The sequence below is a fragment of the Accipiter gentilis genome, chromosome 1 (genome assembly GCF_929443795.1).
Source record: "Accipiter gentilis chromosome 1, bAccGen1.1, whole genome shotgun sequence".
Taxonomy (NCBI): Eukaryota; Metazoa; Chordata; class Aves; order Accipitriformes; family Accipitridae; genus Astur; species Astur gentilis.
In genome coordinates, this window is record NC_064880.1 from 5,368,305 (window position 1) to 5,495,242 (window position 126,938).

Consider the following 126,938-nt stretch of genomic DNA (forward strand, 5'->3'; position numbering starts at 1 on the left):
CATGCTGATACATGAGGCAGCTTGTAAGCAGGCCAGGTTATAAAGCTTCAAAAAAATTTTTTTCTCTTTTCCAAAATAAACAATCCCCCAAATTGAAGCGCTTCAGGCTACAAAGAAAACTAGCCAGGTTGTTTATAACATACTGCAGGAATTCTGCTTAAGGCAAATCAGCTGCAAAGAAAATGAAAGCAGAGCTTAGAAGACAGTAGGTGATATCTTTTCTGTCTTTATATAGGAACCTATGACAGTCTGACAGGGAAAAGATCCAAGCTCCTCTCTTACCTTGGTAAGTAATAACAATACTCCTTCCTCTTATACAACACTTATATTTGTAAAACTGTGAAAAGCATCAGTAACGAGGAAGTTTAAGGGAAACTGTAGTGCAAAGTGTCTGTACAGACTTGCTGTATTTACACAGCGAGTCTAAGGCAGATCTGGAAGAACCACAGCAATCCAGTGACCTATTTACTGCAGCTCTGAAGAAGTCACAGATACACAGGATAAAAAAATTGCAGGATGCAAGCACTACAGCAAACTGTTCATGCTACACCTGAGGCTACAAGAAAAAAGTCTGTCCAGCAAACACCCATCTCTGGCCCCTGATTACCAACATTTGACACATTTTAACACCCTTAAAACCCCCATTCATATTACCCAAGTTTATTGAAATAATTCATCCATGCCTAACTGACAGGATCCTTAACGCTCCTCTGCAGCAGAAGGTGAAATATAACAAATAAAAACATGTCACCTGAAAGAAATTAAAAAATAAATTTTGTTTAATTTTGATGCTGTGAACAGGGAAGGATTTGCCCTGTGTACAACATGCACTGAGTAACAAATAGGTCCGGTTTCATTCGAGTGTTGAACAGATTGATGCTGATAGATGTATATACCATATTGCTGTCAGTTGCTTTAAAAATCAACTGCTTTCAGCAAATATCCCACCAAGGCAGCAACTGTGCAACACTTCAGTGCTCCTGTTACTCTTACACCTAAACCAACTATTTTTCAGTTTTAACAAAGCTTCTTAAAAGCTCTTTATTAACAACTAAGCTTTGGAACGCTTTGTTACTGACGAGTAACAGCGAAGAAGAGATGCTTACTCACTAAGGACTCCGTCTTTTGTAGAGACGGAATACAACTGAAGATTTCTTAAACCTCCAGAAATTGTTCTTACTGCACTGTTGGTTTCTGCCGGTCCCAGTGCCGGGCAGTCTTTTTTGCTGTCAGCTCTGCCACACAGTCCTTTAGGGGACAAGAGACCAAAAAGAAAGCTGAAGGACTGATCTTAAAAGTAATCCAAATCATACATTCCTCTCATTGCTCAGGCACTCAGTATGTCTTTCATAAAATAATTTCTAACACACATTATATATATTTGATTCAAAGCTTTCCACTTTCAGCCTTTATTTTTTTTTTCCCCTCTTGCATTACAAACCACTGCTAACTAGACATGGCGTTGCTCTATTTTTTTAACAGATTCTCAATAGCTATAGAAATTTATCCCACATACGATGCTGGAGTCTTATTTAGGATCATCTCTTCTATAGGTGACAGGGGTCTTTGAATTTCATGGGCCATTTAATCTTTAGCCTTTACCAGAACTATTTAGGCTGCTGGTAAATTAGAAATATAGACCTTATGGAACTGAAACAGACTTAATGGTAAAGCATTAGAAACTTCCACACAGGCCACTAAACAGCCAAGGGAAGCATACAACTTATAGTAACTACTTACCTTAGGTAGGAATAGGAACAAAAAATCTGAAGAGCTTATTTTATTTTATTACTGGTCCAGCTTCTTTCAGGCAACAGCTCCTTCCAAAGTGTTGCTGTGCCACCAGATCACATGTTCTGTTACTCCAGGGTTTATTTTAGGACCTGGGAGAATCAATCTAAAGGCCTACGTGAATGGTGGAAGTCTCAATTTCATTTACAATGGGCAATGCTCACAGACACAATGACCTACCTGCAGTTCCAGCAATTGCTACGCATCTGGACAAAGACGAGAGGACTATCTGATTCAGCTCTAAATCTTTTCCTCAAGCTCTGGAAAACACAGTGTGTTAGGAGAGGTAGATGATAAGCTTGGTAAGAGAAGAAGTACCACAGCACATTTTGAGTATCTAAAGGAACACGTCTCCCAAAAAGACCATGCAAAGGATGCATGGTGTTTTGGAAGATGCCTGTAAAGCTTTTACACACCCTTACTGAATGCTGTAAGCACTATTTGCTTGGTCATTAAACTATACAGGTTTTTTATTTACAAAGGTATTTCTTTTCAGATCTATACTCAGCTCTGACCCCTAAAACATTGGATTTCTGATTTTTATTAGTAATGGTTTGCTTGAGAAGACAAAAGCACAAAGGCAAAGCTAGAAAATTTGTACATAAATTAAACAAGTCAACCATGATGTACTCTGCGCAGGTTTCTCCAGCTCCGAATTAATCCAGGCTCCACAGTGGTAATGGGGATTTAGTTTTCATAGCAAGAAGATGAATACTTAGAAATATAATTCAAGGGGAATATTGGAAAGCCCCCTTTTCCACTACTTCTTCCCCGATTTATAGATGAACTCTTTATTGTAAATCTGCCAGCCCTGGTTTAAAGTTAAGAAATCACCAGTGGGGCAGGGGAGAGCACACAGGTAACAAAGCAAGCACAAATATTCTCGAGAGACTACATCTCCTCCAGTTTCTAAATCCGAAATCATGTTGTTATACAACACATTGCCCTTTCTCAACATACTCTTCTCAACTATTACTCAAGACTCCACGTTCGGAATCTACGTGGAAGTCTTCCACAAAGGTGAAGCAAGTATTTTCCATTTGGTGTTTTAACAATATAATAAATCAATAAGAAACAAGAGTAGCTATTAAAAACTGTATTTTTTACCCCCCAACAATTACATTTTTAGTGAAAAGATTAAACCACATAAACACTTTCACTTTTCTCCTTGAAAAGATTTAACAGCTCAGAAATGCCATAGATACACATGGAGGATGCACGTTAGCTTGACAATGACAGGCCACCACAATCCAGCCCATTCATTCCAGCCAGCAACCAGAAACACACGTATCCCCTTAAATTAACCCTTTAAGGGCTGCCCCCCCTTTGCACCAAAGTTAAAATTAAAGTGCCTCTTAGGCAACCAGGTCTAAATTTAAAGAATCTTTTGGGCTCATTCCTGGTTTCTTTTAATAAAGAAATTTCTTATCTGGCCCCAACAAACAGGGGTAAAAGATTTACTTTCACATTGAACTTCACAAAGCTGCAACTGAGTCAAAAGGATTTTTTTCATAAATAGATGTACAGTTGTTCTCATTACACAGTATTTATTTGCTCAAGATAATTTCCCTCCTTGTGCTCACGAGTCCGTTCTTCCTTTTGCATACATTCCATAGCTTTTTCCCCATTTTGAAACCATAAAGAGCATCCTGTCATCATAATTCCTTGCCATGAAAATGGTCACGTTGTCACAGTCACATTCTGGAATTGTTACTTCAAATAATTAACAACCATATGAAAGGAACCAGGAACAGGTGAATGGAGTTCTGCTTTAATAGATTTTGAAACATCTTAAAGTCAGTGCAAACCACAGGAAAATCTAGAAGCATTGTCAAAACGACCTGCACATACAAGGGAAAATGAAGTGCTAGGTTTCAGGCAGCAGTGCTAGAAATTTTATGTGCAGATTCCTGAAGAGTCAGTGCACTTCAGGGATTTCACTGCAGGTTTTTCAGTTTGTAAATGCACGTGTGTGTGTCTGTGCGCGCACGCATTTTAAGGCCCTGCAACTACCAAGAGAGTAAACCTGAGAGTGTCACCTGTACACTCACTATTGGACAGCTTAATGCAGTGCTACTGTCTCTTGGAACAGTGCCTAAAGAAAATGGTATTATCTTAGGATCCAGATAATTTCCATATCACCAAACAGTTGCAAGGAGCCAAACCACATACAATTTTTCAAGTGACTAGAAACTTAGTTTATTAAAGCCCAGTGCAAGTTGGATTTAAGTTAATGATCATTAATTTTTCCTTATGTGAGAGCTCGTCTTGTGCAGCAATTAAAGGGTTAAAGTGGAACTATATGTAGTATTTTAAACAAGTTCACATATTCTCTATACAAATTTGGCAAATTCATGTCACAGCCATAGATCGCATTCTTGCAATTCCTGCAAAATATCTACAGCTCCTCTGTCAGAAGCAAAGAGAGAAGCCACCTGAACAGCCAGGTCTATCCGGAGTTCATAGTACAGCCCACACAGTAGCACAGAATGGCTGGTGATCTCCATGTTCCAGCTTAAACAGGTAGACTTATTGAACGAAATATGCTTTCGACACATGCTCCCAAAAGAGCTTGAGGCCACAGAGCAGATGAGTATGGAAAAACTGATTGCATCAGAAACACTGCAGCCAACAGGAAATCAAAAACATGATTTCAAAGCCAATCAACAGAACAAAACAAACCCAAAAGAGCAAGCATTTATATGTGTGCAGATGTAATAAATATTGCAAAGCACATTTGTCTTTTTCCCCCCAAGTCAGTAAGTATAAAGAAATAACCAATGCACCAAAACATCAGCTTTCTGCAATGAAAATGTCAAAGTCAGCAAAATACCTGCAAGCCAACTGAAGAGAAAGAATTTGCATTGTCAACCAATCACAAGTTGCTTCCAGTTCTACGCAGCCAAATCAAACCCTCTTCAAATTCACAAGTTTGACCTAAATAAGCACCACAGCATGAAAAGCTTCTTTAGAAGCAGGATGTCAAGAGACTTTCTTTAAAATATAAAATAAAAAGCGAGATAAAAGGTTTTCATTGGTCAAGTTTGAAAAATTGTCTTCCTTTAGCCAATCACAGCCTGTCCCTTTGAGCCAATCAAAAATACACCTTTAGGTTCGTCCTTAATTAACACAGCCCAGCTGAGTAGCAAAAACTTATAGGAACAGATGGCTGCCAGATGCATTCTGAGGGTTGGACAAAGGGAAACAAAATTACAAGGGAGAAGGAATACCAAGAAACAATTAGGGTGGGCAAAGGAACTTATTAATGCTCAGCCATCCTCCTCTATCTTCAGAGATCTCACTGTCCTCTCCAGTTCTGTGTTGTTCAGGTATCCTGTAGTTACTGTCTTCTGTCTTCTGTCTCCGATCTGGAAAATGCCATCACAACATCCTCAGCACCTGTAATAATAATGGATACAGGAAAATGTGTGCCGTAATTACTTCCTTTAATGAATGGCAGATAGATGCCATATCCAAACTGTCATTCAACACATCCATAAAATCAATAGGAAAGGAAAAAGACGACAGACAGAAGAGAAAGCTGTGTTTTCTTATTTTTCTGGGACTGGAACCTGAAGCGGTCTAAACATTTCAACAGCAGATTTAAAACATTCCTTTGCAAGCCTAAGGAAATCAGTTTGTTTTTAAAGAAAACCAAGAATTCCTTGCTTCCACATATTTCTAAGAAGCAAGACTTAAAAAAAAAAAATTTCATAGGATTGCCACCACAGGCATGTAGAGATAATCCTTTTCCCCCCCCTCTGTAAACTCTGGCACTGCATAAGAGACTTACTGAGCTTCTCTGAAGTATGAGGAACTGTTCAATAAAACTCATGCTGCCCAATGCATCACGCTGTCATTTTTAAGTGACATTTAGATATTCTTTACTTTATCTTCACATCTAGATATTCATTACTCTTTGCTTTTAAGAATAAAAATTGTTCTAATAGGCCAGCTGAAAGGTTTTTGCTCCCCCCGACCCCCGAAAATCACTTTAACACCTTTTATAAACTAATGTGTCTTGAAAATGTTCATTCTCTAATGGAAGTGCAGTATTTTCTTTCAAACGGCAGGCTTCCATTTGCCCAGGGAACAGATACAGCTTTGCTAAATAATGCTTTTATCCCTAGCCTGAAGAAATCTTTTCCAGAAGAATTCAGTGTGTGGACTTTCTCAGTTACCTTTTTTTAAAAAATTTATTTTATTTTTTTCCAATTGAGGCTGTCAACTGCATATAATTACCATCAAAACTCATGTCCCCAAAGCACAGAAAGGTGTTCATTACCTTCCTCTAACCATCTCCAAGTCTTTGCAAACTTGTGTGGTCTTTCAAGCGGGCATTTATAGTAGAAAGACCTGAATGGCTTGAGAAACACGTCTGATAAAGGCTTGCAAGGAACATTCCATGCTAAGCTCTCATTCTTCAAGATACCTTGAGCTTTTCAGAAAAAATCTGCTCTCTGAACTTCCTAACTATAGAGCATGGCCTAACAGGCACTTAAAGAGAAATGTCTTCAGGACAATATGGAAATAAAAATAGATCATACAGTAGTGTCAAAGCAGTGGTTTAAATCAATATCTCTAGTCTAGACAAGAACTGGAAAACAACCCTGAAGGGCTGAGTGCAATATTTTTAATTTCTGTTAAAAATCCAATCCCAAGGAAAGTCAGATAAAAGTAAATGCTCTCTTTCATCTGTAGATCCTCTAACAGCATTTATCTAACTGCTTAGAAAATATGAATCCTCCAGTCACTGCCTATATAATTTCTGAAAATTATTTCCTCCATTCAAATGATCTTACGTGTTTAAGTGCAACAGATGACTCACAATGACCATTTTGGCCTTCATTAATTAAATTGGTCTGCTTGCGATAATTTTGCTTACTAAATTTTTCTTCAAAGCTTCTATTAAAGGATTAGACAACAAACTAGCAAATGCCGAAAGCAACACCCACTGCCTGTCCCCATTCAGGTAACTGATCAGCTACTGCATTCTCTTACTGGGGTTTGGAAAGTTCAAATTCAACTTGGATGGAGCATCAGCATGCAAATTACCCAGATTACCCAGTCTTTTACTTGAGGCATATCGAGAAACAGTTTTCAGTTTTGTGCCCCAAGCAACTTCTGCCTATACACCTGCATACAAGGTAAAAGAAAGAGGACTAATAAAAATTCCTCATCTGTTATAGTTATATGAAATTCCATTTCTCAGTTATCCAATTTGCTCTTTAGCTGCAATATAGAAGGAAAAGTGGCCAAAAAAAGGGGGAGAAGAGAAGGTTGTAAATTCCCCTCGCTAATAACTTAAAAACTAAATCAATGCTTATGAAATGCAACTACATTTATTTTTATACACTTCACAATTTATTTGTTATATGTACTCAAAGGAGGAAATATTAAGCACCAAGCAGTAGTTGGCTTTTCATATGTAGGACCCCTATCTTATAAAACTACATCAAAAACTGCTCTGATGCAGCCTTTTGCCAACATTCAGAAGCCCTGCAGTCATCTCCCTTTTAATCTCCTCCACAAACTGTTTTTTCCTTCATCAAAACATAAATGATACATAGCACTAGGATCCAGCTTTGAATTAACAAGTTGCCATGTTGATTTTTTTTTTTTTTTTTAAATGCATAAGAACTACTAGCCTCTACAAAAAGAAGGATTTTATTTGCAAGGATTCTGAAAAACACTTCTATGCTAAAAAGAGGAGGGAGTAATGACACCTTGAAGCACCAAGAAAGCAAGCGCACATAAAGCATAACCTATGCTGCTGTATTTTACGTGCATCCTCCTTTAAAGTCGAGGAGGCTTTGCTATGCAAGTCCAGAGCAGCTGGAGTAGCCTAGCAACCGCAAAATCACAGATGATGTCACATTAGCACAAGAGATGAGCTGGATTACTTAACAGATGTTGATTGTTTTCCTGGGGTGTCCCCTTTCTACAGTCTAAACATGAAAAAAATTCTTACAAGCATCCTTACAAGTTTCATGCAGGAAAGGAAATTTCATTCCAGATCATCATGCAACCCCATAAACACACAGGTCAATATTTCTGTCTGTCCCGAATAATTCCAGCTTTCGGCACTGTTCCTATACACAGCCTACTGTGCCGAGCCCACAGCCGTTTAAAACACATGATGAGCAGAAATAGCTTTTGGCACAAAGGATGCTGGGAATTCTGCAGTTCATTTTGGCTTTCACAATCAAAATAGCTATCGCTGAAGAGCAGGTTCACACTCAGCTAGCTCCTGTTCCAATTTTCTAGGCCCACCTGGCACAGCTTCAATACCAGTGTCACTGTCAATATGAACTTCTGACAACTTGCCATTTGCTTGGACTTTGAATAGGAAAAAAAGAAGGGAGTACAAGAAATACAGCTTGTCAATAAAACAGGAAAACAGAAAAAGCCAAATTTTAAAACAGTCTTCTATTTGGAAGAAAAAAGCATGAATACAACAAAGAATACAGTGTAAAATTGTGAAAAATACTTGAATACCTATAGCATTATTGAATTATTATTACATGCATCCTAAAGAAAGAAGTAGGACAGTAGATGGACAATGGGTCTAGAATTCAAGGTTTTGGTCTTTCACAGCCAAAGCTAACTGCACAGTCAGTGTGTAGTACCCATGTTTTACCACCAATGTAATTACGATAATTACAATTTTAAAGTTACCTGAAATCATGAACAAAGTGCATATGGTGTTTTTTATCATAACATCATCAAAAAGCATGCTCCCTCTCTGATGTTGTTTAGCACTTTATAATACATAGCTTCCCATATGGTACTTTTTAAATTAAGATAGGCAATCAGTACAAAACCCAAGGTAGGTAAACAATTCGTTAAGAGAAGATTATGAATTATGTTTGAAAGGATAATCATTGGGCTGGAAAGGAGATTACAACTGCACTTTCTCAACAGTTGGCCTTTGCACCAATTTTACTTAATACCTTCATAAATGATCCTGGAACAGAAAAGTAGTCATACACTAATGAAATCTGATGGCAATACAAAGTTAGAAAGTTCCACCAAAACACCAGGGAGCAGCAAAACAATATACAGGAATGAATAGGAGGTGGCAAAAGCTATTCATTTTGGAAAGGAAGATAAAGATTAGAAGTGATATATTTCTATATCCCATGTTTTAAACAAGATTAGTAAAGAATGGATTTTATACACAATTCTGAACAGTTTTATTTCCTGCTCCCTCCTCAGTTCCTTTTGTTATTTGATAGAGCTGCCAATGTTTTCATTTGCAGGAATTGCATGTAAACCAGCATTTGCAAGAGCCTCAGGCAATTGCCTTTAAAAAGGCAATTTGACCTATCAAATAAAAGAGAATACCGCCTTCCAGGTAGACAAGTAGGTGGGTGGGTAACCCGAGGGCACAACACCCAACAGAACAACATCTTGCAGTAAAGACTCAAGCCTATGCTGATTTCTTTTATTCCCACATTAAAGATCCAATTTTATCCTTACTGCAGTGAAACAGTATTACAAAAAGGAAGACATCCTTTGTCCAAGCAACAGCAGCCACATAGGAAGCTCTTGCAGGCTACCAAATCTGAAGCTAGCACGAGCAGGACCTTCTACTTCACACCAAAACCTATGGTTGCCAGAGAATGTCAGCCCAGTCACTTTCAACACAAGTATCACTGCCCTCTGGGTAGTGCACCTCATCGCCTTATTTTATATTCACTAACAGAAGAAATAGTTTGTTATTCAGCACTTCTCCATTCTTCACGAGCACCATCACTCCTGGCTGGGATATGAAAGGCAATAGTGTTTCCCAGATGCAGAACCAGTTTGTTCAGGGGACTTGCAAAGAGGGAAGATACCTTCATGTCCGTAAACCGAGTAGTTAGTTATAACAACGCCACAACCTCTCGAAGGGCAGTAAGTCCTACGGGTTTTAGCTGAGCATTTCGACGATCTGAAAACAAAGGAAAACTTCTCTGCTGCACTCCAGTAAGGGTAAAAGCACAGTATGCAAATGGAAGGGATACTCTCATCAGTGCTTTCAACTTTCCAGAAGCCACTTACAGAGCATGATTATTTCTGAAGATGTCCTGTAGCAAAAAAACCTGGGTGACATTTGTCCAGAAAAAGGTCACCCACATCCACATTTCTCAGCACAAAAGCAGGTTTTGTTCAAGTCTAGTCCTACAACCCCAACTATCCAGAGCTAAATGAAACCAATCTAACAAGTCTGCTCATTAAGCAATTCTACAGCCGCCAGTGTTCATGTACAAATACAAACATTCCCAGAGAATAGAGCAGGGGTTTCTATGTGGTGAAAGGAAAGCAGGGATTAGAGTACTAGTGAATAGAGCTTCTGCTGCAGTCCTACTTGGCTCCCACAACGGATGTTTTCTTTCTAATCAAGTAAAAAAAAAATAAATTAAAAAAGCAGAGCACAGGTTACAAAGTTAAGCTGCACCTTGCCAAAAGCCTGCAACTAAGACAATAGGACGGTGAACCATGTTTACTTTTAGCACATCCTTCACTGAGCTTTGCACTTCCAGTAATTAATGTATAGAACAATGAGAAAGACACATTTATACCTGACCTTCTACACTCTATACGTACAACTTCTCTCTCCACAGCTGTCCCTTTTCTGGATACACGTTTCTACACTGAAATAGAGACTTACATACACACCCAACAAAATATTCCCCGTCTTCTTTCATGAGCAAAGCATTAACTGCCACGCTTTCAGACATGCAAATACTTCTCCCGCTCCTGCCTTACACTTTCTCACCCTCATCCTTCCTAGAAATTAACAATAATTAACTGGTAGGCCTATGTCCTATCTTAAAAAGCAATAGTGACAGTCTTACCCCACTAACTTTCAAAAAAATCCTGCTGCAATTGCAGTTGTTTGGACTGCTGCATTTAGGAGTTCTTTTACACCACTTGGACTTCAGTCTTAGCAAGCCAAGATGATCTGAAGGTCAAATGACTTTACTGCACAGCAGTAAAGACTGTAGATATCCACTGAGCTCAGCACACGCAACTGCTAATCAGTTCACCTAAGTTTCAGAAAATTTCACAAGATGACTGAAGTTAATGCCTTCCACAGCAAGTACTCAGCTACAGTGATATCAAGCCAGTAGGGTACAAGTACAAGCTGGATTAAAACCACACTACCTTAACACAAAGGAAGATGCTAACTGGCACATCTAACAGCTGCTGTTTCCAAGTGTTCTTTGAATGATGAGTAGATACATACACCTGATTTGTTTGTAGTCACCTGCAAAATTAATTAAACCCCCAAAGCCTTTAGAGATCAGAAGGTTAAGCCTGTCATGAATTTCTGAAGGCTGCCAAAAAACCCCCCTCTTTACTTCCCTCAAGATCTTTGTATACACACATTCCTTCAATTACATTCCAGCAACTATCTTCTAAACACTAACTTTTCTCTGAAATTCCCAGTATTAGTATCCTAGTCTGGCATTCTAAAAATACAACATGCACTGCTGAGAGGAGGAGCACATTAAACCAAGCATTGTGTTCAAAAGAATAAAACTATACCGAGAAGAGTGCTATCTCCATTTCTCCACCACTGTCTGATATTTTGTGAGCATGGTCCCCCTCCTAACTCCACAAGCAGCCTGGGTTCATTTTTAACACCCTACCATCCAGAAAACGCATCTAACCTAGCCTAGGCATGTGTTTGCATCTCAGCTTTGCCCTCCCCAAGGGACCAGCTTTCTTCAAAAACCAGCACGACACTCCTGTTGCTATAGGAACAACAGAGCTGTAATCACCAAGGTCTTAGTATAATTCACATATCATGCTTACTAGCTGCGCAGCTTCCATTTAGAGATTTACCAGAACAGTGACTTAAGAAAGCCAAGTGCTAGCCTACTATTTAGAAATTTAAGTAACTTGGAAACAGGAAATGATTTTTTTTATGCAGGAGGTGCTTCTGTGCATATAACCTCCTGAGAGGCTTTTTGCTTGTATTAAAAATATGTGAGAAAGCCTTAACTTCATCATTTTGAGCTCAAGAAACCTAATGAGTCTGAGCTGCATTAGATCTTGCTGCAATGCAGGGAAGACGACTAATGTGTTTAAATCTCAAAACAGCTCATGATTACATCTACTCTCTAGCATATACACAAGTTGAACGCAGATGCCTTTGGGTTCCTCAGTTATTCTTGCAGCCATAAAAACAAATCAACAAACAACCCACAGATGTTAGCTAAAAAGCTCCTTGAGTAAAGAAAAATGCTCTATATTTTGCACTTTCATATAGGTGTTAACAACATTACAACAACGATCAAAAAATAAAATGGTTATAAAAAATGTGAGAATGACATTAATGTTTAGTTCCTTAATTAATACTAAGCTTAAGTATTAAGTACTTCAGCTTGGAGTTTTAGAACTGTAACTCAGGCTTTTCTGGGTTACTGAGATCTCATCCCCTCTGCTAGCAGTTCATCTTTCAATGGATAATAAAGTATTTCTAATACATCAGATAAACCTCATAACTGTCACAGATGCAACACGATTGTCCAGATCAGCTGAAGAAAAGAATGGGTGAACAGGCCGAAGTGTTAATAAAAATAGCTAAAATATCAAGCTATGAGCAGAATCTAGACATCTGAATTGCCTACATGTTACTTGCTCTTGGTGGACTGTTGTCCGTGTTAGGAAAACTGCACCTCTAGAGAAGTGTAACAAAGTCAATACACTGAGGGACTAAGCACTTCCAGAGATTCTGGAATACACCGAAAAGAAAGGCCAAATAGAGCTGGAACTAAAAAAAAATATATAATATTTTAAGACTGGAGTACATGTTCTGGTCATTCAAGATCCCTTCACAGATCTATTGCTCTAATATATATTGCGGCTATGAACGTAAAATGTTTACAACACATATTAGAAAGATTTGCAATACTTTCAATTTGATATCTGCTACAGCACATTAGAGAACCCTGGACATATTTCATCATTACCTGATTTACACAAAGATATTCAGTAATGCAATCAGAATAACTTTGAGCTCCCTTTCAGGAAAATGAGATACCCTTCAACAGTATACAATGCAGATGCTTCATGAGTGAAGGTGTTCCAAATGTACCTTTCAGATGTAAAAGAAGATCTGTAAACAATCCTACAACACAGTGATTTTGTATGTCTGAACTGGTGAATTTCTTCTGAAAGCAAGATGGTAAATAAAAATATAAAAGAGTTTAATTTCTCCTCCTCCTATAAAAATAAGCACAAACTGAAGGGGAGTCTTAGACTTCAGCCTTGCTTAAAAATTACAGGGGTATTCTAAGATGCTTCTTGATCAAAATTCGCAATTAACTTCTATTGCTGAATCCTAAGCCAGTAAGCAGAGTATCATGGAGGAACTTTAAATGTCAGAGATATCGTTATAAATAGTGGCTCACTGAAGGTTTATGGCACAAGCACCTGAATTCAACACTGACAAGTGTAAACTTCTTTTTTCAATGCACCGTCACATTGCTGCAAATATATATTAGTCACATAGGTTGCAGTGACTCCCTGTGGTCAAACAAATAGACTAAACAAAGAAGTTGACAAATCTTTATCAGAAACCATAGTACTGACCACCACACAGTGATAAGCTCAGCAGTCCCACCTCAGGTAATCACTATGACGCCACCAGCCAGCTATTCTAAGGCAATATTTCATGGATGCACAACAAAGAAAAGCATAAAAAATGTAATAGAGACTGTGATACACTTACAAAATTCTAGACCATCCATCCTCTATAGTCTTCTAAAAAAAAAAAATATCTTCCTGTAATTCTGGAGCCAAACTACAGCATTTTTAAGTGACACAAAAATGTGCAGGTCTATAACAAATCTTTTAGACTGCTAAGGCCATGAATGTCATTCCCTTTTTTGGAACGAAATGGGGGTATGAAATAGGCTTTCTGTCTTTTGTGTGCCTGCTGCAGGAAAATTACTCTAAAGATAGGTCTGGGACAAGCTAGGCTGAGAGCAGTCTGTCCTACTATTGGAAGAAGATTGTGAAATCCACTAACATACTAACTCTTTGTATGTTACTCCTTAAATAACATACCTTTTAATTGTTGTGTAAGGCAAGTTGCATAAAGGAAAAAAAAATCCTCTAGAGGAGATTCAATGAAAACAGCAGAACAGCAGGGAAGAAATTTCCTTTAAGGCATCTTGAAGAACACGAAACATTTAAGTACCTCAGCATGCGGACTTCGGACAGGGTTTTTCAGCACAAGATAATGCCATCTAGTGGAGATGGAATCTTCATTAAGATGGCAAATTGGACACCTATATACAATTTGTATTCTCTATTTCCAATACATTCATATTCGACCCTTCCTGTTTCACTAATGTCAGAATACAGGAAAAAGTACAGACAGACCGCACTGATTCCTGCTGCATGAGCCGCCACACCTAACAGCAAAGAACAACATTATCATAACTGACTGTTAGAAATCTGGAGAGATTTCTAAGAAATCAAAGTCCTGAGCAATAAATTATAGTTGCTTATGTCTATACAGCACACTACAGCTTCATCTTTCTCCAAAGGAAAAAGTACTTGGCTAGGTTTCCTCGTTTTCATTTGTTCTTCATGCTACTCACTACTTAATTTGGAGAGATGGCATATCTGCATACAAAAAGAACCAACATACTTTCCCAATTTTCTAAATATTTAACTGTTTTCTTTCTTTGTTCTTTTTCCCCTACCAAGAAAAATCTTAATGGTCAGACCACCAGCTTAATTATAACTTGGGAGGATCGAAGATAGATTGTGGGGTCAAATCTCCCAGGAAAGACAGCAGTGTCTCAGAGTACATCAAAGCAAGCATCAACAGGAAGGACTTCACTTCCCTATGGACAAAGTTTTAAGAATCTTCAAGGACTTTAAGAAAATGATGACAGAGAAATCAGTTAGCATCTGTTCAAATATGGGATAAAGACAACATCTTGAACAATGTATGAAGCTCTTGCATTTCCTGTATTGAATGATTACTAAGTCTAGAAGCAGACTAAGTAACTGTTGGTCTCTCTTCTGAGTACATTTAAGTTAAGTCAAAATTGAATTTTTTGAGTCTCCAAAGCCCTCTGCGAAGTGAGAAAATATAATTTTACAGATAATAAAACCAAACAGTTTAGACAAGGAAGTCAGATCAAGCTGTGCAGGAGCACAGCTGTACGAAGTATCTGTGTCCCCCAGCTGGACTTCTGTTTTTATTCTCTCTTCTTTGCCAAAGTGCAGGTAATTCAGCATTTATTTTCATTGTGAGAAAAGTAACTACTTTAGGGATAACGCTGAAAAATGCCAACTTCAGCTAAGACAGTCTTTCTGACCTGAATATGTCTACCTCAGTTTTTGATGAGAAGCTGGCAAATTTTTGCTTTAGACTGGCAGGAAAGTTTAAGAATTCTCAGCCAAAATATACGAGTATATCTATCTCCATCAATCCCCCAGCTATGTGAGGAATGAACACACAGGCTTAAAAATGAAGAGCAAGTTTGTGCAGGCTGTGTTTCTAATGGTTTTCTAAATGTCTTAGATCTATATTAAATTTCTGCTCAACTCAGTTCTTTCTGGCATACGAGTCTTAAAATTTTCCTTCAGTACCAAATTCTACATTATGAATGTGATCTGGCATGAGGCCTATGAAGGGGAGGATAAAAAAAGTAATCAGAAAGAAACATTCAGGTTCAGAAGAGATCAGCAGATTCAGAGCAGCACCGCACTATTGTTTACCAAGACTTCTGCAAAGAATTCACAAAAGCAGCACGTACTTCATCCCCTTAATGGGAATCTAAACAAACCAAAGCAGACTTGTAAACTTATTTCATGTCTACTACCCCTGCACGGGAATTAATTACGTTGTTCAAGTTAAAGAAATGCAATGGGAAACAAATTCATCCTATTGGTAAACTTTCCCTTTTACTCTGCTGAAATAGTAACATTGCACTTCCATATTCATGGAAATGTGAAAAACAAAAGATGTTGTTAGATGATTCCATTTTATTTTGTGAGAAAAGCATTATCAAGCAACTAGAGTCATAGTAACTAAATTATCAGATGCATAACAAATTGCTTTTGTACCTTAAAAATCTCTATCTACTTTACATTTTATTTTGTTATAGAACTCCCAGTCTGAAGCGTACAAAGAAAGTGCTTGCCATCCCCAGCCTTGTTCCTTTTTAAGCACAGATGTCCAGGTTAAGAATAAATATAAAAATTTAGATGAAAGTCATCTTATGCAGAGGATCCATACTGAATACAGTTAAGACACACTTAGAACTAGAGGGACCTATGTATATCTGAATTCAACTTCACCTATAGCAAAAAAAAAAAATCAATCAGGTTAAAATTTATTTCTATTTTATGTATTACATAGAGTAGGAAGCTATATATATGCATTTAGCTCACAAGACTTTGGCCATCAATGTTTTGAGTTATCATCACGGAGCATAAAATGTTTAACAATGCTCTTCATCCTAACGAATCTTACGTATAGCCAAGACTAACTTTACCTGTTAAAATAAAACCACCTGTTGAACAGTACACTCTAGTTCTCTTCCACAGATTATAGCAGGCAATGACTTGCATATCCCAGATTGCAGGTTGGGTTTAAGTAGGTGGCCTGTTATTACAGAAATACAGGAACCTACATTTGGTATTTTCTGAGAATGTTCTCACAGATTAAATAAACACAAGGCAAACAAATCCAGTACTCACCCTGATCAATTGAGTGTTGAGGAAGCTGGCTAAGTTGGCTATTCACTACACCTGCATATGTGCGCAAGAACTCCTCTTCACTAGCAGTCAGCTGGAAATGTACAAAGAGTCAGTCAGCAAAAAGGAAAATGAGGAAAGACTGAAGATATTCTCGCCCACTTCCCAATAAGAAACATGACAGTGGCCTCTATTCTACTCTTCAACAGTTGAATCAACTGTTATTTGTGCAAACTATTACCATCAACAAGGACACAGCAGCAAACTGGTACATCATGTATTCATGGAGAGATTCAAAGTTGCCTTAAAACAGTTGCTTTATTTTGCTCATTTTCCAATAATGAAAAACTTTATGTAGAGAAATGGTCAGATGCTCAGATTTACCCTCATAATATTTAAGCAAAAATCCATTGTGCAGATAATGGTTAAGTCAATGACGGCTAAAACAATTCAGTAATAAAACCAGACCATCACCTGCCCGCCTCAGTAAGCACTATCCCAGTACTACAAAAATTGACTGGCAAGCCACAAAATATGGGCTGTGACAGTGCATCTTACATTTGATCCCATCTTCCTCAGCATGAGGAGGACTCTCACTTTCTGCTGAATATACATCTCCTCCGGACTCTTTCCGGGGACACCCTCACGGTTCATTCCCCTCCTGCCAGCTCCTGGATTTCCTGAAGATCAGAAAAAGACAAAGTAAAATAGGTAATAGGCTATAGTAGTAATAATCAGAAAAGTTTAATTTCCAAAATACCTGGTTTTTGTCAGTGGGTAGACCACTTAATAGGCTGGGAGAGTAAGGAATCGCATCACTTGATCAGGGAAAGCCTTAAAAATTTGAACAGCTAAATTGGGCCTTACACAGGCAACTCAAACATTCAAAGAGGCTGATGTTCACATCCCTACTAGCTCATTATCTGTTGTTGCATTACTGCGTGAGTAGAAAAAGAGAATTCTAATAACTAGATGAAAGAATCACCCTGACAGAAGAGTCTGTGGTTTTGGGTTTTTTTCCCCGTAAATAAGCACAACCAGTATGAAAACAGGTTGCAGAATGCACTGCCATCAAGCCTGCAAGTCTTTCTCCTCTCTTCTTTCCTTTTTCCATTTTACATCATATTAAAAAAGGCTACTGCACTTCTGTAAAAATTAATAAAATTTATTAAATGGTTTTGGCGGGAACAAATAGCTAAGAGGAGCAGGGAAGGAGTAGAGTTTATCATCCTTTCTTGTATCATTTAAAAGCAAAGTTTTGCTTTTCTATTAAAAAATAATTATGTTATGGAATAAACAGACTATGCTATCTAAATTCTATAGTGCAGAGCATGATTACACTTTGTTGTCCGAGTATCTGGTAATTATTTAAGTACAATAGGGTGTTTACCAAGACAAAAAAAAAGTTCAGCCATACTCTCCACCTGCTATTAAAAATTATCTTGGAGCACGTTTAAGTCAACAACAGCAAAAACCTTAACTTCAAATTTCGAAAATAATGGTGCTTCAAATAATACACTAGGACAGCAGCATAACAAACCAAACTAACCTCTTAGAAGTATTGTGTAGGAGAAACATAATCCCCACTAAAGAATCTGTGGATGGAGGTGTAAGACAGACACTCTTCCACCACGCACAGCTCGGAGAAGTAGCTCCAGAACAGTTCTCCGACTAGTTTTCACTCACAGAACTGGGTCTGGTCCTATACTAAGCTTTAAATCTGCTTGCCCGAAACTTAGTAACCAAGGGAATACACTACATGGGAGGCATGCTTAGTGAAGACTGTATCACACCAGGTTCAAATACACTGTTTTCCATGTAATGTTTTCCTGGAGTCATTACCAACCTCTCCCCTCACTTTATTTTCATTATTACTTTTAAGGGAAAGTAATCTGGGTGTGGAAACAGTTTAAAATTACACATAGGCCCTCCTGAGTGAGTCAGAAGTAATGCAAACTGAAGTAGCAGCTGCTGGGATAGGCTTTACCACCCACATTACTTAGCATGAAGATAACAGTAGTAAAAGGTGCAGAAGGCTATATCACCAGTCCTACTTGACTAAGTTTCCAGTGGGAAGATTTGCATTATGCTGATTTGCCATAGATGATTCTGCTTGGAAGCTTGCAGCCTGTAAGTGTGCAAGGTGATTTTTTTTTCTTTTTTTTTTTTTCCTATAATCAGCAAAGTGCTTTCTGAAGGGGAAATAAAACTATCCCATATTTTGTGTAGTGTCAATTCAAATAAGTAGATTGGATTATGTTATTAAGCATATACTCCAAAGTGCAATTTACTGAGTGCTAACAAGTGATGTCAATAGTAAAACAATGAACAAAATAGGACAGTGAGCAAGAGATATTAAGTTACACATACCCAGAGACTGATAAAACAATAAACCTTTATCAAGATAGCAAGTAAGTCTGAAAAGTTGTGACTGTTTCTTAATATTATACTAATACATACTTTGTTTTTTTAAGATACTGTTACTTGAAGAGGGAAGGTGCTGTACCAGTAGCCAAGGAAATCAATTTAGAAAAGAAAAAGCACAACAGCAAAAACCCGTAATGTAACACACCTATTGTTTAAAAACGGAACAAATTGTATGGGATACCTATCAACAGGTGGCACCACACACAAGCACCAAGAAAATGCCATGGCTGCCCCCATGCCAGCTAGGAAGACCACATTTCAGCATTCCTCTACACATCAGATATTACAAGAGATTTGTAGTCTATACATGTTGTTATTCATTGTTTTCCATCGTAATAGTCTTCCAGTTGTTTATTAATTTTTCAAACTTTAACAAGGAGTGATGGAAATTCCTATCTAAACGTGGTGCTTCTAAAGTAAACTTCAGCCAAGATGGATTTATCATGAAGCTACCTGTTTAACAGGAAGGATAAAAATACTAAAGCCTGCCCATTCAGCAAATGCTTCACAAAGTTAGTAAGCAACACAGGGGAAAAAGCACTCAATATGGCTCAAAAGCTATCAGAATATATGTATGAAGAGGTTAAACGAAGATTACACAGCAACAGTGCTTTGTTCTTCATACACTGCGCAATTATTTTGTGTGATAGCCTCAGCCACCATAGCTTTTCCTACTTTATGACATCAAAGTAGGAAGACAAAAGTCTTAAGACAGTAGTGAGACTCCAGCATGAAAAACCTTAACATATCTGTTTCTGTTACATAAATCTTTTATAAGACACGGTTTAGGATGACAACACTACCCAGCACATATTACATCAGTAAATTTCCAAAACCACTTACAAAGCTAGTATATGCCCAGAAGACAGCACAAGCCATCTTTACAAATGAAGGACTGAAAAATCTTATCAAAGTACTTATCAGTTTTGCTTTCTCAAAAAAGCTACATTAATATGCTATACATAATGAAACCTTACTTAAGCAGAACTTTCCTAACCCTACAATTCTTTCTGGCACATACATGAAGCTGTGGTCCCCCTGTCCCCAACCAATGAAACACCAGAGATTTCCCTGCCAACATACCTGCTTCTAAAAACCACAGAAGATCAGATAACCCACGTGTTCAGTCCCGATTAATGATTGTAGCTGGAAAAAATGTATGAGGAAACTGCCCTGTGAAAACAAATGAGCAAAGCATTACAGAAATACACAAAGTTGAAAACCAGAAAGACCCTTCATTCAATATGCTTTGAATCACAGCCTTCTTTAGAACACGGTCTAGCCAAAATTTGTAAAACTGTAGGCTTGTCTGGAGTTTGTAGACCCTTTTTAAAGTGTAAGGTTTTTAAAGGTCAAGCTATTCTTCATCTGCAAGATTTACACCCTAACCATACCAATGACATTCCCAATCACTTGAGAATGGAATGCATTCAAGCTTTGCATTCTTTAAGAACCTTTCAGCATAAAACCCAACTCCCTGGAAAAACCAATAAACGTTGTGACACGTAATTTCTTCTAGTAAAAAAAAAAAAAAACCAACAAAAAACCCCAGGCATAGCTTACCAAAGATTTGAGGAAAACTAGGGAGAAATGTCAAGCATGCTGATTTTGACCAAAATTGTTGTTTTCAGCTATGCATATGTTATCTGAATATAGCAATTACCAAGACTGGCACTTGAAAGCTGGGCTGGAAATCTCTTTGTGCAGAATTTTTCAGACCAACCTCACTGTTCAGTCACCAACAGCTAACAGTTACAGACTTTTTTTTTTTTTTTTTTTAAGACTTGTGACATATTTCTGAACGTATTTTACAACTGACACTGGGTATCAGGGCATGGTAAGAATTTATAACTCATCCTATCCATCACATAAGCCTCTAAGGCAAGCAGCTCAATCTCACAAATGAAGTGACAGTTCAAGCCCTCTGTAATGTGCAATGAAATAGCAAGTGCCTGCTACTCAGGACAGCATCGCAGCTAGAATCATGGAATTAATAGCATAAGTTGCTGTACGTAATTAACAAGCTTCTGATTAGGAAATACACGCGTATCTGCACCATTTGTTAATGGTCCAGCTTAAATTTACCAAACATAGTTTGGTTTTTTGGGTGGGTTGGTGTTTTTTGGGGTTTTTTTTTGGTGGTCAACAAGTGAATGCAGATCTAGACTAATTCAATTTCTTTCATGGCTGTTCACCACCCCACGCAGATGTTATTACTAGCAAGGAAACACAACTGCAGTAGCTAGAGCTACTCAATTGTTCTGTAAACCAGGTTCATCAGAGAAACACCGAATCCAAAATACCTGCTAGCTTTGCCCATAGGTTCTCTAGTGTCTTTTACTAATAAGTGTTGGAAGCAGCTGAGCTTTATCAATGGCTTAAAAGAATCATTTTACCTCTCCAGAGAAGAGAAATTGACTGCTCTGAAAGGATTATTTAAGCCCTACCTCACTAATTAGTTCTCACTGTTCTTGCCCTCTAAATATGCAATGTAGTCCCAAGAAAGATTACGTACAGCATTGACAAGAGGACCGTTTGCAGTAACTAATTGCTGTTCTCATTTCTATGGACTTCAAAGACACACACCCCCCCTACCACCACCACTGTACAAATAGTCACCACACAACCGTGGAACTCCTTCCTAAAGAAAAGGATTAGAGCATGGGAAGTAATCACTTCTGAGATGCACTTCTGTCCTACTGACAATAACAGCGTATTTACAGCTACCATTAAAATTCCCCACGCACACCCAAATGGCAAATAATAGCAATCCATGCGTTTGTTATATTTAACACCAAATACAAATGAAAACAGAGAGATCAAATGTTTTCCTAACCCTATAAATTCAGAGGAATTCAGCTGAGAACCAAAATAGCCTCCACAGGCCATTTTCATGACCAGCCAGAAGGCTTATATCATAGACAGTTTTACTTTCAAGCAAAAGTCTAGTCCCTCTACAGGTCAGCAGCAGCACCCAAAACACACTGTCTTTGTCTGATCCACGTGGCTGCCCCCAGCTGAACTCACCTCACCTCTCAGAACTTGAGAACTTCTCTGCTAAACCATAGGGCACATCCTCTGAATTACAAGCACCTTTACTGCTAAAGGCTCCAAAAATGACTGAAGAAAGAAAAGAAAAAAAAAAGAAAAAAAAGAGGTTTCATTACTTTTTCCTAAAAGTATGAGAACAAAGTAAGATTAAAAGGCCTGGTGACCAGTCCAAAGCCACACAGAGGTTTCTCCTACCAACTTGTTCCTACCTAATCTAAACAGCAGCTCATACTTCCAACATTTTCAACTACACATCAACACTTCCACATTCATCTCTAACAAACCCTAAGAAATAAGATCTAAAAATATTTTGCAACTGTGTATTTTGAGGGTGGGAGGGAAGAAGTGCAAAATATGAGAAAGAGTTTAGCAAGACAGCTGAGGAACAGCTGAATCACTACTAGCACAAGTTCTGCCCACCATCTTGAGTCCCAATAGACCTGTGTGCTACACAATGATCCATCCCTGAAACATTTTTCAGATCGGGTAATTCTTTGCCTCAGTTGCAATTACCAGCTCTGAATTCTGCTTCTTTGCTCACCTATATCCACCTTTTACTCCTGCAAGGTCAGAACATTGTTTATTTTGCCTACGCTCAGTTCCAATTTTTTGTCTCTGTCTAAAGAAGTGGTGACTGCTTCATTTAGTCTATTAATGCTGCAGGACTCGGGTATGTCTGTATCACTTGACCCTCACACAAGCCTCTCTACACTTACCCAGGTACTACAAACAGCTGCTTGGGCTCGTCACACCAATCAGCACTTCTACCACAGAAAGCAAGATTCAGATTTTCTTCTGGTCATGAGGTTCTGTCAAAGCTTAACTCATACCATGCACTCCCATGAGCGTGAGAAAAAAAAAAAAAAAAAGAAGTAACTCACTTTCCAACTTAGGTGTCACCAGAATACAAGAACATAAAACCATTTCTCAAACTTACAATCAGAATTCCTCTTGTCCAAATAAGCTTACATTCCCAGCCAGGATTTAAGAACAGATGAAACCACGCAAGGTGCTTTACCGTGGAAATGAAATGAAAACTATTCTAAGCACAAAGACTCCAGTTGCAATCCATTCTTATCCTTCTATCCTAATAATTCTACTTCCTTACAATGGTTTACACTAGGGTCCGAGCTACGACGAGTATTTTTAACATACGGAAAACCATAAAAGCATTGAAGTAACGTTTACAACTTCAGAGATGTCCATATGGTAGATGGAAAAAGGTCAAAGTCTTAATGTTAGGTTCTGCCACGTACGGGATCATGCTGCTTCCCCAAACACTGCTAGGTTAAATGAGATTTTTATGGTAAAATGTAAAGCACACTAATTGAAAAGAAACATGTTTTTCAAGTACGTGTCACTGAATTACAACAGCATAAGGAAATTGAACCAGCATCAGAATGCAACACACCAAATGCAGGATGCTGGCAGCTGAATGTCTGCTGATCAGCAGAGATAAAACCAAATTTTGCACATCCCATACATTATAAACAACCTTTTATCAAGAGCACTAATGAATCCTACTGTTTATAGTTAAAACACAGAATTCATTTATTTACCTATTCTTGCAGTTATGCTATATTACATATAAGAACCATTCCTTGAATGATAACACTTCAATCTGTATTTTCAGCACAAAAAGCCAGACAAGGAGATAGAAAAACAAGAACCGCCATGTACTGGACTGAAGGAATCCCCACAGCATTAAACAGAACTCAACTGGAAAGCTGTTCACTGAAAAGAATGAATAGCCAAAGCTATTCAGAAGCCCAGTTACATGTTCGTTGATACTTAATGGCCTAAGCAAAGAAATACTGGGGTCTCAGCTGAATTTCTGGTAATCATATCCTGAATTACTAGCACTAAAGGAAGAGATGCCAAAGGCTGATGATGAAGCCATGCAGAACGCACTATAAAATCTGGAACTGGTCTCTCCAGGTAAGGGTGAGGCAGATGTGCAATGCCAACAGGAAAGTTTGGGCTGCCAATACCTTATCTATTTTGCAGCTAAGCACAGTTCTACCCTCCGATGCCATTATTCAATTCCTTTCTCACAAAAAAAGACTAACCTGTGCATTTCAAAAGCTGTAGTTTTAGTCTGAAATAATTACATTCTTCACTAGACTGTGTTAAAAGACTAAATCCTACAAGCTTGTCCTGCTGTATCCAACACAGTGCAAATGGACATAATTGGGTCACCTAATTTCCCCTTGTTTGGTAGGCATAAGGAATGAAATTTATTTCTCATTTATTTTTAATGGTTCACAAGACAGAATAATAAATGAGAAAGATCTATATATTTCAGCCAAAACTGCCAGCCCAGCTTTGCCAAAGCAATAAATTTGAGTTTAAAAACATTCCCGCCCTTTCCCAAGTAGCAAACGAGGTTGGTCAGTAAACAAATGGAAAAACTGTCCTGTTCTACAGCACTTCATTCCCCATGCTGCCTGCAGAAGGGCTGGGTGAGGATCACAGGAATGCCTTCTGCTTTGCAAGGCCCAACATGTGGACTGGGCAGAGTCAAGCACGCCTGACATCCCCGTTCCAATCCCTGTTTGTCTGCCTACCAAACCGATCTTTGGCTGCAGAAAGGGTATGTGCAATCCTGTCCTCTTGGCAAAAGAAAGTGTGACTATCCCCTTCACGCAAAATGCTGTAGACTGAAGTTACACTTTCTAGCAAGGCAGTAAGTTAGAGATGAGAGTAAACTGGATGTGGGTTTGGAACCAGAAGACGTAGATACATCTACACTGAAAAACAGTTGGGCTACTTTACAAGTATGTTGCCAAAGTAGAAGGGGATTAAGTATTTTTAACCTTTTCCACTAGCATTAAAAGATGCTTCCCTCCCTCTCCACATCATTACTTGTCCTGTAAAGTTTATAATGAAAATACAATATAATCCTTCCCCCAAAAACCGAACTAAAGAATCATACCAGCTTTCTCTTCAATTACTGACCCTAGACACAACAGTATGTAATGAAAAAATATTGCCTTTGCAGTTAGCCCGGCTTTTTTTTTTTTTCTAACATCAGCTACCATGTTTTCACTTAAAAAAAAAAAACATAGACAGGAGAAATCTCTACTCAAACCGAGTTTAACTCGTCTGTTTTACATGGAAACTGCTCCTAAGGAAACTCAAGCTCACCCGCAAGAACTGTTTTAACCAAATGCTTTCAGTAGAGGAACATTCTAACACACAGCAACTGAAAATTACAGATTCGTAATTTTATTTCCCTCACTTCCTCCCATACTCATTAATTCAAAACCTGGAAGGCCTTCTCTGCTGGACAATACCACAGATGGCTTCATAATAAAGAACTTCTAAATTACTCTGACTCCCTCCCATCATCCCTTTACCCCCCCCCCCCCCGTCCCAAAAACAAACCACCAAAAAAATCTCACATCCCAACAGAAAAAGAAAAAAAGACACTAAAAAATGGGATGTTTGTAAATTTTGCATAAGGCAAACTACTTAAGCATCCCACTTAAAGACATGCTTATTTAATGCAATGAGAAAGCAACACCAGTTTTTGTTCCTTCAAATTACATATTCCTTCCAACGCTGTAGTCCTCTGTAATGCTGAAATTCCTAACATCCACATTTTACTGGTATGGGGGGAAAAAAAGTGAAATTGAGGAATTTGCACAGCCTAAATTAGTGGGGGGGGAAGCAGTGAGCTGTGAGTAAGTGTAGTATTTTATGTATTCGGTTTTAATAATTTAGGCTACTTAGAGCAGCCATCTGGCAAGCTCTTTAAAATGTAAGTCACAGCTGACTACCTCTTTAATATCTTGTATCATTTCCAATTATAGCCAAAAGAAATCCAACAGGAGTTAGTTCAGCTACAATTTTTTTTTTTTTTTCTTGAATTTGGCTGGTTCTATTCAAGGCAGCTGAAAACCTCAATTAATGGGATAGGATTACAAAAGCTCAGATAAGGCGTTATGCTGAATAAAACCAACCGCTGCAGGTTTCCTTTGCACTACACAAATTGAGTTAACAGCCAGCATGAAGAGGTCCCTTTAACTCTATGATATCATTATCCAAGGTTAAGCTATTAGCCTCCACAGTTCTACTATTGAGTACTTCAGTGGTTAAAACATGGTCATACTGGGAAGCTTGTAAGTGCAAGGGGATGCTGCACCTTTAAGCTTTGTTAATTTTCAAATGACATTTTACAGAGAACAGCTAGAGCCCTAAAAACCTTCCAGGCTGGAGCCTGAAACCTGAAGTCAGGATCCAGAGTCTGCAAAATCCTGCTACAAATTTTCCTCTAATTCAGTCTGACTCATGACCTTCAGTCACAGGCAGCTGGAGACAGGATTAATTCCCATCTCTAGAAGGATACGGCAATGAAGAATTCATAACAGCTACCTATTTATAGGTGAATGGTAAGAATTGAAATATGAGGTTTGGAGGTTTTTTTGGGTCTTCATTCCTATGTTCAGTATTATCTTTTAACTCACCAGAATCTGAACCCAGTGTCAGATTTTGGCCAATTTACAACTGGAACGCCAGTGGTAGGTTTACATCTCTTAAATGTTAGATTTAAATTTTTAACAAAACAGTACAGTCCTCCCTCTTGAAGAGGGACAGGAAACAGCCCAAACCACTGCCATTTAGACATGAAAAAAATCTGTAAAAACAAGCGGGTTGATTTTTTCCAGTGCTGGATCACCTTTCCAGAGCTTCAAAAAGGACTTCAAAAGTAGTAATGAGGTACATGCAAAAAAGCTTCCCAATATACTAAAACAGTTCTTACATCGATGCTCAAAAAAATCCTACCATTACAATCATCATTTTAATGAAATTAATGCTTGCCTCCTGACCTTCAGACACACACAAACCAGATTATTTTTTTTGCTGTACTACAGCAGCAAACTCTCAAAAAAGAAGACATCTATCATGTCTCATACAGTTAAAAAGAGGCAGCACAGGTTTTTTAGGTAGTTCATGTCAGTCAACTTTAAGCCTCTGAAATTAAACGTAGTAACAGCAACAAAATCTTAAAAAAAGACTTTCATTTCACAAAGGTACTCACACTTCAAAGATGAATTTGTCAAAAATTCTTTAAAAAGTGACAACACTTAGCTACGGCAGTTTATACACAAATTCTATCCCAGTCAAAGAAACAATTCTAAAAGAATGTTACAATACTTTACTCAAGATGGTCTTCAACAGCTGGACTGACGAGTGCTTCTCTTGCCCTAATCATTAGCATCTTTCACAGAGGCTCATGCACCTCTTCCCCTATTTATAACAAAGCTACAAATCTTCTAGACAGGAAACACGGCACTAATGATAGACAGCCAATGATTTTAACCACCAGGCATCCCACACAAAAGAATTACTGCTATAAAAAGAGTGTTACGCATGCGTCATCAAAACAAAACTGTACGGCAGTGCTTTCTATGGATCTCTATCTTTTCAGAAACAGAAAATGAAGTTTCCAGCACATAGACATAACAAACTTAAGATGCCTTTTCTTGTTCCTAAGACATTAGCTTTATTTTCATAGTTTGATTTTAACTTGAATCAGAAACCAGTGAAAAAATGGAGCACCGATAATAGGTAAAAATTTCATCAACAGCTTAGAAGAATCAAGAATTATTTTCAAGATATCTATCCCATTTTATATGGCATGCATGCTGCACACATTGTACAAATATGTACGCATATAACACCTCCACCTATGAAGTACCATATTTTTGGACTATTAATTATTAACACCAATGACAGAGCCTCCTGCAGCACATCTGTTCTATGATCATTGCAGAAACTGAACCAAGGCCAATACACAAACATACACAAGGAAGATCAAGACCATTAATTGTGGTCACTTCATTTTCTTGTAATGTCAATCAGCTTTATACCAAAGTCATGTTTTCAAAGCAGCTCTGCAAGAAGTGGTAACGCTGGACTCGCAATCCTCTGGACACTTACAGATCATTAGCATTGAAACTGGGTTTTACTGAAGACTGCCATTTATAATACAGAAATTAAACTCAACAGGCTAAAAAATAACTTAATACACAGGACAAACACCCTACGTTCATGAAGCATAAACAGTGATAAAGAATTAGTTGACTGTAGAAACAAGAAATCTGTTCAGTCTTCATAATGAACCTAAAATAAGCCTACCATGCCTACACAACAGAGTACAATGTCAAAACTGATGCAAGTTTATATATATGCCCACAAGGTGCAGGATGTTTTTTCTGCCTCCTTCAGTAATTCTCAGGTGGCTAGAAACGGAAGAGGAAACAGAAATATGCATGAACAGGCACACATTCAGAATTACCAGCAGTGCTAATGGAGCAGCACTTCAGTATTTGGTACGTTTTCAGCCAAATAGTTTCATTAATACTGTTCTTGTATTCAGATTTTTTAAATTAAACTACATCTAGTGCAAAATTTGATGTTTCAATCAACTTTAACAAAAAGGCAAGTGACACTATTAACCAATCATAAACCATCACAATCTAAAATCAGACTAGGCAAAATTCCAGTAAGTATCCGTAAGCAGTTAAAATAACAATAACATCTAATTTCAATTTACAAGCATGCAGTAAAAGCCCCCAAAAAACAGAGGTCCTGTATTTGGAGTCAAACTGCCTGTGGTCTAGCGAACAACTTCTCATCAGCTTAAGCACACTGCATTGTTATATTTAACCAGAAATGGCAGACATCATGAGTAATGCCTACTGAAAGGATTTCTCCCCACTATGCCACTCACTGAAGCACCATTTATAGGCATTTCTTTGGTACTCATCAACATAGTATCTTTCTACAGATGCCTAGCATATTACAGATAGCTTTCAATTTAAAACGTGACCTATGCTGCCCTGTAATTTATACTGACATCTGAACATCATTAATGCCAGATCATATAAATTTTACACTAAAAATGCCTACAGATCTTTTACAATAGAGAGATGATGGCTAGATTTTTTTTTAAAGCAATTAAAACATGAGCTGTTATTATGTTGGTGACTACTTAGCATTTTAATGTTTTGCAATACTGTATCAAAGTACAGTGTTAGGACCAGAGACACTTCGATTAATAGCTCTCGACTACTAAAATTGCCTAACCATTGGACAACAACATGAAATATTGTTCCGGCCTCATACATCAATAAAATCTGCTGTAAAATGTGATAAATACACCCCTTGTGACACCTACTTATTGTGCCTCTTTCGAGAAGGAAAAAAACAAAACAAAACAACCACACTGTGCCACTTTTCCCATGGATGCTCTCCACAACCAAAAAAGCAAAGAAATGGTTTCAGCTTTGAATCAATGTATGGTTTAATTTTTTAAACCATTTAGAGAGGTATTTTATTATTACCTCTTGCTGAAAGTTGAACTAAGATTTAATGGCTATTTGTCTAATATGAATATATTCCTTGATCATCTTTTTTGCACTAATGACAACACAAAACCTTTGCCTCCTCAGTGATCTGTTAGCATTGTTAATATTATTGGATAATATGGGCAAGTGAGCCCTGCTTCTAGGGCCTTCATAAAATAATACTCCTTGAGAACTTACCTCAATGGCGTTTCATAAACTGGTCTAAATAGCTGTTTTAATCATATGTGCAAAAGTATGCCAGTTCCTTCTTCTCTGAAGGACTTACTAAAAAACAAAAAGCACAAAAAAAGGATTTTTGTTACCTTCTTTAGGTCACCAAACAAGACCATGCTGCAAAGATATCTGATGGAGAGAGGAGGAAGGAAGAAAATCCTTGTCAATTTTAAGAGAGGACTTTTAACATTCACAAGTTTAAAACAAATTCCTAATTACACACCAATTTTACCACAGACATTTTGCTTTCTGTAATTTTTGGTAAAGTGGGATTACAAGGAAGGAAATCTTGCCTTCAAGAGACTTCCTATTTCTCAGGAAAAGGAATGCAGTTTCCTTCCTCCCTAGCCACAGTTTTGAATGTTACCTTAATTATATTAGCCCTGAACTGTGAAATAAACCTGTATGAGGTCATTAGTTTGACAGCAGAAATCTCCCTTTAGCACTACTGTACAAACAAACACACATAGGCTGGAGAGAAATAAACTACTGACTACAGGGTTTTTTTAAGGGTTGTATCAAGGCCCAATCAGTGCTGGGACTGACTGATTTCAGAGTACAATGGAAACGGGAAGAATAACAGGCAAGATTGAGAATGCAATATGTTAAAGGCAACCAAGCTGAGATGCATGGAAAACTGTACATGGAATTGTGTGGAAAGTTTGATTCATTCAGAGACCAACACTAATGAAATTAAATACTTAAAACGGATTGTTTCGAGAACGCCTATATACGTAAAATTCGATGCTTTTACAGGATAAATGGCAATCACTCCGCTAAAAATGGGGGGCATCATGCAGATGCAACAATACGTATTTTGATTAATCAAACTCCAATATATACCAATAATAACAAAAGGTGTTAGCTCAGAGACCACTAACAACAATGCTCAATACAAGGCTGATCATTCTACAAGTTAAAACTACTCTAAGATTCCAGACCACTTCAGAAAGTTTCCATGAGCAGGACTACATGAAACAACCACCAATTTAAGGTAGAATGGTGAAAGGGAATTAACTGAAGTTGCAGACAGATTTCTGCACTTCCCAAACCATTTGTACAATTACGGTACATCTTTATTATATTGAATTTCTCAACAAAAGGAAGGAGCTTATAGCAGTTCTGTAAAAAAATTGCAGCTACCAAGAAAAGTACAATGAAATGGATATATTAAAAACAAGGTGCCAAAACTGTATTTTCTCATACCCGCTATTATGCATACAGATTTTATTTAAAGTTTAAACCTTATTTTGTAAGAGCTAGTGAACTAAGAATCACAACAGTGAAACGTTAAGAAAACCGCTGCAAACAGTTTTATGTGAATTGTGAAAGGTTTATTTTGCTGAGTTGCCTGTAGCTGCTGACCAAATTTTCACTGATAAAAGTTCCGTTTAAAAAAATCTGATGTTTCCGACCCCTCAAGTTAAGTAAAACCTTTCATGAATTCCACCTAAACCAATGAGTATTATTTGGCATCTACAGACATTCCTGAAAAAAAGCAGCTAAGCAGATGTGAATGCTCCTATTTTTCTCAATTTGGCATCAACCCTTAAAGTTAATTATATTTTAAGTGTGTTATTGCTGACCATTTTTGCATAAACATTCAGTTAACTGTGTTTATCTTAAAGTCTGATATTGCCTCCCCCGACCAACTGAGCGAGCTACCAGGACACAATGACATTTTCAGTTTTCCATTTAAGATCTACTCGCTCAAAGTTAGGAAACTCTATTAAAATTACATTAGTATGGCAACAGGCACCAGAGGTCACCACAGCTGCACTATCCCCTTGTCATTTCTACGAAAAGCCTTCCATCAGTAGTTTACCTTAAACTGTTTCAGTATCTACACTGCTCCTTTACAGAAACTCTGCTGCAAAAATTTAGGTCACATTTCCTTTAAGTGTACATGGGTGTGCGTACATGTATACTTAATTAAAGCTCAATGAAATTAATTAAAAGCTCCTCACTGACTTCAACGTGCATTGAATCAGGACCTGGATGAGTTCAGAGGCAAAACAATTACACTTTGATTAAACATCTTAACGTTCCTGTGAAGCAGTCAACTAATTTTATAGAAGGATAAATTGAGTCAGAAAGTTTCAGAGCTTGGTCATGGTTGTAAACAGAGTTGATTACTTAAGTTGCTTCCGTATTTGTTAGTTACCCTCGTAACATAAAGAAAATGGACTTTCTGAAAAATCAAATAAATTCTTGGTCTACGTATTTACAGGAAATAAACCAGAACATCCTGAGACATGTGTGATGGTTGTACAAATCTATTGGCTCCATTTCTGTTCCCCAATCGGCAGCTAATTTAGTCAGTCACAAGAATTCTAATAACGCAAGAAGTTGAATTTATTTTATTTTTTTTTTTCATGGCAGTTTATCTCCAGATGAGATTTTTACGTTGTGGCGGGTTTTTTTGTTTGTTTGTTTCTAAAATAGCATTAATAATTATGATATAGAGATATTATTTTTTAAAAAAGAAAAACAGGCTTGACAGATTTGATATTCTGTAAAACCTTGAAAATACTTACTGAAAAGCAAGAAATATGATGACACTTCCTAAATTCAAGCTGAGATTTAAACCATACAAAAGCATTGTGAAGTTTTGTCAAATCACCAGTAGCGAGCAGAAACAACAAATTAACCTTCCTCATTTTTTTGAGCATTTGTTACATAATGCTTCCCCAACACTGAGTCTGAAAATAAATCCCAGGGTCAGAAGAGTGTTGTCCTTATTCAATTACCAACTAACATTTTCCGGTTATTTTGCTGATCTTTGGTTTCTTCTCACCTATTAACACGCCGTAGTTTTGCTCATTCTGGTCTATCTGCTTTCTTAAGCCAATCGAAGTTCACAGACAGGTCATGGCTCTTTAAAAGGAAAAAGAACTGTAAGTCTCATCCATTCTCAGAGATACAACAGCATCAACAACAGCAAACAGTAGTTTGTTGTTTTTTTCTAAGTGAAATAAAGTTTGTTGGTAAAAAGTTTTTAGTACATTTAAAACCTATTTACATCTCATTTCTCTCATGTACTCAGAAGTGAGACCATTAGACTACCAACATTTCTTAGGATGTGGAGTATGTGACAAAACGTTTTCATTCCAATAAGTTACATCTTTGGTGTACATCAGCATCAAAACATAAACATCTTCTGAGACTATTCACATACTTGTATACATGCAATAGCTTTACTGGAATTAAATTAATGAATACTTTTACTTTTCCAGCAAATCAAAGCTCTCAAACTGAACAAAAAAAAAATATATCTCTAATACCTGTGATGCAGAGAGTTATTTTAAAAGAATTTTTTTTAGAAAGCATTATGAATATGAATTATGTATGGTTTCTGGTTATGCGGTTTAACACTGAAGACAGAAAACCCCCAAAACTTATATATGGATATTTTCAAGAGAGAATCTTACAAGATACAACGGGTTTCACGGTTAGTCTATTGGAAAAACATAAAGGATTACATGCTTTTTTAAAGAGGACTCAATTAAAACTATTAAACACTATGATTTTTTTTTTTTACATCTTTCTTATTATAAGTTAAGGTTTATTTTTGGCTGAATATCCCACCATACTGTTCCAGAAGCACCACATTGAGAGTTTAAATAAAGAACGTGATTGACCAGCTTTACCATCATGACTATTATCATATTTGGAAACACAGCAGAAAAAGTACTTTACTTTTACTATCTAAAAATTGAATTATAACTACCTTCTAGCTACAACACTTATGCCAACTCCCAGAACACAAATATTTGGCATTTTTATTAGGATGACAGTTTTTCCAATTAAAAACATTAACATCAGGTTCAATCAATTCCGCATTAGGTACACAATGGTGTGGTATAGCTGTAACAGCTGCTACTGTCCGTGTTGGATTTCAGCAGGAAATCCAATCTGATGACAGCTTGCGATAATAAGAAATAGTTTTGCATCCACATGTATAGAAATATTTCTGAAGATACCCAATCCTTCTGTTTTGGAAAAAAACTCTGCTGTAAGTTTCTCCAAGCACATTCAACAGCAGCCTCGAAAAGCCTATTGCCTTTCTGTATGCACAGCACTTGGGCGCGTTTTTGACGCTTAAAACTAGGTCAGATGCTCGGGAGGGATGCTTTATAGTCAACAACAACTTACTAATTGAAATACTTACTAAAAATCATAAATGTTTATGTTGGTTACAGATGACAAACATTCTGGAGAGGAAAAAAACCATATTAAACTAATATAAATAGATCGATTTCACTCAAGTTGTTTCCTAGGCAACGCATTAACCTTTAACATTAGTTTCACCGTATCAAACACATTTAGATGTTCACTTTATTTGCCTGCGTGCAACCGCAGGATGATTTTTAATTTTCAGCAATAGATGTATATCACAGTCAATGTTTGCCATTACAAAATTTAGGTTTTGTTTCAGTTCACGTTTGGTTTTGTTTAGAAAATAATACAAGTTGTTTCGGAAACCTCTCTCCTCTTGCAAAGTTAAGTACTCTAAAACCCTGGATGGGGGAAGGAGGGAAATGGCAAAGGATGGAAGAGAGCAGGAATTGATACAACTACACACGTCCCATAAAATCATGATTCAGAACTTGCTTTCTGTGCAGCCCTAGTACTTAACATTATTACATTGTATAGCTAGGGAAACGTATGAGCATTAACCAATTCTTGTTAGGACAACAGAAGCTTCAGTTCACGTTGTGAGCAAATAGCCCTCTTCCCCACACACCTACGTTGCCTGTGCAGTACACAGAGCTCCCATACACAACTGCAAATAGGCATTCAGGCAAGCGACAGCCACGGTATATCTGATACGTATTTATTACAATGACTCCTATCAGGCTATGGGATGATTTTCCTGATGAAGATTTCACTATCTTCCCACATGGATGTCAAAAAGAATCCTGAAAGCACTTCTGTGTGCTATATAACTTCTCATAACTTCTGTTGCAACGCTTAAAATGAACTAAAAGAGAACTACTGCTTTGAAGCAATTTTAGGTAAGGCATAAAACTTCAGCTAACCAATTACCAGTTAACTTGTTCAAAATGGCCTTTGCTCTTGCATTTGTTCCATTCTACGTGCTTCCTCATAGATTTACACTGTTACGATGCACCGCATCAGCTAAGAGAGCATGCAAATCCATGTACCAGCAATACTAAATTATACCGAAGCTGCCAATTTCTACCAAGATGCCAGAGATAACAATGAAAGGGGTGATGCTTTTTCAGCTAACGGCAAAGTGGAGCAACTCCAATGTATCTGAAGTACACCTGCCACCATTTTCCAGCTGAATCAGTCTGTCAAAGCAAACAGTATCTTTTACATTGGTAAGAAAATAAGCCCACATTTTAAAAAAGTAGTAATATGTAGCTTTCTGTATGCCTGCTCACCTTGAATACCCATACTTTCAAAACAAGCCCCCTGAAGTACGTGGTTTAGACTTGTTATCCCCACAAGCTCGCTTTTCACCATTTACATAGTGTTTCTCCTTCAGCAGGCTATTTCACACCACATGTGAGCTCCAAAAATACCAAGGGCAAGAGAAGTTGACAGTTTGCAAGTTCAGTGGCCAACAAAAACTAAATCTAAAATTTTGATTTTGTACATATATTTAAAAATTATGTTCTTAAAATACTCAGTAGATGTACCTATTGCCCCACTGGAGCTAACTCAGGTCAGAAAACTGAACAGCATACCTAACTTGCCTCTAATGTCTGTTGTTTTTTGGAGTTTGGTATTTTGTTTTCTTTAAACCACCACATCTGCAGAACGTCTTGCTCTCATCTCGCAGAGCATCAAAGCTTATTTTGTTCAACGTGCCAAGATGAGGAACGGTCAAATAAAAGATGATATACAACAGAGCAAAATATTCTCTTCTTGAGGAGAAAGCAAATGCAAGTCTGAGACTCAAATGTACCCTGTGAAGCACATCTGGATGTTAAGCAGAAACTAGTATCATCTCTCATCTGCTTTCAAGAGCGCTAACGTATTCCGATTCAGAAAACGATGCTGTTCCTCTCTCGCGTCTCTTTCCAAGAGATACGGAACTACCGTGTGCCAGCAAATACTGTCCACCTTGACGCTAAATGGAAAGTTACGGAGTGCTGCTTCAGATGCTCTAGAAACACAATTTTTAGCCAAGGTAGAAATTACCTCCAAGTGAAGCCCTCTATTAAATACCGGCCGAGGCGTTTTTCCCACGCGAGTTTTCGTGCCGGGGGCCAGGACGCCGTGCGGCACCCCACACTTTTTGTACCACAAACGTGTGTGTGTGTGTGGGGGGGGGGGGGGGGGGGGGCTGCCCCGACCCGGGGCGTCCCAGTATTCTGTGTTTTATTGCCCGTGGACGTGACACCTGCCCTCCCGGCGGCTCCAGCGCACCTTAAGCAGCTTTACGTGGGAATGACTTCACCTGCCACAAAAATGCAGCCATTGCTGGGGTGGGACACCGCCGCCGTGAAACAGGGTGCCACATGACGTAAGAGATGATGCCAGAAAATTAAGAAGGCACCTCCCGTACCTGTGCGGCGGGGCCACGGCCTGCCAGCGACGGCGACCGCGACCGCTCGGCCGCCGCCGGGCCCCGGGGAGGTCAGGGGCCGCGGCCCCGAGCCGGGCTCCGCGCCGGGCCGGGGAAGGGGCGCGGGAGCCGGCCCCAGCGGGGCGGCAGAGGGGAGGCGCGGAGGCCCGGGGCCGGCGGAGCGGCGCCCCGGCCCGGGCGAGCGCCTTTGTTCCCGGCCGGGCGCCGCGCACAAAGGGGCAGCCGCGCTCACCTGAGTGCGGGGCCGGGCCGGCCCCGGCGGTCCTGCGGCACGGGCGGCGGCGACGGGCGGGCGCGCTGAGCGCGGGCGGGCGGGCGAGCTGAGCGGAGCCGAGCCGAGCCGAGCGGAGCGGAGCGGAGCCGAGCGGCCGCCTCCTCCGTCGTGACTCACCGCGGCGGCCCAAGGCGGGCGGGCGGGCGGGCGGGAGGCAGGGCGGGAGGGAGGGAGGGAGGTGCCTGGGCGGCTCCGGGGGAGGGACCCGCCGCGTCCCGGCGCCCAGGGCAGCGGCGGCGCCGCAGGCACCACCCGACAGCCGGCCGGGAGGAAGGGGCGGGGCCGAGCCGCCGAGGGGCGGGGCGCGCCGGGGAAGGGGCGGGGCCGGCGCGCCGCCCGCAGGCAGGAGCGGGCCGGGCCGAGGCGCGCCGCGCCCAGGCGGGAGCCGCCGCCGCCGCGGAGACGGGGCGGGAGCGGAGGGCGAAGGCCGCGCCGCTGCGGGGCCCGCTTTTGCCGGGAGCCCTCGGCACAGCTCCCCGGGGGCCGCGGGAGGGCAGCCAGGTCCGGCCGAGCGGCAAACCTGAGGCGGTCAGGGGCTACCCCCCCCCCCCCCCCGACCCCCCCCTCCCTATCGCCACGGGCTGCGGCGACAGAGCTTCTCCGTCGGGATAGGTGACGTACGGGAGGCTGGCGGCAGAGGGGAGCAGGCAGGCGAGTTCCTGGTATTAGCCATGTGCTTACCTTGAGAAACATCCTTTGAGTCAGACACTGAAATTACGTGGTGCCGAGCGTCTCCGTGACCTCATGCGAAATTCGCCTCCAGCTGTCCTGTTCAGCGGGGCAAGGCTGAGGAGCGCTTCTGCGGTAGTGCCGTATTAGACAGATCACATTAACGTTAAAACAGGTTACGTGACCACTTTCCCGTAATACTATGCTAAGAAAGTTAAAGACGCTGCAAAAATCAGCTTAATTCAAGCTAACTCAGCAAATACAGAAATTGCCATCTTCCGACAACCTCCAACGACAATGAATAGCCTTTTGGTCATACAAGCGCTCAAAAATAAAGTAATCCTTCCCCTAGATAGACTGAAGCAGAGTAAAACCACAGCGAACACAAAGAGAAATTAATTAAAAAAAAAAAAAAAAAAAAAAGACAGAAGCTATCAAAGGTTCATCAGCCCTGCCATCACCAATATGCATTCTGGTTTCCCACTAGGCTTAACAGTGATGCTGCTTACCCATAATACGCATTGGTGGGGTCAGCAAGGTAAGTATAAAATTCCCGAAGATGAAAATGCTTTGTGTACTAAGTGTTATCTAACAAAATGCATCTGTTTTACACTTGGTATTTAACTTAATTGCATAAAAACAGTCACAGTAATGAAATAGGTGGCACTTCCTTTAACAGCTTGCCACTTAACGACATCAAAGCCTGATGCCACTGAAATCCATACCCCACTGCCAGTTAATGAAGGTCTTAACATGAAAGCCTATGCAAAGAGCAAAACCAAGCTGCTGACAGGAACAGGAATGGTGCAAATATGCTGGGATCCGAGATCACTAGCACATACCCACAGCACAGCAGGCAGTAATGATTATTAATTATTTAAGACAAGAACATAAGAGCTCCAGCATAAGCTGAAAAAAATATGCAGAAGCATTGCTCTGGGATCCTCCAGTTGGATTACTGTTAATTAGCACAGTACATGAGTCTGAGGGAAAGATCTAAAAGCATCTTATGCTAGTAGGAGCGTATAATTAAGCCATCATTTGCATCTTTGCAATAGTATGAATTTTCTTACTGATAACATCATGGGCAAAACACCATTTTATGACTAAGTATTGTCTAGCTCTTCTAATTTAGCTGGCTGACTGTACAACAGCATAATGCAATCTTACATAGTATCAATGTAACATCCTGCATTTATTTAGAAAGCGTTTTAGCAGAGAGAGATACTATAAGGCTTCCTCTACCTTTGGAGAATTTTAAGATTTATTTTCTTAAAACACTGAGTCTGAATCAGCTTCTGCCCCATCTTAGTTTGTTACCATCAAGCTTACTGAGATGTTTAGCTATCAAGCAAGGTGACATCTTAGCATTATAGTAGTCACTTGTATCATCGTAAGACGTGATGGATGCTCAAGGGACCTCTTAACTCCTAGTTCCGCAACAGATTTAGCAGAACATTGTCCATGTCTCATGGGAATGCACAGACCTTCACAAAGTAAACAGAAGATACCAGTGCACTGCACTTGATCAAATCTATTATCCTACCAATCATCACGCTACTTGCCCCAACCACAAAATGGGAAGAATACAGCTTATCATCAGCAGGGGAACATTAGGATGTTGAATTATCTGAAGGTTAAGTCTTTCTAACATTTTTTACAAGTACTGTGTAAAGATTAGATTTTTGTAAAATAATATCCAACAGATTAAATGGATTTTTCTTTTCAATAGCTTCTAATCTCTTTTGTTTAATGAGGCTGCTGTTTGTTCTAGTTTGCCAAAACTTCATGAAACCTCCTCTGAATCCCTGCTTGACTCACAAAAATTCTCTCAATTCACTCTGTCCTTCTCTGATCTCCAATTCTTTCCTAATCAGCTCTGAAATTCATTTAGGATTCCTTCACAGTACAGCTGTTTCCACCCTCCAAGTCCTTCTGTATTTGTTGGCATCTCCCTCTCATTAAGAGCTTCCAGCAGCATCTGTACACACAAGCCCTGCTTTCATTATCCATCTGATTTAACCACATGCAACAATAATGAGAACTGTTTCTCTCGAAGATGTGTATGGTACCCAATGAGGGAATTGTTTTAGTCTGGAATCTTTTTTCTTTTGGTAATCTTTTATATACATCAAAATCATGCTCTGATGCAGAAACAGCACAGTGTTTCCTGAAAATTAAATGCAGTTCAACCAGTCAACTCTTTGCATATCTGGGACATTATAATAAATGATGTAGGGTCACAACAGTCAGTTGAAAATTCCATGACTAGTGGCAAGCACAACAGGCATAGATTAGAGAGAGTATACTAGAAAATTAAAGAAATAGTTCAGCTGCCTTAGTTACAATATTTAATGTTTCTACAGACTGTGCAGTGAGGAGGTATGCAGAGGTATTTTAGAGGGATGGACAAAAAAGGCCTTTAGTGTAAAAAAGGCTATGACAATCTTTTGGTTTTTTTAATCCAGACGTTGTTTGTATGGTAAGAAACCTTCTCAGCTGCGTATTTTATTCAAACCCAGAAGCGTTCCCAGATGAAATTTGGTATTTACAAAGTTGCAAAGCACACTCTTTTACGACATTACAGAACTTAATTTCAACCTTCCCCTTACAAAGATATTAACTGAACAATCAAAAGAAGAACTATTTACCCAGACATTAACACTTCTGTCCACAGGATTTGCAGGTGGTTCTGCCTGATGGTTTTCAGTACATCTGCGATTATTACCAAACCATTTTTGGAGGCATGTCGAAAACATGATCCTAAATATTATCAAGCACCAAACTATTATGATAGCAAGATCAAAAGAGATGTCCATGATTAGAGCTTGTTTTAAAAAGAAATCTGCTATTAAATATATCATGAACACATTACTGAGTTAAATTACAGTAGATATTTCAGTGCATGATACAGCAACGCCTTACATGCAGTTATATCCACTAACCTTATGTCTGCATTTCCTCTTTTAAGACCTTATTTTAGAGACTACTTATTCGGAAATATTTTTATTTATCCTGTCAGATAGTGTCAGATACTTTAGGCCATCTTTTCAGATGCTCTGAACATCAGCAGCTCCTGCTTGACTGAGGTGGGAAGCTTGGATATTTAAAAGTTATGGGAGAGAAACCTTGGGCAACATAAACTCCAGTAATTCTCCCCTCTCTGTCACAGGTGTAAAACCCTATTAAAGTTAAAAAACCCCTACAACCTCATAGCGAGACAAAGTGCCACATTTTCCATGACTTCTAAAGAAAAACTCCAGTATGAGCATTCCTATTCCTCTCTTGGGTAGCTAAGCAGACAGAACTGAAATAAGTTTACTTCCCTAATAGAAAAGACTTCCCCAGAACTCTGTGAGGATAATTTAGAAATGATGGAAGGGGGAAAAGCGGACAATGCCTGCAGGCTGACTTTTATTTCTTGACAATGTAAAAGTTGCATTTGTCCTTATATAGGAAGGGAATGGCCATACTGGAAACAAAACCAAATGGTTATTTTTAATTTGCCTACCATTTCAGCCACTAATGATACAGCCTTAAATGCCTGGTCAGTAGAGTATCATTAATACAGAAATCTCTATCAAAATTAATTCAATTTTAACAGGCAAGGTTACATGATGAACTAAGGGATTTCTTAAGATATCTTGTATTTTTCCTTTAAGACAAAGGTAATTTGCTACTTTTCCATTTGAGATCAAAGAAGGGAAATAATATAAGGAGACAAAAGACAGAAGCGAGACAGAGCATTTGAAGCTTCAATTTTCTAACACTTTTTGGTTTAGATCAGTACAATCACTAGATTCACCTTCTATAGAAAGATTTTAAAAGGGAAGTTATATATGGCCAAGAAGAACTCTGGGCAACTTTGCTGATGTGTTTAAAGCTACTGTACTTTATAATTCTTATTTCAGAAGTAAAATGATAAACAAAAAACAAAGCACATTTAAACTTCAAAGCAATGTATGATCAATAACAACTTCATAGCACTCGATATTCAGGTATCCTAATCTGTATTTTACTCCAGGAGAGAAAGATGTATAGAGAATAAGTGATCTGCTTGGGTCTAATGCTGAAGCAGGGATGGAACTCAAACATCACAAGCTTGTACATTAAACAACAAAACCATGCTTTCATTTAGGAGTTGTTCTTTTGTTACCAGTTTTTATTTGAGCAAATGATTATTATGATAAATAGATTATGGACTTTTTTCTAGCCCCTGCAGAAACATTTGAGGTACTAGTGGAGGTACATCCCAGGATTATTTGGAAAAATATTTAGCACAGCACACCAATTAACTTACTATGCCTCTGAAATTAATCTAACCACTTCAAGTAGCTTACTTCAGAACTATTTGCTAGGGTCAACATACGAATAGCTTCATACTGGCAACAGCTTCCTTGTTAAATTACATTTCTAGTCAGAGCATTCTGCAGGACATATCCAGCCTCTGGGTAACAGCTCTGCTTTCTGACCCTTCACAACTTTTGAGAAGACAAGCCTGGCATACTGAATCTTGCAATAATATTGGTCACTGATCTCAGCCTCAACTTTGTCCATCTAAATCATGAGAGATCTTTTCAAGAGCAAAAGGATAAAAAAGGTTAAAAAAGATAGTCAGTCAAGGATAAATTTAATAGGAATTTTACAACTGCCTGCAGTACAGAAACTTTGAAAAAATCTTGAAATATTTGCAAATCCATTAAAAAAAGTTTCTCCTGGAAACATACACCTCTCAAACTACAAGGAAAAAGATTTCCCTATCGTACTGTAAACTTACTGTGATCTGTGGGGGTGCTGAGAGATTTAATTTACATACTAATGCTGCAAGCAGGTTGGGGGATGTGGAGGGAGAAGAGTTACTTAGCACCAGTAATGAGCAGAAAGGAAAAGGCGGCAGCTACAGTCCCCATGGACTGTTTTGTTTTCAATAATTTTAGACTGTCTAATAACGCCTTTTAATAAGCTGCTCCCAGCTATAAAGCTGCAATCAGCCTTTGTCAGAGAACATAATACTGCCCCAGACAGGAAAATAGCTCTCATATAATGGACAAAAGACCCCATCTAAATAAAAGCTTCTTAAAAAAAAAAGGAGAAAAAAGTTCCACCAGTGAAAGACATAAATTATGCTGTCTATACTGTGTTTCCTTTCATTTCTAAAATAGTAGATTTCAAAAGGATATCTATTAAAGTAAAATACATTGTAAAAAACACATTTTCTGGTTTACTCTACTCCAGTCCTAGTTTACAATTAGACAAACTTGCTTATTTATAGGATACTTATGCCCTGTAAGTGCAATCTAAATTATGACCGATCATGTTAATTTTCTGATTACTGTCTACACTACACACTTAGTCTCTAAGTGACTACTATGTGACACTGAGATTAACATTGCAATAGGCTATCCAAATTTAAGACTATTTCCACTCCACTCACTCAATTCAATGGCAGTTCTTACTGAAGCTCAAGTCTAGCTATAAAAGCCTACAATATATATCTGATAGGTAAAACACAGATGTTCAACTCTGTTAAACATAGGATTCCTCAAAACAGCTGGTCACCTTCGCTGCTGACAAACGCAAGTTCAACTCTACTGTTCCCAAAAACAGCTGTGCCACCGTAAACTGGAACTGAATCTACCCAACATTTGGGTTTAAAACTTGGTTTATAAACCATCACTAAGTCTAAAAGAATTCAATATCATCCTTTTAGTACATGTATTTCTTAATTTTTATAATTCAAAGCACTAAAAAGATGGAAACAAGACCACTTTTTTCCTAGGAATTCTTCTGAGATGGCAGTTACCATGTTTTACAGGTCAGTTCAGAAACATGCCTAAAACTTAAATAAGACATGTAGCCAAAGAAAAAAAAAATCGCAACCACTAAAACCAACGCAAAATCTGTTTGTCCTGAAAATACACCTATCACGTTAGCAATATAGGTAGACATCTCCATTTAACCTCTTTTTAATGTCATTTGCTGGAGAGCTAGCATAAACCACTATGGCATTTGGTTATTGTACTTTGCTCTCATTTAAGGAAAAATAAATTTGTCACTTAGAAAAAATAGAAAATTTGTGGAGTTTAAGCAGCAAAATGGTAGCTTTCTTCTCTTGATACACTTCTGCCCCACCTTACAGGAAGGAGAACTGACTGTATCTATGACTGGCAAGTCACACTTTCTCTGAGGGGTGCCAGATAATAATAGCATGTCAACACACTCACAGCCAAATTCTCCTTTTGCCAATGAGATTTTGTAACGCTTCCTCCACTTCTGAAGGTCTCCAAAGAAAGGAAGTGCTAACTCCCTGTAAAACATATAGTCCAAAGGATCCAAAACTGTCTAATGTTTGAACTCTTTTTGCACAGAAATAGAGGGTAAATTACTTTTTTTTGCATGAAGTCACTTTTTTTGCATGGTGGTTTTTTGGGTTTTTTTTTCATTTTTTGTTACAGCTAGAAGCTGTATACTTTAGCTAGTGGTAAAAGAAGAAAGGAAACAAGTATGAAATTCAATTAAGAAATGCCTTTTTTTATGGTTGCCAATATCATTAGATCAGTGCCTGAATATATAACCAGGGTAGGGCAGACCTGAAATGCACATTTCTCAAGCTGAAAAAAATCTCAGTGAAATACAGGCTTCCAATCAGCTCAGACAAAATGCTAACAAGTACTGAATTAAAGTGTGAAGCAGCTAGTACTTCAAGAACAAGATCCCTAATATTGATTTTACAAAAAAATAGCTTATCAGGAAATTAAGCACACATCTAGAGTCCCAAGTAGTTTCTCCACATTCAGAGCTAGAAATTCAACAATAGGAGATTTTAAATCCTCCTACACTCGGAAATTATTGAGGATTCTAACTCCTCTGCAGAGGCATAGACCCTTCTCTCTCCACAGCACCACCATCTGATAAATAGACTGAGCAACACTTGCACTGATCACATAATGAGAGCTTTCCCCCCCTTTCTAAACTTGTTTCTACTTGCAAACTATTTCACACTATCTCAGAAATACTGGGAAATAACGGAAGCATGTAGTTCTACACCCACAGCTAAAGGACAAGGTCACAGAAAAGGCTTCTCATTGCCATTTCCTAGCAATTCCAGGTCTTTCAACACACAAGGTTAAACTACTCCAGAAGCCTCCCTACAGGGCTTCCATTGTTTGTCAGTCAAGGCTAGGACACAATGGTGCTCATTCATGTATACAGCAAACAAGCAGCTAAGGGCCAATGATCACTATACAGTCTCATTTTGGTTCTTCTGCAAACAGTTTGTAGAAAGATGGCATTTCAAATAAACTACGTCAATTTTTCAAAGCTTCAGTGCATTCCTCGTACAAGCCCCTTAGTAGGGAGTCCAGACAAAAATTAAGACAACTTGAGAGCAACGTGAAGAATCACCCAAAACCCCACTCTCTCATTAGGACTGCTCCTGAATAAGATCTGCTTGCTACAACCACATGCAAAAAGATTACATTTTAATAGTTAGAGAAAGACACATTCAGAGAAGTTCAGAATAGCTGATTCTTTCCAAAGACAGTCATACCATGCTTTTGTTTTTAGAGTACCACTTAGTTTTCAGCCTCAGAGCTTATGTTACTAAGGGGTACAGACACCAAGGTTCCGAAGTGCACTTAAGGCTGTTTACTTCGTATCTTCTGGTTAAGAACCCAAGAGGTTTAGAGTTTGGGTTTTTTGTTTTGCTTCTCTTTTTTTTTCAATGTGTTAAAAATAGAAAAAACAAATGCAATGTGACAGAAGTCCAATGCTGCTGATAACTGGAGAGACACAAGCCTCATGCACCTCTTCATTGTTTTGCCTTTGCTACTTCAAAACTTGCTAGAGCAAAAACTTTGTCTCCTGATCCTACGAGAGGAAAAAACATTTTCAGTATTAGTAGAAATTGTGAATTTCCTTATATACAATTTAAATCAAGCAAAACATTTGAGATCAAAAGAAATCAAACCTACATTTTGAAAACTAGAACACTTGAGCTAATTTAAAAATAAATAAAATAAGGAAAAAAAAAAAAAGAGACTTACTGGCTTGACAGGTCTGAAACCAGCCATGTTGTTTTGGGTCTGGCTGGGATGGAGTTACCTTTCCCCACAGCAGGTCTCGCAGTGCTGTGCTTTGTATCTGTAGCTAGCATGGTGTTGGTAACACACCGATGTTATGGCTAATGCTGAGCAAAAAGATTGGGATGGGACATAGCCAGGACAGCTGACCCAAACTACCCAGATGGAGTCCGTGCCATGTGACACCATGCTCGGCAATAAAAGGTAGGAGAAAGGAGGCGGTGGGGTATTAAGGCATTTATCTTCTGAAAGAACTGCTACACATACTGTGGCCCTGCTTCCCAGAAAGTGGCTGGACATTGCCTGCTGATGGGAAGTAGAGGGTAAATCTTTTTGTTTTCATTTGCTTCTGTGCATAGCCTTTGCTTTTCTTTATTAAACTGCCTTTATCTCAACCCATGAGTTTTTAATTTTATTTTCTCCTCCTGTCCTGCTGAGGAGGGGGAATGAGAAAGCGGCTTGGTGGGCAGCTGGTGGCCAGCCAAGGTCAAGCCACCACAAGCACAGATTGCTTCTAACAAAGTACCCTTTTGAACAAAAGGGTTCTCACCTTGCTTACACTCTCAGGAAGAGGAGTACTGAAAGGTAGTTCACAGAGACAGTTTATTTGTACCCTGACCTCGTCTGCACGTTCCTGCCATTCACAGTTCTTTCATCACAATTCTAACTGTAATGCTAGAATGAACTGTTGTGCTTATTTAATGAATATTATAACTGAACTTTTGGTCTTGTCAATATGATTTGTTATGACAATCATGGCAAGAAGAGTTCTTTAAAGCTGTATTTTGACAATGTGCCAAAAATGGCCAAATTCTCTGCATCAAGTAGAAGAAAAAGCTCTCCTGAAGAGAGTCATTAATGCAAGAAAGATCTGTATTTAACTGTATGGGTGGTATCTCTGCTGGAGACAGACCATTCAAGCCTTCAGCATTACAGTCAACACTTGGCATTTTATGGACATTTGGCACTGGATTTATTTGCTGCGTTACTTTTTCCTCATGGATAGCTTATCAGAGTTTCATTGTTAATAAAACAGAAAAATGTACATCAAAACGCAAAGGCATGAATCTTTTGTTTGTATTTTCTCTTTCATAGGGGAATCACAGGCGTTTCTATTAATCTGTGTTCAATGAGGCAAAGAAATTGGAAGTCATGAGAACGAAAACTTACCAAGGTCAGTGGAGACTCTCTCAAACTGGCTCAGGGCTGCACCAGCATTTGCCAACAAGAATATCTCATCATCTGGAGTGAGCTAAATTCAAAAAGGCCACAGCTGTGAATTTGGTAGCTTAACTGTGCATATTCCCACCATTGTAATTCCCACCATCTACATGGGCACATACATGAACTATGACAGGTTACAGCAATTGTCAGTTTGCGGTTTTTAAGTGGCAGTGTTATCTAACATATTACAAGCCAAAGTAAAAATGCAAGCTACTCCCTTTACCACTGAATTATTTCCTCAGTGGCACCTGTCAGCTCATGAAGGACAGCATATGGAACACCATACATGCTGCTGCATGCACCACTAAGCTTCAAGCTGTCCTCCAGGGGTAATTTTTCATGAAAACGTCACCCTGTACCTCTGTACCAAAACTATGCAAAGGATGTCAATTATGTTTTTGTTATGTGGTCAACAGAGTAATGAGCCGAGATCTAAGCTCGCTTCATATCATCTACTGAGAAAACTGAGAATATGAAGTCACTACCAGCTTTGACCATGTTAAGAGTCAATGACCTAGAAATGGTTCTCTTCCTTTCAAGTGACATTTGCACATGTATATTTTGCTTTTATGTATGTGCTCTGATGCCTAGTGACAGATGCCCATAAAATATTTACAATAATGAAGTAGTAACCTACATTTGGAAGGTTCAGATATTCTAAGTTAAAACTCACTCATTTAAGTAGCCGCAGATATATACCCTTACTAAAACAAAGCGTAAGTGTGTCAAACTGTCCACAGTGTTTGCATCAGTTTGTTTATTAAAAATATAAAAATCAGGTACAGGCATTCAGAATGACGTTGGAATGCAGGAAAAAGTATGTTATGTGCTTTTGCAGCGCTTTGTGAGCAAGCATCTAACTACTTAGCATTTTGCAGTATTGTGCAGACAAAGATGTAATATTTACCATCATTTTTCACATTCAGAACAGATGTGAAACTACTAGCCTAGCAAGTCCTCTGTGAAGCAGGTTACTGATCATTTTAAAAGATAAAGAGGTTATGTCAAAGTGTGGTGAAGTGGCTTGTCTGAAGTGATCCAAGGAACTCATGCCGGGAGGATTAAATATCTTCACGCATTCAGTTCACAATCTTAACTAGCCTTTTAACCTATTTCTAAAACATTTTCTTCTCTGACAGTCAAGCAATAAAACTATTCTGAGGGAAAGCATTTGCTACTATCATCTACTTGGAATGCAGCTCCTTTAAGTACTGCACTTGATGTTTTCTATTATATTCCCTCATTTCTTAAGAAAGTTTAGGTACAGAGATACACAGCAACCCATTTTCTTCATGTACCATCAACAAAAAGTAACAACTTCTCCTTCTCCCTCTAGTGGTTAAACCCAGGGATTGTTCTGCTACTGATGGGCTCATTGGGCAAACAATCAGTTTCCCACTCATCTCTCCAATTTATTTATCTTACACCAAGAGGTAGGTATTATCACCAATACAAAAGTAAGTGAAGCTCAATGTATGTCAAAAGTCTTGGATAGTTCCTGCCAGGTGGATAGGTGGTAGTTAGCCAGTAAAAGACTTGTTTTGTAGCTTTTATAAATATCATCAACTTGTACCAGCTTATATGCAATTCATTCAAATGACCCACCAAAGAAAACATTTTAAAGTAGAAACAGCCTTATATAAATTTACAATACTACTCGATATATGTTCAGTAGTGAGTGCTTCAGAAAGCTTAGCATTAACATGGAAGGACACTTACATACTACAAAAGCAAGCTGCATTTTATCATTTGCTCATGAACAAAAGCTGTAATTTCTTATTTTAATGATTTCAAATTCCTCTTCAATATACAGATAGAAATCTCTATTCACCTAACTATCATACCAACACCTTACCTTCTCACCAAGCTTTCTGAGGGCAGTCAGGATTTCCACTTTCTGCTGTGTGTATAGGTCTCGTCCCAACTTCCCAACCATTAAGTCTCGGTCCATCTGTATGCCAGGGGGGAAAAGAAGTCAAAACATATAAGCTTCCCATTAGTTTCACTCAACACAACAGAATGAGAAATGCAACAGCCTAAAAATATCATCAGAAAGCATGCTACCCACAGAAGTAAGGGACAGAGGTATCCATTATTTAAAAGATGGCTGTGAAATTTTTCTGAACATTCTGCAAATACTCTTTGCGCCTAACCTTAGCATTCTTGATGTCTCCAAACTTGAATATCTTTTAATGAGACTGCTATTCATTTGAAATTATGGATTCCTATACCACTGATACACACAGGAATCACATTTAATTTCACTTTATCTGGATCTCAACTTCAGTCCAGATCTCTGAAACATCTAGTGCACTCTCCAGCCCCTCAGTACAATTACAGATTCATACTCTTCAGATTTTCTATTTGCAGTTATACTCAGTTCATATTTGTTAATCACATTTTTGTCTTGAAGAGCAAGATAGAAGATAATTCAAGAAATACACATTATTCCCGCTACCTCAATAAATACTTAAATCTGAACACATTCTAAGAGAGAACTTCTCTATCTCTTTATGATGCTGCCACCAAGTTTTCTAACACACTTGGTCCTCCCCTTGCAATCATTACATATTTAAATCAGTCTAGCACAAATAAACAGTTTTTACAGTAAAACAGAAACCTTCACCTCTGCCAACCTTGTCCTCAATTGCCGTGGTTGTTTCTTCGCAAACATTCTAATTACTTCCGGAGTTTTAAAAGCTTGGCTGATGGCTGCTTGTATTGCCTACAAGGAAAGAGCAAGAATGACCAGAACTAATAGCAGTCACAAGCTATAGCTGTATGACAAGATTAATGAAGGCTGGAAAGCATCATTAGTATCCTCTGCATCATCTGATACAGAGAGCTTTTCTTTTTTTTTTTGCCTAACCATGGAATTGAGATGAAAAAAATATATGACCTTTATGCAGGGCTTGAAAAATCCACTCCTTAGTGCAACTTGTGATGGGTTGACCCTGGCTGAACACCAGGTGCCCACCAAAGCCGTTCTATCACTCCCCCATCCTCAGCTGGATAGGGGAGAGAAAATATAACAAAAGGCTCGCGGGTCGAGATAAGGACAGGAGAGATCATTCACTATTACCGTCACGGGCAAAACAGACTCAATTTGCAAAATTAACTCAATTTATTACAAATCAACCAGAGCAAGGTCATGAGAAGTAAAATGAAATCTCAGAACACCTTCCCACCACCCCTCCGTTCTTCCCGGGCACAACTACCCTCCCGGATTTCACCACCAAGCCCCTCCAGCGGCACAGGGGGACAGGGATGGGGTTTATGGTCATCACACGTTATTTTCTGCCGCTTCACCTCCTCAGGACGAGGGCTGATCACACTCTTCCCCTGCTCCAGCGTGGGGTCCCACCCACGGGAGACAGTCCTCCACGAACTCCTCCAACGTGGGCCATTCCCACGGGCTGCAGTTCTTCACGAACTGCTCCAGCATGGGTCCATTCCACGGTGTGCAGTCCTTCAGGAGCACACTGCTCCAGCGCGGGTCCCCCACGGGGTCACAAGTCCTGCCAGAAAACCTGCTCCGTGGGCTCCTCTCTCCACAGATCCGCAGGTCCTGCCAGGAGCCTGCTCCAGCGCGGGGTTCCCACGGGGTCACAGCCTCCTTCGGGAACCCACCTGCTCCGGCGTGGGGTCCTCCACGGGCTACAGGTGGAGATCTGCTCCACCGTGGACCTCCCTGGACTGCAGGGGGACAGCCTGCCTCACCAGGGTCTTCACCACGGGCTGCAGGGGAATCTTCGCTCCGGCGCCTGGAGCATCTCCTCCCCCTCCTTCTTCACTGACCTTGGTGTCCGCAGGCTTGTTTCTCTTACATGTTCTCACTCCTCACTCCGGCGGCAGTTTCTCTCCGTCCCAACTTTTTTTCCTTCTTAAAAATGTTATCACAGAGGCATTACCACTATCACTGATTGGCTCAGCCTTGGCCGGCGGCGGGTCCGTCTCAGAGCCGGCTAATATGGGCTCGCTCTCTCTCGAACACAGGGGAAGCTTCCAGCAGTTTCTTACAGAAGCCACCCCTGTAACCCCCCCCCCCGCTACCAAAACCTTGCCAAACAAAACCAATACACAACTACACTGAGAAAGAGCTCTGAAACTTTTCATTACAGTCCAGCTCTTCATTTCTAATAATTTCCAACATCTTCCTAATATTAGCACGTCACCAGTGCATATGCTATGCTACCTTTATCAGTTTTAATGCCCACACTGATGATAACAGCTCTTCTAAGGGTAAGAATGTAAACGACGAGGTGAATCTCCTACTGTTATTCAAAATCCTCTACGGAGTATCAAAACTATTGTAGTTAAATGTCACCACAGTTATGTTTGGACAAATCATGATCTCTCTGGAAACAAAACCCTAAACCATATGGCTCAGAAGGAACAAATCATGCTCTAAATAAACATTTCAAAAGAGAGAAAATAGATCAGAAGTTTGGAAGTCAGCATAAAATAAGATTCATTCACTAAAAGAACTTAAAAGTTACACAGTTACTCCTACAGCCTTTTCATTTGGACAGGTCTGAATTCGAAACAGCAATAAGAGCACAAGAAATGCTATCTTTATGCTTTCTAACAAACAGGCATGAACTTCATTTCTCTCAATATTTATTGTCCTGGATTGCCTCTTTAATATTAATTTGTATTATTTTATGTTATTTTCTAATATTAAGGATCTGATATATTTAGTCCCTGCAGTTTCCCACAGTTTTTTTCCTATAGTGTTATGGTTGTAATTCTTCAACATTTTTTTTTCCTTTTAAAATGAAGAGACCTAACCAAGGTTTTATATGTACACATGTATTAAATAATAAAAACATTAGATACCTAGATCTAGCTTTCACATATGCCTGTCTGAAAATTATAATGAACCACTTGTATCTATTTTCTGTTTCACTGAGTCCAGGCAGAACGTTAACTATTTTTAGTAACACGTCATCCTTACCAGTTGCATCCCACTGAGCTCGTCCACCAGAGTCATATCTCCAGACATAATCTTCTTGAGGGAGTCATTGATCTCACTCAGCTGTTCTAGAGTTTCTTTTTTGGTCTCTTCATACTCATCTGCGTCCAGCTCCTCTCTAAAGAAGATCCAACAAGACACATCATTAATTCATAGGATTAAACCTGAGATGTAACATGGAAAAAAGGACATCAGGGAATACCATGAAATACGCTTCCTCAGATAGCAATGAAAACATTCACATCACTTCAGATTATTCTGCTCTAGCCCTCTTCGCTGTTATTTAGTTAATACATATGTAGTCATCCTGGTTTTGCACCACCTCCTAGCCACCTAAGCAGTTATGATGTTTGTGCGAAGTTACTCGTATTAAAAAGGACCTGACAACTACAAGATACTCAGCACTTGGTGCACTATTTAAAAGTGTATTTTGGATCTCAACAAAAACATGCAGTGAGATTGTCTTGCTCAAAGCTATAGTGAATGAAATGATCTGAGAAGCCTATCTCCTCACCCCAAACCAAACAAGTCATTCAGGAATAACTGATCCTGCTGTCTAAACCTCGTCTAGTTCAAAGAACGGCACTACCAACCCCCAGCAGTTACAAATGTTCTTGAAAAAAATATGTACTGCTTGGACAAGTTAGAATTATAGTCAGAGAAACCATCTAAAACCACACAGCACGTTTAAGTGCAAGCAGTGACACAGAAAAAAACCCAAACCTTCTCCTTGGTAATTCAATCTATCTCAAATTTTATTAGCCCTCAAAAAAACCTAACACAAAATCACATAAAACAGATCACATGAAAATGTTAGACGAACTAAAAAAAACCCCAAAACAACAAACCAAACCCCAACATCCGCAATTACAAGACAAAACAGACAAAAAAAGCTATTTGCTAACTGCCATTAAAAAAGCCCATATGAAAACTGTGAATTCTGTGAACAGCTATTAGAAGTTAAAAAGTCACACTGAAATACAAAATTTCAAAGAAAACAGTAATGAGTATTTTTGCCCGCATTTTCCTCAAGAAATAGAACGATGTTAATAAAGTTGTTTTTTTAAAATAAGTTTTACTACCTAACACACCCATCCTACTTAATTTAAAGAATATAAAGCCACAGCAAAACACAAAATAAAACAAAACAACCCACAAGGTTTTTGAAAGGTACCAATTTCTTCTGCCAACCACTTCAGAAAAATATTACCATATAAGAGGAAAGGATCTATTTTTACTACCTGCATTCCTCCAGATCTTGAAGCTGCTGCATTAATCTATCCAACTGCTCTTCCAAGTTTTGTTTCAGTTTACCGGTCTCTGTTGTTCCTCTTGAAGCCATTTTCTGTTTTCACATGAAAATTTTAAGCTGTTACATGACACTGCTAGGAGAAAGAACATTTTATTTTTGTGTATCAACAAATTAAAGCTTATTTGAGAATGCTCCAAGTATCAAGAAAATCATGCAGTATCTTGAGCAAGCGTCTAATCAAAACACTTAGGAGATGCTTGCAGTGGAAATACAGAAGTGTTAGGCTGGGTCTACGGGATTGTTCTCTTTGTAAGCAAAAGGCAGCTCACCAAAGTAATAACTCAAACAGCCACGGCACAGAAAAAGAAACACGTTTCAAACCAAGGAGCAATTACTGAAATACTGAGGCCCCGCTAGCTGTAACAACAGACTCTACCCTTCAACGGCCCCTTGGGAAACTATTTAAGAGACAACAACCCGGATGCAGGTGTCTGAAGCACGCAAACACCTTAGGTAGGATCGTTCGCTGCGGAAAACTAGTGGACTCTAGAGGAAACCCGTGCATCTTCGGGCATCGACCAGGAGCAGACAGGTAGCTGACGGCAGCGGTCAGTGGGATCTCCCCGGGTGACGCACCGGCTCACCAGCCAAGTTCGCGGGTCTGCAGTAACGCCGAGGGCTCCGGCAGCCAGGCAAACAAACGCGATCCTCCCCGCCGGAAAGGTGCGAGAGAGGGCAGCGAACAGGAGGCCTGGGGGGAAGGAGAACCGAGAAGGCGGCACTTAGGCGCCATCCGAGTCCTGCCTGCCCGCCTGTCCCCGAGGCCAGGCTGCAGCCCGGCTCTTCCCCCTTCGCGCCCGCGGTTCGCGGAGGCGACCCCGCGCCAGGCCCGCTCCTGCAAGGCAGAGCCGCTCGCAGGGCGAGGGGGCCGCGACCGCCCTCCCCGCCCACCTCGGCCCCGCACGCCGCCCCTAACCGCCACCCGGGCCCGTCACCACCGCCACCACCGCCGCCATCTCACCTGAAGCAGGCCGCGGCGGGCGCCACGCCAACGGACGAAGGAGCGGGCCGCCTCCCACCGGCGCCGCTTCCGGCGCGTCCGGGCCAATGAGAGCGCGCCGCCGCCGCGCCGCCCAGTGCGGCCCCTCAGCGCGGAGCTGGCGGCGCGGCCCCGGGCGGTAAGCGCGGGCGGCGGAGGAGGGGCGGCGCGGCCGGCCGGCCGGCTCGGGGCGGCGGCGGCGGCGGGGACCGCTGGTGGGGGGCGTGCGGCGGCGGGGGAGACTGGCGACTGGCCGGGCTGGGGCCTGATCCTGCGCCCCGTACGTTGGGGGGCCGTAGCTGCGTGCGGGCCTCTGGCGGCGTGGAGCTGTGGGGAGGCGGTTGCTGAAACGGAGGGAAAAGCGGAGCGCTTCGCATGCGAGAGCTTCCAGCAACAGCCTACACACCGTAAATTTCGTATTTGATGGCGTTGATATCCGACAGATATATAAGCAGGTTTAATAAGTGTTTACCTCTGAAATGCAAATGAGACTGACCAAAGCATACTCAAAATTACCTGCTTATCCATGGCAGGGAACAGGTTGGTATTCAGAACCATCCCAAAACCTACTGCAGGCGCACACTTCGATGTTTTTTAGTGCAAATAGGTGTCCAGTCCAGCTAAGCGCTAGCAGGACTGCAGTTAGGACACACTGAATATCGGTAAGGTTATGTATAAGCATGATGAGATTATATATAAGCATATGTGTAAGGGACTACATCACAGGGCACCTCAATTTTCCTTCTGAAGCAGAAGGGAAAGTGATCCAGCATGTCCTACGCTGATGGAAAATGTAACTGAAGGCCCTTTTACTTTCCTTCCCCTTCATAAGTCTCTGTAGAGAGGTTTTACTAATAGTTCATTTAGTATTTGGCATAAGGTAGCATTAATTATTTTAAGACTCTTCTCAGTTTTGTGAAACTAAAGGCTTACCTGCACACAGGTCTCTCCCATCTCTGTATAGCAGGAGACAGGCTGCTAGTTTGGATCTTGTGGTCAAACTGCAATAATGAGAACTGTGTCAAGCAGTGGTAAATTATACGTAATTCATCAAAACTACTTATGTTATTATACAATAAGAATAGGCATAGTTCCATATACAGCTCAGGCAGGGGCTGGGCTTTAATCATCACTGGAACCTAGTCTTCTTTTTCTCTCCTGGGATGCGCAAATTGCATAGCTTTCTCCCAAAAGTTAGCGCTGTATGAAGGCCATTTCACGCAAAGCAGATCCCAGCTCTGATGGTGCTGTGTTGGTTATAAGGATCAAGGTAATCATGGGATAATACCACTTTCTCACGTCCTTCGCTCTCCACGCCAGCCGTGCAGCTGTTTTCTGTGAAAACAGTGCTAGGCAGAGGAGGTCAATGCAAATTAGGAGACTGAGGGTATGTTCAAACTATTAAATTATATTTATATTCTCAATTTCTATGCAGATATGAAGTGCTACAACGTGAGTTTATGATGCAATAATTGCCTGTTTCTGAAGATTGTAAAATGAGCTAGCAGCATCAAAAAAGGACACCAACTCCAGAAAAGGCACTATATATTTTAATCTTAAAGTTTTCTATTGTTTTTGCCCTTGCTTTTTTTTTTCTTTTTAAAGGAGAAAATCAAGCCTTTTCAAATTTGCAGCATGAGTCCCTTTCTTTAGAAAGTAGGGCTTTATGCATTACAAAGGCAAGCCTAACTCCTTTCCTTGCCTGTTCCCATAGTAACTCTTCCAGCTGATGCCCCTGTGAAGACTGCATTCCAAGTAACACCAAACCCTTCAAATGCTGAACTACTCTGCAGTAATAAAGAATATTTTAAAAGTTTGTGAAACTCTTGAAAGCACAGAAAAGTACTAACACTTGCAAAATGTGAAGCCTTGCAAGGCTTCCTTTTATTCAAGGGCTATTTGATGTCAGTACATAGTAGCTGTTACAAGATTTAGCTGTGATAATATCTCACCACTGTGGTGGCTGCGAACATCACTCAGCTTCTTTGTAAAGGAGACAGAATGTGAGGGTGACCTTGTGGGATTCTTCAGCCAGCGATGTTGCTGTAGAAACAATGGCAGACTATTCAGTGCTCAACGCAGATGTCTTGGACATCCCACAAACAGCAACAGCATGAGAATGGCCCATAACATATTCCGGTTTTCATTTGTTCAGGGCCAGGCTAGGGGAAACCATCTTGGCAAGCCAGAATATTCTCATGAAAGAAAAGAACACTGAGAAGCAAAAATCCACGTAGTGTGAGGAGAAAGGAAAAAGATAAGTAGTGGAATTTCTTTATTTTCACCAATTCTTAAGCAGCTTTCTGAAACTGAAGTTCAAAATTGCAACAGTGCTGTTGTATTTTAAAAAAGGAAAAAAAAATCTGGCATTTAATTGCAGCTTTTACTAAACTTTTTTAAATTCACTCTTCTTCTGTCATCTGTTCCACTGGTACATCTACCACTTACTTTCTGCAACACAAATTAGATTGGTTGTTTTCATGTTCAGTCCATAGCACTTTCTTCCCACATACCAAGAGAAAGTAAAATGTAAATAAATCCTGAACGAAGAAATGTAACACGCACACACCCCACCCCACCCCCCCTCCAGAATTTAATACAATATAATGTTAGTTCTAACTGCAACTTAGAGTAGCAGCACTGGGAACTGTCATAGGATGTTCTATTTGCCCCGTAAGCACTAGAAGTAAGGAAGATACTTATAAGTAAGTTCCCTGCAGGTGCATCTCTTGGCAGTTGATGGGCATTGGCATCTTAAAAAACTTGCAAGGTTCTAATAAAGTTTGTCCTGCCATCAGGACAAACAATCTTTCTTTATGAATTTTTTTTGCATGAGCTGCTTTTCTTCAGAGTGGGCAGTACCCTGCCCTCTCTTTAGGCAAGCAGCCTGTTCTCAGTGATTTCATTTTTAAAGATGTTTCCTCTTGCATATAGGAGGGAATCACAGCTGCATTGATAATACAAGGCAAATTTGAATTCACTTATCTATTACATATATCTTCTTCCTAGCACACTCACTTTTCTCTACATCTTTGATATCTGAAGGCCCATGGAAAAATTATCCTCCTTTCTGCAACATAATGCCACTCTTGTCTCAGCTCCTTGCACTGTACCTCTATCCAGGGATAACCAGAAAGAACTAGAGGCAGTGGTTTTAATCTCTTAAAAACTGGGTAATGCAGTATCACATGAATTGTGGACACATACTTAGCTAATGGTTACAAGAGCATTCCAGACACCTTTAGAAGGCCTTGAACAGAATAAACAAGACGACAAAAAAAGAAAGATGCCAATTAGAAGAACACAGGTGCGCATTCCATGATAAAGGGAACTTGGCACAAAGAACCTCAATTCGGCAGTTTATCTTGACCAATTAGACTGAGACAAATTTTGCATGTTTTAGGTGATAAAACCAATTATGTCCTATGTTTATGTGCGTGTACAGAGTTAGTATAACCAATCATATCTTATGTTTATATGCGTGTACAGTGTCGATATAACCAATCATATTTTATGCTTGTGCGCGTGGACACTATATGCTTGCATGCAGCAACCAATCAAAGCTTTTAAGGAACTTAGAGAATTGTACAAGAATCATCAGCTATGCTCAATAAACTGGCGACTTTGATCATCATATTGGTGTCCTGTCGTCCGTCCCCGCATGGAATTTCGCAACAATGAACAATCACAGGCCAAATGTTGATGGAAGGAAAATACAGTGTTCAATTTGATCTTGAAATGTTCTGCTTATTGGCAGCACAAGTAAGTAGGAATAACTATCTTTTAATCTGGTCTCTTCTTGTAGTGCCTGGTAACTAGCACCAACACTCTCCACTTGGCTCTGTAGCTGCGAGGAATGGCTATGGAAGATCCTGACAAGAAGACTGAAGTAGTACTGCTGGCCTGTGGGTCCTTCAATCCCATTACCAACATGCATCTAAGGCTATTTGAGCTGGCTAAAGACTACCTTCATGAAACAGGTAGGACAGTAATCTATATCATTCAGAACAGCTCTGATAACTAGAACCTTAAATGTTAAGGTGAATATTTTGTGTATATGAATGGCTGTTTGACAGTGACAGATATTTTTGGAAATACTAATTCTATATTGATGCTAGTATGCGTGCATGTATCATACAAAATCATGTAGGCCAAATACGTGAGATAAGTCTTATATATGTGTTGCTTATTACTAATTTTAATGAGCTAAAGCATGAGTTTAATAGTTTTATCTTTCTAATACATCTTACTAAATCTTCTAATTGTGCTGCCTTGCACATGGCAGAAGTGTACAGTACTTTTCCACTCAGCTGGCTATCAGAGCTGGCATTGGTGTTCTTAGAGACTGCAGTGAATAATGGTTATGTAATAGTTTAAATACAATACAGTGGAAGTAACATCTGCTCAACCACTTTTCATGTTATTGTGTGATGTGTTTTTTTCCACAGGAAAATACAAAGTAATCAAAGGAATAATTTCACCAGTAGGTGATGCATATAAGAAGAAAGGTCTGATCAGTGCGAACCACCGAGTAACTATGGCAAAACTAGCTACAAAAAACTCAGATTGGGTGGAAGTTGATGATTGGGAAAGCAGCCAGAGTGAGTGGTTGGAAACACTAAAAGTTTTAAGGTATTCTTCAGCCAAATCCTAAAAAGTCTCAAGAACCTATAGAAGGATAAGGAATGGTGTTAGCTCTAACAAGTTAGAATAATAGCAGGCTAACCCCAAATCATACAAATAACTCAGTGAATTCAGAAGTACTATTTATACGAGCATTGTAAATGAAAGATTGCACCATTAGTCCTACATGTACAAAAAATGAGCCTGTGAACAATCTTTAAGATATATTGTTTCTTAGGTTTTATTCAATTTTTGTGCTGAAAAGGTATTCATGAGGAAGGACAAGAGACTAGAGTAGGGTAGACACATGCTACACAAGCTTCCCTCATTAGATTCTGATTGTGCTATGCTGCCCATTTGTGTATTTAAAGGCTGGCATGAGAATTGCCTGAAGGAGTATCTTCTTTTAAGTTTTATGGTTTTTATTCTTTTAGTCACTGCAGCCTTACTGAGGTTCTTCTTTTTAAAACAAATTTTTATAAAAAAGAGACAAACCAACCTTGTAGTTGTTGCTTTGAAATCTTTGCACTTTGACTGTCTTATGATGTCTTATGACCCAGCTCTCACAAGTTCCTGTTCCAGCAGATCAGTTCTTGGATGGATTGTCTGTGAAAGTACTGCAGGAGGAAGTGGTGATAGATTATTTAGTAGGCCATACTCTTCCCTATATTCTCTTACATCTTTAAAATACCTAAAATACATCTGTTTTACAGGTACCATCATCAAAAGCTCTTATCTCCTGATCCCACTAATAGTCTACAGAATGCTATACCTTTAACAAAGCCAGGACGGAAGAGGAAACAGGAACCAAATAGGCATGACCCCGTTAAAAAGAAAAATCAGAGTCCAGATATAAAAAGTTAAGTCTGTTTGCCAATTAAATGCTTAACAATACTTGCTATTTCCAAGGAATTCTGTTGATGAGTAACATTTTTCTATGCTAGTTCTTGGTTCTGATTCCACTGAGTAAGTTTATTCCCTTAGATCCCACAGTGTAAAGCAGTAGGCTTCGTAACAAGAGGACTGTAAGGGTAAAATATATAGGACATGAAAAATACTCAAGATAATAGAAATCTGAACTGAAAAAGGTCTGAGCTATCCATTCTACCTACAGAACTTTGCTAAACTGTAGTTACAACTGAGAATTTTGGATCATATTGTAAGTTGCTGAAGAAAGAAAGAAAGGACAGGATTAAGTCCTGAAATTCAAAATATATCTGCATACAGGATCATTTTAAATTGTAATTTAAAACTTCATACAACAGATGTAGCTTGGCTTTGTAATTTTAGATAGCATTTGTTTTGCTATTGCTTTTAGATCTAATTTTTAGTTATTTAGCCTAACAGGTACAATTATATGTATTCATATAGAATTTGATCAGCCTTGTATAATGACCATCTTAATCCTTTATATTACCAAATCTTGACTTTTGCCTAACTTCTTCCCTTGAACCTTTCCAAATTCTTCTGTTTAAAGTAACTGTATTCAAAGAAAAGACCAACAGCATCAGGCAGGCTTTTTTCATATTGTGTTGACAGATGTTTTAGTACATTCCTACCACCCTGTGACATTACTGGAAGCTGCAAATCTGTAGCACTCTCAATTTTGCTTCCATTTCTTTAAGGTGGTTTCTATCTGCATGCTTCTCGAGATTCCCTGTAAAATATAGTGTGGAAGAGAGTCCCCTGAAGACAAGTCACACAGTCCATGGGGTTTTCTTTGGTCCTATTTTCTTTCCTTTTACATAGTCCCTTCTGCCCCCTGTCTCGTAAAACCTAGCTGCTCTTCTGTAACTCTATGAAATGTCAGATAAAGTTTTAACAGCATTACAGTATCCCTTCATACTTAGCTATTCTGGAATCTTCTCTATATTTTCTTTTACTTTGATGCTCACAGTGATTGATTCATCCCAAGGCTAAATGAGCATATTAGAGTTTATTTTCCAGTCCTTTTGAATGAAGGGACTCCCATAACCTTTTTTCAGAAAAATCCTGTATTGAAGCTACTAATTATAAAGTATATACTCTGAATCTTTTTAAATGTCATTCCATTGTCTCATCTTAACCAAAGATAAAGAGAGGTAGCCTAGAAATTAAATGGCCCCATCAAGTTAGATAAAATCTGGTGGCCTAAACCAAGCCCTGTTTCTCACTTTTTTTTTTTTAAGGTGTCCCACAGGTTAAACTGCTTTGTGGAAGTGACATGCTGGAATCTTTTGGGATCCCCAATCTGTGGAAGTTGGAGGACATCACTGAAATTGTGGAAAATCATGGCCTTGTATGCATCAGTAGGGCTGGAAACAGCGTTCAGAAATTCATCTATGAATCTGATATTTTGTGGAGACATAAGAATAATATTCACCTTGTGGAAGAATGGATCACAAATGACATTTCCTCCACCAAGATTAGGAGAGCACTGCGGAGGGGCCAGAGCATTCGTTACCTAGTGCCTGATGTAGTTCAAGCATACATAGAAAAAAATAATCTGTATAGTCCAGAGAGTGAAGACAGGAATGCTGGGGTTGTCTTGGCTCCCTTACAGAAACATGCAAGTGATTCCAAGAACTAACAGGCACTATACAACTAACTTACTTTCTGCTGTTAATAAAGCTACAGTTCAGTACGGGAAAATGTGATTTTTAGGGGTTGGGTTTTTGTTTGTGTTTTTTTTTTAAAGTAACTAGTGGGCTAATTCTGTCGCTTTAGTACATCTGTAGTTGCTGTTGAGGTTTGGTGCACTCAAAAATTGGACCTACACAATCTTTTTTAAATCAAACAGTAAGATTTTCACTTTTAAACATTTTGTCACAGTGCAGTGAACTAAGTATAAGAATTCACACTTGTATATGAGAATTACAAATTAACAAACAAAACAAATGAAAATGTTCTAATTAGTTTTAACTCAGACTGCTGAATGCTATTTATAAAATACTAACACAAATATTTTTAATAACTTAAGGTGTCTTAACAGACAAAGCAACTTAATTTCAAAATGTACCACTTACTGATAGGAAATCTATGTAACTAATTTTTAAAAAAATTGCCAACATGGGGTGCACCTCAAAGAAATTATTTAGCTCTATCCTGGAAGGGAAAAATTTACTCCTGGCTGAAGTGGTGCTAGATACACCATGCTTTTAGCTGCCTGCCTTTCAAGTATGCAGCCTGTTTGTCTGCTATCATGCAATTTGCTCCCAGAAATGCCTTGTACTTTACTTTTCCATTCATGTTTCCAGAGCTGTATGTTAAGCTCAGCACTGTTTCTCATGGAAGGACAGACCTACTTCAGAAACTGTTTTACAGCCATTGATTTAATGGATAGAAATTAATAGTAGTGTCATTGCACTGATTCTCAGACAGTTGTCCCTTTATTTCAAATAATAAATGAGCTTTTACTTTTGAGCCAAATGTATATAGCCGAAATTGTTTTCTGTGACTGGAGTTGAGAAGAAATGATAGGATATTAAGACTGTATATAAGTGAAATGTTTTTCTTTGCTAGAAATCTGGTTTTGAATCTAATAGTATATTGTCTGTATTATGTGAATATAAACTAGAAAGGCACTGTGAATGTCATGGTGATAGAATTCTACCTCCCTTTATTTGCCATCATCCCATTTTTGTTTGGATGTGCCTTATAAAAAATGTGAAGGTTTCTAAGACGCTACCTAATGGGTCAATAGCTTTTTCATACAATCTCCACAAGATGACTCTGTTCACGTTTTTCAGATCAACAAATCCAGCAGAATGTGAGACTCTCAGGGCAGGAAACCTAGATGCTGTTGGGCAAGTCTAGAACCAGGGACATGTTCCAGGATCACAACTGTGACAACCCACCATCTTCCTTCCCTGGGCAGGGGATCCTCAAATTGCTGAGGCAGAGGTCTAGGCTTCCCTCGGAGCCTAGGTGGAGTCTGGAAGCCAGAAGCCAAACATAGAACATCACGGGTGGCCTTAGGGCCTGCAAAGCTCATATAAAACCCAGCAGGTGAGTCGAGACACTATTGGGAAAACCTGTAACCTGCAGCGGAGCTAGCATTGGTCATGCAAACTTGGACCCCTACGTGAAATTCTGCAATTACCATACACTAGAACATCTGTGTTCTACTAGTTCCAGTCTGTACAGGTGGCTGTCTACAGAGAATCTACAAGGAGATTAGTGTAATAAAATCAAGTCACAACTTAGAAGTACATCTGTAACTGCACTGTGACAGAAAGTAGCATCAAGTATTCTTAGGTTTTTTTCTTGGCAATTCCTGCATCAAATGTCCTCAGTCTGCCATTTTTTAACTGTAGAGCTCAGGCAAGCTAATACTGTCCTTTAATAATGAGGCTGGGTTCGTTTATCATCAATAGTAATAAAGGTACTGAAGGATAAATTATGGCCCCCGTGACACCTTAGCAATCAAACTGCCATAATTGACTGAAGATAACTATATTATTGATGGTGCATAGGAAAGGACAAGATCTACTTTTCTCTTTTGCTCGCTGTCTGTCTTTATGACTGACAAGAATAGTCGGCAAGAAAGATTTATTTTCAGCACTCAGTTAGTGTACATCTGAATAAACGGAGCAGATCTTTCTAATGGGAAGCACCCTGTTTATGTGGTCACTTTTCGGAGTAAAATTGCACTTAAGTCTAGATTTATTCTAAATAATGATGCTGGTGTGTGTTGGTGTACTTTGTGTAATTCTAGAGAAACTGCGCATTCAATAGGATGTTTTATAAAGCTTTGGTCTTCAAACAGTTATATTTCACTGGGTTTTAATGTAGTGATGTGTGATGTGTCTTTCAATAAAATAAATTGCACGTGATATGCTAATTTTAGTCATCCTGTTATTAACCAAATGTGATGTCTGATGGCAGCATAATTGTTAAGTAGGTAGAATGATGTCTGTACAGTTTTGTCTATACAAAACAGAACATTGTTCAAAAACTACACTGACTGCCGAATATGGATGTTTTGTTTTACTAGTGGGATCCAGAAACCTGCCTGTTAAAACACTAGAAGTAACTGCACACTGACAATCGACTGTTACAATCAGTTATAAATATCAGCATTGCAGTGATGTGGCATATTAAAAAATGTTAGACAGGTATAACTTTCAAGAGTGGACTAGACCTAAAAGAGAATCTATATACTTGAAAATGTAAGGTTTGTGAATAATGCAGTTCACTGAACTTTATAAGAGAGTTATAATGCGTTCACAGATGTTCTATAAACAAAAATGAGGCTTGCTTTTTTTTTACATCGCTGCATTTGGTTCTGCTGTATTAAAAGAACATAGGGCTCTCACACTGCACATATAATTCAGACTCAAAATATTTTATAAATACTGCAACAGCAGCAGGATCCACTTTATCTACTTCTGTAACAAGGCCACATCCTTAATGGAATGTGTTAGATGCTCAATGCTGCACAGCAATTAAGACAGAAATGGAAAAAAATTCTTTCCACAAAAAGAAAATCGGGAATTTGTAAGGGAGAAAGAAATGAACCATCATAGGACGTGGCATGGGGACTCGGCCGTTCTTAGAAAAAGTTCCACGGGCAATTCTTTGGCTGAGCCTTGAAATCGTACCCCTAGTACGCTTTATAAGTCTTAGTTTGAGATGAAGTACTGATTTACAGAAAGAAGCACCACATCCCAGACAATCTGCATAATCTTCATTTTCAATTAAAATGTTATATCCAGGCTCTTACACAGGACTTATCCAAGTACTGACTTCCCTTCACTTGGAAGAGTTGGTAGTATTGCAACAGTGCTTTACTACCATAGCCTCGTACTAAGAAATTATGGGTGAAATGTTACTATTTGAGTCCAGGGGAAACATTAATTGGCATTTCTCTGTGCCATTCCTAGTTTAGTATAGGTTAGAGAACAATATCCAGCTGCAAACAGGAAACAAGCTTTGACGTCTTAATTTCCTACTGGCATGATTCTGTGAGTCATATAGGTCAAACTGTCAGCTCCAAAAATGTAGCTGAAGTTCAGGGAAGCTTAATTTTCTGTGCAAAATATTATCTTTTTATTCAGCCTAAACTGAGTCAGTAAATAGGCAGATGTAGTAGCTATAGGTGAGATTCCTCATTCAAGATTCAGAGTACCAATTTCCCTTTTTACTGTGATAGCAACACAGTTAAGATTTCCCTTGCCCATCAATTTTGGGTTTTTCTTTTAACGTAGCCTTCATTGTGGTGCTCGTTGCTGTCCCATCTGACCACTTAAAATTTGGGATTAAGCTAATGCTCAAAATATATGTGTGACTTTGGGAATTAATATTTTCCCCATTTTACCAACGAGGAAACTGAGATAAGAAGTGAGTCTAGCTCTCCTGTACTTAGCAATTCTAGTTGTTCCGGGTTATTAAATTCATATTTCTCACTTGGTAAATTGTAACAATAAGGCATACAGTTTGCAAAAAGTAATCAGTGATGGAGGAACTGCAAGACATTGGAGAATTATGTATCTTTTAAAGGAAATAAAATCTCACTTCCAAATTCCTAATATATCCTTTCTCTTCAAAGTCAGACATTCTTTATTTACTTTTCAAAACACATTGCAGGATCATCACTTAAGAGATTTCTTTCACTTCTTTGCTGAAGATCAAGTCCAACACTGAAGCTTACCTGCTGCATCCTGTGCTCTACTCTCTATATGCTCTGCCACAACATAGAGCATCTAATAAAGCATCAGTGGGAATAACTTCTGTTATGATCTCTCCTCTACTCTATGTGTCAAGAATAAAAAGCAAAGGGGGGAGCTACACCTTCTATATACACGAGAGTACTTTTTGAATTTGTTACTCTTATTGGCTATTTTTAGGAGTTGAAAGTGGATTGCAAGAACAGGTATTTGTCCTCTTTCCCATCTAGGAAAACTGATAAACACAGAGCTGCAGAACTGAACAGAGCTCAGGCCTCCGGATCTGCTGTCTCATGCCTAACTACTACACAAACTTTCTGGCTGGTAAGGCATCTGAGGAAATAAAGAATTTTGTATATGTATGTTCATTTAAGTAGGACATAACTAACAACATTAAAGAAACCAGAACACAAGTAGGTAAACTGTGGCACAGCAGAGCTATATTGGGAGTCACATAAGAGAATAACATGTACAAAAAAGGTTTGTCTTTCGCTTTTCTGTTATAACCACTAGAGAACGATGCTGCCTACTATTCACTCCAAACATAAACCAAGAAGATATAATACTAATCTCTATTACTGTGTCATAGGTACGGCTTTAAAAATTTGCTGATACACCACAGTTTAACAGTCTGTTCAAATACAGTATGTATTTACAGCGGGTAGATCACCTTTTCAGCAAGTACATAGATTTCAGATCATAAAGCCACAGACCTAATATACATGCGGGGAATTTTAGTAATGACAAAATCTGTCTATGATTCCCTTTAAAGTATACAAGATGGACACAAAGGGTTTAAACTAGTTTGTGGTTTGCATTGTGACTCTTGGACTATTAACATTTGCTCCACACAAAGATTTCAGAAACTGTGAACTTTTCCCTCCAATGCAGCTGAAGCTGATCTACGAATACCCTCTCACCTATTGGCTCAGCAATAGTACCCTTCCCCTCCATCAGAAAGGCTCAGCGATGTAATCCCACCCACAGACTTCCTTATATAAGGCCTGATTGGAAAACTACTTCATTTTTGCTTTTGGGTCAGAGGTTGACTGCATCTTCCTTCCACAGTCTGGCAATGCCTGTGGATTTCAGTGGAACCTGGAACCTTATCAGCAATGACAACTTTGAAGGTTATATGGTGGCCTTAGGTAGGTGAAAATACTTGATTCTATCCTTCCCCCATAAGGGTCCTCCTGAATTTTAAGACTCTGAGTTCTTTTAAAACCTAGATACTGCTGAAGCTTTTTTTTCTCTGAAAAACAATGGAAGGATCTTTGTTTGTTGATAAACAGACAGCATTAACTATACTTTAGCCTGTCACCCAAGTGTTATTGCAGCCTTCAGGAATTTCTCAGCCTAATACCCGTTAAAAGTAGAATTTTTTTTATAGCTTTCACCGGAGACAGGGAAGACTTTGCCCTGTCCACTTAATTTCTCTTGGTTTTAAGCACAAACTTGCAGAACCTATGTCTCAGGTTAATTAAATGTTAAGTAACAAATAAAAGCACTTGGGTGCTTCCAGGCAGTTGTTTAGCTTAGTGTCATTTATCTTTAAACAGCTTACAAAATACTTCTCTCATTACTGTGACTTGTTGATAAGCCTCTCTCACCATCCCTTTTCTGGAATGCTTGAAGCTAACTTCTTACCTTGCTCAGATCTTTTATAGAGAGAGATTAATGGTGCTTTAATGGGAAACTAAGAAAGTTCTTGGTATTTTATTAGTTTTCTTGTGCAAAGCTCATTACAGACTGTGACAGCAGGCAACCTTGTGTACAGCCTTCTCTTCTCCCTGCCTTTCCCACCCGTTCTGCTTTTTGACTTGTGTAAACCGATGACCAGTAATGTCCCTTGTTGGTTATTGTATACACAACTAGAATAAAATCAGTTTCTGGCTGTATCTAAGCTGGGTGACCTACTTAAATTGTCTAGTTGGTATCTTTAAAATGGTTCAAGAACTCTTCTCTGTTTCTAATCCTGCTGTGTTATCAATTGGAAAAAAAGAAAGGGTGCTTCCATAATGACAATTAGTTTGAATGCTAAGTAATAGACAGTTAATGTGTTCATGTCTTCAAATGGAATAGAGATTCTGTCAGTTCCTTGATAATAAACATTGTCCAGCTAAGTAAAGGGCTTTTTAAAATGAAATATAACTACAATCCTTGTGAAAAATGCAATTTGTTTTCTGTATGTAATTGGGTGAACTTAGTAAAAGTAAAGGCAAAGAATCCTTCTGATGACTTACAACCTATCTTTAATTACTCCTGCTTGGTTGCCAGTATACTGAACAAAACAAGGACTGAAATAGCTACTGTAGAGCTAGAATGAAAAACTCTTCTGCCAGGTTAAGTAGAGTAAGGAAGCTAATATCCAGTTGGCTGAGTAACTAGATGGTTATGGATAAGGACATGGCTATTGCAAGCCTAGCCTTTCCTTCAATTTACTATCTACCTCTAATGAATACATTTGTAAGCAGTTTGTATTTACACATTCTTATAATCATGTTAAGGCTTATTGGGTATGGCCGTTACCAGTACTGAACTCAAACCCCTCTGTGCTAAAATAAATCGGTAACTGTGTAAAAACATGACTGACACATTCTGGCACCTCTGTAATGCATACAGTAATGAAGTCCCACTTCAAACACAGTCTGCATAATGAGCCATATGGTTCAACACATGGTAGCTGAAGACACCCTGTCAAGAAGATCACAACCCCAGCCTGCATAAAGTGAGAAACTTCTAGTGGTCCTATAAAATGACAGTTTTAATCTAGGTGATGAAAATAACTAAATTAATTAATACACAGACCCCCATTTTACCCATCCACCTTCCTGAAAACATAACTCTGAGCATACTATTCTATTAGGATGCAGTGTAATTCAGTTGCCTGCCAAATAAATGGCCTGTTCCTCTAAAGAAACAAACATTCACTAGAGAAATGGAAAAAGCTCTAGAAGCACTGCTTTAAGCTCCATGTTACCAAGAACATCAGGATTCTGTTAAAGGTGACTGATCATTAGAGATAACCAGGAAATCTTTTGACAAGTGTGATGTCTTCTAGTTGCACTTAAAAGTGTTAATAGCAAGCCACATGTCCTGAAAACAAGCCTGAGTAATTCATTTTAGGACTGCCCTTCATTTTAGTCTATTTAAGGTATAGGGTGCAAAGTTTTCTTGTTAGTTCACATAATGCCTTTCCTCTGACAAAGGTTGAGAATAGGCATTAACTATTCCCTCTAGCTAAGCAGGGGGTAAGTCTGAGACCAAGTTTGGCGTGTCTGTGTGGGGGAAACCAACTCTCCCCAACTCCTAAAAGGACTCTTTTGACTCAAAGTCCTAGAAATCTTGCACAGGAATTGTGCAACAATCGAGTAAACTGGTTTCGAAAGAGTAAAATGTACAAGAACATGACTTGATCTGTGTAACATACAGCTTTAATCAAAAAAACCCAAACAACAAAACCTTGCATGGCAGTAAGGTCAGTCTATGTAAGAAATGCTTCTGGTAGTAATAAAGGTAAGTCCTGGCTGTTGGAATGGCTGGTGATAAATACAACTCTGACCTTTTTGCCTCCTGTCCAAGGTATTGACTTTGCAACACGCAAGATAGCAAAAATGCTGAAGCCTCAGAAAGTGATCAAACAAGATGGCGATTCGTTTTATATCCATACCACTAGTACATTCAGAGATTATTCGCTTCAATTCAGAATTGGAGAAGAGTTTGAAGAAGATAATAAAGGCCTGGATAACAGAAAATGCAAGGTAAGACTGAATACATGAAATCAAAAGGCCGTGACAAAATTAAGATGCCATGATCAATCCAACTACTTGAGCTGAAATTGTTTCAAGAATACTGTTTGTAATGCAATGCAAAGATAGGAGCCTGAGTTACAGACAAGGAGTTTCACTTTCCCTCAGGAGTAGTATTTAGGTCCCCTTCTATCCAGGAAAAAAAGGACATTGTCTACAAGTATATTGCAGAACTGAGACAAAGACATACATAAACACTTTTTTGTTTCCTCTTCCACAGAGCCTAGTTACCTGGGAAAATGACAAACTTGTCTGTGTCCAGACTGGTGAGAAGAAGAACAGAGGGTGGACTCACTGGCTTGAAGGAGATGACCTCCACCTGGTATTTACTTCAGATCTCTACTAATTCTGTCTCTATACGACAAAAATAAGATCTATAATGTGGTCATGGTGTGCACAAGTCTTCTTCTAGCTCTGTAGTATTTGTAATGGATGGTACATAGGGAGCACATGCTGCTTTGATTTTAGTTTAGCTGGAACAACTTCATTGTTTCACTGTCTTGTATGGTTAAATTTGGAATGTTAAGAATAACCTATTAGCATGGCAGCAGAGTGTTGGTCAGTAGTCATGGCAAAGGATCTGTGGTCACTTTTAGAAGCAGTTCCTTTGATTACTATATACATCTATGCTCTTGTTTTGTTTGTTTGTTTTTTTGGTAGGAGCTTCGTTGTGAGAATCAAGTATGTAAACAGGTCTTCAAGAGAGCTTGAATATGTGTACTGGTTCCTACATGGAGAGACAGCTATATACAGGAGACTATGCATCCTCATGTCCAGTGACGGCTGTATGGACAAGAACTGATTTCTTGTACCTATTAACCTAAATGGTCTGATGTTTCTGGCTCAGGAAATAAGTCTGCTGTTGCCAGTGTTAAAGATCTGATTTTTGCTAATAAATGCCCCAAACCAATCTTAAGTACCTGACTTCTGAGTGTGTTTTTGGAAGAAAAAAAAAAAAAACACAACCCAAAACATAAGTGCTATGGCTTGGGTCTCTAGTTAGCTAACAGTCTAAATCAAAAGAAGAAAAGTGAAGATAACAACAAAGGAAGCGGACAACAAAGGATACAGATTTATTATTCAAAATGCTTCTCTTTAAGATGCAGACTAGTAGTTAACTCCACTTGCTTGTATCTTAAATGTGTAAGGTCCTATACTATGCCATAGCTGCTTTGTTCTCAAAATAATTAAGTTCAGCTTACCAGAGGAAACCAGCCTGTGGTCAAATCCCAGAACAATGAAGACAGGTCTGAGTAATCCATGTAGATTCCAGTCTGCAAAATAATTGAACTCTATAAGCACATATACAGAGTGAAAACAATGCTTCTTTAGTTAAGATTTTTTTGCATACACCTGTTCAATTAGGTTAAATGTTTTTCTTTTTGACCTTGTGTAATGTTGCATAGAGAAGTAGGTTTTATTCTGCCTCATGTAAACACATTTAAGTGGTCAGATCAACTTGGTAGGTACATGTGAAATGAGTTGCTGCATATTGTTGGTAACACTAACATTGCAGGGATCTTTTCACTAGTGGAAAGAGAGGAGTTTGATTAAATCTATCTTAAGCTTAGTAATTTAATTACTTTCTACAAAAAAAAAAAAGAAATCTCAAGTAATTCCTAACATTTTAAACCATAAGTAGTACCACCTTTCTGTTGTTACTGATTTAGGGGAAATGTTACTGATTTATTATTGATTTGTTATTATTAGAATTAATCATATTTAATTTTAATAGGAATATAGAATTATATATTTTTATGGCATTTTATATATTTAACCAACAACCAACAGCTGCTGTGAAATCCTCTGTATAACCCTGTACCAAGGCCGGAGGAATTGGCCAAAATCATTTAGTAGGAACATTTAGGATTTAGATAACAAGTAATAAAATATATATATTTTAGTTAAACAAGTTTGAGATTTAAGGTGATTTTGAGTAGATTATAACAACAGTATAGTCATAAGAAATTTAGGAACATACAAGATGTGTTGTGCACAATAATAAAAGAATAAGTATTGTTTAAAATTAGTTAACCATAGAAACTTTGACTGATTTGTTAGCTTTGTAGTGTTTTGTTTTAGGAGACCGAGAGAGAGATCGTTATGGACCTTAGTTCTGTTACATGAAACCCCACTTTGGTCAACATTACAGGTAGTGGAACCAGGTGAAATCAGCCAATGAGTGTCTTAGTATAAGAATATTAATAAAGTGACGTGATTGAGGACCAATCATTGAAAAGGTTAAATTTGGGAATTAACATTGAATGTATTTTATGTAATCAAATATATGATGGCGAAAGTTGTACTGCGCAGAATCACCTAAGAGGTCAACTATCGGACAAAGTGAGGAAGACTGTGGAAGACCACCAGAGGGCTATAGAAGACCACCAGAGACCTTCAATGCGCATGCGTAAAGGACATTAACATATGCTAATAACTTCCCAGAAATTTAATGAATATGTATAACATTTTTTGGAAATCTAATGAATATGAATGAATAAGTTTAATATAAGGTGTATGATTTTGGTGTTCGGTGTGCGTGGTTCGTGAGAGGACTCACCCGCGCACCCGGCCGTCAATAAAGAAGTGTCTGCTTATCTACACTAAATTGGTGTTGATAAGTTCTTTATTCCGAGTTTTTCGGCAACAGTTTCTGGCGACCCAGATGGGACCTCGCTGAGAGAGACCGGAGGAGTCGGGGACCTGATCGGTTCCAGCCGGCACCGAGGATTTCTCGGGGATACCCATCGATCCCCGATCCATAAGGCTCTTTGCGACGTCCCCTGGATTTTGGTAAGACACTTCTTTTCTTTTTATATTAAGGATAGTGGGTTAGAGTCCCACTAAAGTGGGTTAGAGTCCCACCGGTGGGTTAGAGTCCCACCGTATCGTCTGCCTGTCAGACGCGGCGAAAGCTGCGCAGGGTTGGACTGAAGGATCCTGAAGGAAGTGGAAGCCTAGGCGTCTGCCCGTAAGACATAAGCGAAAGCTATTGCTGGGTTGGACAATTTGGGAGTGGGTTAGAGTCCCACAGCTTTTGAGGATTCTGGGTTAGAGTCCCAGCTTCAAAAGCATTTTGGGAGTGGGTTAGAGTCCCACAGCTTTTGAGGATTCTGGGTTAGAGTCCCAGCTTCAAAAGCATTTTGGAGTTTTGGGTTTGAGTCCCAATTTTTAAGGAATCTTTAAGAATATACGTGTATTTTGTGAAAAGGTGTGAGTGTTGTAAGTGTAAGACGTACACGAACTGAGTGTGGAGTATGGAAGAATGAAGTGTGGGTTTGAGTAATTATATATCTTGTATGGTATTTGATATATAACTTGCCAGGGGATATTGGTTATGACTCTTGCCTAGGGAAGTCGGCTTTGTCCGTGCCCTAGTCGAGTAGGTGGACTCCATTACCTGGCAACAATTGTCATCAATATTTATTTGATATCTGACATTTGATATTGGTTTGGTATCGGACATTTAAAAATTGAATATTGATATTTGATATTTGATATATAATAGTTATCTAGTATTGGGCATTAACATAATGGCATTGGCCAGAATATTCAAAAGTAGGAGTATGGGAAATTTGTCTACTGATGCAAAGATACCGAAAAACTCTCCGTTAGGATGTTTATTAGCACACTGGAAAGATTTTCAGGATGATTTGCGGAAAAATCAAATGGTTGAATATTGTAATAATTGGTGGCCTTCGTATATATTAGAAGATCAGGAAAGGTGGCCTATGAATGGAACACTGAATTATAACACTATCTTGCAATTAATGTTGTTTTGTAAAAGGGAAGGGAAACAGGATGAAATGCCATATGTGGATTTATTCTTTTATTTAAGACAGAGACGGGATTGGCAGGAAGAATGTAAGTTAACTAGTAGAGACAATTTGGTGATGGCTATAACATCTGACAATAGGAAAGAGAAGAAATGTTGTTTGGCGTGTGGCACTGGAAAAGAGTGTGTAAAGGAGAAAATTGTCCCCAGGGAGGATGAAGGGCCGGAGTTGGATATATCCCCTCCTAGGAGGGGAAGGAATTGGAATCAAGGGCATAGGGAACGGATGGAAGCAGAAAGCAGTGGAATAGAAGATCTGGGGGAAGGACCATCTGAAGTTGTAATTCATACCCCCATTTCTCGGAGGACTCGACAGCAGGCACAGGCAATAGCTCCCTTGCGTCAGGGGGTTGGGAATGACGGGCCGGTGTATGTAAAAGTGCCCTTTTCGGTCACGGATTTGATGGCTTGGAAGCAGGCAGCTGGAGTATATAGGGAAGATCCTGAGAGGGTAGGTAGAGTGGTGGATACTATAATCAGAACGCAAAATCCGGATTGGAGTGATTTACAGGTGATCTTGGATAATTTGTTGGATGATACAGAAAAACAGATGGTATTAAAGACTGGTAAAGCACAGGCAGAAGTGGCTGTAGTAAGTGGAATAACAGGTGGAACAATAGAGCAGAATTTTCCGTCTGGGGATCCGCAGTGGGATCCAAATAAGGAGGAACATAGAGAAAAGTTGGGACGGTATCAGAAATGGATTTTATATGGAATTAAACATGCTATGCCTAAATCTTTGAATTGGTCTAAAATATATGAGGTGAGACAAGATAAAAACGAGTCTCCATCAGCGTTTTTGGAGAGACTGAAAGAAGCTGCCAGGAAATATACTGATTTAAAGATAGATACAGAGGCAGCCCAGATACAGCTGGCTTTGATTTTCATGGGACAATCGGCACCAGACATAAGAAAGAAACTTCAGAAACTGGAGGGAGAGGATTCAAGGAGTTTGAATAAAATGCTGGAGGCAGCATGGAAAGTATATAATAACAGGGAAAAGGAGGAAAGGAGAATCAGAGAAAATAGATTATTGGCAGTAATGACAGGTACAGCAGACAGAGGACGAGGTAGAGGAAAAGGGCGAGGTATCAGTGGACGAGAAGGATTTAGGAATTTTAGTAACCGAAATTTTAACACCCCCTTAGGAGTCAATCAGTGTGCTTTGTGTAGGGAGGAAGGACATTGGAAAAGAGATTGTCCCAGAAATGAGCAGTGTTCGGGACAAAATATTCAAAAGGAGGTAGCCAGAATGATGGTTTTGGATGAATGAAGGGGACCGGAGGGGAACCCAGCTGAGCCTCTGGTTATAATTAAGCTGGGAGAAAAAGAAGTTAAATTCTTAGTGGATACAGGAGCGACATTTTCTGTATTAAATACTTGTAAAGGAAAAATTGGAACAAAAACAGCGAACATAGTGGGAGCAACAGGGAAAGAGGAAAACAGACCATTCTTGCAACCCTTGGATTTGAAGTTTGGAAATAAAATAATTACACATGAATTTTTGTATGTACCAGAATGCCCGATACCCTTATTAGGAAGGGATTTGTTATCCAAGTTAAATGCACAAATTGTGTTTGAGGAAGGAGAACTCTTTTTGAAAATACCTGAGTCAAAAACCGGAGAAATCCTGATGATACAAGAGAAAGTGGAAGAACAGGAAATTCCACCAGAGGTGGAATTCGCAGTAATTCCTACAGTGTGGGAAACAGATATACCTGGTAAATCAAAATTGGCAGCACCTGTAAAAATAGATTTAAAGGAAGATGCAGGAACAGTAAAAATTAAACAATATCCAATTAAGCCAGAAGTTAGACAGGAACTGAAGAAATTGATTGATAAATTTATAGAGTACAAAATCTTGGAGGAATGTGAATCGGAATATAATATTCCTATTTTACCAGTCAAAAAACCCTCAGGTGGATATAGGTTAGTGCAAGATTTGAGAGCAGTGAATCAGATAGTCAAGGATATATATCCTGTGGTAGCAAATCCTTATACGTTGCTAACAGCGTTAAAGGAGACTCATCAGTGGTTTACAGTGCTTGATTTGAAAGATGCTTTCTTTTGTATACCTTTGGAAAAAGAAAGCAGAAAGCTGTTTGCTTTTGAATGGGAGAATCCACAGACAGGGCGAAAGATGCAGTTAACGTGGACAAGATTACCCCAAGGATTTAAAAATAGCCCGACAATTTTTGGGAACCAACTAGCAAAAGAGCTTGAAATTTGGAAACAGGACAAACCAAGGCCTGAACACCTACTTTTACAATATGTGGATGACATCCTGATTGCTACGGAGGAAAGATTTACCTGCATACAGGTAACCATTGATCTCTTAAACTTTCTGGGACTAAATGGGTACAAGGTATCCAGGAAGAAAGCTCAAATAGCACGGCAGACTGTGATATATCTGGGCTTTGAGATCTCAAAAGGGCAGCGACAATTGGGAAAAGATCGCAAAGAGACTGTTTGTAGCATACCTGAGCCGAAAAACATCCACGAACTCAGAGCATTTCTGGGAATGGCCGGGTGGTGTCGTCTCTGGATTATGAACTACGGTTTAATAGCTAAACCGTTGTATGAAGCCCTAAAGAACTCTTCCTTTGTGTGGGGTCCAAAACAGCAGAGGGCCTTTATGGAGTTAAAACGTGCTTTAATGTCTGCACCTGCTTTAGGCCTTCCTGATTTAACCAAGGATTTTCAGTTGTTCGTCCATGAAAGACAACGCTTGGCACTTGGTGTGTTAACTCAGAAGATGGGAAGCTGGAAGCGACCGGTTGGATACTTCTCCAAACAATTGGACACAGTGAGTAAAGGATGGCCAAATTGCCTTCGAGCGGTGGCTGCAACAGTAATGCTTATACAAGAAGCTCGGAAATTGACGATGGGAAAAACTATAATAGTCTATGTCCCACATATGGTGAAAACTGTTTTGGAACAAAAGGGGGGATATTGGTTATCTCCGAGCAGGATGATGAAATACCAGGTAATACTAACTCAACAGGATGATGTAATTTTGAAAACGACTAACCTGGTAAATCCGGCAGTGTTTTTAAGTTCTATACAGGAAGAAGGACAATTGGAACATGATTGCTTGGCTGCTATTGAATATGTTTATTCCAGTCGTGAAGATTTGAAAGATGTACCACTGGAGCAACCGGACTGGGAGTTGTATACTGATGGTAGCAGCTTCATGGAACAAGGAATCCGATACGCTGGATATGCGGTAACAACAGATACCACGGTTATAGAAGCAAAAGCATTGGAAAAACTTTGGCCGTGATTCGGAGGATTGTAGTGTGGAATAGACCATTATCCTTGGAAGCTCCGGTCCATGACTTCCAACCAGGAGATTATGTCTACGTGAAAACGTGGGCTTCTGAACCCTTGCAAGGACGTTGGAAAGGACCTTTCCAGGTACTGTTAACCACCTTCACGGCGATTAAGATTGCCGAATCAGAGGCTTGGATACACTACACTCGAGTGAAGAAAGCACCTGCTACATGGAAGATCATCAGCCGTAACCCGAAGACTTTGAAACTGACTCTAAAACATGTCTAATTTTTTATATCGGTTTGTGATTGTTTTATTCATAGTAGTTTGGCAGATGGTGTTGGTGGAAACCTGGACGGAACTGATGAATAGGAACAAGAGACAAATAGAAACAGAGCAATTGATTGGCATTCCAGAAAAATCGGTTGAGGAAAATTTGATGTTAGGATTGATTAAAGGATTTGCCCATTTACAAAATGTTACTCAGATCACTGCTTGTTTACCAATACCAAGAGCAGTGGGGGAAACTATCCCTTGGGGAATTTTAACCATGAATTTAACCATCCTGGAACACAAAAACGAAACCACTCACTGTAAACAAGTGCCAGTGACACAATGGTTTGAGCAGGTAAAGGTTATCAGAAAACAATGGAAATGGATGGGCAGGGAAGTAGATTGTCTGAAATTATTGAATCATCAATTCACCCCGGCCTCCCCTTTAGGAGATATGTTTGCTATGGGTAGTCCTATGGGATGGTGCTCGTATGATGTACAAGTCAAAACTAACGAAAGTCGGAGTATTATGGAATGGAAATGTAATGAGACTAATCAGACCATCCCAGGAAACCCAGTTAGCTGGGATTCGATATGGTCTATGGCCATAATGTTTCAATTTCAGTATATGGCCAAAACTTCTTGGTGTATTACTTGGGATGGATTAGTTGTTACAGCCTGGCCATCTATAAATGACAGAACGAGTTCACTGCGGATAAAAGAGAAAATGGTATCTTGGTGGAAATGTGAAAAGGTTTATGATTGTAGTACTACAGACCCAGCAATAGAAAGAATTCCCCCTTTGGCTGCGGCCTTGAAATATGGCTGCTTGTGTAGAGGACTTAAAAATGATCTCAAACTAACTGAAACATTCCTACCTAAAAGGGGAACCTTTTTTAGTTGTAGAAAAATTACCATTCAGAGTCCAGGACATTTAGTTTGGGCATTAAGTGATGGAACCTGGACAACTCAATTATCACTGGATGGTACAGTAAAGCAAATTAGCTTAGGCATGCCAACATTGTGTCCGATTTGGAAGAAATCACCATTCAAAGGGCCTTTGGAGAATTTAAGGTTAAAACGGACTAAGAGGTCTGAAACAGGTGACGATATATGGAATGAACCATCAACAGGAGTAAAAATTGACTGGGCTCTTGAATCTCTTTTGAACCCCATAGCTTCATACAGAAATAGAGAATGGCTTTATCATCTAACAGGTCAGGTAGAAAAATTGGCGAACATTACGAAGAAAGGGTTTAAGGAATTAAATATCCAACTGCAGGCAACTTCCAGGATGACTCTTCAAAATAGAATGGCCTTAGACCTACTTTTACTTAAAGAACATGGAGTGTGTGGATACCTTAAGGATAGATTGGACCATTGTTGTATTCATATTCCTAATGTTACTCAAGACGTAGAACATGATCTGGAGCTATTGAGCAAAGTTGAGAAAGAAACCGAGGCCATTCGAGAGGATATGTCAGAAGATTGGCTGGGAAAAATCTTTAGCGGGTTAGGATGGAATCTGAGTTCTTGGTTAAAATCTATAATTAAAACTCTGTTTCTGTTGTTAATTATTTTTATGATGATCATGCTGACGTATGGTTGTCTAAAGAGACAACTTACAAACAGAATTGCAGTCAATCGCATGATCATGAGAGAAGTTCCAATTGTTCTACCAGAGTACAGTCCACCACCACAATATGCTGAAACAAATAACGATTTGTTAAGTAATAGTAGAGAAATGTTATGTAGATAATGTGAAAGTATTGAAATAATTTTCAACACTTTCAAAGGGGGGAAATGTTACTGATTTAGGGGAAATGTTACTGATTTATTATTGATTTGTTATTATTAGAATTAATCATATTTAATTTTAATAGGAATATAGAATTATATATTTTTATGGCATTTTATATATTTAACCAACAACCAACAGCTGCTGTGAAATCCTCTGTATAACCCTGTACCAAGGCCGGAGGAATTGGCCAAAATCATTTAGTAGGAACATTTAGGATTTAGATAACAAGTAATAAAATATATATATTTTAGTTAAACAAGTTTGAGATTTAAGGTGATTTTGAGTAGATTATAACAACAGTATAGTCATAAGAAATTTAGGAACATACAAGATGTGTTGTGCACAATAATAAAAGAATAAGTATTGTTTAAAATTAGTTAACCATAGAAACTTTGACTGATTTGTTAGCTTTGTAGTGTTTTGTTTTAGGAGACCGAGAGAGAGATCGTTATGGACCTTAGTTCTGTTACATGAAACCCCACTTTGGTCAACATTACAGGTAGTGGAACCAGGTGAAATCAGCCAATGAGTGTCTTAGTATAAGAATATTAATAAAGTGACGTGATTGAGGACCAATCATTGAAAAGGTTAAATTTGGGAATTAACATTGAATGTATTTTATGTAATCAAATATATGATGGCGAAAGTTGTACTGCGCAGAATCACCTAAGAGGTCAACTATCGGACAAAGTGAGGAAGACTGTGGAAGACCACCAGAGGGCTATAGAAGACCACCAGAGACCTTCAATGCGCATGCGTAAAGGACATTAACATATGCTAATAACTTCCCAGAAATTTAATGAATATGTATAACATTTTTTGGAAATCTAATGAATATGAATGAATAAGTTTAATATAAGGTGTATGATTTTGGTGTTCGGTGTGCGTGGTTCGTGAGAGGACTCACCCGCGCACCCGGCCGTCAATAAAGAAGTGTCTGCTTATCTACACTAAATTGGTGTTGATAAGTTCTTTATTCCGAGTTTTTCGGCAACACTGTCAGTTCAGAATTATTGAAGCTACCACCACAGGCAGACAAAGTCTGCTGAAGCCTAGAAGGCTTTTTGTCAGATTGAACACCCCCCTCCCCAATTACTCAAGGCCTATGTAAATTTAAGCTGGTTTGCAAAATATGAAGAAAAGAACTAGTATTCTTTATATAGTTAGGGAAATTTGGGGGACCAACAGTAAAATGCCAGCTGTTTAGTCTGTGGAGCCTGACAGTACCTTCCTTCTGGAACTGAGTAGTTTTCATTTACTTGAAAATAAAATTCCTGTTACCATGTTATTCTAATATAAATAACAAATTCATGCAGCAGACCTATTCTGTCACATAGATCAGCAATATACAGCAACAGCCACGCAGACTTCGCTACACCACTAGATGGCACCTCTGGAACGTATTGCACCTTCAAATTGAAGAGGTTCCAAAGCAGTATCTTAAGTGTTAAATATTGCAGATACTCTCGAACCCTACAGCTTTTAAGCTGTGCCCTCCAATAAGATATGCACGAGAAGCAATACAGAAAGGCAATGATGACCTTAGGAACTCTGTTAGTATAAAGAGAGACTCCAAGTAGAAATCGGAAAAATGCAACCTTAGAAACCTGCATGACTATAATAATTCATTAGCAAGGCTGCTATGAGGAAGTCCTTACTGTTAGGAATGTAGAAGAGTTATTATTAGCAGTGATATTGCTTTTCTTATTGCTACCTTCCTACTTCAAATTGCTGATTTGAAACCAGGTAATGCTACGCAGAACTCACTTGAGGATGCTTTGAAGATCTGGAGGATGAGAGAAGCTACTACAGTGACAAAACTGCTTATTCTAATTTCATTTGTATGCTAACCAATTCACATGCTTTCATAAAATACAAATTAAACATCTTGAAATGCAAGGTGAAAAAAGGAAGGGAGCAGTCACATATTCTGGAAGTGGAGGGGAAAAAAAAAAAAAAGATGACATTAAGATAGCCTTTGCCAAGAAGATATGTACTTGAACTATAGAACTGAAGGACAAGAACAACACTCCCCAGAGAAGCCCTTGAAGGGTTTTATTCAAATGTGTTTCAGACCACTTCAATTATCTTATGCTATTGCTCTGATGGTGAAACTTTTTCATCAACCAGCCTCTGAGGTTTTTTTAGTGCAACTGCTGGCCATGTGTATTATAATGATTTTAAGGTATGCCAGCTGCATGTGGAAGTACTTCATAGGTAGGTGAAGAGAAATGTGTTGGCTTCTGGATTCTACAATCAAAACAGACAATGGAAAACCAAAAGAACAGCTAGGATTCACAGTCTCTAAACCACTTTCTCTAATGATGATATTAAAAAAAAAAAAGTTATACAAGTTATATATAAAAATGTAAGGAGTCATATCACTGAATGCAGTTTGCTATTATTGTTTCTAAAAGTTGGTCTTTGTGACAGACTTATACAGACTACTTTTAAACAAAGCACGTAACTCTTCCCTGACATCATCAGAAGTACTTCTGAGGTTACTAATTTTTACTCAAAAGCTTTTCAGACATAAATTTGTATGTAGTCTCCTAATAATTTTCTTGCATACTATTCTGTGCAATGATTATATAACATGGAATAAACCAACAGTTTAGCATAAGAACAAACCAGCAAGTGAAATCATGTAAAAGGCTGTGCTTTGGATTATAGCCCCAACTCCACTGGGAAAAACAAAACCAAAAAGAAACACCAAATGAAACACAATCTAAAAATCAAAGGTAACAATACACATATGTTCTACAAAAAGAACGGCAATATGTATTATGATTCAATTACTTACAAAAGAATTGGTTTCCCATTCTGAGCACCTTGGTTAAGTCATCAAAAACATTGGTTTTGGTCAAACACCTTTAAATCAATATAGTATGTTAAGGAAGATGTGTACTTAAACACAAGACCAAATACTGTATTTGGCTCATGCATAAAAGAAAAAAAAAATCTGATCTATTTTATTGCTTCATAATTATTTGCGGTGCTTGTGGAAATATGTCTTAATCCTATCCCTTTGTTCATACGGACCAGTTTGGTTCCATCTTAAGAACATCCTGTTGCCCCCTTTTATGGGATTCTTTGACTTGGTGAGTCAAACTACGCTGCACTGTGCAGAGCTGTCAGTTAAGATATTATTATTAGTGACTGTTCATCCTGGGGCAAAACTCTGCCTGATGCAACTTCCAGGTTTTTTTGTTCTCTTCCAAAACAGCAACTTCTCAAACCCCTTTTCTTTTTCACCTACATGTATTATAACTGATCAAACAAGCAGAGCTGGAAATGACCATCCAATTCACTTTAAGTCAAGACGGACCCTGGCTGTTTTGTTCTCTAGCCGAGTTTATTTCGAGGGTGAGGGAAAAGAGAAGGAAAAGATGAGTATGTTCCACAAAAATACCATTTTGCGGTATAATGACAGAACTAGGTGTGGAAAAGTTTGTGGGTTTACACCAGAAAGGAAAAAAATACCTCAGGTTCAAACAACGCTTAGAAAAGGCTAAGGCCCAGTACTCACTGGGGGCTTAGCGCCTTCGTTTTCCCTCGATGCGTTACACGGACGGTAACGGTTAGACAAAAAGCCCGTAGTATTCGTCACTTAGAAGTGGGCTAACACCCCAGAGAAGCGGAGCCTGTACAGACCCACTACAACGGCAAGACTTCAGTAGCCTAACCCCACCTTGCACCCCGACGTCCATACCTGCGGGGCTGCTCCCGCCTCCGGCCAAGCGGCGACGCGTCTGCCGGCGGGCAGCTGCCTCCTTCCCGCCCTGCTCCCCACCCCTCACCGACCCGCTCCCCAGCTCGTCCATCCCCGCGGTCCCGGGCCCCCTTCCCCGGCCCTCTCCCTCTCCTCACGGCCGCCCCCCCTCAGCCCCGCCCTCTCCCCCGTTGCCATGGCGCGCGCGGGCCGCCCCTCCCGCCGCGCCGCGCCCCGCCCCGCCCCGCCTCCCGGCGCTGCCATTGGTTCTGCGCAACGGCGGGGGCCCGGCATGCCCGGCTCCCTCCGCGGCGCCGGGTGGTCTCACGTGATCCCGCCCCAAGATGGCCGCCGCCGCCCTCTTGTTTTGATGAATAATCTCTGCGCGGGGCAGGGGCCGCGGCGCGGGCGGGGGCTGAGGCCGAGGGGCGCGGGTGGGCTGGGGCAGCCGGGGGAGGCGGCTTCTCCTCGGCCGCGGTGGGGCGCGGCGGCAGTTGAGGCGCGGGCGGGCGGGCGTCAGGGAGCGGGTGGGCCGGGGCCGGGGGCGGCGGCGGCGGCGGCGGGGCCGGCAGCCGGCGGGCGAGGCGCGGCGCGGCCGCCCCGGAGATGCCCTTGTGAGGCGCCCCCGGGGGGTAGAGGCGACAGGAGAGCGCTTCCTCGGAACTGCCCCTCGGCGGGGCGGAGGAAAGCGCCCTCCCTCCGTTCACCATTAAGAGGAAGGCGATGGAGGAGCTGAGCGCGGATGAGGTGAGTCTGTGGGCCGCGGGGCCTGAGGGGGCGGGCGGGCCCCACAGCGGGGAGAGGGCGCCGTGGCCGTTCCTGGGCCCTTTTCCTGACCCCGAGGAGAAACCTGGATGTGGGAAGGAGCGTTACTGAGGCGCTCTGCCTTCGCCCGGTGCCTGTGCTCGGTGGTTTTCGTGTTCCTCCGTGCTGTCCCTGACCTGCGACCCCCTGGCTGGCCGATGGGGTTGAACTGCTTCTCTCGGGGTTAATTGTTTGTTCTCTGCTTCCATCTGCCAGGTAGTCTTTGTCTGGAGGATGTCTCCTTCCTGTGTTCCACACTAGGCGTTTTATATGTTCTCCGTGTGTGACTTAAAAAAACCCCTTACTTTTTAACATCGTAAAACACTTAAAATCTTGCTTTCTCGGACTCTTTGCTGAGAAGCAAGGGAGGTGTGTGTGTGATCTTGTATTTAATATAATTTCTTCTTGAAACAGTTTGAAACAGGCTTGCCAGTTTTCCGATGCTTCCTTTGATTTAGTTTTTTAAAATTTGTTCAACCTCTTGCTCTTTCACTTAAGAGTTATACGTGTTATGTTGTGATTGACACACATCTGACGTGGAATAATGTGAACTGTTTCTTTCTTTTAAAGGGTGGTGTTTTCCTTTTTATTTTTTTAAAAAATATACAGTAAGATATTATGTTTTGCTCATGTACTGGAGGACTCTGAAATGAATCCTGTCATGGTACTGATCAGGATATAGGGAGTTTTCCACTGTCCCAATGTAATGCCCAAATCATGTACAACTTTCAATCTTCCCTCATCTCTTTAAAATAATATTTTCACATTAAAGTGTACTGTATACATATGAAGTGTATTGTGTTGGGCCAGCTGCAGCATAGGCTCATTGCTGTATTTATACAGCAGGGAGGATCAAAAGAAGTTATTTTTGTTCTGTGCCATATCTTACGGCAGGATTGTGGAGCAAGGTGGCTGCTGTTGTCACTCAGATTTGTATTCCAAAAAGTTAAGATGTTTTTGATTATGTTGCATATAATGATTGAGCAGTCCTACTGTGTTGCAGCAGGAACTAGGAGGAAATGCTTCATGCTATTTACTTGATGAAGGTCCTCATACTCTATGGAAGCATTAAAAAGAGTACAATTTCCATGTTGGGGAGAGTGGGATAGGATGCTAGTGTTAATTTCTACTGTGAAAAAGGATCTCTAATTTTGTAGGTGTATTTCATGAGTACTTTGTTTACATGCAATTCTTCTGATTGTTAAACTGCATCTGATTATGAGGTGTTTTGTGATTAATTTCAGAATTATTTAACCTATGTAAGCTTGTTTGTGTCACTGCTTCAGCAAATTACTGACATCATCAAAACCACTGCATCATGGAACTGAGGCTGCAGAAAATGAGTTCTCCAGTAGGGACTCAACTACCTTTTCTGGCAAAATGTTTGTCTCGAGTGACTCAAGGTTTTCCATGTCTTTCCAGTATAGTTCAGCCAGGACTAAAGTGGACTGGTTTTTTAGGTGATTGCTTGAGACAAACTTAATCTTATATCATTTTAAGAGAGTCATGCTGTCACTTCTTATTGTTAATGGATCCCTCGTTGTAAAGTTGGAGCCAAGTCTGTTGTAATATTCCTTCACATCTCCACTTTACTGTTACTTGGCATAGTGGACCCTAGATCAGAGGTGGACTCTATGGTCAAATAGCCTTCTAAAACCCATTATATGTGACTTCTATCTGATTCAAACTTTATCTGGCAGTGACTGAAGGCAAAAACCCACTTAAATAAAGCTGAAATTAATGGGAAGCCTCTTGTAGATTAGATTATCTTCTTGTATCAAACCATAATTAAGTATAACATTAACAGATTGTGACTTGAAGATACAATTGATAATGGCTTTGGGAGTATAGGATATATTTTAGTTTCAAGAAGATACTTTCCACTGGTATCAACAATGTCTCTCACTGACATTTTGTCAGTGTTTACTTTGTTGGAGCACTAGAAGTTGTCATTCACTTCAGACCATAACAAAATCTTTAGGAGGGGAGAAAAGAAAATTCCCTTTTAACGTGTGAATTTTAGTACAAGTGATAGGTAGCACAAGATGGGTATAGGGACTGCATAGAAAAAAGCAGAATCAAGCCAAATGTGGCATAAAGTCAGAAAGAATGATGTGAACTTAGCATCTTCTAACATCTACATGATTTTTGAGTAGTTTAGAGTAGTGTTTTCTGAGCATAGAACATGACCAGTGTCACCACAAAATGAAGCATTTCTTAAACCAATTTAACATGTTCTAATGAGTACAAGAAAAATAAAGCTATCCATTCAAATTACCCTTTATTGTACAGATTTGGAACTCCTCTACAGTTATGGTAGAATAAAAAATTTCCTTAGAGCCTCACTAAGCAGTTGCCGCTAAAGCAGATGTGGATACAAATTTTTTTTTTTAACTGAGAGTGCATGAGCCTGAGGGACCAGTCTTCCTGGTTATATCTTTATTGGTCTGCTGCAAAATTAAATAATCAGTTAACGGGCTTTAACAGGATGCTATTTTTACATTGTTTGTTGTAGTGTCTCCAGCTAACTGCTTTTAAGTCCAGTAAGATCAAAAACGTATTTCTGAAAACTACTATTCAAAGACATAGTCCAGATGTGTCCAGCAAAAACTGTTCTAATTAAAAAACAATGTGCTTTTTCCATTCAACTGAATAGATTTTCTTTTTTTTTTTATATTAACCTTTTAAACTGTATATTATGGAGTTGTGCTCTGTAGGGAAGATGGGCATTGTTTGTTCCATAGCCTATGTAGTAATTAGTACCAAACAACTTGTCACTGTTAGGTAATACAATGATACTTAACAGCTTTGTCATTTGTCACGATTGCAAGTACTTATTGCTGAAATCAAGGGTTGGGTATTATTGAGGTACCCTAAACTTTCCTAAGAAGTGTTTTAAAAAAACTCAGCCATGTGTTTCTTCATGGTAATTTGGAGAGTCATTCAGTCTGAAATGAGAATAGGTCACTTTGAACTCCCACAATTCTAACATATGTTATTTTTGCTATGTGAAGACAACAGGTTGGGGCCTCATTTGTGCCTAGTATTGCGCAAACAAGCTACTGTCTTCTGAGTCCCCATGTTGTGCCCTGAGCATGAAGCCTATCTTCCCTTGTCTTGATGCTGTTTAGTCTTAAGGCACACTTAGTCTTAAGTCTTCCCTTTAGTCTTAAGGGAATTAACTGGATAGAGTGTGTGCATCAGTTTTATGCTGTATTCTCAAACTTCTCTTTCAGCCTGCACCTTTGCCTTTCTAGCATAATATCTTTGTTTCTCCCTTTTTTTCTCTCTTATTTAAAACTTTCTAATCTTGAGATCAAATCTCAAATTTCTGTGATAATTTAAGTAAACTTAGAGGAACATGGCAACTCAGGGTATCTAAGATCAAAATCTGGTCCGTTAACAATTGCTAAATGTATCCTCAGTTGTGAAAGCTGTCTCTTTTAGTGGAAAAAATATTCAGAGTTTATTTATATTTTAATGTTAATTTGTTCAGCAGTAAGGAAGATAAGTATAATTTGCCTATCATCCTTAAAGGGGTAGGGAGAAATCTTGCATTAGTTTTAATTGCAGTATCTTATGTAAAAGCAGCTTGGTGGCTGTGCAGATTTCTTTGTTCCATGCCCTTCCCAGAATTTTTTTCAGGGCAGGTTACAGTCTGGGGGATTGATCCGTAAGAAACATGGGTGGTTGATGGACTAAGAGTGACAAATACAAGGCAGAAAGTTTGTCTTGGTGTCCTCCTATTTCAACAGCGATGATTGCAGCTGGTGTTGATGTAGCTTTGGCATTGATCTAGCCTAGCACTGTAGGTGAAGGAATGCTGAGTGGCACAAGTGACCTCAATTATCTGCGTGAAACTGGGAGATGATGAAGAGAAGTTTTGTGCAGATCATACCTTGTGAGGGATATGACCTTGATTGAGTAACTAATGTTTGACTGTATTTGAGAATAAATTGATAAATATATTTATTATTACCTATGCCTTTTTCTCCTCACATATTTCCTTCCTAACATCAGATTTGGAACTAGCTAACAAGAATTAATATGAACAGTTGTGGAAAAGTTTCACAGCAATTTATTTTTATTGCATTTTACATAATTAATCTTCATCTTTCTCCCTCAGCCACTTCTGCATATATGGGCTGTTTGTGTGTGCGCTTGTATCTTCTTTTTTTTCTCCATTCCTCCCTGCCATTCCTTTATCTGGAAAACATGGTTATAGATCAGTTGAATGGTAAGGAAACAGCTTTTAAAACTTCAATTCAACCCCCTAATTCAAAGAGATTTCAATTCAGCTAGGTTGTTTTACTGATAATATTTTTGGTACTGCTTTGTGAGCTATGAACACTTCATTTGACTTCAACAACTGGGTAAATGGGTATGGGGACGTGTAGCTGACACTTTCTCAGGTATGCCTCTGAGGAGTGAAGTAGTTCTGTAGTTTTTTTTCAGAGAAGCAGCTGAAAAAATTAATATGTAAGAGAGAAGTGGAGAAAAATTGAAGATACTTAAAAAAACCCACTTTTTTGAGACCCTAGTATGTACAGCTACTTATGGCAAAGCTAAACAATTTATGCAATAACCTCCCCTAATTTGCTTGACAAGGAGGAGGTATTAAGGTGTTCTAATAGTAGCCTTTTTTTTGTCTTAAAAAAAAAAAAAAGAAAAAATTTCTAGCTGCCTTCCATGTTCATGTGGTGACACATGTCATGGAGGGAGATGTAGTTCCAGACACTGTTTTCCCACAGTTTTTGAAGTCTGATTTAATTTGCTCTGTTCTTCCTGTTGGAGTAGGTTTCACAGGCCATTAAATGACTACAGTAATGTAGCGTAGACATTGACTTGACACAAATCTTTTGTTCGCTCTTTCACTTGCTTGGCAGTTCTTTAGGATTATGCGCAGAAATGAAAACTGATACATTCCATGCAATGCTTGAGTATCATAATACAAAGAGAATAACATGAATTGTTTATTTTTGCAGGGAGTGGACACCATCAAATATGATACTTTTATTTTGTGCCAGGCCTATTTTGAGCTAAAGGTGTAAGCTTTAGGAACAGATCCTCTGAGACAGCTTGCGATAATAAATAATTTATTTTCTGTTTTTCATTTATGCTTCAAGTGAAACTTGAAGCAGTTACAAATTATGAATTTTATAAGTTCTATTTTGTCTATTTAATTCTCAAGTATAATATTAGTGTTATGCGGTCACATACTAATTCTAATAACTAGGTTCGTAAGTTTTCTGAAGTTGGATTTTGAAGGCAGGTGCTTCTCTGTCTTACTAGTAATGTGCAAAAACTGTTTTTTTAAATTCTGTGTGGTGGAATGTCTCTAGGTGATGAGAGGATGTTGTTTACTGTCTGTCTCTACTTCTCAAGATGCTTCTGTCCAGCAGTTGAGTTGCATCTTTTTAGTGTTGCAGGTTTATTTCAGATAAACTTGGACAGCAGTCTTTAATAACTTTTCAACTGGATCTTCTTTAGCACGGGTGTTTTTATTAGTATTATGTGGTGTGAAATTAAGGCAAAGGTCATATTCATATGGTCCCTTTTATCAGATTAATGCTGTTTGTTTCATCAAATGCCAAAATAAATGGGGAGGAGTGTTATAGGGTTTGAAATCGCTGAGCAGTAGAAGTTTAACTTGTCTTTCGCAACCAAACAGGGGCAAACATGGTATTCTCCAGCGCAAATGGTTTTCCAAGGCAGCAAATACATACTTAAAATCTAAACATCAAGGGTATTTTAGTACTGTCACTTAGAACAGAGAAATGGCAGTGAGACTCAGCTCCATGTAGCAGGTTATCAAGCAAAGTTTCTATATTTGCGGTTTCACAGGAGTGAATACCCCTGCTGTGTAGGAGTGCCAAAGGGCAACAATGGGATGCGTGTGCATATGTACGTGCAAACGAACTTGTTTATTTGCTATTATTTTATTTCCTTTGTGCAGATTCGTCGAAGGCGCCTTGCTCGGTTGGCAGGTGGACCATCTTCCCAGCCTACTACACCGCTTACATCACCGCAGAGAGAGACCCCGCCTGGACCACCTGTAGTAGCACCAGCCCCGGGGCCATCCCATAGTCTAGGCCTAAATGTCCATAGCATGACCCCAGCTACCTCTCCAATTGGTGCATCAGGTAGGCTGGCATGTTAGGAAAAAAAATTATTATTGGATGTCTAGTGAAAGTTATTATGCAACTCCTTATCTTTAGAAAATAAACATTATTACTGGTGTTATTTCTGCTGGTACTAAAAATAATTTTCAGAAAGAAACAGCCTAAAATGATGAATGAAAGTACTTTTTGTTTTCTTTTTCCAGGTAATAAATGGTTAGATACAATTGTCTTCCAGGTATCAGTAAACTAATGGCATCTAAAATACGGGTTACCAAAGCTTGAAGTTGGTAATACAGTTTGATATTACAAAATATTACAGGAAAGAAAGCCGATCTGTCAAGGAGACAGGAAAAAAGCCTTTTCAGTCTTGCAACACAGTTTTTATTGATTGATTTCTAGGTACAATTTAGTCAGTCCCAAGTTCATTTTTGATCTTTAATTACTAGCATTTGGCACAACTAAAAATAGTAGGCTGTGACTGTGTGTTGCCAACATAAGAATAAAGTATTTGCTTTCTCCTTTGTATTACTTTGCCAATTTCACTATTTACTGGAGTGAATACAAGTAGAATATTTACAGATGGTGTTTATTTCAGAAGATACAAGTAATGCCTCATCTGCTTGCTTTGTAGAGAGGTGAAGACAATATTCTTATATATAATACCACTTTTGACCTGAAAAAATAATAATTTTGATTTCAAGTTGGATATCTTGGAAATCAAAACAAATTGGCATATTTTCCACTATTGTGATCTTTGTCTGAAAACTTAAATTGTTTTGCATGTTGTGTTATTAAGAGGTTGACAAAACCCATCTCAAAACAGATGTCAATATTGTTTTAAACAGGTTTTCAATATCATAGAATCACTTAGGTTGGAAAAGGCCCTTAAGATCATTGAATCCAACTGTTTGATGTCCTTATATTGAGGCACCCAAAACTGCACACAGTGCTCGAGGGGATTTCTAATAATTTGATAGAAAAAATATTTTTTCCAATGCTCTTGATAAGCGTGCGGAATACTTTATCTGTTTACCCATTTGCTTTCTGAAACTTTATGTTTTTCCCTTTGGCAAGTACCATAATTTACAAGCCTAAATCTTGTAATTTAATTACAGTGCTGTTCTGAAATACCTAGAAGCGACTCCTTCCTGCTTATTTTGTTGCCTTGTATCCAAAGCAGGATAGAGAAAAAGCTATCAAAAGCATTTCCTGAGAAAAGCTCATTGCAGATGGAATTTAACACTGTGTATTTTCCTCATGATTATAGACACCAACCCAGAAGCAAAGGTGACTTTTTTTTTTCTCAGAACAGTACAGAGGTCACTTTAGTGTTTTCACTCTGCTTGTGGTTACATGACTGCTTTTAACCCATCTTAGGTCTGATCCCTGCTGAAAGGAGTATTTCTCACTGTCTCTTCCTCTGTTGTCCTTAGCAACTGTATGGTGAGGTGGATCATGGACTTAATCCAGGTGAAAACTAATGCAGGAAGAGTAAATGGTTAGTTTTCAAATAGATGAGATCCTGATCCATCTTACTGTACAACTGTATAAACGATAATGCCAACAGAGGAGGAGGTGTGGAAACGTGTACTTGAAGGTAGAAATGTTCCTGTATTGGCAGACACGTTTATCATGGTTTGAAGTGGTCAGATAGCTAAGACCTTAGAAATTCTGTTTTAAGAATTCATCTATGTGCACTGGACAGTACCTAATTACATGGACTAGATTGATTGCAGCAATTTAATAATGCGTGTCTTTTTCTCACCAGGGTAAGAGATATGGTTAAACTGGGGAATAGATCAGGAAAAAATGTTCACAACTAATTATCTGCTGTATTTATTTAGCATAAATGAAGACTCAGCTAATGCGGTGTGGTTTGCAGGAAGGAGTTCTCTTGAGCAGTAGGCTAAAATGACTGCAGAGGATTTTAATTTATTTGGACATAACAGAGAGCCCCGACAGAATAGTGTGCTTGTAAAGCATCCATTTTTATAAGAAGTTGCATATCATGGTGAGATCAGACTTGCACATCAATTTCATGGAAAATATGGTCATTATTTTGTATGTGTTTTGAAAATATTTTGGAGAGCCTAAAACCAGTGTATCAATGACAGACACACATACTGAGTGTGCAGTCTTAATTTTTACATGTCTCTGTATGCTATTGTTTTTGTTTGTTTTTTTTTAAGGAAAACTGGAACGTAGTGCGGTGGGTATTTTATTGTATACCTGATCCAGCAAAGTATAGATGATGGAAGTAAATTCTGGGAGATTTGTTGTGAAAAGGTGGTAGGTGGTAGGTAGGGCGGTTTTTTTGAAGAGGCCTGTTAATGAGTGCTGCAACATAACTGTTAAAGTACGTTTTCTTGGCAGTGGGAGTAAGACCCCAAGGGAATGTAGAACAAAGCACTTCACCTTGGTAAGCCATGTTTGCTCTAGTCTCTTTATCCACTGACTTAGCTAGCTTTTTCTTTAGGAAGAGGGAGGAGGAGAGAGGAAGGACTCAAGGAGGACTGACTCTATAATTGGTGATGTACTGAAGGAAAACAAGGCTGTAACTGGGATATATTAAATCAGTGACATGGTGGAATACCCTGCTGAAGTCAGCCTTCCCCTGCCACGGACAGCATACTTCTGCTGGGTGTTATCTCTAGGGAAACTACATCATTGAAGTTCAGCTTTTCAAAATTGCTTTTATTTAACCTGATTGATCTAAGCAACTCTGCTCAGTTCAGATACTATACTTGATATTTCTGTATCCTTGGTTTTGTGGAGAAACTGTACTAGGCTTTGGGCCTGTACCTTGCGCAAGGACTTTCAGTGTCAAAGCTAAATGCATCACTAAAATTCCAGGACTGGAGGAAATAGCCATTTAGAACTGAAATGGAGTTTTTCTTTACATTTTCCTGCTTCCTAGGTGAGGTCTTTTACAGACGTTGATGTTGGCACATAGGTGGTTAAGTGAAATCGAACTTTTCTTGGAGATCTTGGTTCCTATCACTCTTCTTCTTTTCATACTGAAAACTTAATGGGCTCAATGTTGTTTGAATGTTGTTTGTGAATGAATGATAATACCTAGCTATAGCCCTAAAGTTACTAACCAAAGCATAGAAGCTTCGAACAAAACTGAGTAAAATTTACATTAGCAAGTATTTTGTGATATGTGCAAGTTACATACGCATTCTGTGTTCTCCTCCTATATCTTAGAGTGTTTTTACATATCTTCAGTTATAGAATATAGGTATTTGGACAATCTGCTTGTTAAATTTCTTTCTGAATACCAGTGCAGATTAATTTTACCTCACACATCTTTTCCACTTTTTATTTGAAGATGTGAGTGTTTTCTGGATAGTGACCAATTTCCAGACTAATATAAGGAGTTAAATATAAACTTTTTATACCGAGGGAAGTAAAACAGGAGTTTCAAAGCAGTAGAATGAAGCAACTTTTCCTCCCTCCTATGCTGAATATCTAGTTGTTCTTCAGCAAACTGTCTTCTAAATGTGATTTTTTTTTTTTTTCTGCCTTCTGTAGTTTTGTTCCTGTAAAATGAATTGTTTCAAGACCTGGAAAAGCTTTGGGAAAGGTGCTTGGAAACAAACAGCTTGTGTCAAAGAGCATAATCCTGATTTGTTCTGTTTTGCTGCTGCCACTGCTAATTTCAGAATGTGTTGCTGCCGTAAATGCAGGACAAGCTTCTTGCATTTTCAGTAGTAATACTGAAACACAACCAGTGCTGGAATTTAAAAATAGGTTGTCGATCTGGTTTTATGCTTCTCACCTGAAACCTAATACTGTTTGGGCAATGTCTTGTAAATGGCAGTCAAAAGAACCCAAAGGAGTGAAATTCACTGCTGCTTTCTTCTTGAACAGATGAATAATACCTTTTTTCTTATTTCTTCTAGGAGTCTGTTTGCTGACATGCAAATACCTGATACTGCTAAAACTACAGTTGTAGCTTGCAATTAATGCTACTTTATTATAAATCATGATTTCAAACTGTGTCACTAGGCACAGGTTTTAAGAATAGACTACACTTAAGAGCTGTCTTCATTTAGATGTTTGTAGAACTTATTCAACTTCCGTTGTTATTGAATGCAAGGCTGCTTCTGGATTATTTGGAATTATATGCATATAACTTTCCTCCTACCATGCTAGTATCTAACACTTCTCCGAAGAAGTCTTTGTTGCAAAGTGAAAGTCTTCATTGCATCTGTTCATATCCTGATGCTCATCAGCTGTGGTCCAAAGCCATTATATTGCTTTCCATTTGCTGGTGTTGCACTCGATGCATGTTGTTAGGACTTCTTGGATGCTTATTTTATTCTTGTGGAGGAGGAAGAGTACTGATCATTTCCTAGTAAATTGTGGGAGGTTTTGTGGGAAGACTATCAGAACTCAGATTTGTCCTGTATCCTCACGCAAATTAATTCTGTTGTAATGACCCAGTGTGAAGTCTTATTCTGGTAGGACAGACTTTAGAGGGGCTTTGACAAAGTTTTAAGGTAGTATACAGAGCAATCTTACCAGAGATCAGTTTGCTAGTGCTTTTTTTTTTTAATGGGAGTGAATCTCTGAGCACTTCATGGGTGCAAATTTAGTTTTGTTCTCTGTGTTGTAATGCAGGTAAGCATTCCTATATTGCTGCTACAAGGGGAGGTAGAAAATGTGATTATCTGTAGTCAAATGTGAATATTATTAACATTTATTTCCTAATGCATTACTAAGAACGGTTAAGAGCTGTATTGAAAAACCTTTCCTTTTCCATCCAAATAATTGTGTAGTGCCTTCTCATCTCTGTAGTAGTAATCTTGGTGGTGCCTTTTCTCTAGGAGTAGCCCACCGAAGCCAGAGCAGCGAAGGAGTGAGTTCACTCAGCAGTTCTCCATCTAACAGCCTTGAAACACAATCTCAGTCTCTCTCTCGGTCTCAGAGCATGGATATTGATAGTGTCTCCTGTGAGAAAAGGTAAAAAATGCAGCTTGAATGAGCTGGCAAATACTGTGCCATGCTAATCATCAAAACCACTTACATGGGAAAATATTCTGCCATTTCTCACTTACAGCTGTGTCAATGCAATAGGGTTTAATGCTTAAATATGACACACTGTTTAGACCACTGTAATGCTTTTTCTAGTCTGGTTTTAATGGGAATTCATGACCTAAAGTGATAAAAGACAAAGCATTATCTTATACATTAAGTGATGAGTGTGTCTGGTGGGGGAAATTCAGCTACTCTGTTTAAAAAAGAAAAGGTTATGGAATGTGATAGCTGTGTAGTTAGTATTGCCTGCTGAAAAAATTAAGAATTGTGTTTTTTGAATTCAAAATAAATGTGATATGAGAAGCATTTATCAGCAAGTGATTTTAATTGCTCTTTGTGCATATGGCTGTTCCTGTTGGATTGTTTTTTCTCTGTTGCTTCTACTTAAGGTGACGCTCCTTCAGTCAGCATCTTACAGAGCACTGTCTTTGACTTTCTACAAGTTAATGGCCGCCTTCTTTTATTTCCCCTTACAGCATGTCCCAAGTAGATGTGGATTCAGGAATTGAAAACATGGAGGTTGATGAGAACGATCGCAGAGAGAAAAGGAGTCTGACGGATAAGGTTAGTCTGTTTTATGTTGGCTGGATGGAGGAGTGATGCAAAGTTTCAGCTTGCAGTGAATTCAGTTATCTCCATATTTTGAATACGTGCTCTTGAGAGGATGGCACTAGCCCTCAGATGTCATTTGTGAACAATTTCTTCACTGCATTTCCTCATTAAAATTTGTGGGAAGGAAAAAAAGACTAAACTTCCAATATCAAAGCTGCATTTCAATTGTCTCACATTGGTTTGTGAACTCTGAAGAAAATGTTTTTGTTATATATCCTACAATGAAGTGACCTATTAATGCCCAGATCTGTTTTTTTAATATGGAGTAGGCCTGAAGAAATATTTCTGAAGACACTTCTGAAGGCTGTTGCAGCTTATTTGTATAGCATTTAGAGGTCTGCTAACGAAGTACTGCTTCAAATGTTATGTATGCTGAAGTAATGCTATGTAGTAAGGTTTTCTTAATATTACAAGAAAATAAATAAGAATATTTAGCCATCAAGGTTTAGACAGGTGGTAGAAACCTTTAAAGTAGAAAAAGAAAGAAACAAAGCTCTCATTCACTCCTGAAATTGTCCTCTTTGATTTTTAAGGCCCACGTGAAATAAAGCCATAAAGAAATGGGACATCAGTGTAGTGAAGTTTCTACAACAGTTCTTGCAGTGCTCATTAGATGTCTTTGTTTATTCCTGCACTGTCAGTAATAAGGTCAGTTGGTAAAAGCCTGGCTTAAAGCCATGTAGCAATAACCCTGCCGCAGAATCCTCTCCAGTCAATTCGTAGCTGCAAATCAGTCAGTTGGACAGCTTGCATTGTGCTACTATGAAATAAATAGCTTGAAATCAAGGGCAATCTTGAAGTGGGTGGGGGGAGAGCAGTGGAAACTAAAATAAAGCTTTGCAAACTTGGTTCAATTCCTCTTACTCGTTTAGAGATACCAGAAAGTTAAGAGGATAGGAGACAGGATAGTCCTCATTTATGAGCAAAAGATTTTCTTGCTTGGTTTTCTGCATTGGAAATGGTGTCTGTAATAAAGCTTTCTTTGCAGAAATAGGCAGAAGTGCTTGAAAACAGTAGAATACTACTAGAGTGATTAATGCAATGAAAATATATTTATGTGCCAAAATTTATGGTTTATTAAATGATTTGAGGGAAAGCTTTTGTAGAGGGTACAGTGTTGTTACCTGGTGGCCTTTATGAGGTCTCAAATTTAAAGGGAAAAAGGGAGCTTTGTAGTGGCAACCTGCATTTTGTTCTTCCTCATTGACTTATTTTTCTAAAAGAAGAAAGTATTAACTGTCTCAATAAGTATGATACATAGCAGTACAATGTGCACTTGTATTAGTCAAATATCAGAAATTTGGTTTTTGTCTAGTAAATATCTACAACTTGCAGGAGAGCTCTTGCAGGAAAATAGCCTCGAAGCTAAAACTTTCCCATCTTTGAAATTCTACGCAGCTGAATTGTTTGTATATTATGTTGCTTTTACAGTGTTGGTAGAAGAGTGTAGGGGAGGTCAGTTATGTTGCCGGCTTGTCGTGTATGTTTTGGAAATGTTTTTAAATGCTACCTCTCCTCATATTGCAGGGCTAATTACTTGAGTTTTATTTGTTTGTATTCCACCATTTTTTCAGGTGTACACTCAAAGCTGCCTTAGGATTATAAGAGCCCTCCCATTTAACCTTTGCTAGCCACTATATACAGTAGCATTCTTTTTAGAGAAACTAGTTTTTCATTTTGAGCACAGTTTACATAATGTTCCTTTTTTTGGAAGAAAGGGGAACGAAGCAAATTCTTGAGTCTTTTGTCCTGTCTTGACTGAATTCAAGTGAAAGATGTCTTTATCTTGGGCAAAGATTTGAAAGCAGGAAAGACTTGGGGAAGCTCGCTCCTTCCTGTGCTTTTTTACAAGAAACTCTTAAAATTCCTTGGAATCCCAAATTAATTCCTTAAAGCAGACATCATAGGTATGTTGGTTAAATTTCCCTTCTAGTGTACTGTTTTCAAATGTGTTTTGGGAATTTGCTTCCTACTGGATGTATTTCTGCTACTACTAATCTATTCTGCATCTCTTGTGTTACTTTAGGGTTTTTTTCCAAATACATTTTGACAAATACATCTGTATTCCTTCATAAGTATACAAAATTTACCATTAAGAGTTAGTTTGAAGCAATTTAAAGAAGACCTGCATCTGATTGTGAATTGTGACTTGACTAATACCATTGCAAATAAGTTGAATTTTTGTTTTGTTTTGTTTTTAACCCTTCCCAACCAAGGAACCTCTGTCTGGGTCTGAAGTATCTGAGGAGCAAGCTTTACAGCTGGTCTGTAAGATCTTCAGAGTCTCTTGGAAGGACCGAGACAGAGATGTTATCTTCCTGAATTCACTCTCTGCCCAATTTAAGCAGAACCCAAAGGAAGGTAGGTATCTGAACCATTACTGTTGTTACAGGTTGTTTCAGTTGAGTGGCGTGTTCCCTACTCTTATTTTTAGCTTTTTTGCTACAGTGCCAAAGCTACCTACTTGTGGTGGTGTTTGCTCGATTTCAACATCTGCTATCAGCAGATGTAGCAGGAAATAGAATCCCCAAAAAGCAACATGGGATCAAGCTCCTGTTTTAGTCAATTGCTGTGCTCTTGTTGGTTATGTCTTCTGTTGTCAAACTAGTATGCTGATATTGCAGTGTTGCTGGATGTTATTTTTTTTTTAGGAACCTTTTACTGACTTAATGGGTTGTCTTGCATCATAATAGGTACTTAGCAGTTAATTTGATAAGCTAAGAATTCCTGATTATTTTATATAACAAATTATATTTTATACATCAGCTATAAGGTATGACCAAATAAAAATTGTTATTTTATGTGTGGGCATATGTGGCGTGGGGGGTGTGTGTGCATGTGTTTTTCCTTTCTTTATGACACAGCTTGCCTAACTCAACAGCAGTGTGGGAAAATGAGAGGAACAGACAAGACAACTTTAATAATCAACAATAACAACATTAGGTCATCTATGATATTTTGTACTTTCCATAAAAGTTATATTTTTGTGTAGCTGTAATTTCTGAACCTAATTAATATAGACAGAGTGATAGTTATAAATGTTTTTGCCAAAAGCAGCACTTAATTCACAGAATTGAATTACTGTCCTTCTTAGTTGAAATCTTTGATAATGTTTACATCTCTCACTAACGTGCAGATGAAGGCAGTAGGTGAGGGTACTAACTCTCTTCTTTTATTCTTAACAGTGTTTTCAGATTTTAAGGACTTGATCGGGCAGATTTTGATGGAAGTGCTGATGATGTCCACCCAGTCAAGGGATGAAAACCCATTTGCTAGCCTGACAGCTACATCACAACCAATTGCTGCAGCTGCCCGGTCTCCTGACAGAAGCCTGATTTTAAACATGGGCTCTAACCCAGGAAGCAGCCCAATGTTCTGTAATGTGGGCTCCTTTGGTTCCAGTTCATTATCCAGGTGACTTCTGATTATAACTGAATAGTGATTTCATAGATTTGATAGACTGGAGGAGAGAGTGGCATAGAAATGTCCCAAGACCAATAAATAGACTAGATTTTTAAAATTCTTCACTCTTTTTTCATGTGAATATCTCTCCATTTCACCATTTTTATTACATTGCCATGGCTAGAAGTGTATTTGATAAGTGAAAGCCATGTAGCTCATTCTTTCTGAGAAATGTCCCTAAGTTGCATCATTGAAGGCTATGACTCTTTAACTTAACAGTGTATAGATTGTGACATAGTTTTATTCAACATTAGTAAAAAAAATAATAAATGTGAGCTGCAGAATTATTGCTGCAGAGTCATCAGAAGGGCAAGGGCTTCTCTTGCTCATTTTATCTTTTTTACCCTTTTCCTGCATATCCTAAATCATTGCTTTTTTTTTTCTTTTTCCCCTGAAACTGGTTTAGTCTCTATGGGACTAGTCCAGCTCCTACTACCAATTTCACAAGCTATGTACCAATGACTGGTTCATCTCTTACCCCACCAGCCAGTTCAGTTGCTATTACATCTGTGCCTTCCATTACTGTCAGCTCTCACCTCACAGCAACAAGCCTTTCTGGGATGCAGCCTTCCTCTCCGAGGTACCGGCCATACACTGTTGCCCATTCTGGAGGCTTTTCAGCTTCTTCCAGCCCACGTTCCTTGAATATTTCCATCCCATCTAGTTCACCAAGTCCTCCAGCCATGGCTGCTAGCCCTCCAGCCATGCCAGTCATCACATCCAGACAGAGACCCACAACAATGGGTCCGCCTTTGTTTACTGCTTCACCCAGTACCTTGCGCAGGCGTTCTTCTTTACTGAACAGGATTCCTTCTAGGTATTTCATGAGAACAAAAGAGTGTGTTTAATGTGTGCTGTGCAGGGTGTGGCATAATCGTGCAATTTGGAAGAACTTATGTTTGTGCTGAGCTCACCCTACTTACCCTGAGTTGATTTCTGCATTTTGGTTTGTTCTAATATGCTGACTTCCTAACAAGCCATCTTTGCCAAAATGTTAAACCTGCTTCTGCGAGCATTTGGTGTGTAATGCAATTCCTTTAAAGGTAGCAATATTGTTTTAATTTCCTCCTCTTCTTCAAGTTAAAACTGTTAGCTTTCTGTTCAGTTGCTACTGCTGGATAGTAAACCAAACAGACCTCCTGCTTTGAAATCAATTTTCTCATTAGGGCTTTAGTTGATTTGTTGAAAGCTGTTACTTGCTGGACTGTGTTAGATGTGATTCCCTAGTGCATAGATGTAAATTACAGATTAGCCGATTTCAGTATGCCAGGCTGAGTACTACTGCATTTCCTCTGTTGGCTGCTCCTGGAATGTCCAGTCCCTGCAGGAGGGAGAAAAGAACATGCAAGGTTTTGAGATGACTGCTTTAAAATTTAGTAGCTTAGAATTTTAATACTTACTATTAGGTTATGTCTAAACACTCCTACTTCAGCCATAATTTTTATTAGGTCTCAAAAATTCTTTTTAAATTTTTGGTTTGTGAACATGTGGTGTTCTGATATGTGAATAACTTGCAGTAGTGTAACAGAGCATGTTAGTATAGCCTTGGTTTTACTAACATGGAGTTATCCATTGTTTGCATGTTTAGAGAATATGATTTTTGAGAGACTTGCAAAGAAAAGCTACCATTTACTTTTTCTTTTGGCTTAAAAAATCTGATGGCCTTTTTCATTTTTGTTGTGGTAGTATATACGACAACCCTTTCTCCCTCCTCCTTCTTGCCGTCTCTGATGTGTCAGAGGACAGTAGTGATGAAGAAAATGAAGATGATGATTTTTCTTGTGTCCAGTTTGGGTCCAGGTATTGGAGAAAGAGAACGTAACCTGCATGTTTGGTTGCTTAGGAACTAACAGTCTGTGTAGTGCCAAGCATTCTTCAAAGTAACTTGGGGAAATTACTAAAGCCAAGGAGATGACTTGGATGGGTTTTTAAGATGGCATATAAACATGTGTAACGAATGCTAGTTAGTCAGCTCTTTTTAAGAGATGACTAAGATAAAGTAAATGTTAATCATACTGCCTTTTAGGTTTAATGAGCATGGTTTCTGAAATGATGTTTCAGTGGAACTCCTCATTGACTATATGCGTAGAAGGAATATTATTCACCCATGGTTGTAATTTTAAAACCAGTGGTACATCATGTGCATGTTTTCCTATCAAAAACTGGAAAAAGAGGACAAAGTTTAATGTGTAGAGAAAGATAGAGTGGCAAATAGCCAGCTGATACAAACAGTATGACTTTGTTGAAGATTCATTGCTGCTTGACAGCTGAGGATTGCTCCTCTAGCCGGTAAAGAAAATACACCTGAAAGTTTAAACTGGTCCTTTGACATTGTAAGTAGTAGTAGAGGCTGATACAGTTGGAACAGCCAAGAACGGAGGGGGAAGAGCAGAATATTTTACTATGAAACAGAGACTTAACAAATCATGTAAGATATGGGAAAACAAAATGAGCATTGGTATTAGTGAGTTCTGTTTGGAAGCTAGCCAGATAGCTGTGCAAAGAAAACCTGTGGAACACTGGATATGCAAAGGAAACAAAACTTTTGGAAATGCAAATGTGGGGTAGGATCTTCTCTAGTTTTACATTCCATTGCAGGGTAATGCTTCAATGTCTTGGCTGATACAAAAACATTTTCCCCCCAAAATGTCCCATTCTTTTGCATTGACCCAAATTGGAGAAAGGAATAAATGTTTTATTTAAAAAGCATGTATTTTGGGAAGACTTTTCTGAAAAAATGATACTACTCTAGACTTGCTAGTATCCTGAATGTTTTCTATGAGTATTCCGACCCCTGATTATGACTGATATTAATTCTGAGGTGGCCTAAGGGCTGGCCATATAGCCTAATAGAGCCAGTTAGAATTTACAAATGTCTAAGCAAAACAAGATTAGAGTTTTAAAGACTACATGCATATTGAACAATTGGGAGGAAAAGAGTTCCTTCAAGACTTTCAGTCTACTTTGAAGTATTTTAGTTACAGCAAAAGTCAGGGGAAATCTAATTGCTTGAGACTTCTGAAACTAAGCTCAAGACTTTAAGGTCAAGACTTTAAAAAGTATCTTGTGATGTCAGGGAATACACAAAAAGACTTGGTACGAGGTGATTTTGCCCCCCCCCCCCCCCCCCCCCAGCTTTTTTGTCTGTGATTGTTTCTGTGGTATGTTGGGACACTACTGCTGAAATCAGACTGTTAACTAGAAGGAAGACCTTCCAGTAGTATCTCCTCTTTTTCATTCCAGTCTGATTTCAGGAGAGTGAACTTGGTAACACAGATTTAGGGTTTTTTGTGTATACGGAATTTAGGATTATTTTTCCCCACTGTTTTGTTTACTTTTTATCCTGTTGGCAGTTTAATCCAAATGTTGGATTGACTTGCAAAGCCTTTGGTAAGGGTTTCTCGGGCTGCTATGCTTCTGGAGCCTTAGTTTGTATGTTATGTCCTGGCATTCGGCAGACAGCAGTAAGATGTTAGTTAAATTATAAACACAGTGACTGTACAATTACACCACAACTTGCTTTCTGAAAATACCAAGGCATTCAATATGTGTATGAAGGATGTATGAGCTCTGCATTAGAATAATTTCAGTTATTGCTGCAGTGAAATCATTAACAGAATGACTAACTGTAGTGGTAGTAGGTTTTTTTTTTAATATAAATTGGGCAATTTTTATGCTGAATGTGAGAAGTCAAGAGGTTTAAAAGAGAGACTATAGGAAAGAAAATGTGTATGATTTCATGGTTACCAAGTACTATTTTAATAGAGCTATGTTTTACATGGATTAGTTTTAACTGAATAACTGAAAACAAATTCTGTCCGCTAAAGGGATTGCTGCTATTAGAAGTTATGTTTCTTAACGTGCTGAGCTACCAGGTGCTTAGCAGTGATAACCTTTCCCTGATTTATTGGATGGACTGTAAAGCTTGCACAGTAGGTTTGTACAGCTTGATTATTAAAATGTAGATTATTTTACAGTTTAAAAGAAATTCCAGTTTTGGCACAGTTTGTAGTTTTATACATGTCTTTAAAAAGCTGCATTTAAGGAAACAAATACTCTTATTTTCCAGTTTAAGATCTGGGGCCTATAAATTGGTCTGCATTTAAATCCACCCTGACTGTGCACAGACTTTTCTTTGAGGAATAGCAGCAGTAGACCATCCACGTAATTGCTGGGTTTTTTTAATTTCATTTACATAAAGTGAATATATCTTGTCTTAATTCCCTTCTGTAAAACGAGGATTTTGCTTTTAATTAGCTTTGCCAAGCTGTTATGTAGAGAAGAATTCTGTTGAGATAACAAGTCTGAGATTGAGAGTCAGGCGGTCTGTTCTCACTTTTGCATTTAATTCTCTCTCGCCTCAAGCATGGTTTTGTTTGTGTGGATTTAGTTTTTGTGTTTACAATATCAGTGTTTCCTTTCCTCCCCCTGAGGCTGTGCTACTTAATGAAATGGCATATTTACTGTAAGGGAATTGAAACGAACTGAGTTGAAATTAAATGATCTTTAATGTGTAAATTTTAAAAGGAAAAGTTGATTTTATGTATTGCCTCCTGTTTTGTTTGTTCTCCTTCCTTAGAATATATAAAGTGATTGTCTATAGCCCTATCTATCAGCTAAGGTCTCATCTCTGCAGTGGGAGGATCTTGGCTTCCATGGGCTGGCTAGTGTTAACAGAGTTGGTGAAATTTCTACGGTTTTGAATGCTTTATACAGAGACTGCAGAAACTGTGCAGAGGTCGCATCATGGCATGGAAGTGTTGCGATGTCCTGAGTGTCTGAACAGTTTTGATGTCAGGTGCAGCTTAAAGGCTGTTCATTTTCAGTGTTGCGATGTGAGAACAAGATATATTGATTGCCATTAGTCATGCACCTCCTTGCTGTCTTTCAGTTACTTGTTCATATAAGATAATTGATTCTTTAGTCATGTTACAGTACAGCTGAACTTCGAGTTGGACAAGCTGTTAAATGGAGAGCTCTTCATAGATTACAGAGATGTTCTTAATTATTAAGCCATGTGTGTGATGGGATGGAGTCTTCAGAAAATTGACAGAGGAAGTCAAGAGTTCATGAGTTACTTGATTGTGCACAAGTGAAGAACTGTACCTAATGCTTTGTTTCTTCTTTTTGTGTGTTTTAAAGTGTGGGAGGCTCTGGGAGCTCAAGTGTTTCTGATTCCTGCAGTGACCACTTCACCATTGAAAATTGTAAGGAGACAGAGATGCTGAACTACCTCATTGAGTGTTTTGACAGAGTTGGAATAGAGGAGAGAAAAGCACCAAAGGTATGCTTCAGATGAGTGAAGTTTTATCAGTGCTGTCACAGACGCTCCTTTTATTGTTTAGTGGAGAAAGTTGGTGAAAATTGATAGCTGTTTCTTGATGGCTTTGTTGTAGAAATAAATGTATAGAATTTATAAGGTCCCTCTGACTCTTAGTAATTCATATTTGAATCGCATATATGTTTTACATCTCTAAAATAAGCACTGTGTTAGAAACTGTCCTTCCCATTTTGATCTGCTGCATTTTATCCATGTTTATTCCATGCAAAACATACATTTGTGAGACCAGTTCCCTATCAGTTTTCTATATTCTGCTTTCAGCTTTTGCTTTTGGGGAAGAACCAAACAACACTTTTCATATATATAATCTGAAAGGTTTTTAGCTGGAGTAGTGCTAATCTTAGTTTGCATATTACATTCAAACTTCATGAATAAAGAAGCTTATCATATTTCTTGTCTCTTCTGTCTCTGAATACTTCTAGTTTGTATTAAAATCACTTTATTTTTATCAGATGTGTAGCCAGCCAACAGTTAGCCAGTTACTGAGCAACATCCGATCACAGTGCATTTCACATGCTGCTTTGGTGCTACAGGGATCCTTAACACAACCAAGGTAAATACAACTGATGTTAATCATGGAAGTTCAACTGTTCTGGGATTCTTGTTTTTTTTCTTCTGAGGATTAGATAAGAAAACTAAGATCAGTTGTTGGAGCAGGATAGATTTATATGCCAGAGGAATAGTTTATTGTTTACCATTGGAGACTATTGTTCCTGCTGATACATTGGTGGAGAGCAGTTTAAGTGCTTTCTAATTGTTTGGGTAAAATCATCCAAGTTGATTCGAACAGTTTAAATGGGGGATCTGAGTTAACCAAGCTGTTTTTTCCCTTACCTCACGCATAAACTGTTTTACTTGCAGACCGTTGGGGTACTAGTCCTGTGAAAGTCAGTAACCAGTAGAGTGCATCTAAGAGACAGTCTTATCAAAATATATAGCAAAAACTGCTGAACTGGCATAGCACCTGTTTATTTCAGAGTTTACCACAACAGATTTGGTAATGTAAATCTGTGTGTAGACATTCTATGCTAAATCACAACTCTGAGATTGCAAGTGCAGTTGTTTCAACGGCATTTGTTTAACTAGCAGCCTGTTTAGCTGGGACAGTAAAGAGGTTTTTAAAATAGGATGTGTGACTTTTACTAAAATCTAATTCTGTATTTGCATTTCCAAAACATACTACTTTAAATAATCTTTAAAAGTGCACCAGTTCCCCACTGTGCTTTGAGAATCGTTTTGTCTTTACCTGAACCAATGTTGACATTAAATTAAGTTTTATGTATGTAATAAGTAAAAAAAGATACTTTTTCAAAAATCCGAAGGAGCAATAGTAATGACTATATTAATTCAGTAAAGACTAATGTTATGTTCTTTTCTTAATATGGAAAAACAAACATCAAAAAGTATTGTTCCTTCACTAGTTGAGCTTAAAGTTTTTTTTTCATTAGAGAGGAGTAGAAGGGAGAATCAATTACTACACAGAAGCCGTTATTTTCTTCCAGCCTCATTAAACTAAAGTGTGATGTTGGCAGCAGCATCTGTTTCAGAATAGCCTTTCCACTAGTAACTTGAGAAGACAAGGTTAGTTACTTATGAAAGGAGTAGGTGTGTCTACATGCTGATAAGCTGCTTTCTGGCACATCCTTAGATGTGATTACTCTGACTTTTTTGCAAGTTCTACTGCAAATACTACTGCAAATAATCAGTAGGTTTGGATGTTTTGTTTCTTGTTTTTTTTTTTTTTTAAATACAAATAAAGGTCATTGCAGCAGCAGTCTCTGCTGGTACCATATATGCTGTGTAGGAATCTCCCATTTGGCTTCATCCAAGAACTGGTGAGAACAACTTATCAGGATGAAGAGGTGTTCAAGCAGGTAAGGCATAGGTAAAAACTAAATAATTATATCATATGATTTTACTGTTTGCAATATCCAAGACAGAGGATTTCCAGAGACTTACTCTTCATCTATACGTATTGCTTCAGGGCCTAGCAACCTGTTAAGCAATTGGAGGGGTTTTTTGTTCGTTTTTAACTCATTAAGTATTTTGTGAAAAAGACTGACTTTCATTATTTGCTTGTTCTAATTATTAAAAGTGCATTTGTTAATAAGCAGCTCCCATTTATGTAATGTTCAAGTAAACTACACAGAATATGAAGGCATATATTACGGGATTGGTCTTGGGTTTTCATCCTTCTATGCTTCTGTACAAATATCTGAAAACTGTATGTGTAAGACGGCAATCTTCTGTAATTGTACTCATTTTGTCTTGCAATCTTTACCCTTCTTTGCAATTGTAATAGTTTGCATCTAAGGTGCTAAGAGCATTTTACAAATCCTAGTCCATTAAGTCTTCATACTTTACAGAGGAGATGACTGAGAAACATTAGATGGTTTATTCTGTGTGTCAGAGTAGTTCACTGATGATAAAAAAACTGGAACTGGTGGGCTTAATTATTAAGACACGAAACTAGCAAACTTCTTCTAGCCCGTATAATGTTAAAGCAGGTTAGTAAGGTTGTAATTGTCTCTAGTGCTCCTGTAGTATTATGTGACTCAGCTGTAAAGGGGCTCTCTGAATGGCATTTGATCCTTCCAGTTTTGAAGAAAATGACATTAGCTATTTTTTGTGTGTAGTGCAAGTACCTTTTAGTAATTTATATCTTTGGACACCTTTTAGTAGAGGTTCATGCAGTTGAAAGTACATTGAAGACTGTTAAAAAGTGGTTAGGGAAAGTATTAAAGCTCATCTAACCTGGACAAGAGAACCATTCCTCTAGCTGAAGTGGACAACAACCTCTTTATAGTCCTTTTCTGTAATACGGTTTAATAATACTTTTTGTCTCTTCATGGAAACAACACAGTGTACTTCAATTTAAAATTCAGTAGGACCTCTTGTTGTTATTGTTGCAAAATTACTATAAGAGTAACTATAAGAGTTATTTTGTGAGGGTACAGTTGTCAGAGCTGTGTGATTGGGACTTACTAATTGGGTCTAATTACTTTTGATTAATAAGTTCCTGTCATGTCACTTCCTTTCTCATAACAATCCTTGACTGCTGCTTATTATCTTTACTCCTACCACAGTTACTACTTAGCAGCACACCTTGCTTACATGACATGCAAAATTAAAGCTAGATTATTACCCCAAGTGTGTAGGCAAATAAATTTTTACCCATTTGGGCAATCAGGTTGTTGGAGACCTTGTAGTCTAGTTTGTGTACATAATATACATGCTTGCACATGTGCATACAGTATTTACAGTGATCCTGTATGAAATACGTGTACGCTTCCCTATGTGGTTTCCACATGCAGAGAACCTGATGGAATGACACCTGATTTTTGTCAGTGTGATGACGTTACCTTTTGTCAGCTTCAGCTTGTAACTGTTAGCTTTGGGTGCAAATCTAGGTGTACCTGTCTTTGGGGTTTTTTGGTTTGCAAAGTCAATGTTTGGAAACAAGTTAGAATGTGACCAGGAAAAATACATACAAGTGCTTGGAAAGAAGCTTTTATGGATAAGTCGTTATGCCCAGGCATCGAATCAATACATCACTTAAACTTTATCAAGCAAGTTGTTTTTCAGCTTTGAATAATCTCTTAAGCATTCAGGCTTAACTGATACAAATTTGAAGAAAAAGATCTTAGTTTTTCATTTGTGTAAGTTGCAGTATTTGAAGAACGAACAGGCATTTCATGCTGTGCACAGCAATATTGTCATTTGATTACTTCCTATTCCTGAATAAAGTGATCTACTTCTGTTTTTACAGATCTTTATTCCCATCTTACAAGGCCTGGCTGTAGCTTCCAAAGAGTGCTCCCTTGATAGTGACAATTTTAAATACCCCCTTATGGTAAGCACTGTTCATTTCTAGAAGTAGTTTCTTTGTGATTACTGGTAACTTATGCAGATTCTATACAAGAAAATGTACTTCAACATTTTTGAGATTTCTTTGGTTAGTGGATTACTATTAAACTCTGTGTTGGAAGCCTAATGTGGTATGAGATGTGTAAAAGACCATTAAAAATCTAGTCGAGTTTGAGACCAGTAATATCTTAAGCTTAATGTACGGTGTTTGTATAGTGGGCTATTCAAATGTTTATATGTTATTGCTTTATATAAGCTTACTCAAATATATGGATTTCATGATGCATACTAGTTATAATACTGTGGATAGTTACAAAATCCTGCTAAGCTCCTCCCAGTTTATGTCCGAGAAATAAGGCCCCATATCCATACCAATGTTTGTTGGGCTCACTTTTATATGTGGGACACTAAAATCTATTGCATTAAACCCAAAATTATTTGAATCGGTGACTGTTTACTGTAGGAAAACATCGTAATGTTCCCTGGCTGAGAAGTTTGGGGGTTTATTTTTAGGTTTTCTTAAGTGCACAGTTTAGTCCCAGATCTGCTTCCCTCCTACTGCTTTTATTGACAAAACCAAAAAAGTCTTTTGAAAAGCCTTCTTGGTCACAAAAGAGCAAGCTAAATTCTTGGCTACGTTGAGCATTGTCAGCCAATACCTTCAGATTTTAGGATCTTCAGCATATGATTCCAAAAAAGGCTATAATGTCTCAGGTTTAATTTGTACTTCAGAAAATTAGCTGGACTGGGGTGCTGCAAATCAAATTGACTAAGCAAGTCTGGTACTTTTGCAAAAATAACCATTTTTGCTGGTTTTGTGTTTTCCTGCTCTTCTGATATCCTCCTCAATTTAAATTACAAACTGTTGCAAATTTGGCTGTGGGCTACAAGTAAGGACTACTTGAAAATGATATTCCATTTTGACCGCCCCTAGTTGGCACAGTGTGCAACAAAAGGATGGAATAGTAGTTACTAGCTATAGTGTAATTGAAGAATGAGAACATATAATACAGGAGAAGCGGGATATGTGAAAGCCTACAGTATTTCTGTGTTTTCAGAATCATCTGTTATAACTGCTTTCTTTTTTCTGTACTGCAGTTGACAGTGAGTTAGAGATCTTGGATAGGATTCTTTGTTTCTGGCTTCTGTGTTCATCTGACATTTTTCCACTCTGATTCAAAAGACAAAGGCCTTGGTGTATGTATAGAACAATTGCTCTATTTATTATTGTTTTTGACTTTTATGTGGCAGTTCAGGAGTCCAGCAAAGGCATTGTTATGTTCTGAACAAATAAACAATTTGCACAGCTAATTTTTTAAATAAGTGCAATAATTTATTATCCTGTGAGACATGTTAGCTTTTTTGAGGCAACTTGGAACAGATGTAAAAGCTAAAATGGAAGCAGGGTGTGATTTAGCTCTTTTTGGATCTCTTCACCATTGTAGAAGATGGACGTTTTTCCACTGATGAAGGGAAGAAGGTTTGGGTCTTCAGCAGTTTACCATGTTAAGCTTGTTATTTGCAGACAGGTTAAGAATTACACAGAGAAGTAATTTTTCTTGGGATTTCTTTACAGGCACTATGTGAACTTTGTGAAATCAAGTTTGGGAAAACACACCCTATGTGCAGTTTGGTAAGTATATCCAGTCTGATATTTTTTTTTTCAAGTCAGAAGAACCATGTAACTTATTTTGTTGGTGGTATCATATGATCCACATTGATAATGTTCTTCAGAACTCTAAAGAGGGGCTCCTGTAGTATCTCATGCTAAACAATAGTTTAAAGTAAAGTGGTAAAGCGAGGCTTTTTCCCTGAGAGTTTAGAAAACCAAGGACAAATGGGACTTGCTTTGATTGCTGAAATACTGAGATGTTTCCATCTAGCTGTCAGCATGACTGAATGTTGAAGAATCAAGGGCATGTGGCAAACACTGAAAGGTGATGGGGCAGCTAAAGTAGTATGGCTGACATGGCAGCTTTGGTTAACTTGCTCTTTCTCCTATTTTCTAGGTTGTCTCTTTGCCCTTGTGGTTGCCTAAATCTTTAAGCACAGGTGCAGGAAGAGAGCTGCAAAGACTTTCCTATCTTGGAGCCTTCTTCAGTCTCTCTGTCTTTGCTGAAGATGATGTAAGTGTTACAGAAGGATGTTGATAGTAGCATGGTGGGGGTTTTTGTTTGGGTTTTTTGTTTGTTTTATTTTTGTGTGGGTTTTTTTTCCCCTCCCCAATATGTTTGATACATTTGCCAATATTCGTTCTACTTTCAGAGCAAAGTAGTTGAAAAGTACTTCTCAGGGCCTGCCATTACTCTTGAAAACACCCGGGTTGTTAGCCAGTCTCTGCAACATTACCTGGAATTAGCAAGGGTAAGTGTTCTCATGTTAAAAAAAAAAAAAAGGCAAAACATTATGGGTTTTTTTGGTTTTGACATAGATGAAGAATATAATCTAAAAAAATCTAGCTTCTGTGTTAAACAACAAATCTGTTAGGATATGGGTGAAGGGAATTAGGAAAAAAAAAAGATTTGTGTGCTACAAATATTTCTCTAAGGCTGTAAGCCAATTTGGAACATATCAGAACAGTTAGTCATGGATTATAATTCATGTTAAAGGATGAGTAAAAAAATACATACTGTATTAGTAGTGTGTGTGTTGAACTAGTCTTGTACATATATCTTTTCTGTAACTAATGTCATAACTAATATATGCATATAAAGTTGACAATAAGACCATAATAGAAGTTGTAGTTAGCTTTGTGGAATTTGTAGAACAAAAATATGGGCCAACAGAAAGCAGGAATGTGATGTTGAGAAGTATGTGCAACCTGACTGAATGTTTACTTGAAATTCCAGCAAGAGCTGTTCAAGATTCTACATAGTATATTACTGAATGGTGAAACTCGAGAAGCAGCTCTCAATTACATGGCAGCTATTGTCAATGCCAACATGAAAAAGGCACAAATGCAGGTAAATAAAGGGGAATGCTCTTCCTGTGATTTGTGGACCTAGTCAATGCACAAATAGCACTAGCTGGCTCATGCAGTGGTGGCTCTTGAACGGAGGACAAAAGAATTTTGAATGCCTACTACAACAGGCAAGAAGCCTTGTTATAAGTCTTTATCTCTTTCAATACATTTCCCATTTCTGAAATTGTTCTGTTTTATCTGTTTAATCAGTTTATGTTACTTCCTCTCTTAGGACTCGCATGTCACTTCATTAACAGGGATTCTATATTGGATGTTTAAAGCTCTGTACTGCCCTCCCCATGCCCCATCTATGGGGGCTTCATTCTAATTGGCTATGTTTTAAAAACTTATTTCCCAGCTGGTAGGTTGCTAGGCTTTGTTTGTGTGGTTTCTGTAGAAGGAGTAATGCAGATATGAACTCGCATGGTTCCAGTGAAACAACAGGGATGTTATTTTGCCATTGTTTAATTAATGCATTGCACTCATTTCCTGTGATAAAAATCTGTGCATGAATCCTGAACAACTGAAGTCTGCATCATTGTTGTCTTCAAGTCCCCTTTTTAAAAGCAAACATTTGGAACCATTACTAGGACTATTTCTGTGAAATGCCAGTGAAGAAGTAATAGAAACTTTATGCTTAAGATACAATTTATGAATTGAAGCTCAGTGACTATTTGAAACTCTTCTGTTGCTGTCTATATCTGGCAAGCCATTCTTGAAATAGGTCCTTTTAAGCCCTTTTAATTTCTTAGGTTGTCTTCTGCTTCTTTTTATATGTTTGTTTAATGTTCTTGAGAATGGCTACTTGAACCATAAAAAAAGATAATATGTAAGCTAGTGACCTTCCTGTTATCACAAAGGTCTCCTTACAGATCTGTGTTCTTCATCATTTCTCCCTCTTCTTGAACTTGCATAATTCATTTATGTAGAATACTGTTAAAGCAACAGAAAATACTCTTGTTATTTTAAGTTTATGTCTTCAACTACTTACTTTCTTACCCCACAGACAGATGATCGTTTGGTATCTACAGATGGCTTTATGCTCAACTTCTTATGGGTACTACAGCAACTTAGTACGAAGATAAAGCTGGAAACGGTTGATCCCATGTACATATTTCATCCCAGGTGTCGTATTGACCTTCCAACAGATGAGACAAGAGTGAAAGCAACAATGGAGGATGTTACAGCCTGGATTGCTGAACTTTGTCAGTATTCTTATTGAGATATGTTAAGCATTTACTATGCCTTGTGTTTTTGATCCTGGAGGTACATGGAAGTACTTGATTCCAGCAAATAATTTCCCTATTCCTATATGCTTTCTTTTGTTGCTGTCTGCTCTTATTCTTTTAAAGAAAGTTGAGTTCAAGGTCTCGCCCCTACATAAGGCAGTTCATTTTTTAATTTAATTACCTATACTGCTTTTTTGTTTGTTTGCTTTCTAGACAGGGATCCGTCTCCATTTTCTGAGCCGAAATTCCCAACAGAATGTTTCTTCCTAACCCTGCATGCCCATCATCTCTCAATCCTGCCAAGCTGCCGTCGGTACATACGTAGACTGCGTGCCATCAGGGAACTCAACAGGTTAGAAGTTGTTAATTATCTAGTGCATCTGAGAGTCCTAGGATCCTAGCAATGTCCTCTTCTCACCATGATGGCAAGTCCAATAAACTTAATGGAGATTAGAGTGACAATTTGGGTAAAACTGTTACTGAGTAAAGATCATCTTAACTGTTTGTTAATCTGCTGCTTTTAGCCCTTCTGGATTTTTGATGTTGAGGGACTGTGGCTTGAATGAGGATTTCAGGTAATAGTGGGATGGAGGATATTGGTTACACAAGGCAGCTCAAATTGGTGAGAAGACCATTCTATTTAAGAGATAATTGAATTATCTTCAGAGCATTTTAGGATTCATGACACTACGTAACACCGTTATTATAACTTAATCTGTGGTGTGGTTGATGGTGTGTGGGCATCAGTGCCCCGGGCTGTTTGGCATAGGTGCAGGAGTGCATATAAAGTTATGTGTCTGATAATCAGGTCATTGTAGTTGACTTGTGATTTCAGAAACAAGATCTTGTTAGTTGTGCCTGAGCTGTTTTGTATGTTCCAGAAGAAACTTACCTTTTTTGCCTTGACTTCTGAGGTGGGATAACTTGTCTTACTCTTGGGGCAGGGGGATGAAAGCCTTCAGCAGTAAACTCTTAATATTGTTGATGTACATGTACATGTAATTCAGCATGTGGTTTACTATTCTAAAAATTATAAATAAAAGTTATGTTGTTGACTTGAAGATACTGCTCTTTTCCATTTCTCTTGGCATAAATTCAAATAGACTTTTATAGTTGCTAAACCTCTAAGAATACTTTGTTAAAATTAGAACAGATTTTTGTATCATCAGTATTTTCCATTGTTTATAATTGCACTCATTGCGTTTTGGTAAATGTTCCTTGGCAGTAATACCATGAGTTCATTACAGGATTTTTGGACTGCATTTGTAGTGATTTCATTTTTAGTTTTTAAAGCATGTGCAGGCCAAGAACCTGGGAAGCTGCAGAGCGTGGAGTAAGAGAAGTCAGTATATCTTAAAGAAAAAAGTATTTTCATATAAACAGCCTGTGGATTACTTGTAAATAAGCCATACATTTGGCTTGAAAAAGGAATTGCTGCTTTTCCCTTATTTAGAATTGCTGTGAAGGAGTTGCTTATGCAGCAATCTCCATCTAACGGTGCAGAGTGAAGAGCTCTTGGCTTCTACTGACATCAATAGCAGCTTAGTGTTCAGCATTTTCCATTAATTGCTTCGTTGCTTGCAGCACTGGGCAATGTAATTAGATGTTGTTAATAAAGAAATTACACTGGATATTTTTCAGCTGTAGGCAGAGATTGATGTGGAAAAGAATTTGTGTTTAGAGGAGGGATCGAAAGGGACCGTATTCATATAGTTCAGTGTATTGAGTTTTGTTCTAATGAGCTGCCCTTCCTAAAAAAGATTACGATATGGGAATGCGTAGGATTTTTTTAATGTAAATGGTGTGTGTAATGTACGCTTAAGTTCTCTCTTCTGTGGGGTAGAGTGAGAAGATGAGTAAGGGAGGGGAGGTGATGTCAGTCATCTTGATTTACTGGTTCTTATGCTGACAGGGAGACTATAGACTGTTCATGTATCGTACTCCTCTGCAAACCTGAATTTTAGGGGGAGTGGAGCATGAGAAGGGTAGAACAAAACTGCAAAAAATCATTTACAATAGTGGAAAAGTACACAGGATGCAGACTTGTACCTTTCTTGGGAAAGGGAAGTTGTTCATAACAAGTCCTGCTGTTAGCCACAGTATTTTTCCTTAGCTGATTTTGTTTTCCATTTTCCTTTCTCATATTAGCAGATGAGATGTCTAAATATCTCATTGTTAAGTGGACTAGGATCTGCCCTACCTTTGTGTTGGGGTTAATTTTGGGGCTAATTTTAATGATACCCTTTTCAGCTTTCTTTAGTGTGACTGTAAACTTCAGTGTGAAAAAGAAAAAAGGCAAATACTTTTTTTTTAATACAGTGGATAAAATTAGTTTGTCAGGCAGAATAGATCCCTTCTGCGTTTCATCCTTTTTTTTTTTTTTTGGTACTGTTCAGATTTGTCTGACAGGCATGTATGTTGGATGTGTATGTAGTTTGAATGCACACTGTGCAGATGTTCAGTCTGCATTTACAAAAGCAATTATTTTTTCTTGTTACGATGATGGGTAACTTCTAGGAAAATTATTAGACTTTTCCCCACTTTTTTTCTCTATTTCCTCAGTATTTTGCAGATAAGTAGGTTAAATGCCTTATAGATGGCAGTACATATCCCCTCTGTCATGATAACCAATTGCTGCATATGTTTTTTAGGACTGTTGAAGATTTGAAAAACAATGAAAGTCAATGGAAGGATTCTCCTCTGGCTACCAGGCATCGAGAAATGCTGAAACGTTGCAAGACACAGCTTAAGGTTTGTAAGTGATTCAGTTATCAACTAAATGCCTTTGTCAACCTGTATGTCTGTTTACGTTGTGTCCTAATGTTTTCAATGCAACTTCCCACTGATGCTCCTTGAAAACCATGGTTTTGAATCTATGAACCATGCGACTGCTGCACTAGGTGGTGGTCACGATACAATATACCATTAACGGTGAATTTAAAACTCAAAGTAACATCAAGATTAACTTAAGCAGTATTCTGCAGAAAGAAGAAAATACTATTTTTATTGGCGAGAGAACAAGCAAGGGGATTGTGATTCGTTCAGGGGTAGTTGTGCATGCACAGTCCATGCCCAAGATGGAATTGGAACTCTCAAGTCCCTAATCTCATGTTGCAAAGATGAGTATGCTGGGGTCTTCTCTTTGGAAGGTCTTTCCTGCTTAGGTCTTCCTAGTATAAATTGACATAAATGTTCTAAGTTGTATCACCAAAATGACATTAATTGCACATTTTCCCACTTTGATGCCTCTGTTATTTCTTCCATTGTTCCCATAAAGCTTGTAAAAGGCTTCTCTGTCCCTGCAACTCTGAATTATGTATGTGTTTTTCTTGATATGTTGGGGCTGAAGTGCCCTGTTTTCTTCAAATAAGAGCATATTTTTAAGAAGAGACCATTGTATAATTGTCATAATTCACAGATATATTCATTAGCTTGGGTAGCCTTGGCCTTCCTTTCATGTTGTCTTGCCCTGGATTAGTTTTTGTATGCATATTCTGCAGAAACTGGTGAGGTGCAAGGCTTGTGCAGATGCTGGTTTGCTGGATGAAAACTTTCTCAGGAGATGTCTGAATTTCTATGGCATGGTGATTCAGCTGATGCTTCGCATTCTTGACCCTGCCTATCCCAAGTGAGTGTCAGGATTATCTGCGTAAATTGTATCAAAGATATTTCAGATCATGTTAGATTGTTTACTGAATATAGCAGTTCTAGAATTATTTTTTTTTACAGTCTTTGCATTCTTTTGTGATTGTTACTTTGTCAGTGACGTATGTTCTTGCCTGGAATATATGTCTTTTTTAAGTTTAAGGTTCAGTTGGGGGGAAGCCACCCTTGGGTGTGTTTAGTACACTTGAAGTATTGACATGGATTTTTAAAAAGTCAGTTTCAGCACTCTTGTAAAGTGTTCCCATAGGGGAATTCCATAAGAGAGCTGGTGACACTTTCTACTTAACCCTGCTATTTTATTGTCCCACTTGTTGTCTCTTTTATTCTACAGCATAAAATTGCCTTTAACTCCTGAAGTTCCGAAGGTATTTGCAGCATTGCCAGAGTTTTACGTGGAAGATGTTGCTGAATTTTTATTTTTTATTGTACAGTAAGTAAAGTTATATCTGAAGAAAATTTGTACTACCATTTACCCCTGTAACAGGTGGTGCACACATAAATTTAGGGTGTGAAAGTAGTTTCCTAGCTATTCTGTAGTTCTGTTTTTTTAACAACATCCATAAGCTTATGGCATTGGCAGGCATTGCTGCAGATACAATGCCTAGATGAGCTCCAGAGTCCCTTCTAACCTAATTTTTTCTCATATGAAACCTGAAGGTTTTTTGGTTTTCTCCCCCTAGTAATTTTTTTTTTATGGTTTGGAATGAGGCCTTTTGATCTCGTGATATGTTAAATCATCACTATAATAATATTTTTAAAAAGTCATAGCTTAATAAGTAGAGAATTCCCCCATTTATAAATTTGCTAGGACAAAAATGCATTTGTGTAGTTTTAGCAGTTTAGACAGGTATGAATAAATAGCTTGGATGTAATCCTGGATTTCTGAAGCTGGTCACTTTTTTCCTGAAAATGTGCCTTCCAATTCAGGCTTTGCTGGTTGTATGATGAGGCAATGTTTGCTTTTGCCTTCCTGAGGTGCTGTTGTACTTCATAGCAAATTTGCTATTATGCACAACAAAAGGATATGATAGTGTTTCAGGCTAAAATTCAGCTTCCAGTGAACAGCTGGGAAGATCTTTTGGAAGAGTAAGAATCAGTTGCTGTAGAGAAAGATGAGAAATTATGATAAAATGACTAAACTTTTGCAGTTCCTAATGAGTGATCTGAACTTACTTGATGTATATGATAAATCTTCTGTAGACAATACAGTGCTGGGATTTTTCACGTTGTTTTCCTTATCTCCCTCTTTTCAGATATGCTCCTCAGGTGCTTTATGAGCCCTGTACTCAGGACATAGTGATGTTCCTTGTTGTGATGCTGTGCAACCAGAACTACATCCGAAATCCTTATTTAGTAGCCAAGCTGGTGGAAGTGATGTTCATGACAAATCCAGCTGTTCAGCCCCGGACACAAAAGTTCTTTGAAATGATTGAGAATCATCCTCTTTCCACTAAATTGTTAGTGCCCTCCTTGATGAAGTTTTACACAGGTAAGTGCTTCATGTGTAGTTCACTGAGTGTACAGTAAGCAATGAGTATTATAAGGCAAAAAGCTGTGTTAGTTGTAACCTTGCAAAACAAAACCCCCAAAACCAGGTAGATCTTGGGTCTGTTGTAAAGATAGGGCTTTGTTGCTCAGGAATCATGGAAACAGCATTAGATGGAACCTTGAGAATTCTAGTCCTTCCACAAGCTGCTGTGCACTGACAACTGTACCACTGTAGATTGATGTGACAATTGTTTTTGTGGTGTTTAGATTACAAACTGAAAGTTTTTTGTTTGCTTTGTAAGGGAGTTTTGGGGTTTTAGAACTTCTAACTGTAGCTTTGCTAGTCCTGTAGACCTGGATGCTTCAGAAGGGTTTTGCACCCATAGAAACAACTGTTTTTGCAGTGTTCCCAGAGATTTCTTAGTGAAATTTTAGGCTGGGACAAAGCAGAGTGGAGTTGAATAGAATAAAGTTTTGTTTTCTGAGGGTTTTTCTTCAGAACTTAGGTTGGTTCTGGATTAGAAAATGGACAGTGCTTTGTCTTTTAATGGAGATTAATATGGAGACTTCTGAATGGGAATTGAATTTCATCTCTTAGAGCTTGGTGCTTGAAGCTCATCACATTGGGGACAGTGGGGGAGAGTAGTGTGCTGCAGGTGAATTCTGGAGGGAAAGGAGTTTTGATTTCAGTTCTGGGATCTGTTTTCTTTTTCAGATGTTGAACATACTGGAGCCACTAGTGAATTCTATGACAAGTTTACAATCCGCTACCACATCAGCACCATTTTCAAAAGCCTCTGGCAGAATATAGCTCACCATGGTACATTTATGGAAGAGTTCAAGTGAGTAAGAAATTGTGTATAATGCTGCTTACTGTCATGCAAGCTGCTCAGGCAGTGACCTGAGGAAGTCATTATCATTGGGAACGGGCGATGCTGCTTTCCATTGTATTTTAAATGGCAAGCCCTTCCAGTAGAACTGCAGTGTTTCTAAACTGAGCTCTGGACACCACAATCAGCTTGGCTTGGGGAATGGGATCATTATTCGAAATATACAGTGCAGAAGGAGTGTTGCTGGGGTTGCAGTCTGGTCTGCACACCCATCTACTCTGCCGTGATAACTGTGTTTCAATGTTTTCAGCTCTGGGAAGCAGTTTGTTCGCTACATCAACATGCTGATAAATGACACAACTTTCTTGCTGGATGAGAGTCTGGAGTCCCTAAAACGTATCCATGAAGTGCAAGAGGAGATGAAGAATAAAGAACAGTGGGACCTGCTGCCCAGGGTGAACAGAGCTGTTTTTCAAAGTGCCCTTTACTTATTTTTGATTTTTTTAATACAAGACCATTAAAAAAACCTTTTTAATAAGGGGCAGCATCAAAGAGTTGCTTGTGAGAAGCAGTTCTCAATGCTTTTTCTTGCTGCCAGTATGGCTGTGGTCACTCTGGATGACATTCTGCAAAACCCATCATTCTGCATAGTTATGTTGTGGCTGGCAAAGAGTGGTGTGTGAAGTGGAAATAGTATAAAGTTTTAAATTACTGTGTACTTACATCTAAGTGGAGAAACTGCAACTTTAACCTTCTTGAAGGAGGTTTTGGAAGATGCTTGCCAGTTGAATTGACTTCAAGGGATAGAAGCTTTTATTTTGTTAATGCATTGATCCTGGGTAGATTCAATGCAGGCAATTAGAGCCCTATATCTCAAACGTTAGCCTGATTAAACAATAATTGTCTGTGTTGACGCACCAATGTCAGGTATTTCTATTTTAAGGTTATTGATTTAAAGAAAAAAAAAGTTTGAAAGCTATAAAAAACTTGTTTGTTGAACTTATTCTGGTTTGTTCTTCTGAAGCCTTTCTTCCTGTTTGTACCTGCTAGCAAGGTAAACCCATTACTGTAGTGACAAAATGAGCTAGTACATCATCCACAGATTGTTCCAGTGTGGAGTGTTTATTACTGATGTTGGCACATAAATTAGAGACAACCTCACTTGACTCTTGGATCCCAAGCTGGTTTTGAAGTCTTGGCATTTGGGTGGAAAGGAAGCATAACCCAGTTCTGAAGCTGTGAGGAGCAGTTACAGCATGTTAACAGACTCAATAACCATGGAGTCTTGTGATACCATGTGCATTCCTTTTTTAGTGTTGCAGAATTCTGGAAAATTGGTGCAGACTTGAGTATTGGGTAGTAAAAGTGAGCTGTACCTTAAATTAAAAAATGTATCACATCTGGATTTGAACTGCAGTCTGTCTGTCTAGATCATGTTAGCATTATGGCTGTTAAGGTTTTGATGAGTGATGATGTAGGAAATTCTCTGGACTTCTAACCGCTGAACGTTTATTTTCTAGGATCAGCAACAGGCTCGGCAATCACAGCTAGCTCAGGATGAGCGTGTGTCTCGTTCGTATCTTGCCCTGGCAACAGAAACTGTTGATATGTTCCATATCCTTACCAAGCAGGTTCAAAAGCCTTTTCTCAGACCTGTAAGTCCTGATCAGATTTTACTTGGTTTCTAGCTTCTTCAACATCTCTGCTGTTGGATAATAACCTGGAAATGTTTGGTAGCCCATTGTCTCCATTCTCCTCCCCTTTCTCCAACTCATTGAAATGTAATTGCTGTTGAAGTTATTTGATGTTAAGCGCATTACCTGAGTCACTGAGATGGTGTGATCCTTCGAGACAGAAGCTGTTTGCATTTTTTTTTTTTTTAATGGAAAGCATGCATGAAGAGAAGACACTTCCTGCGAGCCTACAAAATGATGATTTTATTAGTTCCTGATCTTGTATGCAAATCTAGTGGTAATCTTCTTTATCACTGCCTTCATGCTGTAATCTGTGTTTTACTTTGGTCTTTTAGGAACTTGGACCGCGATTGGCTGCTATGTTGAACTTTAACTTACAGCAACTGTGTGGCCCCAAGTGCCGTGACCTGAAAGTTGAAAACCCTGAGAAATATGGGTTTGAACCAAAGAAGCTGTTGGACCAACTGACTGACATCTATCTACAGCTAGATTGTGCTCGCTTTGCTAAAGCAATTGCTGATGATCAGGTGAGCTCCAAAAAGATGAGAGGGAAGCACAAAAGCACTGCGGACAAACAGGACTTTGCAGAATACTCTAGAAGAGTTTCATCTTGTTTGTATGCTGCTACCCAGTTTCCGTCATATATGCTTGCAATTTGTTTTCTTTCAGCAGATCATTTCTGTTCATATTCTGTCTGGCCGTTATAGATGGGTACATCTTCAAAGTGTTTTGCAAACCTTTGGACACACATAAGTATCTGTAGCACTTCACAAACATAGGAATTTTCCTGAGCATTAGTTGCTTATTAGCTTACAGCCTCATTATAAATTAGCATAAGTACTTTGTCCTAATTTTCTAAGTGGGAAAACTGAAGAGTTTTGACTCCCTCCCCCCTTCCTCATCAAGAACACATGGAACAGGCAGAGCTGGGACTGAGAATAAGAATCTCATTTAACAATCCAAAATTCATTCTCTAGACTAACGGTTTCCAAATTTTTTTCCCTTTTGTATCACTTTATTAAATGGCTGTGTAATAAACTGACAAAACACAGCATATGTGAGACAATTAAAGACACCTTTGAATTCCTCATGGTAGTCTTCAGAGGAGAATGTTAATTCTTAGGGTAGATAAGCTACCGCTCATCTCTGTGTTCTTGTAAAGTTCTCGGACTATTGAATCGCATCTCTCCATGCCTGTCTCTTGTAATACAGTTTTCAAAATGTTTTCAAAAATGTTCTCAATGGCTGCTTGAAATTCTAGTGGAAGCTGGTTTACAATGCATGAAGCTCTATTTGCTAGTCTAGTGAAGCAGAGGTATCAGAGTAGCTCATGATCTTTTTTCTGTAATTATTTAAGTTCTGATAATTGCAGATAATATCAGTAACACTTCTGAAACAGACCTTATGCATTTGCATGTGTATAATGAGCATGTAGTGGGTTTTTTTATGCTGTTCAGTATATATTAAAGTGAGAATGTTATGCGTCATTCATTCATCGATGCTAGCCACAGCAAAATGCACAGCAATGACATAGGGATTAAAAAGAAAGAAGCCTGCTGGTGTGGGAACTGGAATGAAGCTTAATTAACAAAGTGGCCCTTCATAAAAAAGGGGGTGGGTGGGGGGTGACTAGTATCTTGGAAACTGTCAATGACAGGAAAGAAACACCAAGGAAATGCACAGTTGGTTAATGGCTACTGGTATTAGAAGAAAAAAAAACCAAAACAAAACAAACAAAAAGTTGCTTGATCATGGCAGGGTCTCTCTAAAGCATTTTGATACATCTCCCATTTGCTAATCCTGGCACGTATTTGAAGGAATCTGAAAACGTTTATAAAGCCCTGGGCATATTGCCATAGTTCTGTTCTCTTCTGTGGACTGGAAAGGAGTTTGGGTGGGCACTGTGTGTCCCAAGTAGTGAATGGTATTTCTTGGTGCGATGTAGTGTAGATGAAAGAAGTAGGGCTGTGTTGAACATTTTAAAATCCCCAAAGAAAACAGAAATCTGTGAGACTTAGTGTGTTTTGTTTTGTAATTTAATCCTTGCACTGCAGTGTAAATAGTAATTTTTATTAAAAGGCTTATATCAAAACAAGGCTTTGTGAACTTAAAAGAAAATGGTGTCTTCAGAACATAAGCAGCTTTCAAAAGTCTTTGCCTAACTTTCTTTTCTTACGTGAAAGCAATGCTTGTTTCAGTTGAAACTATATGATATACATTCGGTCTCTCCGAATGTTGTACTCTGTAGCTGTACAATTCTTACTGCACTGGTTGGCAAGTTTCCAGCAAGTATTAGCTCCCTCTGAGTTGCCTTACTATTTTTGCAACATCATGGGATGGGTTTTTTGTTTGTTTTTGTTTTGGTTAGGAGAAGGAATCACTTCTTTGCCAGTACTGCCTTGCACATTATCAGAGAAGTTAAGAAATCAAAAAAACTTCATTTTGTGCTGTTTTTTCAGCCAAGACTTGTGAGAACAAGAATACAGACAGGAGCAGCAAGACAGATGTTTTGTCTAAGGAACAATCCTAATAATTATAGTCAGCCTCTGAGTGTCTTATTCATTTTGATTAGGTGATGTTGCCTTTTGTTTTGTTCTGAACAGTTCTACAGTAGTGATGACTGCTAAAAAAAAAAAAAGCATAAGTCTACCCCAAAGTCAACATTTTGGTGCTAGATGAAATGTAATCTACATGCTACTTTTATGTTTGGCATAATGTTGAGGTTTCATTGATCTTTCCTTCTGAAGTTTTAAAAATGCATTAAAAGATCTTTAGAATTTTTATGGCATGTTAGGGATACTACAACTCAGCAAAGTTATCCTTTATGCTTTGCTTGTAGAGGTCCTACAGTAAAGAGCTCTTTGAGGAGGTTATCTCAAAGATGAAAAAGGCTGGAATCAAGTCAACCATAGCAATAGAGAAATTCAAACTGCTGGCAGAGAAAGTGGAGGAAATTGTTGCCAAGAATGCCCGTGCAGAAATCGATTACAGTGATGCTCCGGATGAATTCAGAGGCGAGTTTTCTAAATACTGACTTTTTAGGAGAAGAGGGATTTGTTTTGTTACTTTGACTCTAAATATGAGTATATATTAATAGAAACTGTGTATTGTTTATGAAGCCTTATATCCTGCTCTATTTCAGTTAAATAGTTAAGTAAATAAGAGAGCTAAGAGTTTCTTTCTTTGGGTTTTTTTTTCCCTGGGATTGTACTGTCTAGTCCTATCCATGTTTTGCTTATATGTATAGTAGAAAAAAAAAAAAAAAAAAAAAACAACAACAAACCAACAAAAAAACCAAAGCCCAAAACCTGAAAATAGGGTGAAAATAGCTAATGCTCAGACCCAATTCAGAAAGGGAAAAGCAGTATAAAGGCTGAAGTCCACCGCTCATTTTAACCATTTTCTGTAACTTCAGCAATATACCTGACTGGGGACCCTGAATATCAGTTCTGCACTGTGGTTTCATGTACAGGTAAAATTTTGTGGCTATTGTCTTCAATTTTAATGTGCCCTCAGATCCACTTATGGACACTCTGATGACTGATCCTGTGAGGTTGCCATCCGGAACTATTATGGACAGGTCAATCATCCTGAGGCATCTGTTGAACTCTTCCACTGATCCTTTCAATCGTCAGACGCTGACAGAAAATATGCTGGAACCAGGTATCTGTTTAGCAGTTAGTAATGGAACTGTTGACTGGGGGGACGCAATTTATGTGCAGTTTGTTCCGCTTACTTTCAGAAGATAGCGTAGTGGCCTGTTACTGAGATGTAACGGTTCTTTCATCTCAACTTGCATAGAAAAGTTAATTCCTTCTGCTTTCCCTTTTTCTGGGAAATAAACCCCACGCTTTTGCCTTCATTAACTACCAGGCTAAAGGACATTATTATGGTAGGTAAATGAGTCATTTACTCAAAGCTGTGAAGAAAATACATTGATAGAGAAGAAAATAGTAGTAGGTATTCCTGATCAAGTTTCTAGAAAAGAAAACACTATTGGTCATGAGAAGCTTTTTTACAGTACTATTACCAAGTAATTTAACTGCAAGTTAACCATTCTTTTTTCTCTTCTTTACACTATTAGTGCCAGAACTTAAAGAGCAAATCCAAGCCTGGATGAGAGACAAGCAGAATGCTGACCATTAAAAATTCCCTTGCAGTGCACGCCAACACCAACGGGAAGAACAGGGCGTGGGCTGTTCTGGTAATAGTGGAGCAGATACACTTTGAAAGCTATTGATGGGATTAGCACGCCCACTGGCACTGACTTGCAGTAGTGACCAGAAGCATGTTGACGAGGAGAAAAGCGGCTTAATTCTTGTACATATATTTAAGTGATAACGATGGTCAATAACATGGAGGACAAAGCTAGGAAGTTGCTTATGTTACAAAACTGTCCTTCAGTATGTCACATTTTGGAGTTTTTACAGCTGAATTATTTTAGCAAAGATGAATGGATCAGGGCAGCATCCCTTCAACCTTATTTTTTACAGCCAGATATCCGTTAATTTGATTGTGGTTAGAACCTTGGACATTTTGCTGCTAAAGTAACTTTTTCCTCTTTCCCTCCCTTTTTCCTCTTCCACCCATCAAACCTGCACTGCTGTCTTTTTTTTTATGCAAAACAAAAATCCCTGTGAAAATCAAAATCATTCCCCTGCCCTCAAAAGAACATATTCTGTGCGATAACTGTGCCTGCAACAAAGTGTTAATCTTGGGATCGTATTTTTATATTGCACATATTTGCATATTTGGTTTTTAATTGGTGTTAGACACAAGGATAATTTCAAAAAAAGCAAAGATTTCACACATGGATTTTAATTTCTGTTCTTTGAAATGTCCCTTTTCTTTATGTTGATTTAGATGCTCTGGTATTTTTGAAAAGCTTTGAGATAGAAGTGTGTTAAAACAGCTGCCATGAATGAGATGCTTGGGAATACCAGGATTTCAGTGACTTTTTAAAAAATAAAATCCGTTCTTTTAATGCTGCAGATATGATATATGCTAAATGACAGTTCTGAGCCAGTAGAGCTTGTCTGCAGAGAGCAGATCCTTTTATTCTTGGAGGCTGCAGTTTGGGGCAGGGGTCATTTTTTTTTATGTTGCGTACCAATTTGTATCCATGGCTTGGCCTTACCAAAGCAGAAAGGGTGCAGGAAATATAGAATTACATTTTTAAAAAAAATAATAAAAAAAATACTCACAAACATTTTTGTATTACTGCCCCCTGCATATGATACTTGAATTTCCTTTTTAAAAAGGATTTGAAACCACAGTGTTTTAAAATTAAGTCTGAAAAAAAGGTTGTTTTTCTTTTATTTGTTTTTCGCTGTGTCTTCTGTTCAATTCCTGACTCTCTTGAACTACAATAAATGATACACACTCGCACGAAAGGTTTCCTTTGTCTTTCCTTTTAAGTGCATCAGAAGTATAAAAAATACAAATGATTGGGTGGCTTTGTTCAGGTTTGCTAATAGATTTAGGATCTGGAGATAACTTAGTAAAATATGTGAAAAATTTCTGTGCACACAGATACCAGTAACACTTCAAACTAAGGAATGTTCCCAAGTGGGTGACTCTCATACCTATTCATAGCTACATGACAGTTGGTGACAGCCTCCAGGGGAACTTTTGGTTGGGTTATATATAATCCAGTGCTGACCTTTGAGATAGTCAAGTAATTCTAAAATAAAATGTGAAGATGTAGTGGGTTTGCGTTTTTTTGTTGTGGTTTTTTTTGGTTTTGTGGTGTTTTTTTTTTTAGTTTGTTTTTGTTGGTGTTCCCCCTGCCCCTCCCCACAGTGTGTGTCTGTGTGTGTGTGTGTGTGTGTGTTATTCCCAAGGGTGGGAGGAAGATGCCGAAGTTTGTGTCTGCATGGACTGTTGGCACGGAGAATCTTGTTTGTTGACTGGTTTTATTGTTCCTTAACTTTTACTCCTTCCACAAATTCAAATCCCCCTCTTTTTCCCTCTTCAAAAGTCACAGAACAGCCTCAAAGTCTGCTATGCTTATCTGCAAGCTGTCATTCAGCATCCAAATCCATCATGGTTTCTGACCATGTTAAAAGGGTGTGCAGTAAGCTATAGCTTTCAAGGTGTGTTTTGTTTTTTAGTGAAGAGGTAATTATTTTCTACATAAAGAAAAACACTTAATATGTTCTACTGTCACTTCATTATTAAGGATTATAGCACAGAATCTCTAGAAACATCCCAGAATTTACTTTTATTTGATGGAGGACAACTGTTCGGCGGTGTATTATTTGTTTTTACTGGAGGATGATTCAACTGCTATGGTTTCTTTCACATTATGGCTTTTTTCTGTAAGTTAACATCATATAGCTTTTAGTTTTATTGACAGGCTATGAACGTGTTGGAAAGATGGAGGAAATGCTTTCTTCTAATTTTCTTCCGCTATTACAAATTAGACACACCACCACCTTTTGTGAATAAGATGGCTGTGGAAACAATGAGCAGTCTTACAAAATGAGAAGAGCACAAGCAGAAATAATCCATCCTTAAATTAAAAAAAGCTAGTTGCCTAAGTGTATCCTGTACAGGGCTTGAGGTCTGCTATTCTCTAATAGTTCTTGATATTTTACATTTGAAGTGTTATAACTAATATCAGAGAGGGTTCTGAATTTAAATGTTTTACCAGAAAATCTGTATGGAACTAACTCTTTAATGCAAGTCTAAAATTAAAATCACACCCACCCCACCCCCCTTTTTTTTTTATTTATTCCATTGTACCAACTGAAAGGCTTGTCTGAACAAATTCAGGATGTTTCTCTTAACATCCTGATTTCCTCCTTGTCTGTCAGGAGGAAATAGAAATATTTAAATTTGGTATAAGAGGTATTAATCAAGACAGTGCCCTTCAGAATCTGAATTTATATTTATTCTGCCATCGTATCAGACGTTGACCTGAGGAATATAAATAGCAAAGTGCATTACTGAACTCTTTTCTCTAATTATGGGATCCATGTATCACTTGAAAATGTATCAATGTAGATATTACAGAAGACATGAAGGCTAACATTAAGTGGCTAGAACAATTTTATCTGGAGAACTGAAATACTTGATACTAAAGACGTGAATTTAAACAAATGCTTTCCCAAATTCAGCATTCATGGGCAGAATAATGAAATGTATTTTAATACGAGTAACAGAAAGTGCCATTATATTGCTGTCTTCTCGGTACAAAAGTGAATCAAACCCCTGCCTTTCAGTGGATAGTGGACATTTGAGTAACTGAGGAAGGAAAGCTGAAGTTGGTATTGGATTAAGAATAAATCTCCCATAAAAGCATATCAATAGTGTGACCATTCTTAATTTAATTCATTTAATTCTACTTGCAGTTTTTTGTGATTTTTCCCTTTCCCCTACTACCATGTCATTTACCTTTTTCAGTCCAACTGTAACCTTACTAGGATACAGAGACTTTATATTAAGAGAGCACAGAAACTATTAATTGATCAAATTACCTTTGACATTTACATGCATCTGTAGAATCTGAAAAGCTTTGAGCTATGAATTGCTCATCCCAGGAATGGCTAACTTATATAAACATTGCGAAATACGCTTTTCTTATAAAATTTGAAGTTACAAGATTGTATCACTGGTCTCTACTTACCCTCTAGCTACGTGACTAGAGAAATTACTAGGGCAAGTTCTGATGTTACAGCAATACAATTCAGTACAATTGATTCCAATATATCACAATTTACACTTATGTAATAGCACAATTTACATCTCTGTCAACTGTTCCCTGCTGGCAGCAAGGACAGACCGATGCTGTTAATAGCAGGATGACAATGCTGCTTTAGCCAGCAACAGATAGACTCTAACAATCCCCAGGAGCATTGCACTACAAAGTAGCTGTCTTCATTATCACTTAGCTTAACCTACCCTCTTTACTGTATTCAAACAGGCTTCCCAATTTGAGTAACCAAGTATATATGTCTGTACTAATAAATGCAAGAATTTTTTCACAGTACTACTTGCTGTCATTTGTCTGGTACAATAATGCTCAAGAACACTTTTCTTTGTGCTGGGCGCCTTCAATATGTGAGTATTTTCTTGAATGTCTAAATTCTAGTTTTAAACAAACACGCTTGCAGGGAATTGGATCTGTTTCTGCTGTTTTGTAGGCTGATATCATATTGGTCAGAAATGTATAAAAGGAGTAAGAATGGT

The 126,938-nt window shown here is 38.7% G+C and overlaps 5 protein-coding genes across 24 annotated transcripts; 3 read left to right on the forward strand and 2 right to left on the reverse strand.

Moving 5' to 3' along the window:
- Positions 1 to 2,392: 2,392 nt before the first annotated feature.
- On the reverse strand, positions 2,393 to 37,182 carry CTNNBIP1 (catenin beta interacting protein 1). Of its 9 annotated transcripts, none has more exons than XM_049799317.1 (9): positions 36,371 to 36,453; positions 32,374 to 32,453; positions 29,541 to 29,627; positions 22,704 to 22,823; positions 21,969 to 22,056; positions 20,020 to 20,109; positions 17,068 to 17,189; positions 16,513 to 16,603; positions 2,394 to 5,190 (listed from the first exon to the last, which is right to left on the reverse strand). In XM_049799317.1, exons 7-9 carry the CDS (start codon positions 17,161 to 17,163, stop codon positions 5,132 to 5,134), a joined length of 246 nt encoding a protein of 81 aa, XP_049655274.1. In that variant the 5' UTR covers positions 17,164 to 17,189; positions 20,020 to 20,109; positions 21,969 to 22,056; positions 22,704 to 22,823; positions 29,541 to 29,627; positions 32,374 to 32,453; positions 36,371 to 36,453; the 3' UTR covers positions 2,394 to 5,131. The 9 variants fall into 9 exon arrangements, with proteins under 9 accessions (XP_049655304.1, XP_049655274.1, XP_049655253.1 ...); XM_049799296.1 differs by having other exon boundaries at positions 21,964 to 22,056; XM_049799328.1 differs by lacking the exons at positions 32,374 to 32,453; positions 36,371 to 36,453 and adding an exon at positions 37,094 to 37,182 and having other exon boundaries at positions 21,964 to 22,056.
- Positions 37,183 to 38,468: 1,286 nt separating this feature from the next.
- Positions 38,469 to 53,707, reverse strand: LZIC (leucine zipper and CTNNBIP1 domain containing). 10 transcript variants are annotated; one of them, XM_049799188.1, is made up of 8 exons: positions 53,122 to 53,243; positions 52,603 to 52,706; positions 51,344 to 51,479; positions 49,013 to 49,111; positions 48,242 to 48,337; positions 46,333 to 46,414; positions 44,888 to 44,950; positions 38,469 to 38,568 (listed from the first exon to the last, which is right to left on the reverse strand). In XM_049799188.1, the coding sequence occupies exons 1-7, from the start codon at positions 53,176 to 53,178 to the stop codon at positions 44,892 to 44,894; spliced, it is 633 nt and encodes a 210-aa protein (XP_049655145.1). In that variant the 5' UTR covers positions 53,179 to 53,243; the 3' UTR covers positions 38,469 to 38,568; positions 44,888 to 44,891. The 10 variants fall into 10 exon arrangements, with proteins under 10 accessions (XP_049655145.1, XP_049655195.1, XP_049655175.1 ...); XM_049799238.1 differs by lacking the exons at positions 38,469 to 38,568; positions 53,122 to 53,243 and adding exons at positions 53,258 to 53,364; positions 53,635 to 53,707 and having other exon boundaries at positions 39,878 to 44,950; positions 52,603 to 52,746; XM_049799218.1 differs by lacking the exons at positions 38,469 to 38,568; positions 53,122 to 53,243 and adding exons at positions 53,250 to 53,364; positions 53,635 to 53,707 and having other exon boundaries at positions 39,878 to 44,950; positions 52,603 to 52,746.
- A 21-nt stretch (positions 53,708 to 53,728) lies between these two features.
- NMNAT1 (nicotinamide nucleotide adenylyltransferase 1) lies at positions 53,729 to 63,097 on the forward strand. 2 transcript variants are annotated; one of them, XM_049806177.1, is made up of 5 exons: positions 53,729 to 53,791; positions 57,458 to 57,632; positions 58,101 to 58,284; positions 58,989 to 59,134; positions 60,444 to 63,097. In XM_049806177.1, the coding sequence occupies exons 2-5, from the start codon at positions 57,509 to 57,511 to the stop codon at positions 60,842 to 60,844; spliced, it is 855 nt and encodes a 284-aa protein (XP_049662134.1). In that variant the 5' UTR covers positions 53,729 to 53,791; positions 57,458 to 57,508; the 3' UTR covers positions 60,845 to 63,097. The 2 variants fall into 2 exon arrangements, with proteins under 2 accessions (XP_049662134.1, XP_049662126.1); XM_049806169.1 differs by lacking the exon at positions 53,729 to 53,791 and adding an exon at positions 53,956 to 54,059.
- A 2,140-nt stretch (positions 63,098 to 65,237) lies between these two features.
- Positions 65,238 to 69,612, forward strand: RBP7 (retinol binding protein 7). Its single transcript, XM_049806191.1, has 5 exons — positions 65,238 to 65,246; positions 65,991 to 66,070; positions 68,505 to 68,683; positions 68,952 to 69,053; positions 69,392 to 69,612. The coding sequence occupies exons 2-5, from the start codon at positions 65,998 to 66,000 to the stop codon at positions 69,440 to 69,442; spliced, it is 405 nt and encodes a 134-aa protein (XP_049662148.1). The 5' UTR covers positions 65,238 to 65,246; positions 65,991 to 65,997; the 3' UTR covers positions 69,443 to 69,612.
- Positions 69,613 to 82,174: 12,562 nt separating this feature from the next.
- Positions 82,175 to 123,362, forward strand: UBE4B (ubiquitination factor E4B). 2 transcript variants are annotated; one of them, XM_049799056.1, is made up of 28 exons: positions 82,175 to 82,372; positions 88,386 to 88,572; positions 93,384 to 93,519; positions 94,071 to 94,158; positions 96,423 to 96,567; positions 97,392 to 97,620; positions 98,075 to 98,485; positions 102,811 to 102,952; positions 103,462 to 103,562; positions 104,769 to 104,883; positions 106,779 to 106,862; positions 108,453 to 108,509; positions 108,886 to 109,002; positions 109,142 to 109,240; positions 109,726 to 109,839; positions 110,845 to 111,043; positions 111,281 to 111,419; positions 113,719 to 113,818; positions 114,568 to 114,695; positions 115,065 to 115,163; positions 115,987 to 116,222; positions 116,937 to 117,063; positions 117,362 to 117,506; positions 118,572 to 118,706; positions 119,081 to 119,272; positions 121,585 to 121,759; positions 122,262 to 122,408; positions 122,830 to 123,362. In XM_049799056.1, the coding sequence occupies exons 1-28, from the start codon at positions 82,349 to 82,351 to the stop codon at positions 122,889 to 122,891; spliced, it is 3,933 nt and encodes a 1,310-aa protein (XP_049655013.1). In that variant the 5' UTR covers positions 82,175 to 82,348; the 3' UTR covers positions 122,892 to 123,362. The 2 variants fall into 2 exon arrangements, with proteins under 2 accessions (XP_049655013.1, XP_049655023.1); XM_049799066.1 differs by lacking the exon at positions 98,075 to 98,485.
- The last annotated feature ends 3,576 nt before the right edge of the window (positions 123,363 to 126,938 follow it).

What these genes read in the sequence shown, in the direction of transcription:
- CTNNBIP1 (XM_049799347.1), bottom strand. Translation starts at nt 17,163, where the DNA reads ATGAACCGTGAGGGTGTCCCCGGAAAGAGTCCGGAGGAGATGTATATT. An exon ending in TGAGGAAGATGGGATCAAAT is followed by an intron (nt 16,604 to 17,067) that starts GTAAGATGCACT and finishes GTACATTTCCAG; the next exon opens with CTGACTGCTAGTGAAGAGGA. An exon ending in TCAACACTCAATTGATCAGG is followed by an intron (nt 5,191 to 16,512) that starts GTGAGTACTGGA and finishes TTATTATTACAG; the next exon opens with GTGCTGAGGATGTTGTGATG.
- LZIC (XM_049799188.1), bottom strand. Translation starts at nt 53,178, where the DNA reads ATGCACGGGTTTCCTCTAGAGTCCACTAGTTTTCCGCAGCGAACGATC. An exon ending in AGCTCAGTGGGATGCAACTG is followed by an intron (nt 49,112 to 51,343) that starts GTAAGGATGACG and finishes CTTTCCTTGTAG; the next exon opens with GCAATACAAGCAGCCATCAG. An exon ending in TGAGGACAAGGTTGGCAGAG is followed by an intron (nt 48,338 to 49,012) that starts GTGAAGGTTTCT and finishes CCTGGCATACAG; the next exon opens with ATGGACCGAGACTTAATGGT.
- NMNAT1 (XM_049806177.1), top strand. Translation starts at nt 57,509, where the DNA reads ATGGCTATGGAAGATCCTGACAAGAAGACTGAAGTAGTACTGCTGGCC. An exon ending in AGACTACCTTCATGAAACAG is followed by an intron (nt 57,633 to 58,100) that starts GTAGGACAGTAA and finishes TTTTTTCCACAG; the next exon opens with GAAAATACAAAGTAATCAAA. An exon ending in GAAACACTAAAAGTTTTAAG is followed by an intron (nt 58,285 to 58,988) that starts GTATTCTTCAGC and finishes TCTGTTTTACAG; the next exon opens with GTACCATCATCAAAAGCTCT.
- RBP7 (XM_049806191.1), top strand. Translation starts at nt 65,998, where the DNA reads ATGCCTGTGGATTTCAGTGGAACCTGGAACCTTATCAGCAATGACAAC. An exon ending in TGGATAACAGAAAATGCAAG is followed by an intron (nt 68,684 to 68,951) that starts GTAAGACTGAAT and finishes CCTCTTCCACAG; the next exon opens with AGCCTAGTTACCTGGGAAAA. An exon ending in AAGGAGATGACCTCCACCTG is followed by an intron (nt 69,054 to 69,391) that starts GTATTTACTTCA and finishes TTTTTTTGGTAG; the next exon opens with GAGCTTCGTTGTGAGAATCA.
- UBE4B (XM_049799056.1), top strand. Translation starts at nt 82,349, where the DNA reads ATGGAGGAGCTGAGCGCGGATGAG. An exon ending in AAAGGAGTCTGACGGATAAG is followed by an intron (nt 94,159 to 96,422) that starts GTTAGTCTGTTT and finishes TTCCCAACCAAG; the next exon opens with GAACCTCTGTCTGGGTCTGA. An exon ending in TGCTCCGGATGAATTCAGAG is followed by an intron (nt 121,760 to 122,261) that starts GCGAGTTTTCTA and finishes ATGTGCCCTCAG; the next exon opens with ATCCACTTATGGACACTCTG.